The 144,179-nt window shown below is 44.4% G+C and overlaps 2 protein-coding genes, 1 long non-coding RNA gene and 1 pseudogene across 3 annotated transcripts in view; all 4 read left to right on the forward strand.

Annotated features, from left to right (window-relative positions):
• The window catches only part of LOC125514971 (uncharacterized), a 4,593-nt gene extending 1,386 nt beyond the window's left edge, over positions 1 to 3,207 (forward strand). Inside the window, exons 3-7 of the mRNA XM_048680373.2 lie at positions 917 to 1,065; positions 1,241 to 1,348; positions 1,452 to 1,571; positions 2,370 to 2,543; positions 2,659 to 3,207. Of these exons, the coding sequence (XP_048536330.1) occupies positions 917 to 1,065; positions 1,241 to 1,348; positions 1,452 to 1,571; positions 2,370 to 2,543; positions 2,659 to 2,760 (653 nt within the window). The 3' untranslated portion in view covers positions 2,761 to 3,207. The remainder of the gene's footprint in view (positions 1 to 916; positions 1,066 to 1,240; positions 1,349 to 1,451; positions 1,572 to 2,369; positions 2,544 to 2,658) is intronic.
• A 43,277-nt stretch (positions 3,208 to 46,484) lies between these two features.
• Positions 46,485 to 110,054, forward strand: LOC125516504 (putative E3 ubiquitin-protein ligase RHC2A; annotated as a pseudogene).
• Positions 110,055 to 120,674: 10,620 nt separating this feature from the next.
• Positions 120,675 to 121,273, forward strand: LOC147963864 (uncharacterized). Its single transcript, XR_015607439.1, has 3 exons — positions 120,675 to 120,891; positions 121,000 to 121,057; positions 121,145 to 121,273. It is a non-coding gene; the product is annotated as an uncharacterized LOC147963864 (long non-coding RNA).
• Positions 121,274 to 141,444: 20,171 nt separating this feature from the next.
• On the forward strand, positions 141,445 to 143,481 carry LOC125514454 (uncharacterized). Its single transcript, XM_048679799.2, has 2 exons — positions 141,445 to 141,592; positions 142,344 to 143,481. Exon 2 carries the CDS (start codon positions 142,373 to 142,375, stop codon positions 143,249 to 143,251), a length of 879 nt encoding a protein of 292 aa, XP_048535756.1. The 5' UTR covers positions 141,445 to 141,592; positions 142,344 to 142,372; the 3' UTR covers positions 143,252 to 143,481.
• Positions 143,482 to 144,179: the final 698 nt, after the last annotated feature.

The raw sequence follows: 144,179 nt of genomic DNA on the forward strand, positions 1-144,179 counted from the left end.
AGGCTTTGGTGCTACATTAAAGCCGAACCTGTTTTATGGTGTCCACTTTAAGCATTAGTAGACCAAAACTACCATGTAGCTCACAGCGATGAATGTGTTTTGGGTTGCTGGCGGCACTTCCGAAGGAATGATTACTCTTGATCAGAAGAAGGCGTTTAGGGAGGCCACCACCGTCTTTGTAGGAGCCGTTCTGAGTGTGATCGGAGACAACTTAGTTGATGCATATCTCCATATGTGGGTTGCCAAGAACTTGTGGGATGCGCTCAAGGAAAAATCTGGTGGTACTAATGCTGGGAGCGTGTTGTATTGCCATGGAGTAGTTCCATGACTGCAGCATGGTTGAAAACTGTCCTGTGCTGGATGAGGCACATGAGATAAAAGTACATCGCTAAGGAGCTTGAAGGCAACCCGCATAAGGAGATATGCATCATCTAACTTGTCTCCGATCACACTCAAAATGGCTCTAAGAAAGGTGGTGCTGGCCTCCCTAAATGCCTTCTGATCAGGAGGAATCGTTCTTTCGGGAGTGCCACCAGTGACCCAGAACACATTCATCGCTGTGAGCCACAAGGTAGTTTTGGTCTGCCAACGCTTAAAGTGGACACCTGTAATCAGGTTCAGTTTTAATGTAGCAACAAAGCCTTGAATCGAAAAATTCACTATAAAAATTAGGTTTTTGAATTAATGGATAAAGTGGCACCTTATGCTCTGTTTTTATCTAACCAGCATATATTTCTTAGTTGACTCTGCGCTCTTACTTTGATTGAAAATCTAGCTTCGCTGAACAAGATTTTCTATAATGGGACGGAACTTGATTTCACTTTTTATCTAGTTTCAATTGTATCATAATTGGCTAATGAAAGCTATATATGTGATCTTCACATTATGCTGAGTTGTAAGTAATATTCTATTACAGGGCAGTATGAGGACCTAGTAGCTAGAGTAACAAACTTCCATAATGAGGACAAGGGATTCATGGTTTTGGATGGTGATGTTTTTGACGTTCCAATTAGGAAGGATATTGTTCACAGGGTAGTAAGGTGGCAGCTTGCTAAAAGGCAACAGGTGCACACTATGATCACTCTTGTTCTGTTGATTGTCTTCCGTTTACAAGCTCGCAAATCATGTGATCTACTGTATAATATGTTTGTGTAATATCAGTTACTTTCTGAAGTTTAGATTTTTAAGTTCTATCCTTCTAATGCACCTTCTGATAATTGCATGCACCTGTCTTTCACAGGGGACACACTCAACTAAAACTATCAGTGAAGTGAGCGGCACAGGAAGAAAGCCTTATAAGCAAAAGGGAACAGGAAGAGCACGTCATGGAACATTGCGTGGTTGTCAGGTTATACTAACATTCCTCCATTCATATAAATGGTATCGAATAGGCTCTGGAGATATCTTATCTTCTTTGGGCTCCAACTAAACTCAGATTCAAACTGAAACAGTTTCGAGGAGGTGCAACTATGCATGGTCCGAAACCACGAAGCCATGCATTCAAGTTGCAGAAGAAAGTACGACGTCTGGGACTTAAGATAGCTTTGTCTGCTAGAACAGCTGAGGGGAAGGTATCTGCTACCTTACTAATTCATTGTGTATATTCCTGGATGTTCTTGTGTGTAGTTAGCTCCTGCCTTGTCCCAAGATAACAATTTGTGCTACGAAATGAATTCTGTATCGAATAAAGAACCTTGTTTAGTAGTATGCTTCAGGCCACAGTAATGATCATGTCTCTTATTGCTAGAACTATGCAAGAATTGCTGTGCTGTTGCACAAGCTGTTGATCAGCATGCTACTATGAGACGCCTGAGGAACTGTTTTGCTATGTTTACACTTTCTATGTCCCTTCACTATATTTTGTACTCCCTCTGATCTAAAAAAATATGTCATGGTTTTAGTTCAAATTTGAACTAAAACACTTATTTTGGATCGGAGGGTGTACTTCATAGATCCTTCCTGAAATTCAGAGAACAGACCACTTACCTAGTTCTAATGGAGCATGGACTAATTGTACTTTTTGATCAATACTGTTTGTAGAATGGTTTCTATGACTGCCTTGTCTTCTTAGACTGTTTACTTAATCTTATTAGGGTTGTTGCATATGAGATGTAACATTCAGCTGTTATTGTTTCCACGGCTTCTTGAAAGGGTGAAAGCTACTGAAATCTATTAAGCAATGTGTAAATAAATTTGTTTATGCAATGTTTTTTTTTCTTCTGGTGCTGCTCCCAAAAGTACTTGACCATCTGTTATCCTGAAAGCAAATATATGTATACAAGAGCCAGTCTGGATCTCTCCATTTGAACCATTTTTCACAGTAAATACATATATGCATGTAAAGTTCACTTGACCATGTTTTATTGTAGCTCTGCATCTTTGAGGACTTAGAAGTCCCTAGCCACAAGACGAAAAACATCGTGCAGTACATAAAGCAGATGGATGATACGAAGAAGATTTTGTTGGTGGATGGAGGCGACATTGATAAGAAGTTAAAGCTGGCTACTCAAAATCTTCACTATGTGAATGTCATTCCTTCGATTGTAAGTGTCTGGGTACCTCAGCAGCTTAACAATGACGAATAGTCACATTGTAGTTTTCCCAGCAGATATTTTGACCCAAGAAGATCGTGCTGATGTTTCACATCCTCAAATGCAGGGCCTCAATGTCTACAGCATCCTGCAGCATGACACCCTGGTGATGACTCGGGACGCCATCAACAGAATCGTTGAGCGGATGCACACCCCCATCAGCCGCTAGCAAGCAGGGCTTCAAAGAACCTTGCTATACATACTGCACCTTTTATCCGATTTTGGTACAACAGCTTTGATCAAGCTGCTCGTGAGTAGGCCAAAGTGCAGCCCAACCTTTTGATTATCTGTTTGGAATTCATAGCACTAACTGTCGGTATGTGTAGTGGTTCCGGGCTCAAATGCCAGTGTTTTATTGCAGACGTGATTTAATCCCCTATAAGCTACCAGGCTCCCAGTTCACTCTGCTGGTGGAAGCAGGTGCATTTTTCTACCGAGCTAGTTGTTGCGGCAACCTGAAATTCTGCTGAATGTAATGTGTCAAAGTAGGGAACCAATGGGTTGTACTGAGGCATGCCCACCCTAGGTTATTCAATAAATCATTTTTGTTTGGAAAACAGGAGATTTTATTCCTGTGATTTACAATCAGTTGACCGCTATTGACGGATTCTCTTTCTGCCAATCTATCATACCGTCTGATTGATGGATGAATGAAGTTGTGAAGTCATAAAGAACGCTGCAACTTAAGCATGGTTCGTTATCCCTCATTTCTTCTGGCAAATACAAAACAGAAACATTGGTGTGATTGGAAGCAATTTTAGTTTCTGCATTTATATCCCTGCTCTTGCATCCCTTTTGTTTTTTGTTTTTGCTAAGCATCAGGTGTCTGTTTTTTTTGGGTGACTGACAGGGGTCAACACTGGTGAGGCCGAGCTGTGTGTGAAATGAAGATGAACAATGACGGCGTAGGAGCGGCAGAGGTTGTGTGGGAAATGAAGATGAACAATGACGATGCAATCCTGGCTGTTGTATTGTGATTTCATGGAAAAAAAATGACTAATGTTTTTTTTAGTTAATATATACTTCCTTCGTCCCATAGTACTTGTTAAAATGAAACTATCTAACGTATTTTAATGCTACACACATCGGTTTGAGACAACTAATATGAGACAGATAAAGTAATAAACTTACAAAGAGGTGGTCCCTGTTAACTTGTCGCCCAAGGCGGCAAGGCCAGCGTGCCTGACTTTCAGGGCGTTCGGTTCCTCTCTTCCATATTAGATACATGTAATTAGTGTAACACAAGATTCAATTAAGGGAAACATTTTCCTCTCCAGGTTGGTATCAGACACTAGGCGTTGTCGCCATGGCCGAGAATGAAGCCTGCCCCTCCGCTGCCACCAGCCCCGCCTCCTCGCCGGCAGCTTTCTCCGCCATGGCCTCCGCCGCTGGCATCGACACCCACGATGGTTCCTCTCAATTCATTTTCAGCACAAAACCCCTGCCTCCTCAGCGACAATTCTCAATTCACCCCTCTGTTCTCCTTTGTCCCGCTGCCCCCAACATCGACACCTCCCACTCGTCACCCCGTGTTTAGTGACCACATCACAAACCATTTTAAATTTCTCCTGTACCCTACAACTACGACAACCAACCCCAACACCACCTAAGGCGAGATTGACTACCACGTCACTCTCTGGATGTACGCCATTCTTGCAGATCCTCTCATTGATCATGTCATCGGAGCCACCACCTCCTACGCCCTCTGGAAGAAGATATCAGAGTACTTCCTGGCCAATCGGCCTGCCCAGTACAGGATGCTCAAGTGGCAATATCGGAACCTCAAGCAGGGAGACCTACCGGTCGCCGAATATGCTCGTCGCATGAAGCTCCTCATGGATGGCCTTGCTAACATGGACTCCCCCGTCACAGAGGTGGATCTAACCATGTAGTTCTTGCATGGCCTTGACAAGTGCCTCGACACTGATACGTCTCCGTGGTATCTACTTTTCCAAACACTTTTACTCTTGTTTTGGACTCTAATTTGCATGATTTGAATGAAACTAACCCGGAATGACGCTGTTTTCAGCAGAACTATCATGGTGTTGATTTTATGCAGAAATAGAAGTTCTCGGAATTGGATGATTTTTTTAGAGATTTTTAATGGAATATATAAAAAATACTGGAGCCAAGATCCACAGGAGGGGAGCCACCAGTGGCCCACGAGCCACCACGGTGCGGCTACCCCTTGGGCGCACCCTGGTGCCTCATGGGGCCCACGTGGCTCCGCCGACCCTAAACTCAAGTCTATAAATTCCTAATCCGTGAGAAAAAATTAAGAAAGAAAGTTTCATCGCGTTTCACAATACGAAGCTGCCGCCACCTCCTGTTCTTCATCAGGAGCCCAGATCTGGAGTCCGTTCGGGGCTCCAGAGAGGGGGATCCTTCGTCATCGTCATCATCAACCATCCTTCATCACCAATTTCATGATGCGCACCGTACGGGGTGAGTAATTCCTTCGTAGGCTTGCTGGACGGTGATGGGTTGGATGAGATTTATCATGTAATCGAGTTAGCTTTGTTAGGGCTTGATCCCTAGTATCAACTATGTTCTGAGATTGATGTTGCTATGACTTTGCTATGCTTAATGCTTGTCACTAGGGCCCGAGTGCCATGATTTCAGGTCTGAACCGTTTATGTTTTCACCAATATATTTGTGTTCTTGATCCTATATTGCAAGTTGTATGTTAATGCTTTGTCCCGGTTCTTTATTAAAAGGACGCCTTAATATCCCTTAGTTTCCTTATGGACCCCGCTACCACAAGAGGGTAGGACAAAACATTTCGTGCAAGTTCTTATCATAAGCACTATGACTATATACGAAATGCATGCCTACATTCAATTGATGAATTGGAGCTAGTTCTGTGTCACCCTAGGTTATAGCTGTTACATGATGAATGTCATCCAACATAATTATCCATCACCGATCCAATGTTTACGAGTTTTGCACATATTGCTCTTGCTAAGTTATTACTACTGTTGCTGCTACTGTCACAATTGCTACAAAACCACTACTGCTACTGTCACCGTATATGTTGCTATCGTTACTACTGCTATCAACTATCATATTATTGTGCTACTGATCACTCTTCTATAGATATTTAGTCTCCAGGTGTGGTTGAATTGACAACTCAACTGCTAATACTTGTAGATATTCTTTGCCCCCCTTGTGTCGAATCAATAAATTTCGGTTAAATACTCTACCCTCAAAAACTGTTGCGATCCCCTATACTTGTGGGTTACCAGACACCATTCAATTTGTGCTCGAGGACATGGTGCCTCTGCCGCCGTTCAACATGGTCCTCTCTCGCACCAACCTCGTGGAAGAGAACATGGCATAGAGAGCCGCTAAGGAGAGTGCCTTTGCTCTTGCCCTCACTAGCGGGAATGGCTCCAGCAGTTGTGGCTTCGGTGCCATGGCCGCTCGGGTCATACGGTCGCGGCTCTGACTGTGGATAGGGTGTGCCTCCATTTGGAAGTGACTACCGCAATCGTTGTGGTGATGGTGGTGCATGGCCGCGGCTATAGTGACTCTAGGTCGCTGATGGAGCCAAATCTAGCAGATCTCGGGTAGGGGGTCCTGAGCTGGTAGTCGTGGCACGATAGTAACATGGATTATAACGTACGTCCTACTTTGACTGTGTTGATTTCGAGGGGGTACATAGTACATGTGATCTACTACGAGATTGTATGTGTATGAGTTGAGTTGTTGTGACACCAGAGGGGGTACATAGTACAGCCTAGCCCCGATTTATATAAGGGCACCGGAGGCCTATGCTAATAGGAGTCCTAGTCAGCTACGTCAGTGGAGAGGAGTCCTCATCTTGTACAACAAGTCTTATGGAATCTCCCTTGTATACATCATGGGCTGCCTGAAGTGGCCCAGGATGGAATCGGCAAAGGGGGCCCTCGGCCTGGTCCACTGATACGTCTCCGTCGTATCTACTTTTCCAAACACTTTTGCCCTTGTTTTGGACTTTAACTTGCATGATTTGAATGGAACTAACCCGGACTGACGCTGTTTTCAGCAGAATTGGCATGGTGTTATTTTTGTGCAGAAATAAAAGTTCTCGGAATGACCTAAAAAACAACGGAGATTATTTTTGGAATATATAAAAAATATTGGAAGAAAGATCCACGTCAGGGGCCCACACCTATCCACGAGGGTGAGGGGCGCGCCCTACCCCCTGGGTGCACCCCCTGCCTCATGGGCCCCCTGACGCTCCACCGACCTCAACTCCAACTCCATATATTCGTGTTCGGGGAGAAAAAAATTAGGGAGAAGGATTCATTGCGTTTTATGATACAGAGCCACCGCCAAGCCCTAAACTCTCTCAGGAGGGCTGATCTGGAGTCCGTTCGGGGCTCCGGAGAGGGGAATCTGTCGCCATCGTCATCATCAACCTTCCTCCATCACCAATTTCATGATGCTCACCGCTGTGTGTTAGTAATTCCATCATAGGCTTGCTGGACGGTGATGGGTTGGATGAGATTTATCATGTAATCGAGTTAGTTTTGTTAGGGTTTGATCCCTAGTATCCACTATGTTCTGAGATTGATGTTGCTATGACTTGCTATGCTTAATGCTTGTCACTAGGGCCCGAGTGCCATGATTTCAGATCTGAACCTATTATGTTTTCATCAGTATATGAGAGTTCTTGATCCTATCTTGCAAGTCTATAGTCACCTATTATGTGTTATGATCCGTTAACTCCGAAGTGACAATAATCGGGATACTTACCGGTGATGACCGTAGTTTGAGGAGTTCATGTATTTACTATGTGTTAATGCTTTGGTCCGGTACTCTATTAAAAGGAGGCCTTAATATCCCTTAGTTTCCAATAGGACCCCGCTGCCACAAGAGGGTAGGACAAAAGATGTCATGCAAGTTCTTTTCCATAAGCACATATGACTATATTCCGAATACATGCCTACATTACATTGATGAACTGGAGATAGTTCTGTGTCACCCTATGGCTATGAATCTAAAACTGTTGTGGCACATCTTACTAAATTAAATGATATAGCTACCCTGTTCACTAATGATGAGAAAACTCGCTACTATTATATCCTTAAATTATTTCCGTTCTCATTAAAGGGTGATGCTAAGATATGGTTTAATTCTCTTGATCCTGGTTGTGTGCGTGATGACCCACAAGTGTAGGGGATCTATCATAGCTTTTAGATAAGTAAGAGTGTCGAACCCAACGAGGAGCAGAAGGAAATGATAAGCCGTTTTTAGTAAGGTATTCTCTGCAAGCACTGAAATTATCGGTAACAGATAGTTTTGTGATAAGGTAATTTGTAACGAGTAGCAAGTAATTAAAGTAAATAAGGTGCAACAAGATGGCCCAATCCTTTTTGTAGCAAAGGACAAGCCTGGACAAACTCTTATATGAAGGAAAGCACTCCCGAGGACACATGAGAATTATGTCAAGCTAGTTTTCATCACGTTCATATGATTCGCGTTCGGTACTTTGATAATTTGATATGTGGGTGGACCGGTGCTTGGGTACTGTCCTTACTTGGACAAGCATCCCACTTATGATTAACCCCATTGCAAGCATACGCAACTACAACAGAAGTATTAAGGTAAACCTAACCATAGCATGAAACATATGGATCCAAATCAGCCCCTTACGAAGCAACGCATAAACTAGGGTTTAAGCTTCTGTCACTCTAGAAACCCATCATCTACTTATTACTTCCCAATGCCTCCCTCTAGGCCCAAACAATGGTGAAGTGTCATGTAGTCGACGTTCACATGACACCACTAGAGGGATGACAACATACATCTCATCAAAATATCGAACGAATACCAAATTCACATGACTACTTATAGCAAGACTTCTCCCATGTCCTCAGGAACAAACGTAACTACTCACAAAGCATATTCATTTTCATAATTAGAGGGGTATTAATATGAATAATGGATCTGAACATATGATCTTCCACCAAGTAAACCAACTAGCACCAACTATAAGGAGTAATCAACACCACTAGCAACCCACAGGTACCAATCTGAGGTTTGGATACAAAGATTGGATACAAGAGATGAACTAGGGTTTGAGATGAGATGGTGCTGGTGAAGATGTTGATGGAGATTGACCCCCTCCCGATGAGAGGATCGTTGGTGATGATTTCCCCCTCCCAGAGGGAAGTTTCCCCGGCAGAACAGCTCTGCCGGAGCCCACACTACATGAAATATGTCAACTTGTGACCACCACTATTGGTCACTGAAAGGTCATGGTTTTTCATTTGCGACCTTTTTGTGACCAAAAACAGAAGGTCAAAAGCTGGCGGTCATAAGCTGACTATAGCGACCTTTCTTCTGGAATGGTCGAAGACGTTTATGACCAAAATACGTCTACTGTGGCGTTTTGGTCACTAGCAACCTCCCCAGGCCACGTAGGCATCCAGCGTGGCAAGCTGATGTGGCACAAGATTCAGCCCGGTCCGATTCAGCGTTTTACATGGGCCGAGCCCATTAATTCAGCCTTTTAGGATTTTTTTTGCTTGATGTTTTTGGGCCTTTTCTATAATGGGCCTTTACCTTCCACATAGTTTGTTTCCTTTTTGTTTCTATTTTCTATTTGAGTCGAGGCCTGCTTATAATACTTCTGAATAGCTTTTCAGCCCAGGTTATTTTGGGCCATGGCATCTTAATAGTACGAGTATATTTGGGCCGTGGCCACTACCAGGTCTAGTAAGAACATTTTTTCTGGAGAATTTAATGTTCAAGTAAAATGTACACAAGACATTACAGGGAAATAGCACATACAACAGCAGATAAATTTTCGTTTCACTCCTACTACAGCTCACTACAACATAGACAGTACATGACACTTCATCCTTCAAGTTTTTGCCAGGCATGAGACGAGTACATCTCACTTCAAATAAACAGTATCGTTCTCGGAAGCAAAATACACCACCACACGCCATGGTGCACCATCTTACTCGATCTGGCCTCAAGGATCTAGCAGCGCTGCTTGCTCCTTTGGCCCAGAGCTCCTTGCTGTAGAGGATGGCTGAAACTCGGATGCGGAGCTCGCTGCACATGACATATTGTGTCAATGCTTGCAGCAACAGAAAGAACTCACATACCATAGAACTTGCACAGTAATGTATCAACCACCAAACAGTATGAAGCAAAAACAAACAAGAGGGGGAGGAGTTTATACTTGATCTTCCTGAGCCTCTCCTTAAGCAAAAGCATCATCCAAGGTAATCGTCTAAACAAGAACACTGCTTAAGATTCTGGAAATGGACCAACACAGTAGTAGTGAAGCTATGCGGGGATCTTTGTGAAGCAGTTTATTGCTTCTTGGAGACACCAACAGTCTTTCCTCTCCTGCCCCAGTAGTAATGCAGACCACGATGGTTCCTGGGAAAGAGAGCAAGGTTTCAAGCATAAGTGATCGCTCATACATCTATGCACTAAGGAAAAATGCTACTGCTGCAACAGTGAAGTTTTAAGGAATCAGCCATCAGGCATCAGCATACATCTATTGGAAACAGAGCATTGATATACAGATCAGCTGGGTCACATACAAGGTACACTAGAAAGGTATAAATGAATACATTGACAATCATCAATACCAGATTGCAAGACATAACAATTATGTACCTAAGAAAGTCGACAATGGCATATGGCAGGATATGAAATCGGATACAAGTAATAGACAAACTAGTTCCAACAGATTGACTGAATTGAACTGGTATATAACCAAGTTAGAGCTGGCAGAAGTTGCAGGTAAATACACATCCATAGAGCTAATAGTAGCAAAAGATGACTTCGGTCTTTGCTTGACTAATGAATCAGTACATCTTCAAGCGAAAAATCATGAAGATCACACTACGATGTCCCTAACAACAGTAGAAGCTCAGATGTGTGACAATATTTCGTAATATACAAGCCTTAGCTACAACTTTTCGCTTAACATGCAAATAAAAATCAGCCACTTATTGCTTATTTCATGCTTCAATTTTTATTTTCAGTTTTGTTATAATACTCTGTATGCATAGGTATATATTAGTCCTTTCACAATTGGAGTAAGAAATGCAAGGATAGTTATAACTTGGAAGTTTCGCATTAATAGCCTAATAAGAAATTTCAAATAAAAACAGTATTAATTCTAATATTATATGCCAAAGTAGAAAAGAAAGCCTCACAGTTCTCTCAGTTATCACAAAAGTAATATGCCACTTTGATCAAAGCTTAAGTGGGCGGAAAAGAGATAGCATGGATCACATATGATATGTGCTAGCCACAGAGGCAAGCTCACAGAAACAAACAAAGGGCCTGGTAGAATATGATGATACAGTTGTTCTCAGGCGAGGAAATAAAAAATTCAATAACATAAGCTAATTTCAGGGACCATAATGGCGCTGCATCAAGTGCAGTTCAATTTCATGCCTGTATCAGATGAAATGAAGCAATAGCAAAGCTACGATTCACCTGAAACTATTCCTACTTAATTACTTATGCCAAGTGACAGGACATCTAGAGGAATGAACAGACTTGTCACACAGCGAGCTCCACAATGGAAAGAAGCCAGCACAAAAAACTGAGTCTTCTTAGTGAATCAACTCATTACTGAATCTTCTCAGTGAATCAACTAGTACTACAACCAAATTCAGTGAATTAAGCTACTCCATTTTGAAGTACTTCTCGAGTGCTCAAACATGAAGGTATACAAGTACTACAGGTTTCTCGAAGGCGTAGAATCAACCTATCGTGTCACAAGAGACATATTAGTACATTTTGTTGGTGAGGCAAGGAAACATATAGCACTATGTACCGCATCTAGAGAATTATGCCCAGTTCACTTCATTTGGAGTTAATAAACTCGATAAATGTCACTGGCAGTAAGACACCACTACTACAAGAACTATTGTAGTAGTTGAGGAAGAAGATTATAGTATAGTACTACTACACATGTGTACTAACTAGTAAGTAATAGGATACACACAAGTAACTAGGTGTAGTAGTAGAAGGGACCTAGATAATACCCAAGACACATACTGCTAGTAAATTGTTGTTATGCGTGAGACAAGAGAGCAGGTGGCACTCTGTGGTGCTGCTAGGAAGGGAATTATGGCCACTTAGAATAAATTAACAGTGAGTAGTCGATGGAGTGTCACCAGCAGCAAGATAGCACTACTCTTCTAGTACTCCAGCAAGAAGAATAAAGTATATAATACACATGCAAGGCATTTAGCTGGAGAATACATAACCAGGATTAGAAAAACAGAGCATAAATGGGCAGTTTGGCATTTTCTATGCTGTACAGCATTGGGCTGCTGAATTTAGTTACTTATGCAGAATCTTCCCTGATTCGAGTAAACTTATTGTTATGGCTCTAAAGAGGTTAGCACAGCCAACTCCATCTGGTTGGGCTGATGGCTTGGCAGCGGAGCTGCTTGCATGTTCTTGTGGAAGCTCTTGCCCTTGAGGTCCACTCGCAGACGGCGGGGTCGATCACGTCCTTGTACACCTTGTGCTGCCCTTGCACATACACCTCCTGCACCCACCCACACACACATTCATTCATTCATTCAGCAGCATCACCAAGTGTATGCATGCGTATGGAGCAGAGCAGAGGAGAGGATTCATGGAGGAGTACCTGCCATCTGAATGGGTATATGAAGGAGTAGCCGGCCTTCTTGTCGATGACTGGCATGAACTTGCCGTCCGCCGCCGCGACTGCGCAGTACCTTTGTTGGGGCTAGCCGGCTCCATGGCCCTGACGGTGGCGGAGAGCAGCCTCCCCGCCGGCATCTTGGCGGTCGAGGAAGGGAGGCCGAGGCCATGGCCGTGGAGGGAACTCGTCGCCGGCGAGCATGATGGAGTGCAGGCACTTGGCCCTGTCCTCCTCATCCAGTGGGTCCAGCAGGGACGCGCCCCCGAGGGCATACAGGTCGGCGAAGACGCAGGCCCCAGCGGCGCCGGCCTCGGCAGCGACCTTGCGGAGCGAGCCACCGGCGCGGGAGGAGTTGAGGCGGCCGAGGTCGAGCCCGGAGACGATCCCCGACGGCGCCGCCTCAAGGGCCTGCCGGTGCGCGCGCACGGAGGGCCGCGCCGGTGCGCCCCGCCCGCCCGCCGCCTCGTCTACGTGCGGCGGCGGTTGGATCTGGATGGGGATGGCTGTGTGGCAATGGTGTAGCGAGCAGAGGTGGCGGCGGCGATGGGGAGAAGGGAGCATGAGCGGCAGCGGCGAAGGGGATAATGGTACAGCGCCATGGCAGGCCGGCAAGGAAGGGGCGGAGGCGGCGGCGAGGTTCTTGGCCGGAGAAGGGAAGGAGGGGAAAGGTGGGAGGAAATCTGTGGGCTGGTTGTGGCGGGCGGGCGGTGGTTTTGCACTAGAGGTAGATAGCACTAGAGGAGATGGGGACGAGGTGGGAGGGAAGCGGACGAGGTGGGAGAGGACGCCGGCGGCAAGGTTTGGGAGGGAGGCGAGGGGGGATGGGATCGGGGTGGGTGGCGGCGGCGATGTGGGAGACGAGGGGAGCGAGATCTGGATCGAGCGAGGAGAGGGGGGCTGCTAGGGTTTGGGTTGGGTTGGGTTGAGAGGGGACCTGAGAGACGTTGGATCCGTCGGATGTGGACGGTCCAGATCGGCTAAGGGGGGTGATCCGCGTGAAGAGTTCTGATTGGTTCAGAAAAATTATGATTTAGAATAGTTTCTATGTACTAAAACTAGGAGGGTTTTGTGAAGCAACCATCAAAAATATTTTGCAAAATGGCACAACTAAAATTTTCTATCAATTTAGAGCATATTTTATGGATGATAGCCAGTTTGCATGCAATTTTTTTTATCTTTGTAGCTATTTTTAATCATTATTCCAGTGCCCAAAATGAGTTTTTTTGTGAAGGGCCTACCAAATAATTGTTGAAAAATTGTACCAAATCATTTTTCTAAAATACCAGGACATATTTAAACCACAATTTACCAAATTGTTGGTTGTCAGAAGTTTTGATCCACCTCTGGTGAAAAAGACAAATTTCCGCCGATTCAATTGGAAGTGGGTCAAATTTGAACTACAACTCCCTCATAGTTTGCTCTTTATTTTTTCAAAAAATTATTTCTAGGCACACGAGTATCTATTTAATTAGAGAAACACAATTTTTTTTCCAAGATTCAACAACTAGCTAGGAACAGTCATGCCCGCCGTTTTGACCGCATTTTCAAACAGGCATAAAAATTCAAAAAAAATCAAAAAATTGGAAAACCTTCGCATTGTGTCATTATATGTGATCAAGTTATCAGGAAAAATAATAAACTTGTAATACGACAATTATTTTAAAAAAGTGTTCTCAGAAATGAGCTATCATGTGTGAAGATTCATGGCTTTCAACCCGAATGCTCAATCTTATGGCCACATTCATGGCATAGTTTGTTTAAATAATCTAATATTGTGCACAAGGGTGCATATTGGAATGGCAAACAATGTTGACTAACGAAGTTTTCTTCTTCTTTGCACGGAAAATTCATTTTCCATTTTCCGAGTGCCTGAAATGAGCTTTTTGGAAGGGCCTACCAAATAATTGTTGCAAAATTGTACAAAATCAATTTTCTAAAATACTAGAACATATTTAAACCACAATTTACCAAATTGTTGGGTGTGAGAAGTTTTGGTCCACCTCTGGTGAAAAAGACAAATTTCCGCCGATTCAGTTGGAAGCGGGTCAAATTTTAACTGTAGCTACTTCATAATTTGCTCTTTTATTTTTTCCAAAAATAATTTCTAGGTACATAAGTATCTATTTAATCAGAGAAACATCAAAAGTTTTCCAAGATTCAACCACTAGCTAGGAACGGTCAAGCCCGCCATTTTGACCGCATTTTGAAACGGGCATAAAAAATTCAAAAAAAAATCAAAAAATTGGAAAACCTTCGCATTGTGTCATTATATGTGGCCAAGTTCCTAGGAAAAATAATAAACTTGTAATACGTCAATTATTTTAAAAAAGTGTTCTCAGAAACGAGCTATCAAGCGTAAAGATTCATGGCTTTCAAGCCAAATGATCAATCTTATGGCCACATTTATGGCATAGTTTGTTCAAATGATCTCATATTGTGCACAATGGTGCATCTTGGAATTTCAAACAATGTTGAAGTGTCATGTAGTCGACGTTCACATGACACCACTAGAGGGATGACAACATACATCTCATCAAAATATCGAACGAATACCAAATTCACATGACTACTTATAGCAAGACTTCTCCCATGTCCTCAGGAACAAACGTAACTACTCACAAAACATATTCATTTTCATAATTAGAGGGGTATTAATATGAATAATGGATCTGAACATATGATCTTCCACCAAGTAAACCAACTAGCATCAACTACAAGGAGTAATCAACACCACTAGCAACCCACAGGTACCAATCTGAGGTTTGGATACAAAGATTGGATACAAGAGATGAACTAAGGTTTGAGATGAGATGGTGCTGGTGAAGATGTTGATGGAGATTTACCCCCTCCCGATGAGAGGATCGTTGGTGATGATGATGGTGATGATTTCCCCCTCCTAGAGGGAAGTTTCCCCGGCAGAACAGCTCTGCCGGAGCCCTCACTACAAGAAATATGTCAACTTGTGACCACCACTATTGGTCACTGAAAGGTCATGGTTTTTCATTTGCGACCTTTTTGTGACCAAAAACAGAAGTTCAAAAGCTGGCGGTCATAAACTAACTATAGCGACCTTTCTTCTGGAATGGTCGAAGACATTTATGACCAAAATACGTCTACTGTGGCGTTTTGTCACTAGCAACCTCCCCAGGCCACGTAGGCATCCAGCGTGGCAAGCTGATGTGGCACAAGATTCAGCCCGGTCCGATTCAGCGTTTTACATGGGCCGAGCCCATTAATTCAGCCTTTTAGGATTTTTTTTGCTTGATGTTTTTGGGCCTTTTCTATAATGGGCCTTTACCTTCCACATAGTTTGTTTCCTTTTTGTTTCTATTTTCTATTTGAGTCGAGGCCTGCTTATAATACTTCCGAATAGCTTTTCAGCCCAGGTTATTTTGGGCCATGGCATCTTAATAGTACGAGTATATTTGGGCCGTGGCCACTACCAGGTCTAGTAAGAACATTTTTTCTGGAGAATTTAATGTTCAAGTAAAATGTACACAAGACATTACAGGGAAATAACACATACAACAGCAGATAAATTTTCGTTTCACTCCTACTACAGCTCACTACAACATAGACAGTACATGACACTTCATCCTTCAAGTTTTTGCCAGGCATGAGACGAGTACATCTCACTTCAAATAAACAGTATTGTTCTCGGAAGCAAAATACACCACCACACGCCATGGTGCACCATCTTACTCGATCTGGCCTCAAGGATCTAGCAGCGCTGCTTGCTCCTTTGGCCCAGAGCTCCTTGCTGTAGAGGATGGCTGAAACTCGGATGCGGAGCTCGCTGCACATGACATATTGTGTCAATGCTTGCAGCAACAGAAAGAACTCACATACCATAGAACTTGCACAGTAATGTATCAACCACCAAACAGTATGAAGCAAAAACAAACAAGAGGGGGAGGAGTTTATACTTGATCTTCTTGAGCCTCTCCTTAAGCAAAAGCATCATCCAAGGTAATCGTCTAAACAAGAACACTGCTTAAGATTCTGGAAATGGACCAACACAGTAGTAGTGAAGCTATGCGGGGATCTTTGTGAAGCAGTTTATTGCTTCTTGGAGACACCAACAGTCTTTCCTCTCCTGCCCTAGTAGTAATGCAGACCACGATGGTTCCTGGGAAAGAGAGCAAGGTTTCAAGCATAAGTGATCCCTCATACATCTATGCACTAAGGAAAAATGCTAATGCTGCCACAGTGAAGTTTTAAGGAATCAGCCATCAGGCATCAGCATACATCTATTGGAAACAGAGCATTGATATACAGATCAGCTGGGTCGCATACAAGGTACACTAGAAAGGTATAAATGAATACATTGACAATCATCAATACCAGATTGCAATACATAACAATTATGTACCTAAGAAAGTCGATAATGGCATATGGCAGGATACGAAATTGGATACAAGTAATAGACAAACTAGTTCCAACAGATTGACTGAATTGAACTGGTATATAACCAAGTTAGAGCTGGCAGAAGTTGCAGGTAAATACACATCCATTGAGCTAACAGTAGCAAAAGATGACTTCGGTCTTTGCTTGACTAATGAATCAGTACATCTTCAAGCGAAAAATCATGAAGATCACACTACGATGTCCCTAATAACAGTAGAAGCTCAGATGTGTGACAATATTTCGTAATATACAAGCCTTAGCTACAACTTTTCGCTTAACATGCAAATAAAAATCAGCCACTTATTGCTTATTTCATGCTTCAATTTTTATATTCAGTTCTGTTATAATAATATGTATGCGTAGGTATATATTAGTCCTTTCACAATTGGAGTAAGAAATGCAAGGATAGTTATAACTTGGAAGTTTCGCATTAATAGCCTAATAACAAATTTCAAATAAAAACAGTATTAATTCTAATATTATATGCCAAAGTAGAAAAGAAAGCCTCACAGTTCTCTCAGTTATCACAAAAGTAATATGCCACTTTGATCCAAGCTTAAGTGGGCGGAAAAGAGACAGCATGGATCACATATGATATGTGCTAGCCACAGAGGCAAGCTCACAGAAACAAACAAAGGGCCTGGTAGAATATGATGATATGGTTGTTCTCAGGCAAGGAAACAAAAAATTCAATAACATAAGCTAATTTCAGGGACCATAATGGCGCTGCATCAAATGCAGTTCAATTTCATGCCTGTATCAGATGAAATGAAGCAATAGCAAAGCTATGATTCACCTGAAACTATTCCTACTTAATTACTTATGCCAAGTGACAGGACATCTAGAGGAATGAACAGACTTGTCACACAGCAAGCTCCACAATGGAAAGAAGCCAGCACAAAAAACTGAGTCTTCTTAGTGAATCAACTCATTACTGAATCTTCTCAGTGAATCAACTAGTACTACAACCAAATTCAGTGAATTAAGCTACTCCATTTTGAAGTACTGCTCGAGTGCTCAAACATGAAGGTATACAAGTACTACAGGTTTCTCGAAGGTGTAGAATCGACCTATCGTGTCACAAGAGACATATTAGTACATTTTGTTGGTGAGGCAAGGAAACATATAGCACTATGTACCGCATCTAGATAATTATGCCTAGTTCACTTCATTTGGAGTTAATAAACTCGATAAATGTCACTGGCAGTAAGACACCACTACTACAAGAACTATTGTAGTAGTTGAGGAAGAAGATTATAGTACAGTACTACTACACATGTGTACTAACTAGTAAGTAATAGGATACACACAAGTAACTAGGTGTAGTAGTAGAAGGGACCTAGATAATACCCAAGACACATACTGCTAGTAAATTGTTGTTATGGGTGAGACAAGAGAGCAGGTGGCACTCTGTGGTGCTGCTAGGAAGGGAATTATGGCCACTTAGAATAAATTAACAGTGAGTAGTCGATGGAGTGTCACCAGCAGCAAGATAGCACTACTCTTCTAGTACTCCAGCAAGAAGAATAAAGTATATAATACACATGCAAGGCATTTAGCTGGAGAATACATAACCAGGATTAGAAAAACAGAGCATAAATGGGCAGTTTGGCATTTGCTATGCTGTACAGCATTGGGCTGCTGAATTTAGTTACTTATGCAGAATCTTCCCTGATTCGAGTAAACTTATTGTTATGGCTCTAAAGAGGTTAGCACAACCAACTCCATCTGGTTGGGCTGATGGCTTGGCAGCAGAGCTGCTTGTATGTTCTTCTGGAAGCTCTTGCCCTTGAGGTCCACTCGCGGACGGCGGGGTCGATCACGTCCTTGTACACCTTGTGCTGCCCTTGCACATACACCTCCTGCACCCACCCACACACACATTCATTCATTCATTCAGCAGCATCACCAAGTGTATGCATGCGTATGGAGCAGAGCAGAGGAGAGGATTCATGGAGGTGTACCTGCCATCCGAATGGGTAGATGAAGGAGTAGCCGGCCTTCTTGTCGATGACCGGCATGAACTTGCCGTCCGCCGCCGCGACTGCGCAGTACCTTTGTTGGGGCTAGCCGGCGCCATGGCCCTGACGGTGGCGGAGAGCAGCCTCCGCGCCGGCGTCTTGGCGGTCGGGGAAGGGAGGCCGAGGCCATGGCCGTGGAGGGAACTCGTCGCCGGCGAGCACGATGGAGTGCAGGCACTTGGCCCTGTCCTCCTCATCGAGCGGGTCCAGCAGGGACGCGCCCCCGAGGGCATACAGGTCGGCAAAGACGCAGGCCCCAGCGGCGCCGGCCTCGGCAGCGACCTTGCGGAGCGAGCCACCGGCGCGGGAGGAGTTGAGGCGGCCGAGGTCGAGCCCGGAGACGATCCCCGACGGCGCCGCCTCAAGGGCCTGTCGGCGCGCGCGCACGGAGGGCTGCGCCGGTGCGCCCCGCCCGCCCGCCGCCTCGTCTACGTGGAGCGGCGGTTGGATCTGGATGGGGATGGCCGTGTGGCTATGGTGTAGCGAGCAGAGGTGGCGGCAGTGATGGGGAGAAGGGAGCATGAGCGGCAGCAGCGAAGGGGATAATGGTACAGCGCCATGGCGGGCCGGCGAGGAAGGGGCGGAGGCGGCGACGAGGTTCTTGGCCGGAGAAGGGAAGGAGGGGAAAGGTGGGAGGAAATCTGTGGGCTGGTTGTGGCGGGCGGGCGGTGGTTTTGCACTAGAGGTAGATAGCACTAGAGGAGATGGGGACGAGGTGGGAGGGAAGCGGACGAGGTGGGAGAGGACGCCGGCAGCAAGGTTTGGGAGGGAGGCGAGGGGGGATGGGATCGGGGTGGGTGGCGGCGGCGATGTGGGAGACGAGGGGAGCGAGATCTGGATCGAGCGAGGAGAGGGGGGCTGCTAGGGTTTGGGTTGGGTTGGGTTGAGAGGGGACCTGAGAGACGTTGGATCCATCGGATGTGGACGGTCCAGATCGGCTAAGGGGGGTGATCCGCGTGAAGAGTTCTGATTGGTTCAGAAAAATTATGATTTAGAATAGTTTCTATGTACTAAAACTAGGAGGGTTTTGTGAAGCAACCATCAAAAATATTTTGCAAAATGGCACAACTAATATTTTCTATCAATTTAGAGCATATTTTATGGATGATAGCCAGTTTGCATGCAATTTTTTTTATCTTTGTAGCTATTTTTAATCATTATTCGAGTGCCCAAAATGAGTTTTTTTGTGAAGGGTCTACCAAATAATTGTTGAAAAATTGTACCAAATCATTTTTCTAAAATACTAGGACATATTTAAACCACAATTTACCAAATTGTTGGGTGTCAGAAGTTTTGATCCACCTCTGGTGAAAAAGACAAATTTCCGCCGATTCAATTGGATGCGGGTCAAATTTGAACTATAGCTCCCTCATAGTTTGCTCTTTATTTTTTCAAAAAATTATTTCTAGGCACATGAGTATCTATTTAATTAGAGAAACACAAATTTTTTTCGAAGATTCAACAACTAGCTAGGAACAGTCATGCCCGGTGTTTTGACCGCATTTTGAAACAGGCATAAAAATTCAAAAAAAATCAAAAAATTGGAAAACCTTCGCATTGTGTCATTATATGTGATCAAGTTATCAGGAAAAATAATAAACTTGTAATACGACAATTATTTTAAAAAAGTGTTCTCAGAAATGAGCTATCATGTGTGAAGATTCATGGCTTTCAACCCGAATGCTCAATCTTATGGCCACATTCATGGCATAGTTTGTTTAAATAATATAATATTGTGCACAAGGGTGCATATTGGAATGGCAAACAATGTTGACTAACGAAGTTTTCTTCTTCTTTGCACGGAAAATTCATTTTCCATTTTCCGAGTGCCTGAAATGAGCTTTTTTGAAGGGCCTACCAAATAATTGTTGCAAAATTGTACAAAATCAATTTTCTAAAATACTAGAACATATTTAAACCACAATTTACCAAATTGTTGGGTGTGAGAAGTTTTGGTCCACCTCTGGTGAAAAAGACAAATTTCCGCCGATTCAGTTGGAAGCGGGTCAAATTTTAACTGTAGCTACTTCATAGTTTGCTCTTTATTTTTTCCAAAAATCATTTCTAGGTACATAAGTATCTATTTAATCAGAGAAACACCAAAAGTTTTCCAAGATTCAACCACTAGCTAGGAACGGTCAAGCCCGCCGTTTTGACCGCATTTTGAAACGGGCATAAAAAATTCAAAAAAAATAAAAAAATTGGAAAACCTTCGCATTGTGTCATTATATGTGGCCAAGTTCCTAGGAAAAATAATAAACTTGTAATACGTCAATTATTTTAAAAAAGTGTTCTTAGAAACGAGCTATCAAGCGTGAAGATTCATGGCTTTCAAGCCAAATGATCAATCTTATGGCCACATTCATGGCATAGTTTGTTCAAATGATCTCATATTGTGCACAATGGTGCATCTTGGAATTTCAAACAATGTTGCCTAAGGGAGTTCTCATTTTCTTTGCATGGAAAGTTCATTTTCCATTTTTCGAGTGCCCGAAAAGAGGTTTTTTTGTGAAGGGCCTACCATATATTTGTTGCAAAATTGTACCAAATCGAATTTCTAAAATACTAGGACATATTTAATGCACAATTGACCAAATGGTTGGGTGTAAAAAGATTTGATCCACCTCTCGTGAAAAAGACAAATTTCCGTCGATTCAGCTGGAAGCGGGTCAAATTTGAACTGTAGCTACCTCGTAGTTTGCTCTTTATTTTTTTCCAAAAATCATTTCTAGGTACATAAGTATCTATTTAATCAGAGAAACACCAAAAAAAATTCAAGATTCAACCACTAGCTAGGAACGGTTATTCCCGCCATTTTGACCGCATTTTGAAACGGGCATAAAAATTCAAAAAAAAATCAAAAAAATGGAAAACCTTCGCATTGTTTCATTATATGTGGCCAAGTTCCCAGGAAAAATAACAAACTTGTAATACGACAATTATTTTAAAAAAGTGTTCTCAGAAACGAGCTATCTTGCGTGAAGATTCATGGCTTTCAAGCCAAATGATCAATCTTATGGCCACGTTCATGGCATGGTTTGTTCAAATGATCTCATATTGTGCACAAGGGTACATCTTGGAATTCCAAACAATGTTGCCTAAGGAAGTTTTCATTTTCTTTGGACGAAAAAACCATTTTCCATTTTTCGAGTGCCCAAAAGGAGGTTTTTTTTGTGAAGGACCTCCCAAAGAATTGTTGCAAAATTGTGCCAAATCAATTTTATGAAATACTAGGACATATTTAATGCACAATTGACAAAATGGTTGGGTGTAAAAAGTTTTGATCCACCTCTCGTGAAAAAGACAAATTTCCGCCGATTCAGCTTGAAGCGGGTCAAATTTGAACTGCAGCTGCCTCATAGTTTGCTATTTATTTTTTTTCCAAAAATCATTTCTAGTTACATAAGTACCTATTTAATCATAAATACATGGTTTGGTGGCGATACGTCGAGGTTTGGGCGGTGGCCGAGGGCCCCAACTTTAGAGCTCGTAAACTCGCATGCCCGCCACGTGGTCACCGCGTGACCGTGGTGTTTCCATGTGTTCTGGGCGGCCTAGGCATGTCTAGTGGGTTGGGCACTCCCTAGGTAGGTGCTAGGAAGAAAATTACAACATAAGATTCTCACGAGGAGACCGATCGATGCTCAAACATGAATTAGCAGCCAAGTGTTTGATTAGCGGTACGGGAAATGTACATGGCTAATGGGCGTGAGTTTTGGCTGAGGATGAACAGTTACTAAGAAGACCGTCTTCACAAATTTTCAGCTCAAAAGGAGAAGCCTAGGTGGTACTTGCTTTGCAAACTACCACACTGGACATAAATACGAATGTTGAAGCTGGGCTCAAAATAATGAATGGATTGAGCTGTCATTTGGTGGAGGATGGTTATTTGGGCATAGGAAAGCACTGTAGAAAATGGATACTATTTGGACATGCCAAAGTGGTACTTCCTTCACAAACTATTGTTCTGAACAGAATAGGAAAATGAATATTTTTGAATTATTCTTGAACTAGGCAAGGAAGGTTTTTACATATTTGACGAAGATATGACCCAAAGAATTTATGAGATTATTTTGGGAATTTTGGGAATGACAAAAATATAGGTTGCTTCACAACCTAGGGAAAACTGCCACATGGACATGACACATAGGCAAAACTGATGAGGTGGCGCCTAGTCATAGCAACCCACCACAATTTACAAGGCTATGACCATCTATATTGGTCGTTAACAACTAGAAATAAGGCAGTGGACTAGCGCTGTTTGCTTTATGACCATTTCCTCTAATGAAATTATGACCTTTCTGACCAAAATGGTCGTTATGGTTTAGGGTTTAGAGCCCCCCAGACAGCTTTTGACCAATTGGTCTAAAATGGTCATAAATTTATGACCAATTCTTCGAGGGTCACTGACAGAAGGTCATAAGTTGACATAATTCTTGTAGTGCCTAGATTGGTTCTGCCAAGGTTCCGCCTTGTGGCGGCGGAGTTTCTTCCTCAAAGCTTGCTTATTATTTTTTCTTGGACGAAAGACCTCATATAGCAGAAGATGGGCATCGGAGGGCCACCAGGGAGCCCACGAGGCAGGGGGGCGCGCCCCCACCCTCGTGGCCAAGGTGTGCCCCCCTCTAGAACTTTTTTCGCCCAATATTTTTTATATATTCTGGAAATAACTTCCGTGAAGTTTCAGGACTTTTGGAGCTGTGCAGAATAGGTCTTTAATATTTGCTCCTTTTCCAGGCCAGAAACCCAGCTGCCGGCATTCTCCCTCTTCATGTAAACCTTGTAAAATAAGAGAGAATAGGCATAAGTATTGTGACATAATGTGTAATAACAACCCATAATGCAATAAATATCAATATAAAAGCATGATGCAAAATGGACGTATCAACTCCCCCAAGCTTAGACCTCGCTTGTCCTCAAGAGAAAGCCGAAATCGAAAAATATGTTCACATGTTTGGAGATAGAGGTGTCGATAAAAATAAAATACGGGCATGAGGGCATCATGATCATTCTTAGAATGACAACAAACTCTAATGCTAAAGTAATAATTCAATCACAATTTCAAGTATGAATCATAAACTTCATTGAGAACCAACAAACTCTAATCTCAGTCATTGAGGCAATTGCAATTTATCATAACATAGGAAAGATTCAATATAAGAGCTTTTCAGCAAGTCCACATACTCAAGCATCTTTTAGTATTTCATAATTGCTAACACTCACGCGATATTTATGGTTATGAAGTTTTAATCGGACACAGAGAAAGATAGGGGCTTATAGTTTTGCCTCCCAACGTTTTACCTCAAGGGTAATGTCAAAAATAATAGTTCACGAAAACTCACATCCAATTAGCTATATATACAGGATCTTTCCAACACATTGTGCTTGCCAAGGGATAAAATGTAGAAGGGGAAGGTGAAAATCACCATGACTCTTTGCATGAAGTATAAGACAAGAATAAATGATAGGCCCTTCGCAGAGGGAAGCAGAGGTTGTCATGCGCTTTTATGGTTGGATGCACGAAATCTTAATGCAAAAGAACGTCACTTTATATTGCCACTTGTGATATGGACCTTTATTATGCAGTCCGTCGCTTTTATTTCTTCCATATCACAAGATCGTATAAAGCTTATTTTCTCCACACTAATAAGTCATACATATTTAGTGATAAATTTGTATTGCTTGCACCGATGACAACTTACTTGAAGGATCTTACTCAATCCATAGGTAGATATGGTGGACGCTCATGGCAAAAACGGGTTTAGGGATATTTGGAAGCACAAGTAGTATCTCTACTTGGTGCAAAGAAATTGGCTAGCAAGAGAGGTAAAGGCAAGCTCAACTTGTTGGATGATCCATGACCATATAATTTATCTCAGATGTAAGAAAACATAACCCATTACGTTGTCTTCCTTGTCAAACGTCAACTCTTTAGCATGTCATATTTTAATGGTTGCTCACAATCATAAAAGATGTCCAAGATAGTATATTTATATGTGAACCTCTCTTTCGTTATTACTTCCTTAATTGCAACGATGACCAAAACTATGTTTGTAAACTCTCAACAACTTTTATTCATCATACTCTTTATATGTGAGCTCATTACTCTTCATAAGATCCATATGTTCTCTTTATTTCTTTTTATTTCTTCTCTTTTATTTTATTCCCTCAAGATCATAACAAAATAATCAAGCCCTTAACTCAACACTAATATTTATTATATAGCTCATGGACTCGGTTACATAGGAAGATCATAAAGCAAAGCTCACAACTAGATCATACTAAAACTTTATTCTACTAGATCAAGATATTATCAAAATGATCGAACTAAGAAAAACGGTAAAGATAAAAGTGATGGTGATACGATACCGGGGCACTCCCCCAAGCTTGGCAGTTGCCAAGGGGAGTGCCCATACCCGATGCTCAGTCCTTCTTTGTTGATGGAGAAGATGATGGTTTTGTTGATGGCGTAGGCTTCTTCCTTAATTTGCGCTTGAGGAAAGAATTTTGATCCCTTAGGTCATCGATTTCCTGCTCTAGGCTTAGTATCCTTTTGCATAATTCCTGCTTGTTTTCCTGCAAGAGGCGAAAAGGGATAAACTCGATCTTAGGTTTATTTGCTCTATCCGGGAGGCTTGACTTTTTGAACTCCACATGCATGTCCCCGGGTTGAGGTAATGGGACTTCATCTTCATCTGAGCTCGTCTCCTCCTTTCACTTAGGTTCATTGTCCTCTTCTTCTTCCGTAGTCCAACCACAATGCTCTACATCCCCATAGACCTTGGGATCTGCAAGGTAATCAGCCACATAGCTTTCTCCTTCTGAATCTGGGATGACATGTTTCTCAAATATGCAGCAGGATAGCTCGAAACAAAGACAGGAGATTTTTGCGTGATATGGTGGTCAAAACCTTCGGGAGATTATATAGTGAATTTTTTGTTGGGGAACATAGTAATTTCAAAAAATTTCCTACGCACACGCAAGATCATGGTGATGCATAGCAACGAGAGGGGAGAGTGTTGTCTATGTACCCACGCAGACTGACAGTGGAAGCGTTGGCACAACGCGGTTGATGTAGTCGTATGTCTTCACGGCCCGACCGATCAAGCACTGAAACTACGGCACCTCCGAGTTCTAGCACACGTTCAGCTCGATGACGATCCCCGGACTCCGATCCAGCAAAGTGTCGGGGAAGAGTTCCGTCAGCACGACGGCGTGGTGACGATCTTGATGTTCTACCGTCGCAGGGCTTCGCCTAAGCACCACTACAATATTATCGAGGATTATGGTGGAGGGGGGCACCGCACACGGCTAAGAAAACGATCACGAAGATCAACTTGTGTGTCTATGGGGTGCCCCTGCCCCCGTATATAGAGGAGTGGATGAGGGGAGGGCCGGCCCTCTCTATGGCGCGCCCTAGGGGAGTCCTACTCCCACCGGGAGTAGGATTCCCCTTTTCCTAGTCCAACTAGGAGTCTTTACATGTAGTAGGAGTAGGAGACAAGGAAGGGGAAGAGGGAAGAGAAGGAAGGAGGGGGCGCAGCCCCTTCCCCTAGTCCAATTCGGACTAGGCCTTGGGGGGGGGGGGGCGGCCTGCCTCTCCCTCTCCCCTAAAGCCCAATAAGGCCCATATACTTCTTCCCCGTATTCCCGTAACTCCCCGGTACTGTGAAAAATACCCGAACCACTCAGAACCTTTCCGATGTCCGAATATAGTCGTCCAATATATCGATCTTTACGTCTCCACCATTTCGTGACTCCTTGTCATGTCCCCGATCTCATCCGGGACTCTGAACTCCTTCGATACATCAAAACTCATAATATAACTGTCATCGAAACCTTAAGCGTGCGGACCCTATGGGTTCGAGAACAATGTAGACGTGACCGAGACACGTCTCCGGTCAATAACCAATAGCGGAACCTGGATGCTCATATTGGCTCCTACATATTCTACGAAGATCTTTATCGGCCAGACCGCATAACAATATACATTGTTCCCTTTGTCATCGGTATGTTACTTGCCCGAGATTTGATCATCGATATCTCAATACCTAGTTCAATCTCGTTACCGGCAAGTCTCTTTACTTGTTCTGTAATACATCATCTCGCAACTAACTCATTAGTTGCAATGCTTGCAAGGCTTATGTGATGTGCATTACCGAGAGGGCCCAGAGATACCTCTTCGACAATCGGAGTGACAAATCCTAATCTCGAAATACGCCAACCCAACATGTACCTTTGGAGACACCTGTAGAGCTCCTTTATAATCACCCAGTTATGTTGTGACGTTTGGTAGCACACAAAGTGTTCCTCCGGTAAACGGGAGTTGCATAATCTCATAGTCATAGGAACATGTATAAGTCATGAAGAAAGCAATAGCAACATACTACACGATCGAGTGCTAAGCTAACGGAATGGGTCAAGTCAATCACATCATTCTCCTAATGATGTGATCCCGTTAATCAAATGACAACACATGTCTATGGTTAGGAAACATAACCATCTTCGATCAACGAGCTAGTCAAGTAGAGACATACTAGTGACACTCTGTTTGTCTATGTATTCACACATGTATTGTGTTTCCGTTTAATACAATTCTAGCATGAATAATAAACATTATTCATGATATAAGGAAATAAATAATAACTTTATTATTGCCTCTAGGGCATATTTCCTTCAGTCTCCCACTTGCACTAGAGTCAATAATCTAGTTCACATCGCCATGTGATCTAACATCAATAGTTCACATCTTTATGTGGTTAACACCCATAGTTCACATCGATATGTGACCAACACCCAAAGGGTTTACTAGAGTCAGTAATCTAGTTCACATTGCTATGTGATTAACACCCAAAGAGTACTAAGGTGTGATCATGTTTTGCTTGTGAGAGAAGTTTAGTCAACGGGTCTGTCACATACAGATCCGTAAGTATTTTGTGAATTCGTATGTCAACAATGCTCTGCACGGAGCTACTCTAGCTATTTGCTCCCACTTTCAATATGTATCCAGATTGAGAGTTAGAGTCATCTGGATCAGTGTCAAAACTTGCATCAACATAACCCTTTACGATGAACCTTTTTGTCACCTCCATAATCGAGAAACATATCCTCATTCCACTAAGGATAATTTTGACCGCTGTCTAGTGATCTACTTCCTAGATCACTATTGTATTCCCTCGCTTAACACAATGTAGGGTATACAACAAATCTGGTACACAACATGGCATACTTTATAGAATCTATGGCTGAGGCATAGGGAATGACTTTCATTCTCTTTCTATCTTCTGCCGTGGTCGGGCTTTGAGTCTTACTCAATTTCACACCTTGCAACACAGGCAAGAACTCTTTCTTTGACTGGTCCATTTTGAACTACTTCAAAATCTTGTCAAGGTATGTACTCATTGAAAAAACTTATCAAGCGTCTTGATCTATCTCTATAGATCTTGATGCTCAATATGTAAGCAGCTTCACCGAGGTCTTTCTTTGAAAAAATCCTTTCAAATATTCCTTTATGCTTTCCAGAAAATTATACATTATTTCCGATCAACAATATGTCGTTCACATATACTTATCAGAAATGTTGTAGTGCTCCCACTCACTTTCTTGTAAATACAGGCTTCACCGCAAGTCTGTATAAAACTATATGCTTTGATCAACTTATCAAAGCGTATGTTCCAACTCCGAGATGCTTGCACCAGTACATAGATGGATCGCTGGAGCTTGCATATTTAGTTAACACCTTTAGGATCGACAAAACCTTCTAGTTGCATCGTATACAACTCTTCTTTAATAAATCCATTAAGGAATGCAGTTTTGTTTATCCATTTGCCAGATTTCATAAAATGCGGCAATTGCTAACATGATTCGGACAGACTTAAGCATAGATACGAGTGAGAAACTCTCATCGTAGTCAACACCTTGAACTTGTCGAAAAACCTTTTTTTTGCGACAATTCTAGCTTTGTAGATAGTAACACTACTATCAGCGTCCATCTTCCTCTTGAAGATCCATTTAATCTCAATGGCTCGCCGATCATTGGGCAAGTCAATCAAAGTCCATACTTTGTTCTCATACACGGATCTCATCTCAGATTTCATGGCCTCAAGCCATTTCGCGGAATCTGGGCTCATCATCGCTTCCTCATAGTTCGTAGGCTCGTCATGGTCAAGTAACATGACCCCCAGAACAGGATTACCGTACCACTCTGGTGCGGATCTCACTTTGGTTTACCTACGAGGTTCGGTAGTAACTTGATCTGAAGTTACATGATCATCATCATTAGCTTCCTCACTAATCGGTGTAGTAGTCACAGGAACAGATTTCTGTGATGAACTACTTTCCAATAAGGGAGCAGGTACAGTTACCTCATCAAGTTCTACTTTCCTCCCACTCACTTCTTTCGAGAGAAATTCCTTCTCTAGAAAGGATCCATTCAAAGCAACGAATATCTTGCCTTCAGATCTGTGATAGAAGGTGTACCCAACATTTTTTTTTGGGTATCCTATGAAGACGCACTTCTCCGATTTGGGTTTGAGCTTATCAGGTTGAAACTTTTTCACATAAGCATTGCAACCTCAAACTTTAAGAAACGACAGCTTAGGTTTCTTGCCAAACCATAGTTCATACGGTGTCTTTTCAACGGATTTAGATGGTGCCCTATTTAACGTGAATGCACCTGTCTCTAATGCATAACCCCAAAATGATAGTGGTTAATTGGTAAGAAACATCACAGATCGCACCATATCAAGTAAAGTACGATTACGATGTTCGGACACACCATTACACTGTGGTGTTCCAGGTGGCGTAAGTAGTGAAACTATTTCACATTGTTTTAACTGAAGGCCAAACTTGTAACTCAAATATTTACCTCTGCGATCATATCGTAGAAACTTTTATTTTCTTGTTACGGTGATTCTCTACTTCTCGCTGAAATTCTTTGAACTTTTCAAATGTTTCATACTTGTGTTTCATCAAGTAGATATACCCATATCTGCTCAAATCATCTGTGAAGGTCAGAAAATAACGATACCCGCCGCGAGCCTCAACACTCATTGGATCACATACATCAGTATGTATTATTTCCAATAAGTCAGTTGCTCGCTCCGTTGTTCCGGAGAACGGAGTCTTAGTCATCTTGCCCATAAGGCATGGTTCGCAAGCATCAAGTGATTCCAAAATCCCATCAGCATGGAGTTTCTTCATGCGCTTTACACCAATATGACCTAAACGGCAGTGCCACAAATAAGTTGCACTATCATTATTAACTTTGCATCTTTTGGTTTCAATATTATGATTATGTGTATCACTACGATCGAGATCCAACGAACTATTTTCATTGGGTGTGTAACCATATAAGGTTTTATTCATGTAAACAAAACAACAATTTATTCTCTTACTTAAATGAATAACCATATTACAATAAACATGATCAAATCATATTCATGCTCAACGCAAACACCAAATAACACTTATTTAGGTTCAACACTAATCCCGAAATTATGGGGAGTGTGCGATGATGATCATATCAATCTCGGAACCACTTCCAACACACATCGTCACTTCACCCTTAACTAGTCTCTGTTTATTCTGCAACTCCCGTTTCGAGTTACTAATCTTAGTAACTGAACTAGTATCAAATACTGAGGGGTTGCTATAAACACTAGTAAAGTACACATCAATAACATGTATATCAAATATACTTATGTTCACTTTGCCATCCTTCTTATCCGCCAATCACTTGGGGTAGTTCCGCTTCCAGTGACCAGTCCCTTTGCAGTAGAAGCACTTAGTCTCAGGCTTAGGACCAGACTTGGGCTTCTTCACTTGAGCAGCAACTTGCTTGCTGTTCTTCTTGAAGTTCCCCTTCTTCCCTCTGCCCTTTTTCTTGAAACTAGTGGTCTTGTCTACCATCAACACTTGATGTTTTTCTCGATTTCTACCTTCGTCAATTTCAGCATTACGAAGAGCTTGGGAATCGTTTCCGTTATCCCTTGCATATCATAGTTCATCACGAAGTTCTACTAACTTGATGATGGTGACTAGAGAATTCTGTTAATCACTATTTTATCTGGAAGATTAACTCCCACTTGATTCAAGCAATTGTAGTACCCAGACAATCTGAGCACATGCTCACTAGTTGAGCGATTCTCCTCCATCTTTTAGCTATAGAACTTGTTGGAAACTTCATGTCTCTCAACTCGGGTATTTGCTTGAAATATTAACTTCAACTCCTGGAACATCTCATATGTTCCATGACGTTCAAAACGTCTTTGAAGTCCCGATTCTAAGCCGTTAAGCATGGTGCACTAAACTATCAAGTAGTCATCATATTGAGCTAGCCAAACGTTCATAATGTCTGCATCTGCTCCTGCAATAGGTCTGTCACCTAGCGGTGCATCAAGGACATAATTGTTCTGTGCAGCAATGAGGATAAACCTCAGATCACGGATCCAATCCGCATCATTGCTACTAACATTTTTCAACACAATTTTCTCTAGGAGCATATCAAAAATAAACACAGGGAAGCAACAACGCGAGCTATTGATCTACAACATAATTTGCAAAATACTACCAGGACTAAGTTCATGATAAATTTAAAGTTCAATTAATCATATTACTTAAGAACTCCCACTTAGAAAGACATCCCTCTAATCTTCTAAGTGATCACGTGATCCAAATCAACTAAACCATGTCCGATCATCACGTGAGATCGAGTAGTTTTCAATGGTGAACATCACTATGTTGATCATATCTACTATATGATTCACGCTCGACCTTTCGGTCTCCGTGTTCCGAGGCCATATCTGTATATGCTTGGCTCGTCAAGTATAACCTGAGTATTCCACGTGTGCAACTATTTTGCACCCGTTGTATTTGAACGTAGAGCCTATCACACCCGATCATCACGTGGTGTCTCAGCACGAAGAACTTTCGCAACGGTGCATACTTAGGGAGAACACTTCTTGATAATTAGTGAGAGATCATCTTAAAATGCTACCGTCAAACTAAGAAAAATAAGATGTATAAAAGATAAACATCATATGCAATCAAAATATGTGACATAATATGGCCATCATCATCTTGCGCCTTTGATTTCCATCTCCAAAGTACTGTCATGATCTCTATCGTCACTGGCATGACACCATGATCTTCATCATCTTGATCTATATCAATGTGTCATCACGTGGACGTCTCGCCAACTATTGCTCTTGCAATTATTGCTATCGCATAGCAATAAAGTAAAGCAATTATTTGGCGCTTGCATCTTATGCAATAAAGAGACGACCATAAGGCTTTTGCCAGTTGCCGATAACTTCAACAAAACATGATCATCTTATACAAAAACTTATAACTCATCACGTCTTGACCATATCACATCACACCATGCCCTGCAAAAACAAGTTAGACGTCCTCTACTTTGTTGTTGCAAGTTTTACCTGGCTGCTACGGGCTTAGCAAGAACCGTTCTTACCTATGCATCAAAAACCACAACGATAGTTTGTCAAGTTGGTGCTGTTTTAACCTTCGCAAGGACCGGGCGTAGCCACACTCGGTTCAACTAAAGTTGGAGAAACTGACACCCGCCAGCCACCTGTGTGCAAAGCACGTCGGTAGAACCAGTCTCGCATAAGCGTACGCGTAATGTCGGTCCGGGCCGCTTCATCCAACAATACCGCCGAACCAAAGTGTGACATGCTGGTAAGCAGTATGACTTATATCGCCCACAACTCACTTGTGTTCTACTCGTGCATATTACATCAACGCATAAAACCTGGCTCGGATGCCACTGTTGGGGAACGTAGTAATTTCAAAAAATTTCCTACGCACACGCAAGATCATGGTGATGCATAGCAACGAGAGGGGAGAGTGTTGTCTACATACCCTCGCAGACCGACAGCGGAAGCGTTGGCACAACGCGGTTGATGTAGTCATACGTCTTCATGGCCCGACCGATCAAGCACCGAAACTACGGCACCTCCGAGTTCTAGCACACGTTCAGCTCGATGACGATCCCCGGACACCGATACAGCAAAGTGTCGAGGAAGAGTTCCGTCAGCACGACGGCGTGGTGACGATCTTGATGTTCTACCATTGCAGGGCTTCGCCTAAGCACTGCTACAATATTATCGAGGATTATGGTGGAGGGGGGCACCGCACACAGCTAAGAGAACGATCACGAAGATTAACTTGTGTGTCTATGGGGTGCCCCCTGCCCCCGTATATAAAGGAGTGGAGGAGGGGAGGGCCGGCCCTCTCTATGGCGCGCCCTAGGGGAGTCCTACTCCCACCGGGAGTAGGATTCCCCTTTTCCTAGTCCAACTAGGAGTTCTTCCATGTAGTAGGAGTAGGAGACAAGGAAGGGGAAGAGGGAAGAGAAGAAAGGAGGGGGCGCAGCCCCTTCCCCTAGTCCAATTCGGACTAGGCCTTGGGGGGGCGCGCGACCTGCCTCTCCCTCTCCCCTAAAGCCCAATAAGGCCCATATACTTCTTCCCCCGTATTCCCGTAACTCCCCGGTACTCCGAAAAATACCCAAACCACTCGGAACCTTTCCGATGTCCAAATATAGTCGTCCAATATATAGATCTTTATGTCTCGACCATTTCGAGACTCCTCGTCATGTCCCCGATCTCATCCGGGACTCTGAACTCCTTCGGTACATCAAAACTCATAAACTCATAATATGACCGTCATCGAAACCTTAAGCGTGCGGACCCTACGGGTTCGAGAACAATGTAGACATGACTGAGACACGTCTCCGGTCAATAACCAATAGCGGAACCTGGATGCTCATATTGGCTCCTACATATTCTACGAAGATCTTTATCGGTCAGACCGCATAACAACATACGTTGTTCCCTTTGTCATCGGTATGTTACTTGCCCGAGATTTGATCGTCGGTATCTCAATACCTAGTTCAATCTCGTTAGCGGCAAGTCTCTTTACTCGTTCCGTAATACATCATCTCACAACTAACTCATTAGTTGCAATGCTTGCAAGGCTTATGTGATGTGCATTATCGAGAGGGCCCAGAGATACCTCTCCGACAATCGGAGTGACAAATCCTAATCTCGAAATATGCCAACCCAACATGTACCTTTGGAGACACCTGTAGAGCTCCCTTATAATCACCCAGTTACATTGTGACGTTTGGTAGCACACAAAGTGTTCCTCCGGTAAATGGGAGTCGCATAATCTCATAGTCATAGGAACATGTATAAGTCATGAAGAAAGCAATAGCAACATACTAAACGATCGAGTGCTAAGCTAACGAAATGGGTCAAGTCAATCACATCATTCTCCTAATGATGTGATCCCGTTAATCAAATGACAACACATGTCTATGGTTAGGAAACATAACCATCTTCGATCAACGAGCTAGTCAAGTAGAGGCATACTAGTGACACTCTGTTTGTCTATGTATTCACACATGTATTATGTTACCGATTAATACAATTCTAGCATGAATAATAAACATTTATCATGATATAAGGAAATAAATAATAACTTTATTATTGCCTCTAGGGCATATTTCCTTCATTTTTACCGACCAAAATAAGTATCGCGCAAGAAAACGGAGTCCGTAGAGCACACGGGGTGCCCACAAGGCAGGGGGCGCGCCCAGGGGGGTAGGGCGCGCCCTCCACCCTCATGGAAGCCCCGTGTCCTTTCCGGTCTGCTTCTTATTTTCCTATTTTTTATATATTCCAAAACGGAGAAATATTGCCATTAGAACTGTTTTGGAGTAAGTTTACTTACCGTACCATGTACCTATTCCTTTTCAGAGTGTCAAACGTTCTGGAAAGTGTCCCTTATGTATTCCTCCGGGGTTACGGTTTCAATAATATTAGTTTGAACATTTATCGGATTACCTGAGATATAATGTTTGATTTTTTGACAGTTCACCACCTTCGGATTTGTGCCTTCGAAGTTGTTGTTTTTTATGGCACCGAAACGATAGACCTCCTCGATAACATAAGGACCTTCCCATTTAGAGAGAAGTTTGCCTGCAAAAAATCTTAAGTGAGAGTTGTACAACAATACATAATCACCTACATTGAACTCACATTTTTGTATCCTTTTATCGTGCCATCTTTTAACTTTTTCTTTAAACAGCTTGGCATTTTCATATGCCAGGGTTCTCCATTCATCAAGTGAGCTAATGTCAAAAAGCCTTTTCTCACCGGCAAGTTTGAAGTCATAGTTGAGCTCTTTAATAGCCCAATATGCCTTATGTTCTAATTCAAGAGGTAAGTGACATGCTTTACCATAAACCATTTTATACGGAGACATACCCATGGGATTTTTGTATGCAGTTCTATAAGCCCATAATGCATCGTCAAGTTTCTTGGACCAATTCTTTCTAGATCTATTAACAGTCTTTTGCAAAATTAATTTAAGCTCTCTATTGCTAAGTTCTACTTGACCACTAGGCTGTGGATGATATGGAGATGCAATTCTATGACTAACATCATACTTAGCAAGCATTTTACGAAAGGCGCCATGAATAAAATGTGAACCACCATCAGTCATTAAATATCCAGGGACTCCAAACCTCGAAAAAATAACTTCTTGAAGCATCTTAATAGAGGTGTTATGATCAGCACTACTAGTTGGAATAGCTTCTACCCACTTAGTAACGTAATCAACAACAACTAAAATATGTGTATACCCATTTGAGGAAGGAAACAGTCCCATATAATCGAAGCCCCGAACATCAAATGGTTCAATAACGAGTGAATAATTCATAGACATTTCTTGACGTCTACTAATATTACTAATTCTTTGACATTCATCACAAGATAAAACAAACTTACGGACATCCCCATTTAAATCATCCCCATTTAATTAATTATTTCACAGTAGGGGGTTCCCCTACTGTTTATGGTCAAAAAAAAACTTACGGACATCCTTGAAGAGAGTAGGCCAATAAAAACCGGATTGCAATACCTTGTGTGCAGTTCTATCTCCAGCATGGTGTCCTCCATAAGCTTCGGAGTGACATTTGTGTAAGATCTGTTCCTGTTCATGCTTAGGTACACAACGTCTAATAACACCATCTACTCCTTCTTTATAAAGATGTGGGTCATCCCAGAAGTAATGTCTTAAATCATAGAAGAACTTTTTCTTTTGCTGGTATGTGAAACTAGGTGGTATAAACTTAGCAACAATATAATTAGCATAATCAGCATACCATGGAGCAGTATGAGAAGCATTTATGACAACTAATTGTTCATCAGGAAAGCTATCATCTATAGATAGTGGGTCATCAAGAATATTCTCTAACCTAGACAAGTTATTTGCAACGGGGTTCTCAGCTCCCTTTCTATCAATCATATGCAAAACAAATTCTTGTAGCAGGAGAACCCATCTAATAAGCCTAGGTTTAGCATCTTCCTTTTCCACGAGATATTTAATAGCAGCATGATTAGTGTGAATAGTTACTTTAGAATCAACACTATAAGGTCTGAACTTATCACAAGAAAACACAACTGCTAAGAATTCTTTTTCAGTAGTAGCATAATTTCTTTGTGCGCTGCCTAGAGTTTTACTAGCATATTGGATACCATTTAATTTCTTATCAACTCTGAGGGAGTCCTGGATTAGGGGGTCTCCGGACAGCCGGACTATATCCTCTAACCGGACTGTTGGACTATGAAGATACAAGATTGAAGACTTCGTCCCGTATCTAGATGGGACTTTCCTTGGCATGGAAGGCAAGCTTGGCAATACAGATATGTAGATCTCCTCCCTTGTAACTGACTCTGTGTAACCCTAGCCCCCTCCGGTGTCTATATAAACAGGAGGGTTTAGTCCGTAGGACAACATACAATCATACCATAGGCTAGCTTCTAGGGTTTAGCCTCTACGATCTCGTGGTAGATCAACTCTTGTAATACTCGTATCATCAATATCAATCAAGCAGGACGTAGGGTATTACCTCCATCAAGAGGTCCCGAACCTGGGTAAACATCGTGTCCCCTGCCTCCCGTTACCATCCGCCTTAGACGCACAGTTTGGGACCCCCTACCCGAGATCCGCTGGTTTTGACACCGACATTGGTGCTTTCATTGAGAGTTCCACTGTGCCGTCACCATAAGGCTCGATGGCCCCTTCGATCATCGGTAACGATGCGGTCCAGGGTGAGGTTTTCCTCCCCGGACAGATCTTCGTATTTGGCGGCTTCGCACTGCGGGCCAATTCGCTTGGCCATCTGGAGCAGATCGAGAGCTACGCCCCTGGCCATCAGGCCAGGTTCGGAAACTTAAACTACACTACCGACATGCGCGGAGACTTGATCTTCGACGGATTCAAGCCCATGTCAGGTGCGCTGCACGATCATGACGAGCATGATTTAGCTCTGCTGTCGGATAGTGTTCGGGAGATCACACCTACAACTACTCCGGCTATCAGGACCCCGATTCCAAGTCACATCGATCTAGCCGATAACACCTCATATCACTTTGCGGCCTCACGCACGGTATCCCACGGGTGTCGCCTTACCATGGCTCGGGACCGTTTGCGTCTTTTGGCTCACGTATATGATAGTGTCGCTAGAATCCATATGACAGAGAACCCGGGCCGACATGGCTAGTTGTGAACCCAAAGCGGCACAGACCTATGGAGACATGCATACATGAATCACATCGAGCATGTCGGTCATCAGCGAGTGATTCCGGGCTGTAGCACTGGGCTAACAGGACTCCGAGGAACCCGGGCTGTAGCAGGCTAGGAAGGACTCCGGATGTCACCGCGTGACATTTCCCCAAAGGGACAGACATAGGAAAGACGTGAAACACATGCCGGCCAGTCAAGTGTCCTGAGCAGTAGTGCTGGGCTAGCAGGACTCTGGTGAACCGGGCTGTAGCGGACTACTATGGCTCGAGGAACACTAGACTAGATTTCCCCATAAGAAAGGCTGCCAAGGATAAACAACTAGATTGTCAGATCCCACTCATACCAAGCATTTCAATCATACACACAATATGCCCGATATGAGTACATACAACATGGCATCACAACAAAAATCTACAACTCAAGTACTTTATTTAAAGGCTCCAGAGAGCCATACATAACATGTTCATACAGATAGGGGTCACATGACCCGACACTCAAGTCATACAATCATACAAGCACAAGCGGAAGCAACTAGTCTGAGTACAGACACTAGAAAGAAAGAAGGCTTCTCGAAGCCTGTCTATCTACATAGGGCCCTCCATGGCCAGGACCACCACCTGGGTGGCTAGTCACTCGTCGATGTCAAGGTCTACGTAGAACCCATCGGAGGGGGCGGTTTTGTCGTCTGAAAATAGTAATTAAGCAAACATGAGTATAAAGTTACTCAGCAAGTCTTACAACAGAACCTACTATACATGCTCATTCTCAAGAAGGTGGTGGGGTTATCGCAGCAAGCCAGCTTTGACTCTTGGCTAAGCTATCCTACGGAACTCCACTAGTAAAATAGTTTTCGCACACGAGTCCACTACTTACCAACACCATACTCCACCGTGGATCCTCTCTCGTCATCCTACGAGAGGGCCATCCTCGGTACTCACACTTATCTTGAGTCTTTTAGTAGTATCCATTAACTTGTCTATGAACTGTATAGGCAACCAAGTAGTCCTTTACCGCGGACGCGGCTATCCGAATAGATGATGTTAACCCTGCAGGGGTATACTTCTTCATACATGCTTTCACCTCTTACCGCCGTTTACATGACATGTACTCGGCAACCTTCAAGCGGAAGCCCAGCGAGGGTGTCGGCCATGGCCTACCTAAACACTTAAGTCTCTAGTCCAGGTTTATCGCCTATCCAGGTTCCAGTCACAAGGAGTCCGGCCGAGGTTTCCACATACGGCCCCGAACGATGTAAACAGGGTTCCCGAGACACCAAACGGGTGACTCGGTACACTGTGCCACGGTGTATCTACCGCAACATAGCCCACCCCTAGGGTCAGCGCTACGCACGGCCGCCAACACATAACCTACAAACACCAGAAACTATTTGCAACTCCTGGACAGAGTACTAGGGTATTTAAGAAGCCGAGAGGGTCAATTAAGGATCCCAATGCATGGTAGTAGCTGAATCTTAAATCACACATACAGATCTCAATTCTTAGGGATGGCCTCAATGAAACAACCCACCATGTACTCCTACATGGCCTCTCATCGATACCTTTACCAAAACATGTTCCACACGTCCCTCACATTACCGACATAATCATTTCAGTCTAGCCCATCACCAAGATGAACCAGACCTGACACAACTCTAAGCATAGCAGACATAGCAAGGTAGGAATCACATACATGGCTCAATCAACTCCTACACATGCTAGTGGGTTTCATCTAGTTACTGTGGCAATGACAGGTCATGCAGAGGATAAGGGTTCAACTACCGTAGCACACATCAGTTGGAATCACGTTGTCTTAATGTAGTAAACAAGGGCAGAAGCGAGAACATGGGTTGTATCGGAATGATCAACGGGTTGCTTGCCTGTTGTAGAGGTAGTAGGGTACTGCCCTTCAGACTGATACTCGGGGTTATCCTCGGAGGCAGAACCTACCACGAAAGTCACACCGAACATAATCAACACATGGCAATATGCAACAATATGATGCATGCTATGACATGGCAAGATGAAAGTGTCTTGGCCTAATGCAAGCTAAAACAGAAGGGCACTACTAGGGAAAAGCCTACCAGCAGCGAGGGTTTTGGGCCTCTCAGTAGCGCGGGCACAAGCGCTACTAATAAGGCACTACAGCTAACGTATAGCAGTAGCGCCGGTTGTCCCACACTACTACTATACATGAATAGCTGTAGCACTCTTTGGGAAAGGGCGCTACTGATATTATCTGCAGCGCTGTTTGCTGGGACGCGCTACTGACAATGCGGCGCTACTGCTAAATTTCCCCCCTCGCTACTACTAGTTTATTTATTAGTTTTTTTCCTGCATATTTTTTTTTGTATTTGAATAGGCTTTATACAATAATATTTAGCATATCATACACATACAAATGTAATCATAGCATATACATACTATTAGTCTCATCAAATCATGTCATCTTCATAATCATCATCCAACACAAAGTTGTCTCTCGTCATCATCTCGAAAATAGCGATACAAGTCTCGAATGATATGCAAATACATCGTCATCCATCTAAACAATGATATACGCGAGAAGAGCTATCACTTTGAGAACATGAGTTCATATCCCTCTTTCGCATTAGCGTGAACCTCTAAACTAACTACTGCCTGTCGCTCGGAAACCGGAAGGGCCTGACACTCCGGCCACTTGTCGTATATATACTCCTAGCATAGCACTTCTTCGCCATCTATGATCTATGCACCTGCATCATCACATGATTCGATGATATGCAACATATATAGTTGAGCAACAGAAAGAGACAGACTTCGCAAAAATAAAAACAACATATCATAAGCATAAATAACAAAGTTCATCGTACCCCAAAATGCCCTAACTAGAGTGATTTTCGCTAGTCGAGGAGGAGGACGGTTTAATTACATCACAAATAAAGTTTCACCGTGCATAACTCATAGTTTTGTCATACAGAAAGTATGGACTAAACGGACACATTGTCATATATCGACAATCACTCCAACATGTCGTTCCATCCATCCAAGTCAGGGAGATAGTCCCCGAGCCTAGTGAAAGGCTTTAGGTCGAGACGCTGAGAGGCTATCCATGTTCGGACGTCTTCCCGCGACATTTGTCCTTCTCCGTAGAACATCCCTGTTTTTCCGACGACCTCCTTCATGATGATTTGGGCAAGTTCGCGCTGGATGTTATAGAACTTAGCTCGAAGTCGATGATCCTCGATATCTCCTATGTCCTTTGCCCATTGCAGAATATGGGCATCGCCGGAAGAAGGTGCCATGCGAAGGTTCTGGTGATCCTGTCTGTACTCCAGCATGTGGTGTAGGACATAGAATCCATCATTAAGATAATCGTTCGGTTGCTGGATGCAGCAGAAGTTGGTCTTATGGCCGAAGGCGACCCTGCCGCCTCTCATCTTCTTGTCCCTGACCTCTCCACCCAGTGATTGGTAGTGATACATAGCACTGTCGAGAACATCCTTGATGTGGGTGTAATCCTTTTTGTGAATGTTCTTCAACGTGTCCAAGTAAAGAGCGTGGGAGAATCGGGGGTAGAGGATGATGAGGACGGCGCGCCCGCCGCTGCGCAAAATAAGTCCTCAAATTAATTAGCCTCCACAGTGCAAATGAATGATTGAAATCGAAGGAAGGATAGCAGCGCGGATGACTTACACGGGATGATAAGGCACGAGAATCGCCCCCTTGTCCTTATTGGTGAGCATGAAACTGACGATGTAATCCCTCGCGTATTCACGGTGACTTGCGCAGACTCCCAAGAAGCCCTCGTGCATGTAGTACGGGCCAGCGACGCAGATATGAGATATCTGCTCAACCCCGATGCTGTAGTTCATGTGCAAGGCATAAATGCGGACAAACATAAAATCCAGCTTCTTCACGTGAAACATGTCGAATATGTAATCGAATCGGAGGAAGAACTTATCCGCGGGGAAGCTGTCGACGTACGACATTTGCCGCGGAACGTTAACCACGTAGAGTGGATATCCTGGATCTTTCGAGGCGATGAGGTCTTTCTCTACCCGCAGCACATCGTCATGAAGTCTCTTTAGATCGCCGAATCTGGCCCGTAGCGCTGTTGCGGGTAGGATTGGTTGACCGGGGATATGCCATTTATCCGCACCGGGGATATCTATACGGTCCTGAAGCCGAGGCTGCTGAGGCGGCTGGATCATAGAAACAACTTTTTTTCCTTTCTTCGCTCTCTTCCTAAACTTCTTTACTACCGGAAGGTCGTCCATAATATGTTGAGACGACAATTCAGGCACTGACTCATGATGCTCAAACCCTGAGGAGGCACCAGTATAGACATACTGTTCAGCAGCGCCATCGTCGTCCTCATCCTCATCCATGGCGACGTCATCAGCGACTAATGGAGCCTCCTCCTTACCCCGTACGCTATCACCCAAGCCGACACCCGACGATAATTGGGTAGGTGGGGTGTTGATGTTTATACCTTGCCGAGGCTACATGCTCGTGGGTGTGCTCCCGGCTGCCTCCAGACGAAGCAGACTCTTTGGCCACAACAGGACCCACCCAGCATTGCAACAGTCACCAAGCCGCCGCGATGTCTCGTCGTCATCCCCCAGTAGTACTGGAGGAGGCAAATTCTCGTGGCCCGGTTTGACACTGGCCACGGAAACCTTGAAGACGTTCGGGGGGATCGGCCGGGTGTGGAACAATGGTTCCTTCGGCTTCATTATCGTCGCCTTCCCCACGTCCACCTTCTGGTCGCCGATGGTGTACAATATGGTGCACGGGGTTTCGTCGACCTGCAAAGAAAAGTCTGCCACGTGAGACATCCGAAAGGCAACGAAAACGGGAGATTATACATTTATATTGAAGGGGGCCGGTGTGACAGATACCGTGAGGGCGTTGAGCTCAGCCAAAGATGAAGCACCACCTAGCACGTCCGGTGCGGGAGCTGGTGCGGGAGCAGGTGCAGCTGCAGGTGCTGGTGCAACGCTAGTCGAGCTGCTCCCCGCCAAGAAGTCAGCAAGGGGAAAGTCCGCTGCATCTTTTTTTGGATTTTGCCTGGTCCAATTGAAAACGGCCGGAACCAAGGTAGTAGAAATATCTAAAGCCACCTGTTTTGCGGCAGCTACCGCTGTTGCGACTGTCTTAGTTGATTTCTTCTCAACCGCAATCTCAACACTCTTGTCGATGTTTTCTTCATTTAACCTCCGTCTTTCCTTTCTCTCGTCCGTGGTCTCACGGTAGTACTTCTTCCACGTGGCGCCGTCTCCGACACCGTGCACGCATCCATACGACGGTCGAGTATCCACCGGTTGTTGTTTCAATATGTTCAACGCCCGGTTGAATGGAGTGTCCCACTTGGGCCTCCCCAATGCCTCAGACGGCGAGTCGCTTTCGGCCGCAATCCTGTGCTCCTCTCTCTGCAAAAGGCACAACGATCGTTTACATATATGACTAACGTGTGCAGTTGAATTGATCAGAAACTAAAATTACCAGCAGTCTCATGAACTCCGTAATGACCGGTGTTGTCTCATAAACCTTTTTCACTGGGTCCCAACGGTGCGGGGCCCTGAGGACGTCACGCTCCTGCGGGACGGTGAACTCCGCCAAGGGGTCTGGGATGCCCAGACTCGCGGCTTCCGCGTCCTCCTTGGCCCATTTGGACCTCTTTCCGCCGTAACCACGGCTTCCGAGGTGGTGCCTCCTAATGTTCCTCTCTTGAAGCCCCTTCATGTACTTAGACTTTTTTTTGGCATCTTCGGCCTCGCAAGCCTCCTTGAATATTTGAAACTGCTCTTCCGTGATTGTCGGATTATCCTTTACAATCTCGGAGTAGGGTTCCTTCTTGTCGATATCCTTGCTTTCACTCGATTTTTCCAGGTGGCCAACGCGTCGCTAAACTTGGTCATGGCGTGTTTGTTTATCTTCTTCATTGCCGGGTCCTCATCTGGATCTTTATAATCCTTCTCATTCCAGCCCGGGAACAAGAATATCTGGTGAAACTTCTTTAGGAGGGACCTCCTCATATTTTCTCTCTTCTGTAGTTTCTCATCGTTGATGGTGGCGGTTGTCTGTACGATGCAGCCTATTTGATTGCCGTAGCATCGACGCGCTTCCTCGGGCGCCGTTGGCTCAAAATTGCCGTCGTCCACCTCCGTGACCACCACTCTAGTAGTCCTGAGTTTGTTAGGAACCCGTTGCCTCTTTGCTTTCGGTTCTACACCGGCACCGCTCCCCGAGGCAGCGCCGGTCTCAGTCTCAGCGCCGGTCTCGATGCCGGTCTGAGTCTGAGCGCCGGTCTCAGTCTCAGCACCGGTCTGCGTGTCGGTCTCAGTCCCCGATGCCACCGGTGGGCCCAGCAGTAACATCGGTTGATCATCGGTAAGGCTAAAAAATTCGTCTATCGCTCGGTAGGCGTCGTCGCAATCACCAGAACCCTATTCTTCATCGTTGCTAGCCATGTTTCCTATGATTAAATCTAGTCAATTAATTCTAGACCTAATAAAATGAATAATGACATAAAAAAGGCCTATTGTTTTGCAGGAATGTTGACTCCTTCCTGGTGCAGCAAATGACGGGCACTCGATATGTCCTAGTTTGTAGCACAAGTCATGCCGAAATTCACGGAAAATTACGGCAGGAGCTTTGCTAAAAAGTGGACAAATTGAGAACCTGAAATTTGCTGGAAAAGAAATGAACCAACATTACGGAAAAACATAGGCCACTAAGCAACATTCCCTGCAAACAGTGTCCAAATATACACGAGCAACCACATGTGCAAACAGTGTAGAAGAAAATTCATTTAACTACTAATAGAACAATATTCAGTTAACTTTAGTGCTCTATAATGATGAAAGGAAATTTTTTTCAGTTAACTACTAATTTCATTCATTTTGGTTATTCATTTAACATCACCTAATTAACCTACTATACCAATACTACTAGCAGCACTACTAACCTAATTAACCTAGCAAAACTCTAGTGCCCTAACTAAAAAATATCTAATTAACATCTAATTTTTTCTCTAAAATACAGAGAGAGATGAGTGAGGGGGAGGGGTGGGGGACTTACAGAGAGGGAAGAGACGGTGGAGGGGAGGTGCTCGGTGACGGAGGCAGGGGCGGAGAGGGCGGGCTCGGGCACGGGCAAGGGCGGTCCTGGGCGGGCAAGGGCGGCGGTGAGGTGGAGGGCGCCGATGGTGACGTGGAGGGCGGCCTTGGGCGGCGGCTGTGAGGCTGAGGGCGGCCTTGGGCGGCGGCGGTGAGGCTGAGGACGGCCTCGGGCGTCGGCGGTGAGGCTGAGGGCGGCCTCGGGCGGCGGCGGTGAGGCTGAGGGCGGCCTCGGGCGGCGGCGGTGAGGAGACGGCGGCGAGGGCGAGGGACGATTTGGGGAAGAATTGGTGGCCGGGGGGCGGGGTGGGGGGAAACCGTTGTTTAAGTGAAACATAACGGTAGCGCGTTCCCGGAAACGCGCTATAGCTAAGTTAGCTATAGCGCGTTTACTGAAACCCGCTACTGCTATTCCTTTCTCCTTTTTCCCCTTTTTTCTTTTATTTTTCTTTACATTTTATTTTTTCCCTTTCTCCTTTTTCTATTTTTTTCATTTTCATTTACTTTTCTACTTGTTTTTCACTTTATTTTATTTCCGTTAGCAGCAGCGCTTTACACGTAAGCGCGCTACAGCTAAGGAGATTAGCAGTAGCGCTGGGCCATTATACGCGCTACTACTAGGTTGGGCTAGCCATGTGCGCCTAGTTCAAACGTAGCAGCAACGCTTTTCACTAGTATGTGCTACTGCTAAAGTCATAGCAGTAGCGCGGTTTATTTATGCGCGCTGCTACTAAGTAGTAGCAGCGCTTGATTTTGTACAGCGCTAGCTACTGGTAAAATATGTGTATAGGCTTTTCCCTAGTAGTGGGGGATGAACTCATTTGAATCAAAGATTCAAATGTTAGCTCATTAAACATGGCCTTATTAGTGCATTACCTTATTCTGCTTAAACAGCAAGGTTAACTTGTTTTGTCATGCATGAAACCATTACAGATGGATAGATTGAATTTTTTTGATCATTTTTCATATATAAATCTTTGCATTTGGAGCTATGGTTGATTTTCTATGATTTTTAGAAGTTTTGACTATTTTCTGGAATTTCCTATTAAAGAATAAAACCAGTAATTGAATTAATGCGTCATCACTGCATCACTATGACGTCAGCGGGTCAAAGGCGCCAGCCCAGGTCAAACCTGACTGGTGGGCCCCATCAGTCAGTGTCTCAGCTAACTAACAGAGTTAGTTAGTGTTTAGTTAGCACTAAACTAGGTCAGTTAGGCCCTGGGCCCACATGTCAGTGGCTCATCTAATTAACTAAGTTAATTTAACACTAATTAACCTAATGCTAATTAAGCAGGGGCTTGGGGAGGTCAAACCCCTTGTCAGAGGGTCAAAACCCCAGGTCAACTCGCCGGAGTTGACCCGCGGCTCGTCGCTGGCGACGCCAGGGACGGTGGAGGGCATCGGAACTCGCCCTTCGGCGACCGGAAGAGCGGCGGAGGGGCTCTACGAGACACCCAGGCTCGCGCGCATCCATTGCGGCCAGCGGCAGCAGCTGGGGTGCCCTACAGCGATGGCGGCGAGGGCAAGTGCGGCGGCCGGAGCTCGGCGAGCTCAGGCGCGAGGGTTGCGGTGCACTAGCCAGCGGCCTGAGGCGTGCTGCGGCTTCCTGGGGATGCCCAGAGCACGCCTAGGTGATTGGTTTAGCCAGGCGGGGCTGCTAGCGATGGCGAGCTTCATGGAGGCGACGGCGGGCTCCAGCCGAGGTGGAAACCACGGCTAGAGGTCGCAAGAGACGACGGGGACAGGGGCGGAGGAAAGATGGGCTCACAGGAAACTCGCGGAGCAGGCTAGTGAGCTCGGGGAGGACTTGAGGCGGGCGAATCGAACGACGGCATCCGGCGGTCATAGACGGGGAAGAAGGTCACCACGTCGTCTTGGGGTCGTCCGAGCTTGCGTGGGTCGACGGAGAGGTCGAGGACGTCAGCGCGGAGCTAATGGGCTTGTCGGATAGGCGAGGCAGTGGCGGTGGGCGCGGCAACGGCGTGCGGCGGCGACAATGGCCCTCGGTGCGTGCAAGAGGAGAGCCAGAGGAGGGAGAGGAGCTCGGGGAGAGTGAGGGAGGGAGAGATCGATCCATACGGGTCTGGGGGGGTTGGCGTGGCGCGATGGAAGGCTCAGGGCGCCCCGGGAAAGCAGGAGCTGGCCGGGCGCGCGCGTGCGTGCCGCGGGCACACGCCCTCGTGCCTACTGGCACGAGGTTGAAGACAGGGGAGGAGTTGGGCTGGGCTGGCTACCGTGTTGGGCCGCACAGCTGGGCTGCAGGTAAGCCAGGTAAGTTCTCTCTCTCTCTCTCCTTTCTTTTCTGATTTGTTTCTTTTTCTATTTTTCTACAACTGTTGGGCTTTATTAAAAATACCAGGGCTTTATCATAAATCATAAAATTAATCATGGCCACTGCTTAGAATATATCCAACAACAAACATTTTAGTTCATGATTATTTGAGCATTTAAAATATTTTATAGCATTTAAATGCCCAAATGCAAATACCAAAAGGATTAATCCAATGACCTTTGATGTCCTAGAAAAATGTGCACCATTTTTGTCAAAGGTTTTAACCCAAAACAAAAAGGGTGGGCTTTTTAGAAGGGCATTTCAGGTTCATTGGAAAAGTTTTTTGTAAACCCTAGTTGTTCCAGGGGGGGGGGGTGCTGGGGTTTCTGTCATCCCCATTTCAAATTTAAAAGGAATTTAAACATGATGCACACTCTAATGCTTGAACTAACTAGGGTGTGACAACTCACCCCCACTCAAAAGAATCTCGTCTCGAGATTTAGGATCCTCCGAAAAGAAGGTGGGGTGTTCGAGTCGAAGACGGTCCTCCCTTTCCCATGTGGCTTCCTTTTCGGAATGGTGTGACCATTGAACCTGGAGAAATTTGATATTACGACGTCGAGTGGTACGCTCGGCTTGATCAAGAATATGAACGGGATATTCCCGATATGAGAGGTTATCTTGTAGATCAAGCGTTTTGTGGTCCACTTCACGGATAGGATCCGCGAAGCAACGCCTGAGTTGAGAAACATGGAAGACATCGTGAACTCTGGAAAGATGCAAAGGTAGTTCCAATTGGTAGGCAACTTCTCCTCGTTTGGCAAGAATGCGAAAGGGTCCAATGTAACGAGGAGCCAATTTGCCTTTGATACCAAAACGATGGGTTCCCTTTGACGGAGTAACCCGAAGGTAGGCCTTCTCGCCGAATTCATAAGTCATAGGCTTATGTTTATGATCATATTGACTCTTTTGACGAGATTGGGCTGTTTTCAATTTCTCACGAATAACACGAACCTGCTCTTCTGCTTCCTGAATCATATCCGGGCCAAAGAGTTGTCTTTCCCCTGTTTCTGACCAGTTAAGAGGCGTTCGACATTTTCGTCCATAGAGAACTTCAAAAGGAGCCTTTCCCAAGCTAGGTTGATAACTATTGTTATAAGCAAACTGCGCGAATGGTAGGCATTTCTCCCAACCCATTCCGAACGAGATGACAGAAGCTCGGAGCATATCTTCCAGAATTTGATTGATTCGCTCTACTTGACCACTTGATTGAGGATGGAAGGCGGTGCTAAAAGAGAGACGAGTTCCCATAGCATTTTGGAAACTTTCCCAAAATCGAGAGGTGAAGAGACTCCCACGGTCTGAGTTAATTTCCAATGGAACACCATGAAGAGACACTATTCGGGAGATGTATAAATCGGCTAGCTGGCTAGCGGTGATACTCTCACGAATAGGTAGAAAGTGGGCTACTTTGGAAAGTCGGTCGATCACAACGAAGATGGCATTATTCCCTCTCTTGGTCCTGGGAAACCCAGTGATGAAATCCATACTGATTTTATCCCATTTCCACTCAGGAATAGCCAAAGGTTGAAGAGTGCCAGCAGGCCGTTGATGCTCTGCCTTAACACAACGACAAACGTCGCAATTAGCAATGTATTGAGCGATTTCTCTCTTCATCCTAGTCCACCAAAACCTCTGGCGTAGGTCTTGATACATTTTAGTACTACCGGGATGAATGGTGAGAGGGGATTCATGAGCTTCCTTAAGAATCAACTGGCGTAGATGTTGTTTCTTGGGAACCACCAAGCGGTTCTCGAAGAAGACAACACCTCGCTCATTCATGGAAAAACATTTAGCAACTCCACTAGCGATGTTTTCCTTAATCCGGGATATGCCCTTATCATACCGCTGGGCGGTTATGATCTGATCCATAAGATTAGGCTTCGTCACCAGGGTGGATAGGAATCCTCGAGGAACAATGTGAAGATTAAGCTTACGAAATTCCTCATCGAGAAATGGTTGACTTTGTTGTAACATCAGGTTGTTACAATAGGACTTACGACTTAGCGCATCGGCCATGACATTGGCTTTGCCCGGGGTGTAGGTTATTCCTAAGTCGTAATCCGAGATCAACTCGACCCAACGTCTTTGCCTGAGATTCAAATCTGGTTGGGTGAAGATATATTTCAAACTTTGGTGATCGGTGAAGATCTCGCAACGATTACCAAGGAGGTAGTGTCGCCAAGTTTTGAGTGCATGGACTACAGCTGCAAGCTCTAGATCATGTGTGGGATAGTTTTCCTCATGTGGGTGTAATTGCCGTGAAGGATAGGCAATTACCTGACGATCCTGCATGAGTATGCAACCTAGTCCTTGTCGCGAGGCGTCGCAATAGATAACAAAGTCCTTGGAGAAATCTGGTGGTACCAGTACGGGAGCAGATGTCAGGCGTCTTTTCAGTTCCTGAAAGCTGAACTCGCACTATGGAGTCCACTCGAACTTTTTATCTTTCTTGACGAGTTCAGTTAGAGGTTTAGCAACCTTGGAGAAATTCTCGACGAAGCGGCGGCAATAGCTCGCTAAGCCAAGGAAGCTCCGAACTTGCTTGACTGTCTCAGGTGGAGTCCAATCAAGGACGGCTTGAACTCGCTCAGGATTGACAACAATACCCTTACCAGAGATTACATGGCCTAGATAGGTCACTTCTTGCAACCAAAATTCACATTTGGAGAATTTGGCATAAAGGCGATGCTCTCGAAGTTTCATCAATACCAGCCTTAGATGTTCGGCATGTTCCTCTTCATTCTTGGAGTGGATGAGTATGTCATCGAGGTATACTACGACAAATTTATCCAAATACTCCATGAAGACCGAGTTCATTAACCGGGAGAAGGTAGCTGGGGCATTGGTTAAACCGAAGGACATAACGGTGTACTCGTATTGGCCATAACGAGTAACAAAGGCCGTTTTGGGAATGTCCCCGTTTCTGATTTTGATTTGATGGTAGCCCAACCTCAAATCCATCTTGGAAAAGACTGAGGATCCAGCGACCTGATCATACAGATCGTTGATCCTGGGAAGCGGATACTTGTTCTTGATGGTGACCAAGTTGACAGGTCGGTAATCTACAACCATTCGATCTGTTCCATCCTTCTTCTTGACGAAGAGGACGGGGCAAGCCCAAGGAGAGGAACTAGGACGGATGAAACCCTTTTTCAAGGACTCATCGAGTTGGTTCTTAAGCTCGGCTAGTTCTAAGGGTGCCATCTTGTAGGGTCTTCTAGAAATTGGAACGGTTCATGGAACAAGGTCTATCACAAACTCGACATCCCTGTCAGGTGGAACACCTGGCAGTTCTTCTGGGAAGACATCCATAAAGTCTCGGACTACCGGAACATCCTCAAGGTCTGGAAGGGGGTTGGCATTTAGGGAGTAAAGTTGGCGCTTGGCCACTCGAGTTAAGACATGGACTGTCTTGCCCGATGGGTCAGTAAGTTGAACGGTTCTAGTGGCACAATCAATCTTAGCATAATGAGCTAACATCCAGTCCATACCCAAGATGATGTTTATGTCCGAGGACTTGAGAGCTATTAAGGATGCAAGGAAGACAAGTCTATCGACAAGAATTTCGTTCCCATGGCTTACTCTAGAAGTTTGCCATTTGGAACCCTGAGTTTGAATTACCAGAGAAGTGGGCATGTCACAGAATGTCGTATTATGCAATCGAGCATAGTTCTCGGATATGAATGAATGAGATGCTCCAGTATCGAAAAGAACAGATGCCGGATGGCAGTTAACAAGGAGCGTACCAAGGACGACGTTAGGATCCTCATGAGCCTCCTCGGCTGAAACATAGTTGACATGGCCACGGGCAGTGGTGACCGGCTTGGCGTAGAATGTCTTTCCCGCGGGCTTACCACGGCCAACAGACTTTCCAGTTTGATTGGGGTTGCTGTTCTGGGGACACTCTCGGCTATAGTGACCCGGCTCTCCACACTTGAAACAAGTCACAACATTGGGGCATGGAGCAGCATTAGCAGCGGGGCCACCATAGGGCTTGGGTGGTGCAAACTGCTGGTTGGGACGAGGTGCCTCAAAGGATGGCCTCGGGATGAACCTGGGTGGCAGTCCCGTGCTTGGAATCCACACACGGCGCTTCTGAGCTCCAGGGCCATATGAAGAGCCAAAATCACTGGAGTGCTTGCGTGAAGCGTCATAATCAGTCTGGCCTGTCTCAGCACTGATGGCTTTATTGACCAACTTCTGAAAGGAGGTGCACTCGTGCAGACGATGATCGCGGCGAAGCTCAGGGCTAAGTCCCTTGCGGAACCTTGCCTGCTTCTTAGCGTCAGTAGATACCTCTTCAGGGGCATAACGTGCCAGATTCACAAATTCTTGACTATATGCATCCACAGTTAGTCTTCCTTGGGTGAAAGTGCAGAACTCCTCCCTCTTGCGATCCATGAGACCTTCCGGAATGTGATGCTCACGGAAAGCCTCACTGAATTCAGCCCAAGTAGTGATTTGGCCGACCGGGCGCATAGCTTCAAAACTTTCCCACCAGAGGCTAGCAGGGCCTTCGAGATGGTAGGCAGCGTAAGTAACCTTGTCGGCTTCGGCTACGTTGGCAGAACGTAGCTTGTGGGTGATGCTGCGAAGCCAGTCATCCGCGTCGAGGGGCTCGATGGAATGGTTAAACTTTGGTGGGTACAGCTTGATAAAGTCATTGATTGACACCAAGTCATTTCGTTGATGGCGTGCAGTGTTTTGCTCAATCCGCTCTAGCAGGCGGTTAGTCTCACGCTTGTTTCTTTTCGCCTCCAGCATCACTTCGGCCAGGGAAGGCGGGTGAGGTAGATTTTCACCCCTAGCTGCACTGGCTTCCCCCTGCTCCGGGGCAGTAGGGTTGCTGCGGGTGTTGACCATCCTAGAAGAAAACAAGACAACAGTTTAGATAAGGATGGCTCAAACTTAGCAAGGAAGTGCAGAATGTAATGGATAACACGGAATGCAGAGATGTTCATCCGTATGTCATGGTAATATAAAACTACCATATATACCAACGGTCATACACATCATACATAGTTTAGTACAAGCCCAGGCTACAGTACAACTATGATGAAAGACGTTACATCTCATCGGAGGCATTCCAAGCTCCTATACATTATTTGTCTACACCTCCGGAATTGATTACACACAAAGTCATATTCCACAAGTCACGCAGGACAGTGGAGATACAACTATTACAATACTAGTGATACTACTACTAACTCAGACAGCTCCGTAGTAGTCCTCATAGAAGTCACCTCCATAGCCTGGAAGTTCAACGTGATCATCCGGGAACAGACGGTCCTAAGGAGCTTGTGGACCAAAGGGGCTAGGATGAGGTCTTGGACCAACAAACGGTGGCCTGCGAGGACCACGGGGTGGGGTGATGCCTCCCACATCACGCCAATCCACCATGTATAGCAGAGCAGATCTCACAGGATACAGATCCCTTGTATCCATACATCCAGCTTGCACCGCAGGTGCAAACCGAGTCAATGTGGCCCAATGATCAACACGGGTATTGAAAAGCTCCAACCTCAAGGCCCGATTCTCTCAGTCCTTATCTTCGAGCATCTCGGCAGTAGTATGAGTTAATGAGTCCTCCTGAGTGGAGTCAGCATAGATAGCCTGAAGATACCCTTGCGCCCCCAGAAGTGAAGCTGGCATGTAATGGAAGTCAGTGTTCCGAAGCAGGCCAGTCCGGACTCGCATGATGGTCATCATGGAATAGGCAGCATCCTGCACAACCATCTCAACAGTAACCCCGAGTCCATAGGAACAGTGAAGGGGCTCGGTAGATCCAGGATAAGAAGGAAATATCCTGACAGTGCAGAAATATTGGCTTTGATTAAAGTCTCGGAATTGCTCTTCAACGGTGTATTCGGGATACCAACGGTAACCCGTCTCCACTACAAGAAATATGTCAACTTGTGACCACCACTATTGGTCACTGAATGGTCACAAATTTCCATTTGTGACCTTTTTGTGACCAAAAACATAAGGTCAAAAGCTGGCCGTCATAAACTGACTATAGCGACCTTTCTTCTGGAATGGTCGCAAACATTTATGACCAAAATAAGTCCACCGTGGCATTTTGGTCATTAGCAACGTCCCCAGGCCACGTAGGCATCCAGCGTGGCAAGCTGATGTGGCACAAGATTCAGCCCGGTCCAATTTGGTTTTCTACATGGGCCTAGCCCAAGAATTCGGCCTTTCTATATTTTTTTCATGTGAATTTTTTGTCAACTTCATGGAACAAGCCCAACATTACAGCCTTTTTGTTTTTGGCCCATGGCCTTTTTGTCTCAACAGTTTCATTTTTTTTCTTTTTTTCTAAATTGGGTTCACTAGTTAGGTGGGTCCCCCATTGTCAGGTTCTAGTACTGGGTCCTAGCGATCAGGGCAATATTCTTCATTTTTTTATTTCACGCAAATAAATACGTGGTATTTAAATTGGCACACAGAAAACACACGAAATACTTCAAATATTATCAACCATCAAAGTGCTACATCATATAACACACATACAAATGTGATCAGCATCAAGTTTACAATCAGATAACAAGCTCCACAATAGGAGCAGTTTACATCAAGGTTAGTCAAATGAAATCCTATGCACGACTCACTAGGCGACCATAGTCAACTAGGCCACCTTCGCTACACTAGAACAACAATAGAACTATCATCATGCCTTTGGCCGTCGCCCTGTTACATGAATCAGAAGAGAAGAATTAAAACACTAGAGCCAATATATTATGAACAGACATATTATATAAATATATTATGAGGTTCAAAAAAGTTTTATTGTAAACGCATAGTTCTGGTCAACAACACTAACAATTTCAGATCAGATTCTGGAACTACCACTAGGAATTCAGTAAACTGACAGTTTGAGATCCAGTTCAAAATGTTTTAGATCAGTTTCAGATCAGATTCTAGAACTACCACTAGGAATTCAGTAAACTGTATGGAGGTTCAAAATGTTTTATACTATAATAAAGAGTTTTATTGATTAATGATATTTCTGGTTCAACAAACAGTTTAAGATCCAGTTCTACATAGGGTACTGTGTCAAGATCGCAGCTTCATGTTCATGCTTGCTAGTATGTGTCAAGAGAAACCCTGAACCTAAAAGCACAGGCTGTTGCTTATTTTGTTACTGTGTGGTAAGTACTACTAAGATCAAAATGCATTCAAGGGAGCATAAAAGCCATCCCCATTTGAAGCATGTATAGTCTACAGAGATACTAACAGGTGAACAAACAACCCTAGAAATTGGCTAACTACTTCTACTGTATAATATGCAGTCTACAGCGATACTAACTACTTCTACTGTATAATCACAGTCTGCAGTCACTAAATAAATAAGCTACTGAAACTACCGCTGCTGTTATAATCATAGTCCAGTTAAATTTGTGCTACTACTGCTGTTATAAAACTACTGAAACTACTCATGCAACAATTAGCATGAGATACAAGCAGCACTAAGCACCAAGATTACTACACCAAGTCAAATTTAAGCTACTGAAAAATGGTGGAAGATTCATGACAAGAATAACAGTAGCAGAAGCTTCATGTGCTAAAATACTGAAGCTTCATGTGCAAAATTACTCAAGCTTTATGTGAAAAATTAACTGTAGGTGCTGAAGCTATTCCAAAATTATCACAAAATTTAGGCTATCATCCTGCTGCAGAAATAGCCACCGTCCAGGCCCCCGTCATCCGCCAGGCTACCGCCAAGCTCCATCCCCTCCAGCGGTGACCACAAGGGCCTCCTGTACAACATCATGAGAACAGTCAAGGACTGCAACATCCAGGTAACAACAAAGTTCAACACAATAAAATAGAGCAACAGATCCATGCTATCAGACCGAGAGTCTATCATACTAACAGCACATGCTATCTTCATGCCCTATCATAACAGTTCATAATAAGTATGAAATGCAAGAATACATAATATTGCAATTTATTCTGCTATAGCCTATCATGTTCAAACAGTGGCTCCCAAGAGTCCAGGTTCTTAGTTCATTGATCTGATGGGAGGGTAAGATCAATGCCATGTCAGTATGTCACCTTGTCTGCTAAGCAGATATGCATCTCCCTTCAACTAGAGTGGACAAATGAACAACGAGATGATGGCACATGGCAGTGCCAGGAGGTGCAACATTTATTGCAAATGGTGGAAATGAAAAAAATTGGCACTGTCCTGTGCAAGATTAAGTAATTCTTTGACAAAACAGGTGCAGGTTGAGTAATCCTATCACAAAAGAGGATTCAAATCTTCAACAGAGGCACCAGTCGCAACACTTTGAGTGTATTCATTTTGAAATTCAAAACAATATGTGAAGGCAATAACCGAAGCTGGTTAGCGAAAACACATAGATTTGGTTCCAGTTATTGAGAATAAGCTATCGGGCAGGGTACAGACACCTCTAAGAGACAAATAAATACATGATTAACTAGAACACCTAGCTATCAGTACTAACTAGTCAACTAGCAAGAGTATCGCCAGGAACCCCATCTGATTCACCACAGCATACTACCATTCCCAGCGACCAAACCAATTTACCGAAATGCAAAGTCTTAAACAGAAGGCAACAGATCAACTTATCGGTGGCCAGCAAGAGGGCGCCAATGAAGGCGAGCTGAGCTCTCCCGTGCGTGCGATGGTTGCAGGCAGGAGGTCGTTCATGTGGGGGAGGGGATAGAACACAAATCCTCCAGACAGGTGCTGGTGGTTGGTGATGGAGGAGGTTGTCGGGTGCCTCGTGCATCCAGGCGACGACGACAACCTTGGTGAGCCGCCATCACCAGCGTGCATGGACCTATGCCCATCAACCGCGCGAGTGCGCTGGAGGTCGTAGCCAGATCGAGGGCTTGACGACGACCTGCGTGAGGAAGAAAAACAAATCGGGCATGTGTGAGCAACATCCAGATCAAATCAAAAGGAGAAGAGAGGAGGGCGAGAGAAGACCTTGTTGACGAGTTCCATGGTGTCGAGCGTGCGTGACGAGGGCGCGGATTCGGAAGCAACGCGACGGATCTACACTCTTCCCCGCCGAGGCCCTGCACGCGCGCAAAAACAACGAACACCGTTAGCCTCCGCCACCATACCGCCGCATGCAGATTCGAGGGGCGTGAGGCACCGCGCACCTTGGAGAAGGGCACGGTGTAGAGGAGCGCCGCCGCGAGCGCTGCCGCCACGGCCAGCAGTGCCAGTCCCCATCCGGGCGTGGCTGGCGACGGGAAGCTGTGACGGCGTCGATCTGGATCGGATCGAGATCTCAGGGAGGGAGAGGGCGGCGGCTGTGGGTGTGCGGAATCCGGGCGAGTGAGTGGAAGGGAGTCGGAGGAGGTGGGGATCCGGCTCATGGAGGAGAGCGAGTGGAGGGGGACGACGGTGTTGGGCGGAATCGATGGGGGCAGCGGGGGATGAGAGGGATGAGGGGTAGAAGGGGTGGGGGAAGAGGGCTGCCGTCGGATCTGGGCCTATCCAACGGTGGTCAGGCATGATCCGCGTGAGGTGCTCGTGGACCAATCAGAATGCAATAAAGGCCTTGATGACTTTATGACCATATAAATAGGTCATAATTGATTAAAAATAAGTTTTTTTGCAGGAGAAAAGCATTTTTCATTGTTGAGGTATAAAAAATAGTTTTGTTGTGACGAACCTACCAATTCTATGTATTAGACCAAATTTTATGTATAATTGACCAAATGATTTTATGTAAAATGCTTTTGATCCACGAAAAAATCATTTTCCATTTTTTGAGTGCCCAAAATGAGCTTTTTTGTGAGGAACCTACCAAATATATTTTTTTGCAAAATTGAACCAAATCAATTTTATAAAATACTGGGACATATTTAATGCACAATTGAGAAAATTGTTGGGTGTAAAAAGTTTTGATCCACCTCTCGTGAAAAAGACAAATTTCCGCCGATTCAGCTGGAAGCGGGTCAAATTTGAACTGTAGTTGCCTCATAGTTTGCTATTTATTTTTTTCCCAAAAATCATTTCTAGGTACATAAGTATCTATTTAATCAGAGAAACACCAAAAAAATTCAAAGATTCAACCACTAGCTAGGAACGGTCATTCCCGCCGTTTTGACCGCATTTTGAAACGGGCATAAAAAATTCAAAAAATTGGGAAACCTTCGCATTATGTCATCATATGTGGCCAAGTTCCTAGGAAAAATAACAAACTTGTAATACGACAATTATTTTAAAAAAGTGTTCTCAGAAGCGAGCTATCATGTGTGGAGATCAATGGCTTTCAAGCCAAATGATCAATCTTATGACCACATTCATGGCATAGTTTGTTCAAATGATCTCATATTGTGCACAAGGGTGCATATTGTAATGGCAAACAATGTTGCCTAAGGAAGTTTTCATTTTCGTTGGACGAAAAAACCATTTTCCATTTTTCGAGTGCCCGAAAGGAGGTTTTTTTGTGAAGGAACTACCAAATAATTGTTGCAAAATTGGACCAAATCATTTTTATAAAATACTAGGCCATATTTAATGCATAATTGACAAAATGGTTGGGTGTAAAAATTTTTGATCCACCTCTCGTGAAAAAGACAAATTTCCGCCGATTCAGCTGGAAGCGGGTCAAATTTGAACTGCAGTTGCCTCATAGTTTGCTATTTATTTTTTTCAAAAATAATTTCTAGGTACATAAGTATCTATTTAATCAGAGAAACACCAAAAAAATTCCAAGATTCAACCACTAGCTGGGAACGGTCATTCCCGCCGTTTTAACCGCATTTTGAAACGGGCATAAAAAATTCAAAAAATTGGGAAACCTTCGCATTATGTCATCATATGTGGCCAAGTTCCTAGGAAAAATAACAAACTTGTAATACGGCAATTATTTTAAAAAAGTGTTCTCAGAAGCAAGCTATCATGTGTGGAGATCAATGGCTTTCAAGCCAAATGATCAATCTTATGACCACATTCATGGCATAGTTTGTTCAAATGATCTCATATTGTGCACAAGGGTGCATATTGTAATGGCAAACAATGTTGCCTAAGGAAGATTTCATTTTCGTTGGACGAAAAAACCATTTTCCATTTTTCGAGTGCCCGAAAGGAGGTTTTTTTGTGAAGGAACTACCAAATAATTGTTGCAAAATTGGACCAAATCAATTTTATAAAATACTAGGCCATATTTAATGCATAATTGACAAAATGGTTGGGTGTAAAAATTTTTGATTCACCTCTCGTGAAAAAGACAAATTTCCGCCGATTCAGGTGGAAGCGGGTCAAATTTGAACTGCAGTTGCCTCATAGTTTGCTATTTATTTTTTTCAAAAATCATTTCTAGCTACATAAGTATCTATTTAATCAGAGAAACACCAAAAAAATTCCAAGATTCAACCACTAGCTGGGAACGGTCATTCCCGCCGTTTTGACCGCATTTTGAAACGGGCATAAAAAATTCAAAAAAATCAAAAAATTGGGAAACCTTCGCATTGTGTCATCATATGTGGCCAAGTTCCTAGGAAAAATAACAAACTTGTAATACGGCAATTATTTTGAAAAAGTGTTCTCAGAAACGAGCTATCATGTGTGGAGATCAATGGCTTTCAAGCCAAATGATCAATCTTATGGCCACATTCATGGCATAGTTTGTTCAAATGATCTCATATTGTGCACAAGCGTGCATATTGTAATGGCAAACAATGTTGCCTAAGGAAGTTTTCATTTTCGTTGGACGAAAAAACCATTTTCCATTTTTCGAGTGCCCGAAAGGAGGTTTTTTTGTGAAGGAACTACCAAATAATTGTTGCAAAATTGGACCAAATAATTTTTATAAAATACTAGGCCATATTTAATGCACAATTGACAAAATGGTTGGGTGTAAAAGTTTTTGATCCACCTCTCATGAAAAAGACAAATTTCCGCCGATTCAGCTGGAAGCTGGTCAAACTTGAACTGCAGCTGCCTCATAGTTTGCTATTTATTTTTTCCAAAAATCATTTCTAGGTACATAAGTATCTATTTAATCATAGAAACACCAAAAAAATTCCAAGATTCAACCACTAGCTAGGAACGATCATTTTCGCCTTTTGATCGCATTTTGAAACGGGCATAAAAAATTCAAAAAAAATCAAAAAATTGGGAAACCTTCGCATTGTGTCATCATATGTGGCCAAGTTCCTAGGAAAAATAACAAACTTGTAATACAACAATTATTTTTAAAAAGTGTTCTCAGAAACGAGCTATCATGTGTGGAGATCTATGGCTTTCAAGCCAAATGATCAGTCTTATGGCCACATTCATGGCATAGTTTGTTCAAATGATCTCATATTGTGCACAAGGGTGCATATTGTAATGGCAAACAATGTTGCCTAAGGAAGTTTTCATTTTCGTTGGACGAAAAAACCATTTTCCATTTTTCGAGTGCCTGAAAGAAGGTTTTTTTGTGAAGGAACTACCAAATAATTGTTGCAAAATTGGACCAAATCATTTTTATAAAATACTAGGCCATATTTAATGCACAATTGACAAAATGGTTGGGTGTAAAAGTTTTTGATCCACCTCTCGTGAAAAAGACAAATTTCCACCGATTCAGATGGAAGCGGGTCAAATTTGAACTGGAGCTGCCTCATAGTTTGCTATTTATTTTTTCCAAAAATCATTTCTAGGTACATAAGTATCTATTTAATCATAGAAACACCAAAAAAATTCCAAGATTCAACCACTAGCTAGGAACGATCATTTCCGCCTTTTGATCGCATTTTGAAACGGGCATAAAAAATTCAAAAAAAATCAAAAAATTGGGAAACCTTTGCATTGTGTCATCATATGTGGCCAAGTTCCTAGGAAAAATAACAAACTTTTAATGCAGCAATTATTTTTAAAAAGTGTTCTCAGAAACGAGCTATCATGTGTGGAGATCTATGGCTTTCAAGCCAAATGATCAGTCTTATGGCCACATTCATGGCATAGTTTGTTCAAATGATCTCATATTGTGCACAAGGGTGCATATTGTAATGGCAAACAATGTTGCCTAAGGAAGTTTTCATTTTCATTGGACGAAAAAACCATTTTCCATTTTTCGAGTGCCTGAAAGAAGGTTTTTTTGTGAAGGAACTACCAAATAATTGTTGCAAAATTGGACCAAATCATTTTTATAAAATACTAGGCCATATTTAATGCACAATTGACAAAATGGTTGGGTGTAAAAGTTTTTGATCCACCTCTCGTGAAAAAGACAAATTTCCACCGATTCAGATGGAAGCGGGTCAAATTTGAACTGGAGCTGCCTCATAGTTTGCTATTTATTTTTTCCAAAAATCATTTCTAGGTACATAAGTATCTATTTAATCAGAGAAACACCAAAAAATTCCAAGATTCAACCACTAGCTAGGAACGGTCATTCCCGCCGTTTTGACTGCATTTTGAAACGGGCATAAAAAATTCAAAAAAATCAAAACATTGGGAAACCTTCGCATTGTGTCATCATATGTGGCCAAGTTCCTAGGAAAAATAACAAACTTGTAATACGTCAATTATTTTAAAAAAGTGTTCTCAGAAACGAGCTATCATGTGTGGAGATCAATGGCTTTCAAGCCAAATGATCAGTCTTATGGCCACATTCATGGCATAGTTTGTTCAAATGATCTCATATTGTGCACAAGGGTGCATATTGGAATCGCAAACAATGTTGCCTAAGGAAGTTTTCATTTTCGTTGGATGAAAAAACCATTTTCCATTTTTCGAGTGCCCGAAAGGAGGTTTTTTTGTGAAGGAACTACCAAATAATTGTTGCAAAATTGGACCAAATCATTTTTATAAAATACTAGGACATATTTAATGCACAATTGACAAAATGGTTGGGTGTAAAAGTTTTTGATCCACCTCTCGTGAAAAAGACAAATTTCCGCCGATTTAGCTGGAAGCGGGTCAAATTTGAACTGCAGCTGCCTCATAGTTTGCTATTTATTTTTTTCCAAAAATCATTTCTAGTTACATAAGGACCTATTTAATCATAAATACATGGTTTGGCGGCGATACGTCGAGATTTGGGCGGTGGCCGAGGGCCCCAACTCTAGAGCACGAAAACTCGCATGCCCGTCGCGTGGTCACCGCGTGACCGTAATGTTGCCATGTGTTCTAGGCGGCCTAGGCATGTCTAGTGGGTTGGGCACTCCCCAGGTTGGTGCTAGTAAGAAAATTACAACATAAGATTCTCACGAGGAGACCGATCGATGCTGAAACATGAATTAGCAGCCAAGTGTTTGATTAGCGGTACGGGAAATGCACATGGCCAATGGGCGTGAGTTTTGGCTGAGGATGATCATCTACTAAGGAGAATTTCTTCACAAATTTTGAGATCAAAAGGAGGATCCTAGGTGGTACTTGCTTTGCAAAGTGCCACGCTGGACAAAAATATGAATGTTGAAGCTGGGCTCAAAATAATGAATGGAGTGAGCTGAAATTTTGTGGAGGATGGTTATTTGGGCATAGGAAAGCATTGTAGAAAATTGATACCATTTGGACATGCCAAAGTAGTACTTCCTTCACAATGCTCTTCTATGGACAGAAACTTGGGAAAACTAGTGAGAGAGATTGGATGAATGAAATGAGCTCAAAATTGGTGTAGGTAAGTTACTTAGGTATGGTCATGCGCTGGTAAATTTTAAGATCATTTGGGTAAGCCTAGCTAGTACTTACTTCACAAAGCTTCTCTCGAGGTAGAAACTTTCGAAATTTCCCGAAAAAGATTTACTAGGAAAATTGAGCTGAATATTATCATGTGGCAATGATTTGGGTATGGAAGAGTGCCCGAAAAGTTTGAGGGTAATAGGAGGGGTCTATATAACACTTGCTTTGCAACGTGCCAATTTGGCCATAAAATATAAATTGAACCTCGACTCACATAGATGATTTGACTGAGATGCAATTTGGAGGAGGGTGATAATTTGGGCATATGAAGGAACTGTATAAATTTCATGTCATTTAGAGATATAAAAAAGGTACTTCCTTCACAATGCTTCTAGGTGGACAAAAACTTTGGAAATTTGCCGAAGAAGATTTGCTTGGCAAATGGAGCTGAATTTTGTCATGCGGTAATGATTTGGATAGGAAAGAGTGCCCAAAAATTCCGAGGGCAATCAAGAATATATAAATAGCACTTCCTTCATAAAGTGTTGTTGTGAACATAATAGGAAAATGAATATTGTTGAATTAGTTTTGAACTAGGCAAGGAAGGATTTTTACATATTTGATGAAGATATGCCCTGAAGAATTTATGAGATTTTTTGGGGAATTCTGGGAATGATAGAAATATAGGTTGCTTCACAACCTAGGGCAAAAACTGCCACATGGACATGACACATAGGCAAAACTGATGAGATGGCACCTAGTCATCACAACCCACCACAATCTACAAGGCTATGACCATCTATATTGGTCATTAAAAACTAGAAATAAGGCAGCGGACTAGCACTGTTTGCTTTGTGACCATTTCGTGTATGGAAATTACGACCTTTCTGACCAAAATGGTCGCAATGGTTTAGGGTTTGGAGCCCCCTAGACAGCTTTTGACCAATTGGTCTAAAATGGTCATAAATTTATGACCAATTCTTCGAGTGTCACTGACAGAAGGTCATAAGTTGAAATATTTCTTGTAGTGCTCGATCATTACCCGGACTAACATAGAAGTATGACCGGGCACGTCGAGGCACCGGGTCAGGCGAACCACTTGGTTTTGAGCACGGTTGGCCATCTGTAAGCACAACCACAATGCAAAGACATTAGAATTTCTTGGGAAAATTGGACATCATAACGCCTGTAAATGCTCACAAAAAGATTTGAGACATCCACAACAATTGCAATACCACTCAACAACATCATATCAAGGTTCTGATTCAACTAGCAACATACTAGAAATAGTAGAAACTGAACTGGGGATGGTAACAACAATCCTTTAAGCTACTACGGATTAGTAACACGTGAACCTGATAGAAGAAGAGAGCCTAGTCCTTAACCCACGTTGAATGAGAAGAGAATGACTCAGATCAGAGGGCATAAGGTAAAGGAGTAAAAGAGCCTTACGTTCCCTCCCACAATCAATTCCCCTACATATAACTAAAGCATTTCTAGACTCGACATCGACCAGTTTGGCTCAACGAACCTACAGGCAGTCCGGCTCTGATGCCAACGCTGTCAGGACCCCGATTCCAAGTCACATCGATCTAGCCAGTAACACCTCATATCACTTTGCGGCCTCACGCACGGTATCCCACGGGTGTCGCCTTACCATGGCTCGGGACCGTTTGCATCTTTTGGCTCACGTATATGATAGTGTCGCTAGCATCCCTATGACAGAGAACCCGGGCCGACATGGCTAGTTGTGAACCCAAAGCGGCACAGACCTATGGATATAGGCATACATGAATCACATCGAGCATGTCGGTCATCAGCGAGTGATTCTGGGCTGTAGCACTGGGCTAACAGGACTCCGGGGAACCCGGGCTGTAGCAGGCTAGGCAGGACTCCAGATGTCACCGCGTGACATTTCCTTGAAGGGACAGACATAGGAACGATGTGAAACACATGCCGGCCAGTCAAGTGTCTTGAGCAGTAGTGTTGGGCTAGCAGGACTCCGGTGAACCGGGCTGTAGCTTACTACTATGGCTCGAGGAACACTAGACTACATTTCCCCATAAGAAAGGCTGCCAAGGATAAACAACTAGATTGTCGGATCCCACTCATACCAAGCATTTCAATCATACACACAATATGCCCGATATGAGTACATACAACATGGCATCACAATAAAACTCTACAACTCAAGTACTTTATTTAAAGGCTCCAGAGAGCCATACATAACATGTTCATACAGATAGGGGTCACATGACCCGACACTCAAGTCATACAATCATACAAGCACAAGCGGAAGCAACTAGTTTGAGTACAGACACTAGAAAGAAAGAAGGCTTCTCGAAGCCTGTCTATCTACATAGGGCCCTCCATGGCCAGGACCACCACCTGGGTGGCTAGTCACTCGTCGACGTCAAGGTCTACGTAGAACCCATCGGAGGGGGTGGTGTTGTCGTCTGAAAATAGTAATTAAGCAAACATGAGTACAAATGTACTCAGCAAGTCTTACAACAGAACCTACTATACATGCTCATTGTCAAGAAGGTGGTGGGGTTATCGCAGCAAGCCAGCTTTGACTCTTGGCTAAGCTATCCTACGGAACTCCACTAGTAAAATAGTTTTTGCACACGAGTCCACTACTCACCAACACCATACTCCACCATGGATCCTCTCTCGTCATCCTACGGGAGGGCCATCCTCGGTACTCACACTTATCTTGAGTCTTTTAGTAGTATCCATTAACTTGTCTATGAACTATATTGGCAACCAAGTAGTCCTTTACCGCGGACGCGGCTATTCGAATAGATGATGTTAACCCTGCAGGGGTATACTTCTTCATACATGCTTTCACCTCTTACCTCCGTTTACACGACATGTACTCGGCAACCTTCAAGCGGAAGCCCAGCGAGGGTGTCGGCCACGGCCTACCTAAACACTTAAGTCTCTAGTCCAGGTTTATCGCCTATCCAGGTTCCATCCGCAGGGAGTCCGGCCGAGGTTTCCACATACGGCCCCGAACGATGTGAACAGGGTTCCCGAGACACCAAACGGGTGACTCGGTACACCGTGCCACGTTGTATCTACCACAACATAGCCCACCCCTAGGGTCAGCGCTACGCACGGCCGCCAACACATAACCTACAAACACCAAAAACTATTTGCAACTCCTGGACAGAGTACTAGGGTATTTAAGAAGCCGAGAGGGTCAATTAAGGATCCCAATGCATGGTAGTAGCTGAATCTTAAATCATACATACAGATCTCAGTTCTTAGGGACGGCCTCAATGAAACAACCCACCATGTACTCCTACATGGCCTCTCATCGATACCTTTACCAAAACATGTTCCACACGTCCCTCACATTACCGACATAATCATTTCACTCTAGCCCATCACCAAGATGAACCAGACCTGACACAACTCTAAGCATAGCAGGCATAGCAAGGTAGGAATCACATACATGGCTCAATCAACTCCTAACATGCTAGTGGGTTTCATCTAGTTACTGTGGCAATGACAGGTCATGCAGAGGATAAGGGTTCAACTACCGTAGCACACAACAGTTTGAATCGCGTTGTCTTAATGCAGTAAACAAGAGCAGAAGCGAGAACATGGGTTGTATCGGAATGATCAACGGGTTGCTTGCTTGTTGTAGAGGTAGTAGGGTACTGCCCTTCAGACGGATACTCGGGGTTATCCTCGGAGGCAGAACCTACCACGAAAGTCACACCGAACATAATCAACACATGGCAATATGCAACAATATGATGCATGCTATGACATGGCAAGATGAAAGTGTCTTGGCCTAATGCAAGCTAAAACAGAAGGGGATGAACTCATTTGAATCAAAGATTCAAATATTAGCTCATTAAACATGGCCTTATTAGTGCATTACCTTATTCTGCTTAAACAGCAAGCTTAACTTGTTTTGTCATGCATGAAACCATTACAGATGGATAAATTGAATTTTTCTGATCATTTTTCATATATAAATCTTTGCATTTGTAGCTATGGTTGATTTTCTATGATTTTTAGAAGTTTTGACTATTTTTTGGAATTTCCTATTAAAGAATAAATCCAGTAATTGAATTAATGCGTCAGCACTGCGTCACTGTGATGTAAGCGGGTCAAAGGCGCCAGCCCAGGTCAAACCTGACTGGTGGGCCCCATCAGTCAGTGTCTCAGCTAACTAACAGAGTTAGTTAGTGTTTAGTTAGCACTAAACTAGGTTAGTTAGGCCCTAGGCCCACATGTGAGTGGCACATCTAATTAACTAAGTTAATTTAACACTAATTAACCTAATGCTAATTAAGCAAGGGCTTGGGGAGGTCAAACCCCTTGTCAGCGGGTCAAACCCCCGGGTCAACTCGCCAGAGTTGACCCGCGGCTCGTCGCCGGCGACGCCAGGGACGGTGGAGGGCGTCGGAACTCGCCCTCCGGCGACCGGAAGAGCGGCGGAGGGGCTCTATGAGATGCCCAGGCTCGCGCGCATCTATTGCGGCCAGCGGCAGCAGCTGGGGTTCCCTACAGCGACGGCGGCGAGGGCAAGTGCGGCGGCCAGAGCTCGGCGAGCTCAGGCGCGAGGGTTGCGGTGCACTAGCAAGCGGCCTGAGGCGTGCTGCGGCTTCCTAGGGATGCCCAGAGCACGCCTACGTGATTGGTTTGGCTAAGCAGGGCTGCTAGCGACGGCGAGCTTCGTGGAGGCGGCTGCGGGCTCCGGCCGAGGTGGAAACCACGGCTAGAGGTCGCAAGAGACGACGGGGAGAGGGGCGGAGGAAAGATGGGCTCACAGGGAACTCGCGGAGCCGGCTAGTGAGCTCGGGGAGGACTTGAGGCCAGCGAATCGAATGACGGCATCCGGCGGCCGTAGACGGGGGAGAAGGTCACCACGTCATCTTGGGGTCGTCCGAGCTTGAGTGGGTCGACGGAGAGGTCGACGACGGCAGCATGGAGCTAATGGGCTTGTCGGAGAGGTGAGGCAGTGGCGGTGGGCGCGGTAACGGCGTGCGGCGGCGACAATGGCTCTCGGTGCGTGCGAGAGGAGAGCCATAGGAGGGAGAGGAGCACGGGGAGAGTGAGGGAGGGAGAGATCGATCCATACGGGTCTGGGGGGGTTGGCGTGGCACGACGGAAGGCTCAGGGCACCCCGGGAAAGCAGGAGGTGGCCGAGTGCGCGCGTGCCGCGGGCACACGCCCTCGTGCCTACTGGCACGAGGTTGAAGACAGGGGAGGAGTTGGGCTGGGCTGGCTACAGTGTTTGGCCGCACAGCTAGGCTGCAGGTAAGCCAGGTAAGTTCTCTCTCTCTCCTTTCTTTTTTGATTTGTTTCTTTTTCTATTTTTCTGCAACTGTTGGGCTTTATTAAAAATACCAGGGCTTTATCATAAATCATTAAATTAATCATGGCCACTACTAAGAATATATCCAACAGCAAACATTTTAGTTTATGATTATTTGAGCATTTAAAATATTTTATAGCATTTAAATGCCCAAATGCAAATACCAAAAGGATTAATCCAATGACCTTTGATGTCCTAGAAAAATGTGCACCATTTTTGTCAAAGGTTTTAACCCAAAACAAAAAGGGTGGGCTTTTTAGAAGGGCATTTCAGGTTCATTGGAAAAGTTTTAAGTAAACCCTAGTTGTTCCAGGGGGGTGCTGGGGGTTCTGTCATCCCCATTTCAAATTTAAAAGGAATTTAAACATGATGCACACTCTAATGCTTGAACTAACTAGGGTGTGACACCAGCCTTCAATCTGGAGCAAACTGCGCCATCCGACGACGGAGGGATAGACCCCGCCACGGAGGCCGCACTCTCAGTGGCACGTTGGCCAATCCCTCCCTCTATTCCCCCACATGTCCTCTTATTCTCCAGCGACGTCAGTGATACGTCTCCAACGTATCTATAATTTTTGATTGCTCCATGCTATATTATCTACTGTTTTGGACTATATTGGGCTTTATTTTCCACTTTTATATTATTTTTGGGACTAACCTATTAACCGGAGGCCCAGCCCAGAATTGCTGTTTTTTTTGCTTATTTCAGTGTTTCGAAGAAACGAAATATCAAACGGAGTCCAAACAGAATGAAACCTTTGGGAACGTGATTTTCTCACCGAACGTGATCCAGGAGACTTGGACCCTACGCCAAGGCATCAGAGAGGCGGTCACGAGGGTGGGGGGCGCCCCCTAGGGCGCACCCCCTGCCTCGTGGGCCCCTCGGAGCTCCACCAACATACTCCTTCCTCCTATATATACCTACGTACCCCCAAATGATCAGAACAGGAGCCAAAAACCTAATTCCACCGCCGCAACTTTCTGTATCCACGAGATCCCATCTTGGGGCCTGTTCCGGAGCTCCGCCGGAGAGGGCCGTCATCACGGAGGGCTTCTACATCATCATAGCCTCTCCGATGAAGTGTGAGTAGTTTACCTCAGACCTTTGGGTCCATAGTTAGTATCTAGATGGCTTCTTCTCTCTTTTTGGATCTCAATACAAAGTCCCCCCCTCTCTTGTGGAGATCTATTCGATGTAATCTTCTTTTTGCGGTGTGTTTGTTGAGACCGATGAATTGTGTGTTTATGATCAAGTCTATCTATGAATAATATTTGAATCTTCTTTGAATTATTTTATGTATGATTGGTTATCTTTGCAAGTCTCTCCGAATTATCCGTTTGGTCTGGCCAACTAGATTGGTAGTTCTTGCCATGGGAGAAGTCCTTAGCTTTGGGTTTGATCTTGCGGTGTCCTTTCCCAGTGACAGAAGGGGCAGCAAGGCACGTATTGCATCGTTGCCATGGAGGATAATAATATGGGGTTTATTTCATATTGCATGAATTTATCTCTCTACATCATGTCATCTTGCTTAAAGCGTTACTCTGTTTTTAACTTAATACTCTAGATGCATGCTGGATAGCGGTCGATGAGTGGAGTAATAGTAGTAGATGCAGAATCGTTTCGATCTACTTGTCACGGACGTGATGCCTATATACATGATCATGCCTAGATATTCTCATAACTATGCTCAATTCTGTCAATTGCTCAACAGTAATTTGTTCACCACCATAGAATACTTATGCTCTCGAGAGAAGCCACTAGTGAAACCTATGGCCCCCGGGTCTATTCTCATCATATTAATCTCCATCACTTTAATCTTCTTTTGCTTTTTACTTTGCCTTTACTTTTTTACTTTGCATCTTTATACCAAAAATACCAAAAATATTATATCTATCGTAAGTGGCCGTGAAGGGATTGACAACCCCTAATCGCGTTGGTTGCGAGTAGCTATCTTTTTGTGTAGGTACGAGGGACTTGAGCGTGGCCTCCTACTGGATTGATACCTTGGTTCTCAAAAACTGAGGGAAATACTTACGCTGCTCTGCTGCATCATCCCTTCCTCTTCGGGGAAAACCAACGCAAGCTCAAGAGGTAGCAAGAAGGATTTTTGGCGCCGTTGCCGGGGAGGTTCGCGCAAGTCAAGATTTGACTCCCAACAACGAGCCATTTCTGGCGCCGTTGCCGGGGAGTCTATGCAAAAAGTCAACATACCAAGTATCCATCACAATCCCTATCTCTCGCATTACATTATTTGCCATTTGCCTCTCGTTTTCCTCTCCCCCACTTCGCTCTTGCCGTTTTATTCGCCCTCTCTCTCTATCCTCCCTCTCCTTTCCGCTTGCTTTTTCGTTTGCTTATCGTCATGACTAGTCTCATATCTTCTCCGTTGTCTCCCGAGAGTGAAGTTCTAAATTTTAAACAAAGGGAGGGAGGAAATCTAAAAGATGCTTGGTATAGAATTTGCAATGCTCAAAATAGATCTACCAGGAAGCAATCTACCTTACTTCTTCTCCGCAATTTTTATGTAGGTGTTAATCCTTGGTATAGATATATCCTCGATACCATTAGCGGAGGGAACTTCTTGGGTAGCCATACTTTTGATTCTTATAAAGCTATGTTAGATTTATTCGGCTCACCACCTCTTTTGGTTAATGGAACCATGTTAACTTTGGAGCATTTTATGCAAAGACTTGAAATTATTGAAAATAAAGTTGCTACTATTGAATTAATTGAAAATCTAGATAAAAAGATGCACAATCAAATTACTCGATATGGATCTAAGGTAGGAATGACTTTGAAAAATATATAAGGAAAAGGAACCCATAGTTAATGAGAAGATGAACTTAGATTCTACTAGAATTGATAAACTTTGGGGTATCATTACAAACTTGGGAACCACTTTTTCTTCCGTAAAGAATACTCCAAATCCTCCTACTAAAATTGCCAAGCTTATGTATGTTCCTAAAAATAAGGGTGAATCATCTAAGGAAACTGCGGATCTTAAATCTATAAGTATTCATCCCAATATTTTTGATATCATTAAGGAACCAATTGCTACAAATGAGTTTTTCGTTCTTGTGCCTAAAAGTTTAATAATCACTAGAAAGAAAGAAATTCCTAAGGAAAATAGATGCCTCATCAAAGAATTGCCTACCAAAGATGGCAATACCTAGATCTTGTTGGAAATATGCCCTAGAGGCAATAATAAAATGGTTATTATTATATATTCTTGGTCATGATAATTGTCTATTGTTCATGCTATAATTGTGTTATCCGGAAATCGTAATACATGTGTGAATACATAGACCACAACACGTCCCTAGTGAGCCTCTAGTTGACTAGCTCGTTGATCAAAAGATAGTCATGGTTTCCTAACTATGGACATTGGATGTCATTGATAACGAGATCACATCATTAGGAGAATGATGTGATGGACAAGACCCAATCCTAAGCATAGCTCAAAGATCGTGTAGTTCGTTTGCTATAGCTTTTCTGAATGTCAAGTATCATTTCCTTAGACCATGAGATTGTGCAACTCCCGGATACTGTATGAGTGCTTTGGGTGTGCCAAACGTCACAACGTAACTGGGTGACTATAAAGGTATACTACGGGTATCTCCGAAAGTGTTTGTTGGGTTGGCACGAATCGACACTGGGATTTGTCACTCCGTATGACAGAGAGGTATCTCTGGGCCCACTCGGTAATGCATCATCATAATGAGCTCAATGTGACCAAGTGGTTGATCACCGGATCATGCATTATGGTACGAGTAATGTGACTTGCCGGCAACGAGATTGAACGAGGTATTGGGATACCGATGATCGAATCTCGGGCAAGTAACGTACCGATTGACAAAGGGAATTGTATACGAGATTGATTGAATCCTCGACATCGTGGTTCATCTGATGAGATCATCGAGGAGCATGTGGGAGCCAACATGGGTATCCAGATCCCGCTGTTTGTTATTGACCGGAGAGTCGTCTCGGTCATGTCTGCGTGTCTCCCGAAGCCGTAGGGTCTACACACTTAAGGTTCGGTGACGCTAGGGTTGTTGAGATATTAGTATACGGTAACCCGAAAGTTGTTTGGAGTCCCGGATGAGATCCCGGACGTCACGAGGAGTTACGGAATGGTCCGGAGGTGAAGATTTATATATAGGAAGTCAAGTTTCGGCCATCGGGAAAGTTTCGGGGGTAATCGGTATTGTACCGGGACCACCGGAAGGGTCCCCGGGGTCCACCGGGTGGCGCCACCTATCCCGGAGGGCCCCATGGGCTGAAGTGGGAGGGGAACCAGCCCCTAGTGGGCTGGTGCGCCCCCCATGGGCCTCCCCCCGCGCCTAGGGTTGGAAACCCTAGGGGTGGGGGGCGCCCCACTTGGCTTGGGGGGCACTCCACCCCCTTGGCCGCCGCCCCCTTGGAGATTGCATCTCCTAGGGCCGGCGCCCCCTAGGGGTCTTATATATAGTGGGGGGGGGGAGGGCAGCCGAACCCCATCCCCTGGCGCCTCCCTCTCCCTCCCATGACACTTCTCCCTCTCGCTAAGCTTGGCGAAGCCCTGCCGAGATCACCGTTGCTTCCACCACCATGCCGTCGTGCTGCTGGATCTCCATCAACCTCTCCTTCCCCCTTGCTGGATCAAGTTGGAGGATACGTCTTCCCAACTGTACGTGTGTTGAACGTGGAGGTGCCGTCCATTCGGCGCTAGGTCATCGGTGATTTGGATCACGACGAGTACGACTCCATCAACCCCGTTCTCTTGAACGCTTCCACTCACGATCTACAAGGGTATGTAGATGCACTCCCCTCTCCCTCGTTGCTAGATGACTCCATAGATTGATCTTGGTGATGAGTAGAAAATTTTAAAATTCTGCTACGTTCCCCAATAGTGGCATCATGAGCTAGGTCTATGCGTAGTTTCTATGCACGAGTAGAACACAAAGCTGTTGTGGGCGTCGATATTGTCAATTTACTTGCCGTTACTGGTCTTATCTTGATTCGGCGGCATAGTGGGATGAAGCGGCCAGGACCGACCTTACACGTACGCTTACGTGAGACTGGTTCCACCGATTGACATGCACTAGTTGCATAAGGTGGCTGGCGGGTGTTTGTCTCTCCCACTTTAGTCGGATCGGATTCGATGAATAGGGTCCTTATGAAGGGTAAATAGAAATTGGCATATCACGTTGTGGTTTTGGCGTAGGTAAGAAACGTTCTTGCTAGAAACCTATAGCAGCCACGTAAAAACTTGCAACAACAATTAGAGGACGTCTAACTTGTTTTTGCAGCATGTGCCGTGTGATGTGATATGGCCAAAAGGATGTGATGAATGATATATGTGATGTATGAGATTGATCATGTTCTTGTAATAGGAATCATGACTTGCATGTCGATGAGTATGACAATCGGCAGGAGCCATAGGAGTTGTCTTAATTTATTTATGACCTGCGTGTCAACATAAACATCATGTAATTACTTTACTTTATTGCTAAAGCGTTAGCCATAGTAGTAGAAGTAATAGATGACGAGACAACTTCAAGAAGACACGATGATGGAGATCATAACGATGAAGATCATGGTGTCATGCCGGTGACAACGATGATCATGGAGCCCCGAAGATGGAGATCAAAAGGAGCAAATGATATTGGCCATATCATGTCACTATTTGATTGCATGTGATGTTTATCATGTTTTACATCTTATTTGCTTAGAACGACGGTAGCTTAACTAAGATGATCCCTCGTAATAATTTCAAGAAAGTGTTCCCCCTAACTGTGCACCGTTGCGAAGGTTCGTTGTTTCGAAGCACCACGTGATGATCGGGTGTGATAGATTCTAACGTTCGAATACAACGGGTGTAAGCCAGATTTACACACGCAATACACTTGGGTCGACTTGACGAGCCTAGCATGTACAGACATAGCCTCGGAACATGGAAGACCGAAAGGTCGAGCATGAGTCGTATAGAAGATACGATCAACATGAAGATGTTCACCAATGTTGACTAGTCCGTCTCACGTGATGATCGGACACGACCTAGTTGACCCAGATCATGTTTCACTTAGATGACTAGAGGGATGTCTATCTGAGTGGGAGTTCATTGAATAATTTGATTAGATGAACTTAATTATCATGAACTTAGTCTAAAATCTTTACATTATGTCTTGTAGATCAAATGGCCCACGCTAATGTTGCCCTCAACTTCAACGCGTTCCTAGAGAAAACCAAGCTGAAAGATGATGGCTGCAACTATATGGACTGGGTCCGGAACTTGAGGATCATCCTCATAGCTGCCAATAAAGGCTATGTCCTAGAAGCACTGCTAGGTGACGCACCTATCCCAGAGAACCAAGACGTTATGAACGCTTGGCAGTCACGTGCTGATGATTACTCCCTCGTTCAGTGCGGCATGCTTTACAGCTTAGAACCGGGGCTCCAAAAGCGTTTTGAGAGACACGGAGCATATGAGATGTTCGAAGAGCTGAAAATGGTTTTCCAAGCTCATGCCCGGGTTGAGAGATATGAAGTCTCCAACAAGTTCTTCAGTTGTAAGATGGAGGAAAATAGTTCTGTCAGTGAGCACATAGTCAAAATGTCTGGGTTGCATAACCGCTCGACTCAGCTGGGAGTTAATCTCCCAGATGACACGGTCATTGACAGAATCCTTCAGTCGCTTCCACCGAGCTACAAGAGCTTTGTGATGACTTCAATATGCAGGGGATGGAAAAGACCATTCCTGAGGTATATTCAATGCTGAAATCAGCAGAGGTGGAAATCAAAAAGGAACATCAAGTGTTGATGGTGAATAAAACCACTAAGTTCAAGAAAGGCAAGGGTAAAAAGAACTTCAAGAAGGACGGCAAGGGAGTTGCCGCGCCCGGTAAGCAAGCTGCCGGGAAGAAGTCAAAGAATGGACCCAAGCCTGAGACTGAGTGTTTTTATTGCAAGGGAAGTGGTCACTGGAAGCGGAACTGCCCCAAATACTTAGCGGACAAGAAGGCCGACAACACTAAAGGTATATGTGATATACATGTAATTGATGTGTACCTTACCAGTACTCGTAGTAGCTCCTGGGTATTTGATACCGGTGCGGTTTCTCACATTTGTAACTCAAAGTAGGAGATGCGGAATAAGCGGAGACTGGCGAAGGACGAGGTGACGATGCGCGTCGGGAATGGTTCCAAGGTTGATGTGATCGCTGTCGGCACGCTGCCTCTACATTTACCTACGGGATTAGTTTTGAACCTCAATAATTGTTATTTAGTGCTAGCTTTGAGCATGAACATTGTATCAGGATCTCGTTTAATTCGAGATGGCTACTCATTTAAATCCGAGAATAATGGTTATTCTATTTATATGAGAGATATGTTTTATGGTCATGCTCCGCTGGTGAATGGTTTATTATTAATGAATCTTGAGCGTAATGTTACACATATTCATAGTGTGAATACCAAAAAATGTAAGGTTGATAATGATAGTCCCACATACTTGTGGCACTACCTCCTTGGTCACATAGGTGTCAAACGCATGAAGAAACTCCATGCAGATGGACTTTTGGAGTCTCTTGATTACGAATCATTTGACACGTGCGAACCATGCCTCATGGGTAAAATGACCAAGACTCCGTTCTCAGGAACAATGGAGCGAGCAACCAACTTATTGGAAATCATACATACTGATGTGTGCGGTCCAATGAGCGTTGAGGCTCGCAGTGGGTATCGTTATGTTCTCACCCTCACTGATGACTTGAGTAGATATGGGTATGTCTACTTAATGAAACACAAGTCTGAGACCTTTGAAAAGTTCAAGGAATTTCAGAGTAAGGGTGAGAATCAACGTGACAGAAAAATCAAGTTCTTGCGATCAGATCGTGGGGGAGAATATTTGAGTCACGAATTTGGCACGCACTTAAGGAAATGTGGAATGGTTTCGCAACTCACGCCGCCTGGAACACCTCAGTGTAATGGTGTGTCCGTACGTCGTAATCGCACTCTATTGGATATGGTGCGATCTATGATGTCTCTTACCGATCTACCGTTGTCATTTTGGGCTATGCTTTAGAGACTGCCGCATTCACTTTAAATAGGGCTCCATCGAAATCCGTTGAGACGACACCGTATGAATTGTGGTTTGGGAAGAAACCTAACGTGTCGTTTCTAAAAGTTTGGGGATGCGATGCTTATGTCAAGAAACTTCAACCTGAAAAGCTCGAACCCAAATCGGAAAAATGCGTCTTCATAGGATACCCTAAAGAAACTATTGGGTATACCTTCTACCTCAGATCCGAAGGCAAGATCTTTGTTGCCAAGAATGGATCCTTTCTAGAGAAAGAGTTTCTCTCGAAAGAAGTGGGAGGAAAGTAGAACTTGATGAAGTATTACCTCTTGAACCGGTAAGTGGCGCGACTCAGGAAAATGTTCCTGAGGTGCCTGCACCGACCAGAGAGGAAGTTAATGATGATGATCATGAAACTTTAGATCAAGTTGCTACTGAACTTCGTAGGTCCACCAGGACACGTTCCGCACCAGAGTGGTACGGCAACCCTGTCTTGGAAATCATGTTGTTAGACAACGGTGAACCTTCAAACTATGAGGAATCGATGGCGGGCCCAGATTCCAACAAATGGCTGGAAGCCATGAAATCCGAGATAGGATCCATGTATGAAAACAAAGTATGGACTTTGACTGACTTGCCCGATGATCGGCGAGCTATAGAACATAAGTGGATCATTAAGAAGAAGACAGACGCGGATGGTAATGTAACCATCTATAAAGCTCGGCTTGTCGCTAAGGGTTATCGACAAGTTCAAGGGGTTGACTACGATGAGACTTTCTCACCCGTAGCGAAGCTGAAGTCCGTCCGAATCATGTTAGCAATTGCCGAATTCTATGATTATTAGATATGGCAAATGGACGTCAAAATGGCATTCCTTAATGGTTTCCTTAAGGAAGAATTGTATATGATGCAGCTGGAAGGTTTTGTCGATCCAAAGAATGCTGACAAGGTGTGCAAGCTTCAACGCTCGATCTATGGGCTGGTGCAAGCATCTCAGAGTTGGAACATTCGTTTTGATGAGATGATCAAAGCGTTTGGGTTTACGCAGACTTATGGAGAAGCCTGCATTTACAAGAAAGTGAGTGGGAGCTCTATAGCATTTCTCATATTGTATGTGGATGACATACTGTTGATGGGAAATGATATAGAATTCTTGGAAAGCATAAAGGCCTACTTGAACAAGTGTTTTTCAATGAAGGATCTTGGAGAAGCTGCTTACATATTAGGCATCAAGATCTATAGAGATAGATCGAGACGCCTCATTGGTCTTTCACAAAGTACGTACCTTGACAAGATATTGAAGAAGTTCAATATGGATCAGTCAAAGAAGGGGTTCTTGCCTGTATTGCAAGGTATGAGATTGAGCACGGCTCAATGCCCGACCACGGTAGAAGATAGAGAAAAGATGAGTGTCGTCCCCTATGCCTCGGCCATAGGGTCTATCATGTATGCTATGCTGTGTACCAGACCTGATGTAAACCTTGCCGTAAGTTTGGTAGGAAGGTACCAAAGTAATCCCGGCATGGAACACTGGACAGCGGTCAAGAATATCCTGAAGTACCTGAAGAGGACTAAGGATATGTTTCTCATTTATGGAGGCGACGAAGAGCTCATCGTAAAGGGTTACGTCGATGCTAGCTTCGACACAGATCTGGATGACTCTAAGTCACAAACCGGATAGGTGTATATTTTGAGCTAGTGCAGTTGCAAGCAAAGCGTTGTGGCGGGATCTACATGTGAAGCGGAGTACATGGCAGCCTCGGTGTCAGCACAAGAAGCAATCTGGGTGAAGGAGTTCATTACCGACCTAGGAGTCATTCCCAATGCGTCGGGCCCGATGACTCTCTTCTGTGACAACACTGGAGCTATTGCCCTTGCCAAGGAGCCCAGGTTTCACAGGAAGACTAGGCATATAAAGCGTCGCTTCAACTCCATTCGTGAAAGTGTTCAAAATGGAGACATAGGTATTTGTAAAGTACATACGGACCTGAATGTAGCAGATCCGTTGACTAAACCTCTCCCTAGAGCAAAACATGATCAACACCAGAACTGCATGGGTGTTCGATTCATCACAATGTAACTAGATCACTGACTCTAGTGCTAGTGGGAGACTGTTGGAAATTTGCCCTAGAGGCAGTAATAAAATGGTTATTATTATATTTTCTTGTTCATGATAATTGTCTATTGTTAATGCTATAATTGTGTTATCCGGAAATCATAATACATGTGTGAATACATAGACCAGAACACGTCCCTAGTGAGCCTCTAGTTGACTAGCTCGTTGATCAAAAGATAGTCATGGTTTCCTGACTATGGACATTGGATGTCATTGATAACGGGATCACATCATTAGGAGAATGATGTGATGGACAAGACCCAATCCTAAGCATAGCTCCAAGATCGTGTAGTTCGTTTGCTATAGCTTTTCCGAATGTGAAGTATCATTTCCTTAGACCATGAGATTGTGCAACTACCGGATACCGTAGGAGTGCTTTGGGTGTGCCAAACGTCACAACGTAACTAGGTGACTATAAAGGTACACTATGGGTATCTCTGAAAGTGTCTGTTGGGTTGGCACGAATCGAGACTGGGATTTGTCACTCCGTATGATGGAGAGGTATCTCTAGGCCCACTCGGTAATGCATCATCATAATGAGCTCAATGTGACCACGTGGTTGATCACAGGATCATGCATTACGGTACAAGTAAAGTGACTTGCCGGCAACGAGATTGAACGAGGTATTGGGATACCGACGATCGAATCTCGGGCAAGTAACGTACCGATTGACAAAGGGAATTGTATACGGGATTGATTGAATCCTCGACATCGTGGTTCATCTGATGAGATCATCGAGGAGCATGTGGGAGCCAACATGGGTATCCAGATCACGCTATTGGTTATTGACCGGAGAGTCGTCTCGGTCATGTCTGCGTGTCTCCCGAACCCCTAGGTTCTACACACTTAAGGTTCGATGACGCTAGGGTTGTTGAGATATTAGTATACGGTAACCCAAAAGTTGTTCGGAGTCCCGGATGAGATCCCGGACGCCACGAGGAGTTCCGTAATGGTCCGGAGGTGAAGATTTATATATAGGAAGTCAAGTTTCGGCCATCGGGAAAGTTTCGGGGGTAATCGGTATTGTACCGGGACCACCAGAAGGGTCCCGGGGGTCCACCGGGTGGGGCCACCTATCCCGATGGGCCCCATGGGCTGAAGTGGGAGGGGAACCAGCCCCTAGTGGCCTGGTGCGCCCCCCATGGGCCTCCCCCTGCGCCTAGGGTTGGAAACCCTAGAGGTGGGGCGCCCCACTTGGCTTGGGGGGCACTCCACCCCCCTTGGCCGCCGCCCCCCTTGGAGATTGCATCTCCTAGGGCCAGAGCCCCCCCCTAGGGGTCCTATATATAGTGGGGGGGCGGGAGGGCAGCCGAACCCCTGCCCCTGGCACCTCCCTCTCCCTCCCGTCACACCTCTCCCTCTCGCTAAGCTTGGCGAAGCCCTGCCGAGATCACCGTTGCTTCCACCACCACGCCGTCGTGCTGCTAGATCTCCATCAACCACTCCTTCCCCCTTGCTGGATCAAGTTGGAGGAGACGTCTTCCCAACCGTACGTGTGTTGAACGCGGAGGTGCCGTCCGTTCGGTGCTAGGTCATCGGTGATTTGGATCACGACGAGTACGACTCCATGAACCCCGTTCTCTTGAACGCTTCCGCTCGCGATCTACAAGGGTATGTAGATGCACTCCCCTCTCCCTCGTTGCTAGATGACTCCATAGATTGATCTTGGTGATGCGCAGAAAATTTTAAAATTCTGCTACGTTCCCCAACAGATCTATCCTCGCTTTTATGCCTAGCTAGGGGCATTAAACGATAGCGCTTGTTGGGAGGCAACCCAATTTTATTTTTATTCCTTGCTTTTTGCCCCTGTTTAGTAATAAATAAATTATCTAGCCTCTGTTTTGGTTGTGTTTTTTGTGTTTAATTAGTGTTTGTGCCAAGTAGAACCGTTGGGAAGACTTGGGGAAAGTCTTGTTGAACTTGCTGTAAAAAACAGAAACTTTAGCGCTCACGAGAACTGCTGTCATTTTTATTTGAAGAGTGCTATTTAGTTAATTATTTTTGAAGATGATTAATAGATAAATTCCTCACGTCCAGAAATTTATTTTAGAATTTTTGGGGTTCCAGATCTTCGGTAGATACATATTTTGATAGATTCCTCACATCCAGAAATTAATTCTTTTTGACAGATTCTGTTTTTCGTGTGTTGTTTGCTTATTATGATGAATCTATGGCTAGTAAAATAGTTTATAATCCATAGAGAAGTTGGAATACAGTAGGTTTAACACCAATATAAATAAATAATGAGTTCATTACAGTACCTTGAAGTGGTCTTTTTTTTCTTTCGCTAACGGAGCTCACGAGTTTTCTACTTTAAGTTTTGTGTTGTGAAGTTTTCAAGTTTTGGGCGAATTCTTTTGATGGATTATGGAACAAGGAGTGGCACCTCCAAGATAATCCAAGGACACCAAAAAGCCAAAGCTTGGGGATGCCCCAGAAGGCATCCCCTCTTTCGTCGACTTCATTGGTAAATTACTTGGAGCTATATTTTTATTCACCAACATGATATGTGTTTTGCTTGGAGCGTCTTGTATTATTTGTGTCTTTGTGTTTTAGTATGCCACAATCATCCTTGCTGTACACACCTTTTGAGAGAGCCATACATGAATTAAAATTTGATAGAATACTCTATGTGCTTCACTTATATCTTTTGAGCATTATAATTTTGCTCTATGTGCTTCACTTATATCTTTTGAGCTATATAGTTTTGCTCTATGTGCTTCACTTATATCTTTTGAGCATTATAATTTTGCTCTATGTGCTTCAGTTAGATCTTTTAGAGCACGGTGGTGGATTTGTTTTAGAGAAACTATTGATCTATCATGCTTCACTTAAATTATTTTGAGAGTCTCTTAATAGCATGGTAATTTTCTTAATAATAATATGCTTGGTATTCAAGATTTGTGAAATTTTCTTTTGAGTGTGTTGAATACTAAGAAAAGATTGAAGCATGATAATTGTTTTGAGATATGGAGGTGATAATATTAGAGTCATGCTAGTTGAGTAGTTGTGAATTTAAAGAATACTTGTGTTAAAGTTTGTGATTCCCGTAGCATGCACGTATGGTGAACTGTTATGTGATGAAGTCGGAGCATGATTTATTTGTTGATTGTCTTCCTTATGAGTGGCGGTCGGGGATGAGCGATGGTCTTTTCCTACCAATCTATCCCCCTAGGAGCATGCGCGTAATACTTTGCTTTGATAACTTCTAGATTTTTGCAATAAGTATATGAGTTCTTTATGACTAATGTTGAGTCCATGGATTATACGCACTCTCACCCTTCCACCTTTGCTAGCCTCTCTAATACCGCACACCTTTCGCCGGTATCATACACCTACCATATACCTTCCTCAAAACAGCCACCATACCTACCTATCATGGCATTTCCATAGCCATTCCGGGATAGATTGCCATGCAACTTTCCACCGTTCCGTTTATCATGACACATTCATCATTGTCATATTGCATATCCCGGTACACCGCCGGAGGCATTAATATCGAGTCATATTTTGTTCTAAGTATCGAGCTGTAATTGTTGAGTTGTAAGAAAAATAAAAGTGTGATGATCATCATTTTAGAGCATTGTCCCAAGTGAGGAAAGAATGATGGAGAGTATGATTCCCCCATAAGTCGGGATGAGACTCTGGACGGAAGAAAGAGGCCAAAGAAGCCCAAATAAAAGGCCATAAAAAAGAGAAAAGGCCCAAACAAAAAAATAATAAAAACTGAGAGAAAAAGAGAGAAGGGACAATGTTACTATCCTTTTACCACACTTGTGCTTCAAAGTAGCACCATGATCTTCATAGTAGAGAGTCTCTCATGTTATTACTTTCATATACTAGTGGGAATCTTTCATTATAGAACTTGGCTTGTATATTCCAATGATTGGCTTCCTCAAATTGCCCTAGGTCTTCATGAGCAAGCAAGTTGGATGCACACCCACTTAGTTTCTTTTTGAGCTTTCATATACTTATAGCTCTAGTGCATCCGTTGCACGGCAATCCCTACTCACTCACATTGATATATATTGATGGGCATCTCCATAGCCCGTTGATACGCCTAGTTAATGTGAGACTATCTCCTCCTTTTTGTCTTCTCCACAACCACCATTCTATTCCATCTATAGTGCTATATCCATGGCTCACGCTCATGTATTACATGAAAATTGAAAAAGTTTTGAAAAAGTTAGAGTATGAAACAATTGCTTGGCTTGTCATCGGGGTTGTGCATGATTTAAATACCTTGTGTGGTGAAGATAGAGCATAGCCAGACTATATGATTTTGTAGGTATAACTTTCATTGGCCATGATATTTTGAGAAGACATAATTGCTTTGTTAGTATGCTTGAAGTATTATTATTTTTATGTCAATATAAACTTTTGTCTTGAATCTTTCGAATCTGAATATTCATATCACAATTAAGAAGATTTGCATTGAAATTATGCCAAGTAGCACTCCGCATGAAAATTTCTCTTTTTATCATTTACCTACTCGAGGACGAGCAGGAATTAAGCTTGGGGATGCCTGATACGTCTCCAACGTATCTATAATTTTTGATTGCTCCATGCTATATTATCTACTGTTTTGGACTATATTGGGCTTTATTTTCCACTTTTATATTATTTTTGGGACTAACCTATTAACCGGAGGCCCAACCCAGAATTGATGTTTTTTGCCTATCTCAGTGTTTCGAAGAAACAGAATATCAAACGGAGTCCAACCGGAATGAAACCTTCGGGAACGTGATTTTCTCACCGAACGTGATCCAGGAGACTTGGACCCTACGCCAAGGCATCAGAGAGGCGGTCACGAGGGTGGGGTGCGCGCCCCCTGCCTAGTGGGCCCCTCGGAGCTCCACTGACGTACCCCCAAACGACCAGAACATGAGCCAAAAATCTAATTCCACCGCCACAACTTTCTGTATCCACAAGATCCCATCTTGGGGCCTGTTTCGGAGCTCCGCCGGAGAGGGCCGTCATCACGGAGGGCTTCTACATCATCATAGCCTCTCCGATGAAGTGTGAGTAGTTTACCTGAGACCTTCGGGTCCATAGTTAGTAGCTAGATGGCTTCTTCTCTCTTTTTGGATCTCAATACAAAGTTCTCCCCCTCACTTGTGGAGATCTATTCGATGTAATCTTCTTCTTGCAGTGTGTTTGTTGAGACCGCTGAATTGTGGGCTTATGATCAAGTCTATCTATGAATAATATTTGAATCTTCTCTGAATTCTTTTATGTATGATTGGTTATCTTTGCAAGTGTCTTCGAATTATCCGTTTGGTTTGGCCAACTAGATTGGTAGTTCTTGCCATGGGAGAAGTGCTTAGCTTTGGGTTCGATCTTGTGGTGCCCTTTCCCAGTGACAGAAGGGGCAGCAAGGCACGTATTGCATCGTTGCCATCAAGGATAACAAGATGGAGTTTATTTCATATTGCATGAATTTATCTCTCTACATCATGTAATCTTGCTTAAAGCGTTACTGTGTTTTTGACTTAATACTCTAGATGCATGCTGGATAGCGGTTGATGAGTGGAGTAATAGTAGTAGATGCAGAATCGTTTCGGTCTACTTGTCACGGACGTGATGCCTATATACATGATCATGCCTAGATATTCTCATAACTATGCTCAATTCTGTCAATTGCTCAACAGTAATTTGTTCACCACCGTAGAATACTTATGCTCTTGAGAGAAGCCACTAGTCAAACCTATGGCCCCCGGGTCTATTCTCATCATATTAATCTCCATCACTTTAATCTTGTTTTGCTTTTTTACTTTGCCTTTACTTTTTTACTTTCCATCTTTATACCAAAAATACCAAAAATATTATATCTATCAGATCTCACTCTCGTAAGTGACCGTGAAGGGATTGACAACCCCTAACCGCGTTGGTTGCGAGTAGCTATCGTTTTGTGTAGGTACGAGGGACTTGAGCGTGGCCTCCTACTGGATTGATACCTTGGTTCTCAAAAGCTGAGGGAAATACTTACGCTACTCTGCTGCATCATCCCTTCCTCTTCGGGGAAAACCAACGCAAGCTCAAGAGGTAGCAGTCAGCCCCAACACGCACCCGCGCCCGAAACAGTCAACCCTCGTACTCCCCTCCGCCTGTGACTGGACCGACGCATCTTCAACGGCTCCTGTTCATTCGGTGCGAGGCCTCGCTGTCGTCCTCCGCCTTACGGCCTTGGTTCGCTCGCCGTGCGCGGTGCGCCGCCCTCTTGCGTTGTCAACGTCGTCAACAACCGAGAGGAACAAGGAGATGATTGTACGTGGAGAGGATGACAGTAGGGACCCACCAGCGTCATGGCAGTACGCAAGCAAGTGCCTCTATAGTACAAGTCCAAAAATATGGTTCCTCCTAATGGTTGGACATCTGGGGCTCACGCCATTGTCAACGTAGTCAATAAACGAGAGAATTACACTACGAGCGGCTGACACTAGGGACCCAGCAAGTCGCGCAGTTTTTTTTGCGGAACAAGCAGTTGTTATTTATACTAGTTTTAGCGACGGATCAGGGTAACAACGGGGTTGTGCGGGGCTGTGGCCCGTCTAGCCAGGGTTTTATTTATGTTTACCACACCATGAGCCCAGTTGTGTTTTTTTCTTGCTGAAAATGGCTAGCCCAGTTCTATTTTTTTAAAGAAATACCCAAACAAGGCCTACTTGCTTTATCGGCCCTGCTGGGCTGCAAATCTTTCAAGACGAGGAGAGTTTCATTCGGTTTGCCCAGAAATGGGCTGTACATTTTTAAAACACATCAAACCGGGAATTAGTTTCAATTTTTTTCATTACAAGATCTTATATTCCATTGATTTTTATGCGTGGACTATTATTTGGATTTTATATTTATATAAATTAATTTTCAAATAGTTTGAATGTGAATCGATATTTCTGGATTAAAAACAGTTGACCGCACCGAAATATGCAAAATTTCGTATACTTTTTAACCGTGGCCACAATATGGGGTGTAATGCTAACAAAAAGAAGGTGGGATCCAAAAAAATTCTTAAGAATTAGCAAATGGGCTGTACATTATTAGAAATAATGGCAGATGGGCTGTATGCTATTTTCCACAGATTTGAGGCTGACTTGTGCGCCTACTACAGGTTGACGCGTATGCTTTCATAAAAAAGGTTGATGCACACGCAACGCCCCATCAACTTAGTCAACACACGAGAGCAGTGACTGTTGGATGTCCATCCAACTGCAATTGTGCTTCTTCAATATCTACTCTTCATGCTCCAGCCGCTCAACCAAGCGCCGACGGGACTGCCTGCTCCCTCCTCCCGCGACCGGCTATGCTGCCGCGCAGGCCTCACGGCCCCATCGTACTCCCATCGCTGGCCTAGCCATCCCCCTACTCACACACACATGCTGTTATTCTCTGGCGACAGCAGATGAACCAGTAAACCCTCATACTCCTCTGTGTGGGAAACAACTACCGAGTATTCCCTGGCTCCGTGTCGTTCCCTTCCTTGGCCTCGCCGTCGTCCACCGCCCTGGTTCTCTCGGCGTGGCCTGGTCAATGTGGTCAATGAACGACATCCGTCGGAAGTGGACTGTTCGTGGAGAGGCTGACAGCTAGGTCCATGGCCGCACGCAAGGAAATGCCTCCTTATTACGCGCAAAATAATGATTCCTCCACCTAACAGCTAGGACCCACAGGAAGGGCCTCTGTATTTCGCGAGAAAACCGTTCCCCCCGCTGACAGGTCGGACCCACCAGCTATATCTTCGCACGCAAGGAAGTGCCTCCTTATTACGCCCAAAAAAATGAATACCCCCCTGCTAGTTGGGACCCACCATATTGTTGGGCTGACTTGTGGGCCTACTAAGTTGACGGGGTCGGAGGGCTTTGTCAACTTAGTCAATACTCCAGTGACCGTATGATGTCCATCCAACAGCCATAGTGCTTCTTCAACCTCTGGTCTTCTTGCTCCAGCCGCCCAAAGCAACGCCGGTCGTGCTGCCTGCTCATGCGTCCTGTGGCCGGCTGTGCTACCGCGGAGGCCTCACCGCCCCGATACTACTCCCACCACTGGCCAGGCCATCCCTCCACTAACCCACACCCCCTGTTATTTTGTGGCGATTGCAACCTCACACCGCAGCCGAACCAGTGAACGCTCGTACTCCTCTCCGCGTGGGCATCCACTGCCGTGTCTTGCCCGGCTCCGTGTCGTCCCCTTCCTAGGCATCACCGTCGTCCACCGCCGTGGTGCTGTCGGCGCGGCGTGGTCAATGTGGTCAACGACCGACTTCCATTGGAAGAGTACTGTACGTGGAGAGGCTGGCAGCTGGGTCCACAACAGCCGCAAGGAAGTGCCTCCTTATTACGCGGAAAATAATTATTCCTCCACCTGACAGCGGGGACCCACCGGACAGGCCAACATTATTTTGCGAAAAAAATCGTTTCCCTCTGACTGCTGGGACCCACCGGACGGGCCACCGTATTTCGCAAAAAAAACGTTCCCCCCGCTGTCAGCTCGGACCCACCGGAAGCGCCTCCTTATTACGCACAAAAAAAATGAATACCCCCGGCTAGCTAGGACCCACCTTGGTGGGAGGCTGACTTGTGGGCCTACTAAGTTGACGGGGACGAAGGGCTTTGTCAACTTAGTCAATATGAATGATTCTAGCTCCAGTGACCGTATGATGTCCATCCAACGGCCGTAGTGCTTCTTCAACCTCTGGTCTTCTTGCTCCAGCCACCCAAAGCAGCCCCAGTCGTGTCGCATGCTCCTGCCTCCCGTCGGGGGCTGTGCTGCCGCAGAGGCCTCACCGCCCCTATTATTCCCACCGCTGGCCAGGCCCTGCGGTGACAGCAGCCTCACACTGCAGCCGAACCAGTGAACCCTCGTACTCCTCTCCGCGCGGGCTTCCACTGCCGCATCTTCCCCGGCTCCGCGTCGTCCCCTTCCTAGGCCTCGCCGTCGTCCACCGCCATGGTGCTCTCCGTGCGGCGTGGTCAACGTGGTCAAGGAACGACTTCCATCGGAAGAGTACTGTATGTGGAGAGGCTGATAGCTGGGTGCACGGCCACAGCCCAGTTTTTTTGTGATTTGCCAAGTAAATCGCTTTGTCAGACCTGTTGGGCTGCAAATCTTTCAAGACGAGGGGAGCTTTCATTAGGCTGGCCGAGAAAATGGCCCATCAGTAATGAGAAATGGGCTGTACATTTTTAAAACACATCAAACCAGCAATTAGTTTCAAATATCTTTTTTTCCATTTCAAGATTTTAAATTACATTAATTTTTATGCGTGGAGAATTTGTTGGATTTTATATTGATATACATTTATTTTTAAAATTAGTTTGAATGTGAGTCGAAAATTCGGGATTAAAAACAGTTCGGACCGCACCGAAATATGCAAAATTTCATATAATTTTTAACCGTGGCCACAATATGGGCTTTAATGCTAACAAAAAGAATATGGGCTCCAAAAAAACCTTAAGAATTAGCAAATGGGCTATAAATTATTAGAAATAATGGCAGATGGGCTGTATGCTGCTTTCCACAGATTTGAGGCTTTCCTAAAAAAAAGGTTGACGCACAAGCACTGACTGTTGGATGTCCATCCAACGGCCGTCATGCTTCTTCAATCTCTGCTCTTCCTGCTCCAGCCGCTCAGACAAGCGCCGGCGGGACTGCCTGCTCCCTCCTCCCCGCGGCCGGCTGTGCTGCCGCGCAGGCCTCACCACCCCATCGTACTCCCATCGCTGACCTAGCCATCCATCTACTCACCCACACCTACTGTTATTCTCCGACAACAGCAGACGAACCAGCAAACCCTCGTACAGTCGTTCTCCCCTCCGCGTGGGAAACAACTACCGAGTCTTCCCTGCCTCCGCGTCGTCCCCTTCCTAGGCCTCGCCATCGTCCACCGCCGTGGTGCTCTCGGTGCGGCGTGGTCAATGTGGTCAACGACCGACTTCCATCGGAAGAGTACTGTGCGTGGAGACGCTGACAGCTGGGTCCACGGCCGCAGCAAGGAAGTTGAAGGAAATATGCCCTAGTGGCAATAATAAAGTTATTATTTATTTCCTTATATCATGATAAATGTTTATTATTCATGCTAGAATTGTATTAAACGGAAACATAATACATGTGTGAATACATAGACAAACAGAGTGTCACTAGTATGTCCCTACTTGACTAGCTCATTGATCAAAGATGGTTATGTTTCCTAACCATAGACATGAGTTGTCATTTGATTAACGGGATCACATCATTAGGAGAATTATGTCATTGACTTGACCCATTCTGTTAGCATAGCACTTGATCGTTTAGTTTGTTGCTATTGCTTTCTTCATGACTTATACATGTTCCTATGACTATGAGATTATGCAACTCCCGTTTACCGGAGGAACACCTTGTGTTCCACCAAACGTCACACCGTAACTGGGTGATTATAAAGGAGCTCTACAGGTGTCTCCAAAGGTACATGTTGGGTTGGCGTATTTCGAGATTAGGATTTGTCACTCCGATTGTCGGAGAGGTATCTCTGGGCCCTCTCGGTAATGCACATCACATAAGCCTTGCAAGCATTGCAACTAATGAGTTAGTTGCGAGATGATGTATTACGGAACGAGTAAAGAGACTTGCCAGTAACGAGATTGAACTAGGTATTGAGATACCGACGATCGAATCTCGGGCAAGTAACATACCGATGACAAAGGGAACAACGTATGTTGTTATGCGGTCTGACCGATAAAGATCTTCGTAGAATATGTGGGAGCCAATATGAGCATCCAGGTTCCGCTATTGGTTATTGACTGGAGATGTGTCTCGGTCATGTCTACATTGTTCTCGAACCCGTAGGGTCCGCACGCTTAAGGTTTCGATGACAGTTATATTATGAGTTTTGATGAACCGAAGGAGTTCAGTGTCCCGGATGAGATCGGGGACATGACGAGGAGTCTTGAAATGGTCGAGACGTAAAGATCAATATATTGGACGACTATATTCGGACTTTGAAAAGGTTCCGACTGATTCGGGTATTTTCAGGAGTACCAGGGAGTTACGGGAATTCGTATTGGGCCTTAATGGCCCATACGGGAAAGGAGAGAAAGGCCTCAAAGGGTGGCCGCACCCCTCCCCATGGGCTGGTCCGAATTGGACTAGGGAGGGGGGGGGCGCCCCCTTCCTTCCTTCTCCTTTTCCCTTCCCTTTCCTTCCATCCTACTCATACTACTTGGAAGGGCTCCTAGTTCTACTAGGAAAGGGGGAATCCTACTCCCGGTGGGAGTAGGACTCCCCTAGGGCGCGCCATAGAGAGCACCGGCCCTCCCCTCCTCCACTCCTTGATATACGGGGGCAGGGGGCACCCCATAGACACACAAGTTGATCTTCGTGATCGTTCTCTTAGCCGTGTGCGGTGCCCCCCTCCACCATAATCCTCGATAATATTGTAGCGGTGCTTAGGCGAAGCCCTGCGATAGTAGAACATCAAGATCGTCACCACACTGTCGTGCTGACGGAACTCTTCCCCGACATTCTGCTGGATCGGAGTCCGAGGATCGTCATCGAGCTGAACGTGTGCTAGAACTCGGAGGTGCCGTAGTTTCGGTGCTTGATCGGTCGGGCCGTGAAGACGTACGACTACATCAACCGCGTTGTCATAACGCTTCCGCTTTCGGTCTACGAGGGTACGTGGACAACACTCTCCGCTCTCGTTGCAATGCATCACCATGATCTTGCGTGTGCATAAGAATTTTTTTGAAATTACTACGTTCCCCAACAGTGGCATCCGAGCCTGGTTTTATGCGTTGATGTAATATGCACGAGTAGAACACAAGTGAGTTGTGGGCAATATAAGTCATACTGCTTACCAGCATGTCATACTTTGGTTCGGCGGTATTGTTGGATGAAGCGGCCCGGACCGACATTACGCGTACGCTTACGCGAGACTGGTTTTACCGCCGTGCTATGCACACAGGTGACTAGCGGGTGTCAGTTTCTCCAACTTTAGTTGAACCGAGTGTGGCTATGCCCGGTCCTTGCGAAGGTTAAAATAGCACCAACTTGACAAACTATCGTTGTGGTTTTGATGCGTAGGTAAGAACGGTTCTTGCTAATCCCGTAGCAGCCACGTAAAACCTGCAACAACAAAGTAGAGAACGTCTAACTTGTTTTTGCGGGGCATGTTGTGATGTGATATGGTCAAGACATGATGATATATAAGTTGTTGTATAAGATGATCATGTTTTGTTGAAGTTATCGGCAACTGGCAGAAGCCTTATGGTTGTCTCTTTATTGCATAAGATGCAAGCGCCAAATAATTGCTTTACTTTATCGCTATGCGATAGCAATAGCTGCAAGAGCAATAGTTGGCGAGACGTCCACATGACGACACATTGATATAGATCAAGATGATGAAGATCATGGTGTCATGCCGGTGACGATAGAGATCATGACAGTACTTTGGAGATGGAGATCAAAGGCGCAAGATGTTGATGGCCATATCATGTCACATATTTTGATTGCATATGATGTTTATCTTTTTATACATCTTATTTTGCTTAGTTTGACGGTAGCATTTTAAGATGATCTCTCACTAATTATCTAGAAGTATTCTCCCTGAGTATGCACCGTTGCGAAAGTTCTTTGTGCTGAGACACCACGTGATGATCGGGTGTGATAGGCTCTACGTTAAAATACAACGGGTGCAAAACAGTTGGACACGCGGAATACTCAGGTTATACTTGACGAGCCAAGCATATACAGATATGGCCTCGGAACACGGAGACCGAAAGGTCGAGCGTGAATCATATAGTAGATATGATCAACATAGTGATGTTCACCAATGAAACTACTCCATCTCACGTGATGATCGGACATGGTTTAGTTGATTTGGATCACGTGATCACTTAGATGATTAGAGGGATATCTATCTAAGTGGGAGTTCTTAAGTAATATGATTAATTGAACTTTAAATTTATTATGAACTTAGTCCTAGTAGTACTTTGCAAATTATGTTGTAGATCAATAGCTCGCGTTGTTGTTTTCATATGTTTATTTTGATATGTTCCTAGAGAAAATTGTGTTGAAAGATGTTAGTAGCAATGATGCGGATTGGATCCGTGATCTGAGGTTTATCCTCATTGCTGCACAGAAGAATTATGTCCTTGATGCACCGCTAGGTGACAGACCTATTGCAGGAGCAGATGCAGAAGTTATGAACGTTTGGCTAGCTCAATATGATGACTACTTGATAGTTTAGTGCACCATGCTTAACGGCTTAGAATCGGGACTTCAAACATGTTTTGAACGTCATGGACCATATGAGATGTTCCAAGAAGTTGAAGTTAATATTTCAAGCAAATCCCCGAGTTGAGAGATATGAAGTCTCCAACAAGTTCTATAGCTAAAAGATGGAGGAGAATCGCTCAAGCAGTGAGCATGTGCTCAGATTGTCTGGGTACTACAATCGCTTGAATCAAGTGGGAGTTAATCTTCCAGATAAAATAGTGATTGACAGTATTCTCTAGTCACCATCACCAAGTTAATAGAACTTTGTGATGAACTATAATATGCAAGGGATGACGAAAGTAATTCCCAAGCTCTTCGTGATGCTGAAATCAACGAAGGTAGAAATCAAGAAAAACATCAAGTGTTGATGGTTAACAAGACCACTAGTTTCAAGTAAAGGGCAAAGGGAAGAAGTGGAACTTCAAGAAGAACGGCAAGCAAGTTGTTGCTCAAGTGAAGAAGCCCAAGTCTGGACCTAAGCCTGAGACCGAGTGCTTCTACTACAAAGGGACTGGTCACTGGAAGCGGAAGTACCCCAAGTGATTGGCGGATAAGAAGGATGGCAAAGTGAACATAAGTATATTTGATATACATGATTATTGATGTGTACTTTACTAGTGTTTATAGCAACCCCTCAGTATTTGATACTAGTTCAGTTGCTAAGAATAGTAACTCGAAACGGGAGTTGCAGAATGAACAGAAACTAGTTAAGGGTGAAGTGAGGATGTGTGTTGGAAATAGTTCCAAGATTGATATGATCATCATGGCACACTCCCTATACTTTCGGGATTAGTGTTGAACCTAAATAAGTGTTATTTGGTGTTTGCGTTGAGCATGAATATGATTTGATCATGTTTATTGCAATACGGTTATTCATTTAAGTTAGAGAACAATTATTGTTCTGTTTACATGAATAAAACCTTCTATGGTTATACACACCAACAAAATGGTTTGTTGGATCTCGAACATAGTGATACACATATTCATAATATTGAAGCCAAAAGATGCAAAGTTAATAATGATAGTGCAACTTATTTGTGGCACTGCCGTTTAGGTCATATTGGTGTAAAGCACATGAAGAAACTCCATGCTGATGGAATTTTGGAATCACTTGATTGTGAATCACTTGATGCTTGCGAACCATGCCTCATGGGCAAGATGACTAAGACTCCGTTCTCCGGAACAATGGAGCGAGCAACAAACTTATTGGAAATAATACATACTGATGTATGCGGTCCGATGAGTATTAAGGCTCGCGACAAGTATCGTTATTTTCAGAACTTCACAGATGATTTGAGCAGATATGTGTATATCTACTTGATGAAACATAAGTCTGAAACATTTGAAAAGTTCAAAGAATTTCCGAGTGAAGTGGAAAATCATCGTAACAAGAAAATAAAGTTTCTACGATCTGATCGTGGAAGAGAATATTTGAGTTACAAGTTTGGCCTTCAGTTAAAACAATGTGAAATAGTTTCACCACTCACGCCACCTGGAACACCACAGTGTAATAGTGTGTCCGAACGTCGTAACCGTACTTTATTAGATATGGTGTGATCTATGATGTCTCTTACCGATCTACCACTATCGTTTTGGGGTTATGCATTAGAGACAGCTGCATTCACATTAATAAAAGGGGCACCATCTAAGTCCGTTGAGACAACACAATATGAACTGTGGTTTGGCAAGAAACCAAAGTTGTCGTTTTTTAAAGTTTGGGGTTGCGATGCTTATGTGAAAAAGTTTCATCCTAATAAGCTCAAACCCAAATCGGAGAAATGTGTCTTCATAGGATACCCAAAGGATAAAGTTGGGTACACCTTCTATCACAGATCCGAAGGCAACACATTCGTTGCTAAGAATGGATCCTTTCTAGAGAAGGAATTTCTCTCGAAAGAAGGGAGTGGGAGGAAAGTAGAACTTGATGAGATTCTTGTACCTGCTCCCTTGTTGGAAAGTAGTTCATCATAGAAACCGGTTTCTGTGACACCTACTCCAATTAGTGAGGAAGTTAATGATGATGATCATGTAACTTCAGATCAAGTTACTACCGAACCTCGTAGGTCAACCAGAGTGAGATCCGCACCAGAGTGGTACGGTAATCCTGTTCTGGAGGTCATGTTACTTGACCATGACGAACCTACGAACTATGAGGAAGCAATGATGAGCCCAGATTCCGAGAAATGGCTTGAGGCCATGAAATCTGAGATGGGATCCATATATGAGAACAAAGTGTGGACTTTGGTTGACTTGCCCGATGACCGGCAAGCCATAGAAAATAAATGGATCTTCAAGAGGAAGATAGACGCTAATAGCAGTGTTACTATCTACAAAGCTAGAATTGTCGCAAAAGGTTTTCGACAGGTTCAAGGTGTTGACTACGATGAGAGTTTCTCACTCGTATCTATGCTTAAGTCTGTCCGAATCATGTTAGCAATTACCGCATTTTATGAAATCTGGCAAATGGATAAACAAAACTGCATTCCTTAATGGATTTATTAAAGAAGAGTTGTATATGATGCAACCAGAAGGTTTTGTCAATCCTAAAGGTGCTAACAAAATATGCAAGCTCCAGCGATCTATCTATGGACTGGTGCAAGCATCTCGGAGTTGGAGTATACGCTTTGATAAGTTGATCAAAGCATATAGTTTTATACAGACTTGCGGTGAAGCCTGTATTTACAAGAAAGTGAGTGGGAGCAGTACAGCATTTCTGATAAGTATATGTGAATAACATATTGTTGATCGGAAATAATGTAGAATTATTTTGCAAAGCATAAAGGAGTGTTTGAAAGGAGTTTTTCGAAGAAGGACCTTGGTGAAGCTGCTTACATATTGAGCATCAAGATCTATAGAGATAGATCAAAACGCTTGGTAAGTTTTTTCAATGAGTACATACCTTGACAAGATTTTGAAGTAGTTCAAAATGGAACAGTCAAAGAAAGAGTTCTTGCCTGTGTTACAAGGTGTGAAATTGAGTAAGACTCAAAACCCGACCATGGCAGAAGATAGAAAGAGAATGAAAGTCATTCCCTATGCCTCAGTCATAGGTTCTATAAAGTATGCCATGCTGTGTACCAGACCTATTGTATACCCTGCCCTGTATTTGGCAAGGGAGTACAATAGTGATCTAGGAGTAGATCACTGGACATTGGTCAAAATTATCCTTAGTGGAATAAGGATATGTTTCTCGAATATGGAGGTGACAAAAGGTTCATCGTAAAAGGTTACGTCGATGCAAGTTTTGACACTGATCCAGATGACTCTAAGTCTCAATCTGGATACATATTGAAAGTGGGAGCAATTAGCTAGAGTAGCTCCATGCAGAGCATTGTTGACAGAGAAATTTGCAAAATACTTACGGATCTGAATGTGGCAGACCCATTGACTAAACTTCTCTCACAAGCAAAACATGATCACACCTCACTACTCTTTGGGTGTTAATCACATAGCGATGTGAACTAGATTATTGACTCTAGTAAACCCTTTGGGTGTTGGTCACATGTCGATGTGAACTATGGGTGTTAATCACATGGTGATGTGAACTATTGATGCTAAATCACATGGCGATGTGAACTAGATTATTGACTCTATTGCAAGTGGGAGACTGAAGGAAATATGCCCTAGAGGCAATAATAAAGTTGTTATTTATTTCCTTATATCATGATAAATGTTTATTATTCATGCTAGAATTGTATTAACCAGAAACATAATACATGTGTGAATACATAGACAAACAGAGTGTCACTAGTATGTCTCTACTTGACTAGCTCATTGATCAAAGATGGTTATGTTTCCTAACCATAGACATGAGTTGTCATTTGATTAACGGGATCACATCATTAGGAGAATGATGTGATTGACTTGACCCATTCCGTTAGCATAGCAATTGATCGTTTAGTTTGTTGCTATTGCTTTCTTCATGAGTTATACATGTTCCTATGACTATGATATTATGCAACTCCCGTTTACCGGAGGAACACTTTGTGTGCCACCAAACGTCACAACATAACTGGGTGATTATAAAGGAGCTCTACAGGTGTCTCCAAAGGTACATGTTGGGTTGGCGTATTTCGAGATTAGGATTTGTCACTCCGATTGTCGGAGAGGTATCTCTGGGCCCTCTCAGTAATGCACATCACATAAGCCTTGCAAGCATTGCAACTAATGAGTTAGTTGCGAGATGATGTATTACGGAACGAGTAAAGAGACTTGCCGGTAACGAGATTGAACTAGGTATTGAGATACCGACGATCGAATCTCGGGCAAGTAACATACCGATGACAAAGGGAACAACGTACGTTGTTATGCGGTCTGACTGATAAAGATCTTCGTAGAATATGTGGGAGCCAATATGAGCATCCAGGTTCCACTATTGGTTATTGACTGGAGACGTGTCTCGGTCATGTCTACATTGTTCTCGAACCCGTAGGGTCCGCACGCTTAAGGTTTCGATGACAGTTATATTATGAGTTTATGAGTTTTGATGTACTGAAGGAGTTCGGAGTCCCGAATGAGATTGGGGACATGACAAGGAGTCTCGAAATGGTTGAGACGTAAAGATCGATATATTGGACGACTATATTCGGACTTCGAAAAGGTTCCAAGTGATTCGGGTATTTCCAGGAGTACCGGGGAGTTACGGGAATTCGTATTGGGCCTTAATGGGCCATACGGGAAAGGAGAGAAAGGCCTCAAAGGGTGGTCGCACCCCTCCCCATGGGCTGGTCCGAATTGGACTAGGGAGGGGGGGCGCCCCCTTCCTTCCTTCTCCTTTTCCCTTCCCTTTCCTTCCCTCCTACCCCTACTACTTGGAAGGGCTCCTAGTTCTACTAGGAAAGGTGGAATCCTACTCCCGGTGGCAGTAGGACTCCCCTAGGGCACGCCATAGAGAGCGCCGGCCCTCCCCTCCTCCACTCCTTGATATACGGGGGCAGGGGGCACCCCATAGACACACAAGTTGATCTTCGTGATCGTTCTCTTAGCCGTGTGCGGTGCCCCCCTCCACCATAATCCTCGATAATATTGTAGCGGTGCTTAGGCGAAGCCCTGCAACAGTAGAACATCAAGATCGTCACCACACCGTCGTGCTGACGGAACTCTGCCCCGACATTCTGCTGGATCGGAGTCCGGGGATCGTCATCGAGCTGAACGTGTGCTAGAACTCGGAGGTGCCGTAGTTTCGGTGCTTGATCGGTCGGGCCGGGAAGTCGTACGACAACATCAACCGCGTTGTCATAACGCTTCTGCTTTCGGTCTACGAGGGTACGTGGACAACACTCTCCCCTCTCGTTCCTATGCATCACCATGATCTTGCGTGTGCGTAGGAATTTTTTTGAAATTACTACGTTCCCCAACAGAAGTGCCTCCTTATTCCGCGCAAAATAATTATTCCTCCACCTGACAGCGGTGACCCACCGGACGGGCCACCGTATTTCGCTTAAAAAATGTTTCCCCCTGACTGCTGGGACCCACCAGCTAAACCTTCGCATGCAAGGAATTGCGTCCGGGCAAAAAATAAACAAAACGATTCTCCCCCAAACTGCTGGGACCCACCAGCTACATCTTTGCAGGCAAGGGAGTGCCTAACAGTCAGGACCCACCTGGTCGAAGCGTACGCAGCGTTGTCATTCTGGTCGCGAACGTGTACGTACATATATACTGGTGGATGTAGATGCGCGCATGTGTCATAGTAGACGCACACACGTAGCATGTACACATACGTACAACGGCCAGGGTGCAAGAAAGAAAATATGGCCACGTATGTGTACATACGGGCGTGGTCTCGAGCGCCTACTCACGCATATGTACGGCCAGGGCTCGTGTACATGGCTGGGTCGGGACGGAGAAATAGCATTGTCGTCGTGTTGATGGGGAGGCAACAGAATGCGTCGTGTTGATGGGGAGGCAACGGAATGCGTCGTGTTCATCGGGAGGCAACGGAACCCGTGGGAGCCAACCGGCTGGGTCGGAACGGAATGCGTGGTCGTGTTCATCGGGAGGGCTTGGACGGAACAGGCGATGGAAAGGAGGCCCGGCGTACAACAAAATGGAGGAAACGACCTTGTGTTCGACTGGCCACGTTCGAAACGGGATCCTGTTCATTGGGAGGGGTCTGGCGTACCGCAAAATGGAGGAAACGGACCTCCTACGGTCGAAATGGGGGTCCTGTTGATCGGGAGGGTGTGGCGTATCGCAAAACGGACGAAACGGACTTGTGTTGCAGCGCTATGGTCGAAACGGGGGTCCTGTTCATCGGGAGGGGCGTGGCGTACCGCAAAACGGGACTCCACGAGATACTGTTCATCTCCACCGTCGACCTCCTCCAGCCTGCACCGCGCGCTACTCCACCGGCTACTGTTCAACCACCCCTCCACCGTCTACTGTTCATCCAGCCCTCCACACCACGGGGTCCTGTTCAACCACCCCTCCATGGGCACCCCTCCACCGTCTACTGTTCATCCAGCCCTCCACACCATGGGCTCCTGTTCAACCACCCCTACACAGGCACCCCTCCACCGTCTACTGTTCATCCAGCCCTCCACCACACCACGGGGTCGTGTTCATCCAGAGGCAACGCCACCGCTCACTGTTCATCCACCCTCCCCCGCAACGCTCACTATTCATCCCAGTGGCAGCATCGATCGGCTTCAGTTAGCAGCAATAGCGAAGGAATCGCTCGATCGGGTTCAGTTAACAGCCATCGATCGATCGCTCGGGTTCAGTAACGCGTAGCCTGCAGTGCAATCGCTCGGGTTCAGTTAGAGCCCAACGCCTCGCTCTAGTTCAGTTAGAGCCAACGCCTCGCACACACGCGCATACGTGTACGAGAGAAACGCGCATCGCTCATCCCCTGACCTCCCACCGTAACCGAGAAATCCCCGAAATTTTCCTCGCCGTCGCTTCTAACATGGTTTTTTCCGTCGTGGACGGCCCAACGAATGTCACGCAACTGCGTCTCCGGCCCACCCAGGATGAAAAGCCCATTTTCTGTCATGATTTTTTGTCATAGAAATAGGAGCCCACCACATCTATGATGATACCGGGTTCGGTCACAATTATCGTCATAAAAGTGTCATATGTATGACAGAATTTTTTTCGTTCGACCCAAAATGCTATATCTTCGCACCCAAGGAAGTGCTTCCTTATTACGCCCAAAAAAATGAATACCCCCGTGCTAGCTGGGACCCACCATATTGTTGGGCTGACTTGTGGGCCTACTAAGTTGACGGGGACGGAGGGCTTTGTCAACTTAGTCAATACTCCAGTGACCATATGATATCCATCCAACGGCCATAGTGCTTCTTCAACCTCTGGTCTTCTTGCTCCAGCCGCCCAAAGCAGCGCCGGTCGTGCCGCCTGCTCATGCCTCCTGTGGCCGGCTGTGCTACCGCGGAGGCCTCACCGCCCCCACACTACTCCCACCACTGGCCAGGCCATCCCTCCACTAACCCACACCCCCTGTTATTCTACGGCGACTGCAACCTCACACCGCAGCCAAACCAGTGAACGCTCGTACTCCTCTCCGCGTGGGCATCCACTGCCGTGTCTTGCCCGGCTCCGCGTCGTCCCCTTCCTAATCCTCGCCGTCGTCCACCGCCGCGGTGCTCTCGGCGCGGCGTGGTCAATGTGGTCAACGACCGACTTCCATTGGAAGAGTACTGTACGTGGAGAGGCTGGCAGCTGGGTCTACGGCAGCCGCAAGGAAGTGCCTCCTTATTACGCGGAAAATAATTATTCCTCCACCTGACAGCGGGGACCCACCGGACGGGCCAACATTATTTTGCGAAAAAATCGTTTCCCCCTGACTATTGGGACCCACCGGACGGGCCACCGTATTTCGCAAAAAAAACGTTCCCCCTGCTGTCAGCTCGTTCCCACCGGAAGTGTCTCCTTATTACGCACAAAAAAATGAATACCCCCCGGCTAGCTGGGACCCACCTTGGTGGGAGGCTGACTTGTGGGCCTACTAAGTTGACGGGGATGAAGGGCTTTGTCAGCTTAGTCAATATGAACGATTCTAGCTCCAGTGACCGTATGATGTCCATCCAATGGCCGTAGTGCTTCTTCAACCTCTGGTCTTCTTGCTCCAGCCGCCCAAAGCAGCGTCGGTCATGCCGCATGCTCCTGCCTCCCATGGCCGGCTTTGCTGCCGCAGAGGCCTCACCGCCCCTGCTATTCCCACCGCTGGCCAGGCCCTGCAGTGACGGCAGCCTCACACCGAAGCCGAACCAGTGAACCCTCGTACTCCACTCCGCGCAGGCTTCCACTGCCGCATCTTCCCCGGCTCCACGTCGTCCCCTTCCTAGGCCTCGCCGTCGTCCACCGCCGTGGTGCTCTCCGCGCGGCGTGGTCAACGTGGTCAAGGAACGACTTCCATCGGAAGAGTACTGTACGTGGAGAGGCTGACAGCTGGGTCCACGGCCATAGCCCAGTTTTTTTGTGATTTGCCAAGTAAATCGCTTTGTCAGGCCAGTTGGGCTGCAAATCTTTCAAGACGAGGAGAGCTTTCATTCGGCTGGCTGAGAAAATGGCCCATCAGTAATGAGAAATGGGCTGTACATTTTTAAAACACATCAAACCGGCAATTAGTTTCAAATATCTTTTTTTCCATTTCAAGATTTTAAATTACATTAATTTTTATGCGTGGAGAATTTGTTGGATTTTATATTGATATACATTTATTTTTAAAATTAGTTTGAATGTGAGTCGAAATTTCAGGATTAAAAACAGTTCGGACCACACCGAAATATGCAAACTTTCATATAATTTTTAACTGTAGCCACAATATGGGCTGTAATGCAAACAAAAAGAATATGGGCTCCAAAAAAACCTTAAGAATTAGCAAATGGGCTGTAAATTATTAGAAATAATGGCAGATGGGCTGTATGCTGCTTTCCACAGATTTGAGGCTTTCCTGAAATAAGGTTGACGCACAAGCACTGACTGTTGGATGTCCATCCAACGGCCATCGTGCTTCTTCAATCTCTGCTCTTCCTGCTCCAGCCGCTCAAACAAGCGCCGGCGGGACTGCCTGCTCCCTCCTCCCCGCGTCTGGCTGTGCTGCCGCGCAGGCCTCACCGCCCCATCGTACTCCCATCGCTGACCTAGCCATCCATCTACTCACCCACACCTGCTGTTATTCTCCGGCGACAGCAGACGAACCAGCAAACCCTCATACAGTCGTACTCCCCTCCGCGTGGGAAACAACTGCTGAGTCTTCCCTGCCTCCGTGTCGTCCAGTTCCTAGGCTTCGCCGTCGTCCACCGCCGTGGTGCTCTCAGCGCGGCGTGGTCAATGTGGTCAACGACCGACTTCCATCGGAAGAGTACTGTGCGTGGAGATGCTGACAGCTGGGTCCACGGCCGCAGCAAGGAAGTGCCTCCTTATTACACACAAAATAATTATTCCTCCACATGAGAGCGGGGACCCACTGGACGGGCCACCGTATTTCTTTTAAAAAACATTTCCCCCCTGACTGCTGGGACCCACCAGCTACACCTTCGCACGCAAGGAAGTGCGTCCGGGCAAAAAATAAACAAAACGATTCTCCCCCCTGACTGCTGGGACCCACCAGCTACATCTTCGTAGGCAAGGAAGTGCCTGACAGTCGGGACCCACCTGGTCGAAGCGTACGTAGCGTTGTCATTCTGGTCGCGAACGTGTACGTACATATATACTGGTGGATGTAGAGGCGCACATGTGTCATAGTAGAGGCGCGCACGTAGCATGTACACATACGTACAGCGGCCAGGGTGCAAGAAAGAAAATACGGCCATGTATGTGTACATACGGGCGGGGTCTTGAACACCTACTCACGCATACGTACGGCTAGGGCTCGTGTACATGGCTGGGTCGGGACGGAGAAATAGCGTCGTCGTCGTGTTCATGGGGAGGCAACAGAATGCGTCGTGTTCATGGGGAGGCAACAGAATGCGTCGTGTTCATCGGGAGGCAATAGAACGCGTGGGAGCCAACCGGCTTGGTCGGAACGGAATGTGTGGTCGTGTTCATCGGGAGGGCTTGGACAGAACAGGCGATGGAAACGAGGCCTGGTGTACCGCAAAACGGAGGAAACGGCCTTGTGTTTGACCGGCCACGTTAGAAACGGGATCCTGTTCATCGGGAGGGGTCTGGCGTACCGCAAAACGGAGGAAACAGACCTCCTACAGTCAAAACGGGGGTCCTGTTGATCGGGAGGGTGTGGCGTACCGCAAAACGGACGAAACAGACTTGTGTTGCAGCGCTATGGTCGAATCGGGGGTCCTGTTCATTGGGAGGGGTGTGGCGTACCGCAAAACGGTACTCCACGAGATACTGTTCATCTCCACCATCGATCTCCTCCAGCCTCCACCGCGCGCTACTCCACCGGCTACTATTCAACCACCCCTCCACCGTCTACTGTTCATCCAGCCCTCCACACCACGGGGTCCTGTTCAACTACCCCTCCACGGGCACCCCTCCACCGTCTACTGTTCATCCAGCCCTCCACACCATGGGGTCCTGTTCAACCACCCCTACACAGGCACCCCTCCACCGTCTACTGTTCATCCAGCCCTCCACCACACCACGGGGTCCTGTTCATCCAGAGGCAACGCCATCGCTCACTGTTCATCCACCCCCCCCCCCCCCCGCAACACTCGCTGTTCATCCCAGTGGCAGCATCGATCGGCTTCAGTTAGCAGCAGTAGCGAAGGAATCGCTCGATCGGGTTCAGTTAACAGCCATCGATCGATCGCTCGGGTTCAGTATCGCGTAGCCTGCAGTGCAATCGCTCGGGTTCAGTTAGAGCCCAACACCTCGCTCTAGTTCAGTATCGCGTAGCCTGCAGTGCAATCGCTCGGGTTCAGTTAGAGCCCAACACCTCGCTCTAGTTCAGTTAGAGCCAACGCCTCGCACACACGCGCATACATGTACGAGAGAAACGCGCATCGCTCAGCCCCCGACCTCCCACCGTAACCGGGAACTCCTCGAAATTTTCCTCGCCCTCACTTCTACCACGTTTTTTCCGTCATGGACGGCCCAAAGAATGTCACGCAGCTGCGTCTCCGGCCCGCCCAGGATGAAAAGCCCATTTTCTGTCATGATTTTTTGTCATGGAAGTAGGAGCCCACCACATCTATGATGATACCGGGTTTGTTCACAATTATCGTCATAAAAGTGTCATATGTATGATAGAATTTTTTTTCGTTCGGCCCAAAATGTCACGGATGTGTGTTTTTTGTAGTGATGGGGTATTGCACTTGCACTAGCACCCATATCACATAAGCCACGATAACAATGATCTCCTATTTTAACAGAAATAATAGGCATGCCTAGAACATGTCTATGTTTATTTTTAGCATCAAGTCTAGCAATTCTAGCAGCTTCATTGCAGAAGTAAATAAAATGCCCATCAATATTATCGGCCAAGAGATCTTTAACCATAGCAATACTAGGTTCAACTTTAATTTGCTTAGGGGGTTTAGGTGTCTTAATATTACTTTTGTTAACCATAGTTGAAGCTTTAGCATGATTCTTTATTCTAACAGGGAAAGGTGGTTTCTCAGTATAAGCAGCAGGAACAATAAGATTATCATAAATGATAGTATTTTCTTCAAATTTAATAGGTGCAACTGCTTTTACTTCAATGGGAGGATTATATTTAAACCACTTCTCCTTAGGGAGATCAACATGAGTAGCAAAGGATTCACAGAAAGAAGCTACTATCTCAGAGTCAAGTCCGTATTTAGTGCTAAATTCACGAAAAGTATCAATATTCATAAAAGATTTAACACAATCAAGCTTAGGTGTTATACCTGACCCCTTACCTTCATGGAGGTCCCAATCTTTAGAGTTGCATTTAATTATTTCCAATAAATCCCATTTGAATTCAATAGTCTTCATCATAAAAGATCTAGTACAAGAAATATCGATCATGGAGCGATTACTGAGAGAAAGCCGAGCATAATTTTTTTGAATAATCATTTCTCTTGAGCACTTATGATTGGGGCATGAATATAACATTGACTTAAGCCTCCCCCAAGCTTGAGAGAATCTTTCTCCTTCGCGAGGCCAAAAATCATAAATATAATTACGATCACGATGAACAAGATGCATAGGATAAAACTTCTGATGAAATTCCAATTTCAATCGCTTGTAGTCCCATGATCCCATATCATCACATAGCCTATACCATGTAAATGCCTCTCCCTTCAAAGATAAAGGGAAGACCTTCTTCTTGCTAACATCCTCGGGCATACCTGCAAGCTTAAATAATCCACAAACTTCATCCACATAGATTAAGTGCAAATCAGGATGCAATGTTCCATCTCCTACAAAAGGATTAGCTAGCAGTTTCTCTATCATACCCGAAGGAATTTCAAAGTAAAAATTTTCAGTAGGTTCAGTAGGTTGAGGAGCAACTCTTTGCTCCACTGGTCGGGGTGAAGATACCCCGAACAAGCCCCTCAAAGGATTATGTTCCATAGTAACAAGTGACAGTAAATTTGAGCACACTATATAAAATTTTCCTTACCAAATTCCACCTACCAAAGGCGCTTCACTCCTCGGCAACGGTGCCAGAAAAGAGTCCTGATGACCCACAAGTGTAGGGGATCTGTCGTAGCTTTTCGATAAGTAAGAGTGTCGAACCCAACGAGGAGTAGAAGGAAATGATAAGCAGTTTTCATTAAGGTATTCTCTGCAAGCACTGAAATTACCGGTAACAGATAGTTTTGTGATAAGGTAATTTGTAACGAGTCGCAAGTAATAAAAGTAAATAAGGTGCAGCAAGATGGCCCAATCCTTTTTGTAGCAAAGGACAAGCCTGGACAAACTCTTATATGAAGGAAAGCGCTTCCGAGGACACATGGGAATTATCGTCAAGCTAGTTTTCATCACGTTCATATGATTCGCGTTCGATACTTTGATAATTTGATATGTGGGTGGACCGGTGCTTGTGTACTGTCCTTACTTGGACAAGCATCCCACTGATGATTAACCCGCATTGCAAGCATCCGCAACTACAACAGAAGTATTAAGGTAAACCTAAGCATAGCATGAAACATATGGATCCAAATCAGCCCCTTACAAAGCAACACATAAACTAGGGTTTAAGCTTCTGTCACTCTAGCAACCCATCATCTACTTATTACTTCCCAATGCCTCCCTCTAGGCCCAAATAATGGTGAAGTGTCATGTAGTCGGTGATCACATGACACCACTAGAGGGATGACAACATACATCTCATCAAAATATCGAACGAATACCAAATTCACATGACTACTTATAGCAACACTTCTCCCATGTCCTCAGGAACAAACGTCACTACTCACAAAGCATATTCATGTTCATAATCAGAGGGGTATTAATATGCATAATGGATCACAACATATGATATTCCACGAAGTAAACTAACTAGCATAAACTACAAGGAGAAATCAACACTACTAGCAACCCACAAGTACCAATCTGAGGTTTGGATACAAAGATTGGATACAAGAGATGAACTAGGGTTTGAGATGAGATGATGCTGGTGAGGATGTTGATGGAGATTGACCTCCTCCCGATGAGAGGATCATTGGTGATGACGATGGTGATGATTCCCCCCTCCCAGAGGGAAGTTTCCCCGGCAGAACAGCTCTGCCGGAGCCCTAGATTGGTTCCTCCTTGTGGCGACGGAGTTTCTTCCTCAAAGATTGCTTATTATTTTTTTCTCAGATGAAAGACCTCATATAGCATAAGATGGGCATAGGAGGGCCACCAGGGAACCCACGAGGCAGGGGGCGCGCCCAGGGGGTAGGGTGCGCCCCCGCCCTCGTGCCCAGGGTGTGGCCCCCTCTGGAACTTCTTTCGCCCAATATTTTTTATATATTCTGGAAATAACTTCTGTGAAGTTTCAGGACTTTTGGAGCTGTGCAGAATAGGTCTCTAATATTTGCTCCTTTTCTAGCCTAGAATCCCAGCTGCCGGCATTCTCCCTCTTCATGTGAACCTTGTAAAATAAGAGAGAATAGGCATAAGTATTGTGACATAATGTGTAATAACAACTCATAATGCAATAAATATCAATATAAAAGCATGATGCAAAATGGACGTATCAGTGCGTAGTCCCCAGGATATGACTTACTATTTCTCTGCTAAATATTTCCCCGCTCATAAGAAACAAGCTTCTTTAAGGGAAATATATAATTTTGTGCAAATTGAAGAAGAGAGTCTCCCACAAGCTTGGGGGAGGCTTCTCCAATTACTTAATGCTTTGCCTGATCATCCTCTCAAGAAAAATGAAATACTTGATATCTTTTATAATGGACTAACCGATGCTTTCAGAGATTACCTGGATAGTTGTGCTGGTTGTGTCTTCAGGGAAAGAACAGTTGATCAAGCTGAATTGCTATTGAATAATATGTTGACTAATCTATCTATCTATATCTATACCTATACTAATTTGTGAGTCCCTAAAAATTTCCATAATAATTAGAATTTACGACCTGTTAATCTGGTGGAACCAAATTATTACGGAGTAGATCTACTCATAAAATCCTTAATTTGTATATTGTATTATTTAGCAAAAAAATTGAAAGGTCCATGAACCTTTATGTTGTAACAAGAATAAAATCCTAACCAGGTACGTATCCTCTTGCCTCATCCTATGCAAATACATCAGCCCTCCGTATCCTTAATTCTCTCTCTCTCTTTCCTTGGAAACATACCATCCCTTATCTCTCCGTTTTCTCTCTTCCCCATATCCTCCTCCTCCTCCTCCTCCTCTCTCTCTCTCCCTCTCTCTCTCTGTCCCCGTATATTTCTCTCCACCAAACCCTTCTCTCTCCATCATCTCTCTCCAACCTGAAGCACTTGAGTTGATCACATCTTAAGGCCTCAAAATTTGGTTCCTCATCTTGATCGGGTTCACCATGAAAAGAAAGAAAAAACCCATCTTAAAAACATCAGGACCTTAACTCTCATCGATACGTGGTATGGCGACGCTAGATGGATAGTGACCCTGGAACTTCATGTGCCCTAGCAGGTGTCAACATGAACAGTGTGCATCGATGCCAAGTTCTACCCCTAGCCTACATGGAGATCCCACAAGATATGCTGCAGCGTTTTCTTGCCTGCCCCTCTACTCCACTCCGACACAAATCTTGCTGATATCAGGTAACCATCCTCTCCTCTTCAAAGACAAATCATATGCTGCTTTGATCTAGAACATCTGACAGACTAGGAATGCATACATGGCTACTTATAGGTTGTACCATACATAGATGCATTGATCTGATCCTCCTATAGGTTCTAAACTATTGAATTCCACCAAGATCTGATGTGGTGTATCCCTTTGTTTGAGGGCTCCAATCCAATCTCCACATCCAAGTCGAACGCGTCTACCATCATGAAAAAGAAGGGTTCCAAATTCCGACTCTTCTGTCTTGGTGGCATAACCCGACCTCGCTGATGCAAGAAGCGAAGTTCTTTCCAGAGATCACGCACCTATGGAAGCTAATTTGATTACTTTTTGAACAGACTGGATGCGGGAAAATAGGCAAGTACAAGGATGCTGGCTTATTGATTCACGTACAGTGCATGCACATACACATAACGTTATTTGTCTTCGGCCATAGATTGATTCTGGCATTATATATTTTGGCATGTGTTATTGCAGGTTGATTAATTCGTTGTTGACCAGATAGCAGCTAACATGACTACTTTTTGAACTGACTGGATGCGGGAAAATAGGCAAGTACATGGCAGCTAGCTTATTGATTCACGTACAATGGATGCACATACACAGAACATTGTTTGTCTTTGGCCATCGATTGATTCCGGCATTATGTATTTTGGTGTGTGTTTTTGCAGGTTGATTAATTCGTTTTTGACAAGATAGGTTTATACTTGGAGATCGATTCAGGCAACATAAGAGCAAGGAACAAATGGAGCCAGTTTTTGCAGATATCTTTCACCGGAAAGTACGTCGCAGCTCGATGCATCTTCTTAGATAATGAAAAGCCCAGTCCAGACCAATACGTGAGTTATTTTCTAAGCATTCAATGGAGCAGTATTTGCATTTGGGGAGATCCTAGGGTAAAGGCTCCAGCACTTTAAGTAAACAACACAAGTGCTCCATGCAGCTCTTCTCCATTTTTACCCAAGTGTGTCCTACTTTCTCCATGTCTGCTTAAGTTTTTCTTACAGACTTCCTAAGGTTCATAAATTATACCCTGTCGTGGTTGCGGTAGTTGTTTTGCTTGCTAGAAGGTTGGACTAGGCATTTCTTTCATCAATGATATGGAATGATTATGTTCAATCTTACTAACAAAAAGACTATTCCCCTTTTGGTGACATGGAAGAAAACATCGTGTGTCAAGTGAGAGAGGCAAACGGTGTGGCTCTTTATCATGTTGTGACTGTCGCACCCATATAAAATAGTTTAGGTTCAGGTATTTTGTTTTTTTCCTGATTTATACTTGAATCCATCCAAACATTAGCATTGGATTCGGATTACGAAGCATCTTTTGTCCAATTATTTTCTAGCGATTCTGTATCATTCTTGACTCCTGTACATGTGTCCACGGTACATTTTGATAATATCACATTATAAGTTAGTAATCTATTCTGCACAGACCCATATATGTTAGTATTATGTATAGGTACAAACTTAAGCTAGAGGAGATGTGTGACCTGAATGGAGCATCAACTTGCACCATGCTTGAGTCATAAGGAAGAAGATGGATAAGCAATCGCAAGATTCTTGATAGATACAAATAATTATGTTATGAACGAGAAGAAAAAAGATTCCAGAAATTACGTGGATAGAGATTGATATATCAATTCACATTCTCTATATGTATCACTGTATATGGAATCGTTTTCCTAGGCTCCCAAAAGGATTCGCCAATACTGCATGTTGATGAACGTTTTGTAAAACGAAACAGGATAAAAGCAGGTCTTATACTTGGCAGATGGAAGAGATCAAAAGAAAATTTTGAACATGGATCGACTTTTCTACTATAATGCTCTATGCTTTTAGTATCTACTGCATAACAAATTATATTTATAATCATTATTTTACAGTAGTTAACACAAGTTTTGTCATGTTTTTGTAGAAGCATGTTACCGATGATAAGCAAATTGTGAACAACAACAAAAAGGTCTAGAGCAACGTGTGTTGTATATTCTGATGGCAGTGACGATAAAGATAAATCCATATTTAAAGAATTGGGACCTAAGAGAAAGCTTACAATAACTCGCTTATGTGGCGCTGCTTAAATACCAGAAAAAATATTGATGTTGCACATTCAGGAAAAAAGATGAAGTGAAAATTATTCAAGGACCAATAAAAGGGTACTGTCACGAACAAGGGAATTCAAAATAATAACCATGTAAGATTTTTTTTGTATTTGAATGTACTTCTGCAATACAATTTCCATATCGGTGTTTATAAAGAATCGGCGACCGAGGAATTTCAGAATCTTGGAGCATCAAGACCTTGAAATATAAGTGGTGGATTGATCGATATTTAATAAAAAAACTACGATGTAATATAGCATGTATGGGACAATGGAACTGTGTTTTACATATATACTTTGGTGTTAATTAATCCCTTTCATCTATGTCACGAAGTTACTAATATGCATCTTAGTCAAAAGCAGATGGTAGGTGTATATGTTGAGGCGTCAACAATCCAATCCACCTGACGAAAATCTGCAATTCTCCACTGGCCATCTTATCTTCTCGCCTCCGAGTATAATATAGTACACAACCCATAAGGTGCATCATTCAATAATTAGCATTGCCAACCCATAATGAACATCAGCCGATAATTTATATTAGATTAAATATTAGTTTTACAGTGAAGAGATATAGATAAGCATAACTCATGTGTGATTATACACACTGCTACAAATGCAAACAGAAAATGTAATCTATGAAATATAGACGTGCAACAAGAAATAATCTCCGTCGGACAACAGGATATTTGCTCTCCAAATGCAAACTCAATTTGTACATCCTAGAGTTGAACCAAATTTAAAGTTATACATTGAAGCTAAGTGTCTTATGCAACGTGCACCAAGTGGAATAAATTTAGACACCAATTTTCGAAGCGTAAGATACTTTTAGAATCGTCGCTATAAAGACATTAGTATGTGTACTGTAATTAATAATTGCCGCCAATGAAAGGATTAAGTTAATAAAAACTATCATTTACATATTATGATTCCGGCAAAAAAAAGATGAATTGTAATGTATGTTCAACATTGCTCAAAGATAGCATTCTCATGCTAGCCCGTGCGAATGCACGGGTAGACTACTAGTGAAAATAATTGGACACTTCCTGAACCAACTCCGAAGAAAAGGGGTATTCTATTTCTCAGTCCTGAAGATATGCAAGAGGCAAAGAAATCTATGAAAGAAAAAGGTACAAAAGTTGAAGATGTTAAGAATTTACCTTCTATTGAAGAAATACATGGTATTAATTTATCACCTATTGAAGAAACACAAGGTCTCGATAACCCGACACATGTAGCAAAGGTAAATTCTCTCTATATATTTGATGAAGGTGATATTCCTCGTAATAAGTCTGCTAGCCAATGCTTAGATGAGTTTGATAATTTTATTGTTAAACAAGAAAACTTCAATGCTCATGTTGGTAGACAATTGAAATATAATGCTTATATGATTGAACACTTGAGTGATTATATGGCCAGTGTTAAAGGTGAACTTAAGCTTATCTTTCCCTAATAATAAAGCACGTGTTGAGTCTCTCGGGTTCACTGTTGTGATGTTTTTGGAAAACAATCTATGTGGTTTTTGAAAATTGAACCCGCAGTACGTATTTGAGTCGACAGGGAAAACGATTTGATTTTGCAAATTAACCCCTGCAGTTTGTAAGAATTACGCTGGCGCTCCTTTCTTTATCTTATCCACCGTCAGCTCCTAGGACCTGAGCTTCCCTGCCACCCCGGCTGTGACGGCGGCTTCCTGGAGCAGATGGACGCATCGCCGCCGCGCCGGGCCACCGCGCCCTCCGCCCCCACGGGGTCAACGAGGTCCTGCCCGGCTGCAGCCGGTGTGGCGCCTCGGGTGACCGCTAGGGGGTCGCCATACAAACAAGTCATTGTGCTCCGGCGCTCCGCCGCCCTCCCTGCGACGAGGCCCCCGGCGCCACCAGCAGCTTCGAGCTCTTCTACGATGACGGCGCCGGATCTGGCCTCCACCCGCTGCCCGAGACCATGTTTGACTTCCTCATGGGGTCCATACTCGAGCGGTTCCTCAAGCAGCTCGCCCAGATTAAGGCCGGCGGCTTCGGCGCCGTCCGCCCGTGCGACAACACGCCGAACTGCAAGGCTACCATCGAGCCCATGCCCACCGTCGACGTCGCCGCCTGCCCTGGCCACATCGGCGCCGACTCCCACTACTTCATCTGCAAGAAGGCCTTCGAGCTGGGCGACTAGGCTAGGGAGATGCCCTGCAGCCACATGTACCACCAGGACTGCATCCTGCCGTGGCTCGCACTGCGTAACTCATGTCTCGTGTGCCGGCACAAGCTGCCCACAGATGTGGCACGGCCTGCTCCGGTGAGTGACCTCTGTGCCGCCGATGACCAGGGCAGCAACACCGGGGCTGAGGCTGGCAGTGAGGAGGAGACGATGGTTGGGTTTACCATTTGGAGGCTCCCTGGTGGAGGCTTTGCTGTCAGGAGGTTCGCTGGTGGCAGGAGGGCCGACGAGAGGGAGCTCCCCTCCCAGTTGTCTACACTGAGGTGGATGGGGGTTTCAACAATGGTGATGCACCGAGGAAGATCTCATGGTCATCGAGAGGGAGCCGTTCGTCACAGAGGGGAGTTAGTAGATGCATGTTCGACAACATGTTTGCTTGCTTTGGACACACCCAACCTTGAGGTCGGACTCATCGGAGTGGAGCTTGGTTTTCTCCCGTGGTCTCAGGAGCCGGAGCACAAGCTGGAGATCCCAGGATAGCCACGCGGATGCGATCGCCAGGTGATGACTGCATCATGCAGTGGGGAATATGACAATTGGATGTTGGAGAGCCGCAAATGTTTGCTTCAGTTTGATGTTTTCTATATGAGTTGAGAGATAAAGAGGATTTGTACGTAGAGCGCAAATTGCATGCTGTTTTGTACATAGAGTAGCAGAATTAGTAAACATGCTTCTATGGGTACCACTCAAGTAGAACAAGTGCTTAAAGCTCAGAATGATTTGCTCAATGAATTGAATAGTAAGAATAATGACTTTGTTGTTAGAGATGCAACTAGAGGAGGTAAAGTGACTCAGGAACCTTTGTATCCTGAGGGCCATCCTAAGAGAATTGAGCAAGATTCTCAGAGAATTAATATTGATGCACCTAGTCCTTCTAAGAGGAAGAAAAAGAAAAATGATAGGACTTTGCATGCTTCTAGTGAACCTGTTGTAGACACACCTGAGAATCCCAATGATATTTCTATTTCTGATGCTGAAACACAATTTGGGAATGAACATGAACCTAGTGATAATGTTAATGATGATGTTAATGCTGATGCTCAACCTAGCAATAATAATGATGATGTAGAAATTGAACCTGCTGTTGATCTTGATAACCCACAATCAAAGAATCAACATTATGATAAGAGAGACTTTGTTGCTAGGAAGCATGGTAAAGAAAGAGAACCATGGGTTCAGAAACCCATGCCGTTTCCTCCTAAACCATCCAAGAAAAAGGATGATGAGGATTTGAGCGCTTTGCTGAAATGATTAGACCTATCTTTTTGCGTATGCGTTTGACTGATTTGCTTAAAATGAATCCTTATGCTAAGTATATGAAGGATATTGTTACAAATAAGAGAAAGATACCGGAAGCTGAAATTTCCACCATGCTTGCTAATTATACTTTTAAGGGTGGAATACCAAAGAAACTTGGAGATCCAGGAGTACCAACTATACCATGTTCCATTAAAAGAAACTATGTTAAAACTGCTTTATGTGATCTTGGAGCCGGTGTTAGTGTTATGCCTCTCTCTTTATATCGTAGACTTGATTTGAATAAGTTGACACCTACTGAAATATCTTTGCAAATGGCTGACAAATCAACTGCTATACCTGTCAGTATTTGTGAGGATGTGCCTGTTGTGGTTGCAAACGTTACTATTTTACCGGACTTTGTTATTCTTAATATTCCCTAGGATGATAGTATGTCTATTATTCTTGGAAGACCCTTTTTGAATACTGCACGGGCTGTTATTGATTGCACCAAAGGCAATGTCACTTTTCATGTTAATGCTAATGAGCATACGGTACACTTTCTGAGGAAACAACCTCAAGTCCACAGTATCAATTCTATTGGAAAAAAATTCAACAATCACTATAGGAGGTTTTGAATTTCCTCTTCCTACTGTCAAGAAGAAATATGATATTCTTATTGTTGGGGACATGCATATCCCCGTTGAGGTAACCTAGTGTTATTCGAAAATTCTCCAGTTTCATGTTATTCGAAATGAATTTGTTAACAAGACCTGACCAACCTTGTTAGTTGATTCCTTTTGATGAGAATGAGATGGATGAATTTAGAAAACACAACTCTCTGTACCCTATTTTTACTTTTTGTTATTTATATTAAATAAAGCAAAAATAGTATTTTCTGTCTGTTTTCTGAATTATCCATGCAATAAAAAATACCCCGAAAATAAAAATTCTCCAAACGCCCTGAAAATTAAATATGATTTTTTTCTAGAATATTTGAGAATATCTGGCACTGAGAACACAGCAGGGGAGCAAGCACCTGACCACGAGGGTCCAGGGCGCGCCCACCCCCTGGGCGCGCCCCCTGCCTCGTGGGCCCATGGTGGCTCCCCTCCACTTATTCCAGCCATCACACACTCCTTCTTCCTCCCAAAAAATCACTAGCTAGCTCAAACCCGAGTTCTTCCTCATCTTGCTGCCATTTTCGATCTCCTTGCTCAAAGCTCCATTCACAAAACTGCTATGGGGGATTGTTCCTTGGTATGTGACTCCTCCAATGGTCCAATTAGTTTTTGTTCTTGTGCTTTATTGATTGCAATTTTTTGTTGCTTAGGTGACCCTGTTCGTTGATCATTGGTAGTGGGTACTTGTTTTTGATCGTTACTTCATTCGATCCTCGATAATCAACAACCATCCTGAACGATCCATCCTTCTTCTCCACTAGTAGTACTGGCGATCCCCAAGGCGAAGAACTTGGGCGAATATATCCTTTATCCAGTAACTCCTTAATCTGCTTCTTAATTTCCACCAAATCCTTTGCTGGCATCCTATATGGTCTCTTTGATATTGGCCCTGTGCCTGGCAATAGCTCAATCAAAAACTCAATATCTCTATCCGGTGGCATGCCTGGCAACTCTTCTGGAAATACTTCAGGGAAATCCCTTACCACTGGTACTTCCTCCTGCACAACTCCTGTTAGGCAATTTACTTGAGTCCTCTTTGGCACATGCCGGGATACATACTTGATCCTTCTCCCTTCTGGGGTGGTAAGCAAAATTGACTTACTAGCACATTCAATATTCCCTTCATACTTTGATAACCAATCCCTGCCTAATATCACATCCAATCCTTGAGATTCCAATACTATTAGGTCTGAGGGAAAAACATAGTTACCAATCCTTAATGGTAACCGATCACACCATAGACCAGCCACATACTCTACTCCAGGCGAGGTTACTAACATGGGTGACCTAAGGGCTTGGGTTGATAGGTTATACTTATCCACAAATCCCCTTGAGATGTATGAATGCGATGCACCAGTATCAAAAAGAACAAGTGCAGTAAATGACTTAACCAAAAACTTACCTATTATTGCATCAGGCTGAGCTTCAACCTCCTCCACGCTAATGTGGTTCACCTGTCCCCTGTTGAAAGGGTTCGGCTTCTTCCCAGAACTTCCATTGCCATTTTGGCCTTCAGGACATTCATTGGCATAATGTCCGGTCTTTTGGCACTTAAAGCAAGTGACTTGGCTTAGGTCCTTCTTGGCTGGGGTTGGTGGGTTGGTGCGATTCTGGCCGTTGCTTCCTCCATTGCCATTACCATTCTTGGTGCCATTGTGATTGTGCGAGCTTCCTCCTCCATGGGTATGCTGAAAATGTCCTCCCGGTCTAGGGGTAAAACGTGGCTTCTGCTGAGCTCCTGAATTGTACTTCCCTTGTCCATACTTCCTCTGGCGATTCTCAATTTGCTGCTGCTTCCCTTCAATCATAAGAGCACGATCTACCAACTCCTGATAGTTGTTGAAGGTTGCTACCATCAACTGCATGCTCAACTCATCATTCAGTCCTTCTAGAAACTTCTCATGTTTAGCTGCATCCGTAGCGACGTCATCTGGGGCATAACATGCTAACTTACTAAAGTTCTCCACATACTGGCCAACTGTCCGTCCTCCTTGGCGCAAGTTGCGAAACTCACGCTTCTTCATGGCCATAGCTCCTGCTGAAACATGAGCAGTACGAAAAGCCTGCTGAAACTGGTCCCATATGACAGTGTCAACTGGGAAAGTGGCTGTGAAATTCTCCCACCATGATGCTGCGGGTCCTTCTAGCTGATGTGCGGCAAACTTCACCTTCTCCGCATCTGTGCATCCTGCTGTGGTCAACTCCCTAGCTATCTTGCGGAGCCAATCATCTACTACTATCGGCTCGGTGCTACTGCAAAACACCGGCGGATTCAGCCTAAGAAAACGGGCTAAGTGGTCAACAGGTGGTGGTGGTGGTGGGTTGTTGTTGTTGTTCCCCTGATTCTGATTCTGGACTAGCAACTGCATCAATGTGTTCTGCTGCTGGATCAACTGGGTGAGCTCCGGTGGAAAGGCAAATCCGGGGTCACGTCTCGGAGGCATCTGAGGGTTTAGAAAAGATGAGATGTAAGAATAGAGGGGGTCTAAAGAGAAAACACTACCCATATGCACATGAGGCAAAAGCAAACAATTCACTTCATTCAATCAAACAAGGGCATACAATCGATCTAATTATTGCAAAAGTGCTCGGACTACTATATTTACATGGTGGACTACTACTACTGATGAGGTGGTCTACTAGAAATATTCTTCAGTTGCAGACTCCATGATATCTGCTCCAGCTTCATCAACATAGTCATCATCGCTACTATCTGGATCCGAGTCGGTGCCGTCGATGATGATGTAGTCTTCCGGGCTAATCTCCTTGGGTTCTTCGTCTTCATCTACTGGTGTAGGGCCTCCCATAAATATTCCAATCTTCTTGATCAGGTCGTCATTCTTCTCCACCAATACTTCAATTTCCTCTTCATAATCTTCACGTGTAGCCTTGAGTTCTTCCTCCAATTCCTTGATTCTAGTCTTAGCCTTCTTCAGATCTATCATGTCAGCGTACATCTAGTTCTCCTGTCGTCGAATGTGCTGGTTTAACTCCTGGATAAAAGCTGCGATTATATATCCTTCTTGGTGCTGATCATCTCCCAGTGTTCATCTCGGCGCCCACAAATCTGGTAGATAGTATCCTTGAGATCATTGCGGTAGACTTCTCCAATGCGTCCCATGGCGATGTGAGCTGCCATGCTCTTTCCTAGACTCCAAGTTGGTGCATCAAAAGAAAATTCTATGGGCTCAGTGACTGGCATGAACGTCCTTCCTGGAACTTGAACTTGAATCATCCAGCGCTCTTCTTCGGGTAAAGTGGCGTTGTAGGTTCCTGTGAAGCTTGGTAATCCTATGTTCAGGTATCTAGTGACTTCCTTCAAGTGACATCCAAAGGGTGTATCTTCATCTGGTTGTGTGAACTTGTTCCTCGCATCCGCCATCCTAAAGAGTAGAAAAGATGAGAAGTCAGAAGAGAAGAGAGTGAATAGTGATCCAGGTCTCTAGCTTAGTGGTCGTGTCCTACAGTCAGCGTGTGCTCTGATACCATCTCTGTAGCGACCAGACCTCAAACAGTCTGATCTCTGTGCTCCGGTGTCATCCCTGGATCAGTAATGCTGACACCGCATAGTACTCGGAGGATTTATAACAGAGTAGCAATAACACACTTATTACATCGAGTGTCTCAAAAGAGAACTTATTACAATAAATATGGCTTAAGGCCATCTAATAACTATAACAGCGGAAGGCTTGGAAGATAAGTGAGTCCATCAACTCCAACGGCATCACTGAGTATAGAACCACGACCTAAAAACTCCTTAATCGTCGTTTGAAAAGTCTGCAACATTAACGTTGCATCCCGAAACGGGTCAGCACATGGAATATGCCGGCAATGTAACACATAGAGAGTAATGGAATGAAACAGCTATACTATATGCATATTTGGCTGGTGGAAAGCTCTATGGTTACAGTTTTGCGTAAAGCCAATTTTTCCCTACATCAAAGGAATAATTTTATTTAACTATCATGGTAGTTGTTAAACATTGAGAATGGTTGACAGCATTCTCAATCCCATTTAAGCATCATCATTAAACAAAACCCCACAAAATTAATTTAGAGTAACATTTTGAGATTCACATGATAATCCAGGTAGTAGATACTCAAGATGTCCATAACCGGGGACACCGCTAACCATGATTAGTTTATTACACTGCAGAGGTTTGCGCACTTTTCCCCACAAGACTCGATCACCTCCGTTTGGTTTCTCGCACTACAAGGTGTTTGAGAAACGGATGACCGAGACATAGTCTTTCAGAAGCGCTAGCACCTTACGATCGGGTAGACCGTACCACCTATAATCCCCTACATCTGCTAGTATACCACTGTAAGAGTTCGCACGACTTAGTCAACTATGCTAGAGCCCATAATAGCTTGTGGCTGCACACGGAAGTTTCTAGTATGAATAGTCTCATGATCCCTTTGAGCCTGGGTGATGGTCCAAAAGAAAACAGGCAAGTCCTGGAATACCCAGGTGCCTCAATATACCCAGATGTGTGTTTAAGTTGCCACCTTAAATAAACCATTAATTAACAAAACTCACATCTGTCATGGATATCACTCACCCAAATCCACGTCTACTAGCATAGCATGGCATAATAAGCAAATGTAGAAGTAACTCCCAAAGGTTTGATAATAAACAGGTAATAGGTACTACCTCATCTACTTCACATCCCACAATTTAATTAGATCCTAGTCATGCAATGTGTGAGGGTTGATCTAATGCAATAAAACTGGGTAGTAGAAAAGGTATGATCAAAGTGTTACTTGCCTTGCTGATGATCCGCGAAACCTAGCGATTCAAAGTAACAAGTGGCGCACTCCGGGTACTCTATCGCAGACAAACAAACAAGCATACAATAAGTACTCATCTAATGCATAGGTAAAACTCAAATAAGAGAACTAACCAGAAGGTTCAACTTAAGAACTCCGGTTGGCAAAAAGAATCAAATCGAACGAAGCAACGAAAGTCAAACGGTGAAAGAAAACAACTTCATTCCACTAATCTGGATCTAGGGCAAATTTTACAGTAGCAAAAACCTGTTTAAGTTGGCTAAACAGATAGAGGGTTTCGAGACGAAACTCCAGGCGCTTGAATCGCCTGATTCCGATGAACGAGCGAAAAGTTATACTAAGACGAAAATCGGATCAGGAATCGCGATCAGAAAAATTGCGGATTTAATCCGAGAAAAAGAAAAACGACGAACGCTCGCTAGAACGAACGAACGGACGAACGCTTACTATTTAAATAAATCGGAAAAACCGATCTATTTAAAAAAACCGAATCTAAAAAAACCGACGGAAAAACCGATCTATTTAAAAAAAAAACCGATGGCACGGAAATCGAGGCGCGGTGAACCTCGGGCGGCAGAATCCGGCGGCAGCGGGCGGCGGCGGCTGCGGCGGGTGGCGGCGGGGTCGGGCGGCTGCGGCTGGCGGCTGGGGCTAGGATTCCCGGGTGGGCCGGCTTATAAAGCCGCCTCGGGCCGGAGTCCTATCCGAACACGGCCCGTAGGCCGGTTCGTTTTTTTTATTATTATTTATTTCGCTCGGAAGAAAAATAAAAAGAAATACTAAACGGACGCCAAAAATTCAAAAATAAATTTTCACGGGCTTCTAAAATCAAGCCGCACAAGGTGAACATTTATTTGGGACCTAAATGCAATTTTGAAAAACACACATTTTTCCTAAATTCAAATAAAACACCGAAAAACTCCGAAATAAAAACTTATTTGATTTTATTATTAAATCCTCAATATTTGTTTATTTTGGGAAAGTCATTTTATTCCCTCTCTCATATTTTTGTAATAGAAATAATTGATGATAAAATAAATAAAATCAAATGATCCTATTCTCAAAATTTGAGGAAACTCAAATATGAAAATAACAAAATCCCCAACTCTCTCCGTGGGTCATTGAGTTGCGTAGAATTTCTAGGATCAACCAAAATGCAAAATAAAATATGATATGCATAGATGATCTAATGTATAACATTCCAAATTGAAAATTTGGGATGTTACAACTTTGGAGGTCCTCTGCATTTATGTTTTGCGGTCTCCGAAATGTCTAGCGAGATACCACCATTGTCACATTATATCATGGTTGTTTTGACAAGTGTTTCTATTTGAGATATCTTATTATTGCTCGCTAGCTGATTATGTCATTGATATGAGTTAATATAATTTTTAAGAGTTATTGTCGGCATGGTTAGTTATAATGTTGGCTGAGACCTAGGTGTTGTTTAAGCTTATTTATGCAAACAGTAGCAAAAGAGTTCGTAGTTTTTTTTCTTTTTAACTTTCAGTTTATCAACTAAATTGCTTGAGGACAAGCAAAGGTTTAAGCTTGGGGGAGTTGATACATCTCCAACGTATCTACTTTTCCTCTTGTTTTGGATTCTAATGGGATGATTTGAATGAAAATAACCCCGGACTGACGTTGTTTTCAGCAGAACTACCATGGTGTTATTTTTTCTGCAGAAATAGAAGTTCTCGGAATGGAACGAAACTTTGCGAGGATTTTTTATATCAACAAAGAGAATTTCTTGAGCCAAGAACCACTAGAGGGGGGCACAACCCACCAGGGCCCTCCAGCCTTATCCCCACCTTGTGGCCCCGCAGACCCTGAAATCGACGCTATAAAATCACATATTTGCAGGAAAAAACCAGGGAGAAAGAATTATCGCGTTCAACGAGACGGAGCCGCCATCTCTCCTGTTCTTCATCGGGAAGCCAGATCTGGAGTCCGCTTGGGGCTCCGGAGAGGGGGATCTTCGATCTTCGTCATCACCAACCCTTCTCCATTGCCAATTCCATGATGCTCCTCACCGGGAGTGAGTAATTCCTTCATAGGCTCGCTGGTCGGTGAGGAGTTGGATGAGATTCATCATGTAATTTAGTTAATTTTGTTAGGGCTTGATCCCTAGTATCCACTATGTTTTGAGATTAATGTTTCTTTGACTTTGCCATGCTTAATGCTTGTCGCTTTGGGCCTGGGTGCCATGATTTAAGATTTGAACCTTTTATGTTATCACCATTATATCCATGTTCTAGATCCGATCTTGCAAGTTATAGTCACCTACTCGTGTTATGATCCGGCAACCCCGGAGTGACAATAGTCGGTACCACTCCTGGTGATGACCGTAGTTTGAGGAGTTCATGTCACCGTGTGTTAATGCTTTGTTCTGGCTCTCTATTAAAAGGAGGCCTTAATATCCCTTAGTTTCCAATAGGACCCCGCTGCCACGGGAGGGTAGGACAAAAGATGTCAGGCAAGTTCTTTCCATAAGCACGTATGACTATTTACGAAATACATGCCTACATTATATTTATGAACTGGAGCTGGTGCCGTATCGCCCTAGGTTATGACTATCACATGATGTATATCATCCAAAAAATTACCGATCCAATGCCTACGAATTTATCTTATATTGTTCTTGCTAAGTTACTACTGCTATCGTTACTGCTATATATCACTGTTACCGTTACTATTGCTGTTGCTACTATTATCAAAACTATCATACTACTTTGCTACTGGTCACTTGGATGTAGATAATTAATCTCCAGGTGTGGTTGAATTGACAACTCAGTTGCTAATTCTGGAAAATATTCTTTGGCTCCCCTTGTGTCGAATCTATAAATTTGGGTTGAATACTCTACCCTCGAAAACTGTCGCAATCCCCTATACATGTGGGTTATCAATGTCGGAGCCCCATGTCGGTCAATGTTGCGGAGCAGGTCGGCGTGGTGGACGTAGCCTTGATGAAGAGACTGCACAGTGATGCCGACATAGGTCAGAATTTGTGACGAGAATGATGTCGTCTTGAAGAAGTAATGGCTCGGAGATGCTAGGACACCCGACCCGCGCACTCTATGGGGCCATGATGTGGTCTTGGCGATGTCGAACTCCTAGTCAGCTATCCGAGGTGGCGACGCGGCGTGGTTGACGTCAGCCCGATGATACGTCTCCAACATATCTATAATTTTTGATTGGTTCATGCTATTACATCTTGGATACTTTAATTGCGTTATATGCTATTTTATATCATTTTTTGGGAACTAATCTATTAACCTGGTGCCTAGTGCCAGTTGCTGTTTCTGCTTGTTTTTGGTTTTCCAGAAAATCAGTACCAAACGGAGTCCAAATGCTACAAATTTTTTTGCCGATTTTTCTGGACAAAAGAGACCCTAGAAGCTTTGGGAGGAGATCAGACATGAAGCGAGGAGACAACAAGGCAATAGGGAACGCCCAGGGGGTAAGGCGGACCCTGTTACCTTGTGGTCCCCACGTGGATCCATCTGACCTAATTCCACTTCTATAAATTGTCAAAAATTGGGAAACCCTCCGAGAGCCACCCAAAATAGTTTTTCCACCACCGCAAGCTTCTGTTCTTCCGTGATCCCATCTGAAGGACTATTTCGGTACTCTGTCAGAGGGCGGGATCGATCACGGAGGGCTTATACATCATTGTTGCTGCCTTTTGATGATGTGTGAGTTGTTCACCATAGGCCTACGGGTCCATAGCTAGTATCTAGATGACTTCTACTCTCTCTTTGATCTTCAATACAATGTTCTCCTCGATCTTCTTGGAGTTCTATCAAATGTAATATTCTTTTGTGGTGTGTTTGTTGGGATCCAATGAATTGTGGGTTTATGATCAGATTATTCATTGAAAGTAATTGAGTCTTTTTTGAACTTTATTATGTATAATTGTTATAGCTTTGTATTTCTCTCCTATCGATCCGTTTGGTTTGATCAACTAGATTGATTTATCTTCAGTAGGAGAGGTGCTTTGTAATGGGTTCAATCTTGCGGTGTCCTCACCTAGTGACAGATGGGGTGGCGAGGCACATGTAGTGTTTTTGCCATTAAGGGTAAAACGATGGGGTTCAACATTAGTAGAAAATAGCGCTTTGGTCCAGGTCGGGTCAGCCCATTAGTCCCGGTTCGTGAGCCCAGGGGGCCGGCCGGGCCATGTGGGCCATTGGTCCCGGTTCATCTGGACCTTTTGGTCCCGGTTGGTGGGATGAACCGGGACCAATGGGCCTCGCTCCTGGCCCACCAGCATTGGTCCCGGTTGGTGGCTTGAACCGGGACCAAAGGCTCCCCTTTAGTCCCGGCTCATCTCACCAACCGGGACCAATGAGGTGCCTATATATACCCCTCGCTCGTGAGCAGAGCACCCCAGTGCTTTGTTTTTCTCTGGCCGAGGGGGAGAGGGCTTGGTGGTGCTCTAGCTCACCTCCTATGCACACAAGGTGTTCGATGGAATGCCTGAGCCACACTACTTAAGCTTTCTCCTCTCCAAGCTCGACCTCCAAGCTCCATTTTCCATAATATTTGTCTAGGTTTAGCGGTCCGTCACGCCCCGTCCCCGTCTTCACCGCCGTCGATCACCCGCGCCGAGCTCATCGCCGGCACCACCGTGGTGAGCCTCTTGTTCTTATCTTCTTTCTGAAAGGAAAAATATTCTTACTTGTATGTTTACATAGATACTTGTATTATTTTCTTACTTTTATTATTGCATCTTATATAGTGCGATGGTTTTGGTATCCGCCCCCGTCGGCCCTCGTCCTGTCTATGATTCGGATGTGGTATATATATTATCTTTATAACTATTGGTTCATCTATTGTTTATGAAAATTATGCTGACCGACGTGACATAGATTTTATTTATGTAGGATGTATGTGAATCGGAAATGCCAACTGACCCTATTGTCGAGAGGTTAAATTTAGTTGAAGAAGAAAACAATTTGTTGAAGGAAAAAAATAAAAAAAATTGAGGAGGAGAAGATGATATTGGAGTTGCATGATGTCGTCGATGATCACAAGATCAAGATGGATGCAATGCTCTTGAAGATTAGAAAGATTAGAAAATATGCCATTCATACCGAGGCTTGGTATCATTATGCCGTTGGATCAATTGTTACCTTGGTTGCGATTATGATCGCATTTGTTTTCGCATTGAAATGTTTTACATAGTTTCAATGTATGGTTTAATTAATTAGATGCTCTGGAGAGCTATATGTTGTTAGATGAGAACTATGTATGCACTTTGGTTTTAATGTGATGATGAACTTCTATTAATTTGGAGACTTAATTATATATAATGCACGCAGATGAACCGGCAATGGATGTACAGTGACAGACACACCTACGAGTACATTAAGGGCGTGCATGAGTTTCTCGATGCGGCTGAGGCAAACAAGCAGAATGGTTTTATGTCTTGTCCATGCACTGAATGTGGGAATACGAGGTCTTACTCGAAGGAAAATCCTTCACTCCCACCTGCTTTACAAGGGTTTCATGCCACACTATAATGTTTGGACGAGGCACGGAGAAATAGGGGTTATGATGGAAGACGACGAAGAAGAAGAGTATGATGACAGCTATGTGCCCCCTGAATACGGTGATTCTGCAATGGGGGGAGCTGTTGAAGATCAAGAGGAACCAGACAATGTGCCCAATGATGCTGCAACGGGTGAAGCTGCTGAAGATCAAGAGGAACCAGACGATGTGCCCGATGATGATGATCTCCGCCGGGTCATTGTCGATGCAAGGACGCAATGCGAAAGTCAAAAGGAGAAGCTGAAGTTCGATCGCATGTTAGAGGATCAGAAAAAAGGGTTATACCCCAATTGCGAAGATGGCAACACAAAGCTCGGTACCGTACTGGAATTGCTGCAGTGGAAGGCAGAGAATGCTGTGGCTGACAAAGGATTTGAGAAGCTACTGAAAATATTGAAGAAGAAGCTTCCAAAGGATAACGAATTGCCCGACAGTACATACGCAACAAATAAGGTCGTATGCCCTCTAGGATTGGAGGTGGAGAAGATACATGCATGCCCTAATGACTGCATCCTCTACCGCGGTGCATACAAGGATCTGAACGCATGCCCGGTATGCGATGCATTGCAGTATAAGATCAGACGAGATGACCTTGGTGATGTTGACGGCGAGCCCCCTAGGAAGAGGGTTCCTGCGAAGGTGATGTGGTATGCTCCTATAATACCACGGTTGAAACGACTGTTCAGAAATGAAGAGCAAGCCAAGTTGATGCGATGGCACAGTGAGAACCGAAAGAAAGATGGGAAGTTGAGAGCACCCGCTGACGGGTCGCAGTGGAGAAAAATCGAGAGAAAGTACTGGGATGAGTTTGCAAAGGACCCAAGGAATGTATGGTTTGCATTAAGCGCGGAGGGCATTAATCCTTTCGGGGAGCAGAGCAGCAATCACAACACCTGGCCCGTGACTCTATGTATGTATAACCTTCCTCCTTGGATGTGCATGAAGCGGAAGTTCATTATGATGCCAGTTCTCATCCAAGGCCCTAAGCAACCCGGCAACGAAATTGATGTGTACCTAAGGCCATTAGTTGAAGAACTTTTATAGCTATGGAATGGAAACGGTGTACGTACGTGGGATGAGCACAGACAGGAGGAATTTAACCTTAAGGCGTTGCTGTTCGTGACCATCAACGATTCGCCCGCTCTCAGTAACCTTTCAGGACAGACAAACAAAGGATACCACGCATGCACGCACTGTTTAGATGACACTGAAAGTATATACCTGGACAAATGCAGGAAGAATGCGTCCCTGGGCCATCGTCGATTTCTTTCGACCAACCATCAATGTCGAAAGAAAGGCAAGCATTTCAAAGGCGAGGAAGATCACCGGAAGAAGCCCGCCATGCGTACCGGTGATCACGTACTTGCTATGGTCAATGATTTACACTACGTAATCTTTGGAAAGGGTCCCGGTGGACTAGCTGTTCCGAATGACGCTGACACGCACCCATGTGGAAGAAGAAATCTATATTTTGGGACCTACCCTACTGGAAAGAACTAGAGGTCCGCTCCTCAATCGACGTGATGCACGTGACGAAGAACCTTTGCGTGAACCTGCTAGGCTTCTTGGGCGTGTATGGGAAGACAAAAGATACACCTGAGGCACGGGAGGACCTGCAACGGTTGCACGAAAAAGACGGCAAGCCTCCGAAGCAGTATAAAGGTCCTGCCAACTACGCTCTTACGAAAGAAGAGAAAGAAATCTTCTTTGAATGCCTGCTCAGTATGAAGGTCACGACTGGCTTCTCGTCGAATATAAAGGGAATAATAAATATGCCAGAGAAAATGTTTCAGAACCTAAAGTCTCATGACTGCCACGTGATTATGACGCAACTGCTTCCGGTTGCATTGAGGGGGCTTCTACCGGAAAACGTCCGATTAGCCATTGTGAAGCTATGTGCATTCCTTAATGCAATCTCTCAGAAGGTGATCGATCCAGAAATCGTACCAAGGCTAAGGAGTGATGTGGCACAATGTCTTGTCAGTTTCGAGCTGGTGTTCCCACCATCCTTCTTCAATATCATGACGCACGTCCTAGTTCATCTAGTCGACGAGAATGTCATCCTAGGGCCCGTATTTCTACACAATATGTTCCCCTTTGAGAGGTTCATGGGAGTCCTAAAGAAATATGTCCGTAACCGCGCTAGGCCAGAAGGAAGCATCTCCATGGGCCATCAAACAGAGGATGTTATCGGGTTTTGTGTTGACTTCATTCCTGGCCTTAAGAAGATAGGTCTCCCTAAATCGCGGTATGAGGGGAGACTGACTGGAAAAGGCACTCTTGGAAGAGACTCAATAATATGCAGGGACGGATATTCTTGGTCTCAAGCACACTACACAGTTCTACAGAACTCTACCTTGGTGACCCCGTATGTCGATGAACACAAGAACAGTCTGCGCTCCAAACACCCGAAGCAGTGCGACGGCTGGATTACATGTGAACACATCAGGACTTTCAGCAGTTGGTTAGAAACATGTCTCAGAGGTGACAACACTGTTTGTGATGAGTTGTACTTGTTGTCCAGGGGACCATCTTTGACTGTATTGACTTACAAAGGATACGATATAAATGGGAATACATTTTACATGATCGCCCAAGATCAAAAGAGCACCAACCAAAACAGCGGTGTCCGCTTTGATGCAGCAACCGAGAGCGGAAAGGACACATATTATGGTTACCTAGTGGACATATGGGAACTTGACTACGGACCTGATTTTAAGGTCCCTTTGTTTAAGTGCAAATGGGTCAATCTGTTAGGCGGCGGGGTACAGGTAAACCCACAGTACGGAATGACAACAGTGGATCTGAAAAATCTTGGGTACACTGACGAACCGTTCGTCCTAGCCAATGATGTGGCACAGGTTATCTATGTGAAGGACATGTCTACCAAACCGAGAAAAAGATAAGATAAGGAAGCGAATACATCATACGATGAGCCAAAGCGCCACATAGTTCTTTCAGGAAAAAGGGACAACCTGGGAGTGGACGGCAAGACAGACATGTCTAAAGATTATGAAAAGTTTCATGAAATTCCTCCCTTCAATGTCAAGGCTGACCCAAGCATCCTAATAAACAATGAAGATTATCCATGGTTACGGCGCAATAAGCAAATGACACAAGCGAAGAAAAAGTGAAGACTTTCTCCCGCAACTATTATGATGATACCATGCCAACTTTGTAACACACGAACATGCTACCATTGTCCGTTTTGTACATGCACATGCTATGTGGGTGAAATTATGATACCATGCCAACTTTCAACTTTTTCAGAGTTCATTTGAAATGCTTTCATGTCTTATGGTTCGGCCCTCGTAATACCATGACCATTAGTCCCTGGCCCATGCCAACTTTCAACTTTCAACTTTCTAAAACTAATGGCACTAACAGAAAGTTTATAATTTTGCTCCTCGCCCCTGGCCCATCACCATTAGTCCCGGTTTGTGCCACAAACCCGGACTAAAGGGTTGGTCCTCGTTGCGGGCAGAGTTTAGTCCCACCTCGCCAACCGAAGGGGGCTCACACCGGTTTATAAGCCCTTCCCTCTCTGCCTTGTTGAGCTCCTCTCAAAGTGAAAATAGATGCCCTAATAGAGAAAAGATTAACCTAAATTCATAGTGAATTTCTCTGAAATTCATAGAAATTTACTAGGAATTTAGGTTGAATTTTCTCTATAAGCGCATCTATTCTCATTTTTTAGTAAGTTAATCACAAACTTGTGATTCAAACAATTTTCAAAGAATTCAAATTTTAACTATTCAAATTTGAAAACTAATGGCACTAACAGAAAGTTTATAATTTTTCTAAAACTAATGGCACTAATAGAAAGTTTATAATTTTGCTAACCTAAAAGCAAACAGAATTAAAAATTAAAGCAAAAAATAAAAGAAAATAAATAATGCACAAAACAAATCAAAAAAATAGGAAAAAAACTATTTTTATAGTAAAGTTAATCACAAAATAAAATAAATAAAGCAACAAAGAAAACCAAAAAAACTAAAAAAGTGTTTTCAAATTTGAAAACTATTGGCACTAACAGAAAGTTTATAATTTTTCTACAACTAAAAGCAAAAATAATAAAAAAATAAAGAAAAAAATAAAAGAAAATAAATAATGCAGAAAACAAAACAAAAAAACTGGAAAACAAATAGCAATAATAAGTATTTTGTTGTAAGTAGAAACAAAATAAAATAAATAAAGCAACAGAAAGTTTATAATTTTGCTGACCTAAAAGCAAAAAGAATTAAAAAATAAAGCAAAAAACAAAAGAAAATAAATTATACAGGAAACAAAACAAAAAAACTGGAAAAAAATAAAAATAGGAACAATAAGTACTTTGTTGTAAGTAGAAACAAAATAAAATAAATAAAGCAACCAAAAAAACAAAAAAAAGTGTTTTCAAATTTGAAAACTAATGGCACTAACAGAAAGTTTATAATTTTTCTAAAACTAAAAGCAAAAAGAATTAAAAAATAAAGCAAAAAACAAAAGAAAATAAATAATGCGGAAAACAAAACAAAAAAACTAGAAAAAAATTAAATATAGCAACAATAAGTATTTTGCTGTAAGTAGAAACAAAAAAACAAAAAAAGTGCCACCTACTGGGCACCCACGGCCTGAATACGACTAGAAACCCTACCATGGGCCAGGATTCAGGCTCGCGGGAGGCCCAGTAGGCCCACTGGCACACATTGCACGGTTAGGCCCGAAAGCCTGCTTTAGAGAGGAGCTCGAGAGGGAAGGCGCACCGCACCTGATAAACAGGTGCGGCTCCCTCTCAACTAGCGAGGTGGGACTAAACATTTGGGCGTGGGGCAGCACAAGGCCTTTGGTCCCGGTTGGTGGCACCAACCGGGACTAAAGGGGGCATTGGTCACGGTTGGTGCCCTTTAGTCCCGGTTGGTGCCACCAACCGGGACTAAAGGTGGCATTAGTCCCGGTTGGTTTCACGAACCGGGACCAATGCTCTGGCTATATATACAGCACTTGGCAGTTTTCGACCAAATCACCCACTTGTCCCCCGACGCCCCTGCTCCTCCTCGTCGCCGTCGCCGCCCGACGCCCCTGCTCCTCCTCGTCGCCATCGCTACCGACGCCGTCAGGCTGCTCGCCTTCGCTGTCGCTGCCGCCACCGACGCCGTCAGGCTGATCGCCTTCGCCGTCGCCGCCGCCCCCCCCCCCCTGTGAGCACAGCCCCTCCCGTCCCGCGCCCCTGTCCTGCGCGGCCGCCGCGCCGCCGCCCCTGCCCTGCGCGGCTGCCGTGCGCCGCCCCTGCCCTGCGCTGGCGCCGCGCGCCGCCCAGCCACCACTGCACTGTCATGTCGGCGCCCCCCCCGGATCTGTTTTTTCATGTATATATGGTGTTTTTTTCAGATTATATGTATATGTGTGAGTATATGATTGTATGTATATATGTTCTCTGTGCAAAAGATAGATGCTTGTTTTATATATATATATATATATATGCTTGTTTCTTATATATATGTAATGATTTTTTTATAGAATCTGATGTTTTTTTCATAGATGATCCCATATATGATGTATGCACGAATGTGGATGAAATATAATGTTTTTTTATTCATAGAACATGATGTTTTTTTAATTCACAGATTTTTTTTTGTTCATGATCAGGCGGGACGTTGAGGGATAATAGATGTATTTTTTCAGAATTTTCTATCGTGCATAGACGGATTTTAGACCTAGGGTAGAGGGTCGAGGGTTCGAGGGTTCTATAGGGTCAAGGGATCGAGGGTCGAGGGTTCCAGGGTCGTCTAGGGGTCGAGGGTTCCAGGGTCGTCGAGGGTTCGAGGGGTCTAGGGTCGCCGACGGGTCAAGGGTCATCGAACATGAGAGGAAGAAGAGGATAAAAAAAGAAGAGGAATAAAAAAAAAGAGGAGAAGAAAAAATAGAGGAGAAGATCTCCTCTATTCTTTCTTCTCCTCTTTTTTTTCTTCTTCTTCCTCTTTATTTTATCGGGAACGAGGGTCGTCGAGGGTCGCCGAGCGGTAGAGGAGAAACCCTAAATAGAAAGTATCGTCAGTGTGAGATACATGTACCGTCGGTGTCGGACACTACATCCACGTCCCACAAGTGGCGCGGGCTTCGACGCCCACGTCACTTGTGGGACGTGGATGTAGTGTCCGACACCGACGGCCACATGTATCTCACAGGGTCAGGGTCGCCGAGCGGTAGAGGAAACCCTAAGTAGAAAGTATCGTCGGTGTGAGATACATGTGGCCGTCGGTGTCGGACACTACATCCACGTCCCACAAGTGGCGCGGGCTTCGACGCCCACGTCACTTGTGGGACGTGGATGTAGAGTCCGACACCGACGGGCACATGTATCTCACACCCACGATACTTGCTATTTAGGGTTTCCTCTACCGCTCGGTGACCCTCGACGACCCTCATTCCCGATAAAAAAAGAGGAAAAAGAAGAAGAAAAGAGGAGAAGAAAGAATAGAGGAGTTAGAATCCTCTATTCTTTCTTCTCCTCTTTTTTTTCTTCTTCCTCTTCTTTTTTTATCCTTGAAGCGTTGTCGAGGCCACCCCAAACCCTAGAGCAGCAGCGTCGAGGCCACCCCCAAACCCTAGAGAAGCAGCGTCGAGGCCACTAATTAATATTAGTTCTACGTTTGCCACTTATATATCCATCTGTCATGTTTGAATAATAATTGCCATGTTGTCAATATTTGTAGAAACTATGGACACCGCCCGAGACGAAGTACAAGAAGAGTTGTTGGGGGACATAATCGCACGAGGAAGTGATGCCGTCTGCTCGTTCTTTCTCAATGACGCCGATGGTCTAGAAGCAGCTGGCTATGATTATGATGGCTCCGGTGACCCAATGCCGGTGCAAGAAGGAGACCGTGAGGACGGCTCCGGTGACCCAATGCCGGTGCAAGAAGGAGACCGTGATGACGTCTCCGGTGACCGAACCGAGTCCGGCCAGGTATATATATTAGTTAAGCTTCTGCTGACTAGCTAATTGATGCATTCATTGTTTTGGTATGTACACATATTAATTAAGTCTTTGTTCTTTTTTCTAGCCCTCCGGATCGAGCACAACTTCGGTAAAGAGACGAGGCCCGATTGAGCTCGGATGAAAAGTTTGAGATCATAGCAATCGCGCCCGACGGCCAACCGATTGAACCCCTCCGGACAAAGAGCGCATTTGTTGCTCAGTGCGGGGTTTTGGTTAGGGAGAAGATCCCGATCAGCATCCAGCAATGGTTTAAGCCGGCTACAGAAGACCCTGAGGTGTCTTATGTCAATGATATGCAGAAAAATGATCTTTGGACTGAGCTGAAGTCAAATTTCACCCTACCGCCAGAGGATAATCCAGAGAAGCCAGTTAAAGAGCAATTAATCAAGTCTTTTGCTCTTAAGAGGATGGCAGAACTATTCAGGAGGTGGAAGAAAGAGCTGAATAAGTTTGTCGAAAATAATGAGACACCAGAATTCAAGGGCAGATATGAGAAGATCAGAGATCACTGGACCGCATTTGTGGCCCACAAGACATCGGAAAAGAATAAGAAGATGTCGGCGACAAACAAGCAAAATGCTGCGAAGAAGAAGCATCACCATCGCATGGGGTCAGGTGGCTACCTCGTAGCCCAGCCTAAGTGGGCCAAGACTGAGAATGATCTGGTTGATAAAGGGATCGAACCAGAGACAATTAACTGGCTAGACCGTTGCCGGACTTGGTTCTTCGGGGCTGGCGGAACCTTGGACCCTGTAATAGGGAAGTGCATTTGGACGAACGATCAAATGGACATACCAGTCAGGAAGCTTCAGCAGTATATCGAAGCAGCGCAGCAAGGGACGTTCTTTCTAGACAGAGAGAACGACGAGCTCATAATGGCCCTCGGGAATCCTGAGCACCCTGGACGGACACGAGGCATACCAGGCTCCATTCCGTGGAAGGTTGGGTTTCCGGACGCAGGCGGTTACAAATCCTATGAGAGGAGGAAAAAAGTGCAGCAGACCCAAATGCAGGCGCTGCAAGCAAGGGTACAAGCGATAGAGGAATGAGAAGCAAATCGCAGCAAACGTACTGCCGAAGCTTCCCCCGAAGCTACCCCGCCATCTCAGCGGAGAAGCAGCATGGCTTCCACCGAGCTGCTTCAGCCGGAGCATGCCTTGACGGCTCCTGCCAGCTATCTCGTGGATGCTATCACGGAGTCTCAAAATTTCCACCTTATGACGCAATGGATGAATTTGAAGGTCAAGGCGGCTGTTGGCTCTGTTTATCCTACTGAACCCGGCGCAACTTTTCACTGCCGGCCGATTCCAGAAGGATATGCTAGGGTGATGGTGGATGAAATAACGGAGGGATTTGAGGACCTCCAGCTTGACCACCCTACCGGTGAAGGGGAGACTAGGCTGGGGTCTGCTCTGAAGACTCCATGCCTATGGCGGAAGGAGCTCATCAACCTTCCGAACTGGACGCCTCCGCCTACTCCTCCTCCTCCGGCAAGTCAGGGCACTCCGCCTCCTCCACCGCCTCCTCCTCCGGCGAGTCAGGGCACTCCGCCTCCTCCACCGCCTCCTCCTCCGGCGAGTGACGATCAGGGCACTCGACCGGCTCCTTCTCCAGCACGTGGCGGCACTCCGCCTCCTTCTCCGCCTGCGCCGACGTGCCCGACCACCCAGCCTCCTCCTTCTCCGCCTCGTCAGCAAGGGCGGAAGAGACCTGCCGCTGCTCCGGCTGCTCCGGTGCGTCGTAGTCCTTCTCCTCCGCCTCGTAAGCAAGTAAAGAAGACAACCGCTCCGTCTGCTCGGCCGGCGTCTAGCACTACAGCCAGAGGCGGGAGGACATGCAGATTCGGTCCTTCTCTGAAGACTCCAGAGAAGTTACAATACGAGAGGACCCTAGAGGAGAACGCCGAGATCGCGTGAACCGAAGTGGATGACTGGTTTCAAGGGTTGAAAGCAAAGAGACATCCACCTCCGGAGGAGAAGGTAGATCCGGTGAAAGCGAAGCGCACTCTGGCTGCCCTGACAAAACCACCCAAGTCTCCGCCGAAAGGAAACTATGAGCGCATTATTGGAAAGGAATTTTCCGAAGCGGAGCAGTCGGGAAGTACTGTCAGTGATCAAAGGCTGAAAGAACGACGAGCTGGGAAACAAATTGCCCAGCTCGGCGAACAAGCGAAGCAATTGTGCCCCCCGCTCAAGGTGCCTAGCGACAATGTCGCTAATGATCCGAGGATGGTGCCCGGTTATAGCAATCTTGCCGATTACCTGCCCGACGATGTACATTATGAACCCATGGAGGTGCAGATACAAAGATACGAGTACGGTGATGCGAAGATGAAAGATCTCTATCAACGATGATGCGAAGATTGCATGATTGGTACTTGAAAATCTGCAGAGACTCTGGGGGGAGGAGTACTTTGTATGTGAAAGTTAAAAAGGAGCATGACCTCGTTGGAATTGAACTGTTGCTTGTTCCATTTGAGGAGTTCTTTCAGTTTTTCAATCAATTGGCCCTCGATAAAACAACGGTCACCTGCTACTGTCTGTAAGTAGTTCTACTTCTGTCATTAAGTCTCTCTATATAGCTCAGCTCTTTCATTGCATGTGTTTATAATCATCCTCACTATATTATGCAGATTGAAGATCGCCGAATTGAAGAAAAGACAAGTCGGTGATATTGGGTTCATTAACACATATCTCATAGATGCAACTTAGGTTAAATTTCATGCCGCAGATACCGAGGCCAACTTGCTACGATCGTTGGTAATAAATGAAAACAAAGATATAATACTCTTTCCTTACAACTTCAAGTGAGTGTTACTGCCTTGTGCGTATTCGGTTTCCCTTATATATATATATATATATATATATATATTAGTCAAGGTTATAGTAATGTAATTGATGAGTTATGCATGTGTGTGCAGTTACCACTATATTCTCCTAGAGATTAAGCCTGAGCAGGGACTAGTAACTGTCTTAGACTCAAAACGAAAAGATCCCCAGGACTATGCGGACATGACTCAGATGCTCGAGAAGTAAGTTAAATCGATCATTATCCACCATATCAGCAACTTTGTTCATTTCCTGATATATCAAGTAATTGTTCTCTTTGTATGGCAGGGTTTGGAAAAAATTCTCCAAAAAAGCTCCAGGACTCCCGAAGAAGCTGCAATTTAGACACCCGAAAGTAAGTACTATAGTAGCATGTTCCGCGCATCTCCTATTGATTTGGCATTCTTGCTTATCAGTTTGATTGACCTCTATTTCTTGTAAACTGGTTGTGGCAGGAAAAAGGGAATGATTTCTGTGGATACTACGTTTGCGACTCCATCCGCCACACGACCTGTGAGCGGGGCTACACTGACCAACAATATGAAGTACGTAAATAACAACATTCACAATTTTATTTTATTACCATCATTTGTGTTGAGTTTCATTCATTCATATATATATATATATGTATTGACCCCCTTCTTCAAATTAGATGTTTTGGAAGCAGGATGAACTCCTAGCACCAGCTCACATGCGAGCAATTCAAGAGGAATTTGCAGCATTCTTTCTTGACCACGTGATCGCTGAAGACGGAGAATACTATGTGGACCATGAGTCCGTATGATTATATTTGTAAGAGATAATTATTGTATATATGTAGCCAGTAGTGTCGGATAGATATACGAGAACTTGTTGTTCGACCAATCTCTCGGAGAAGGAGAGGTGGTCGATATCCCTTTTCTCTGTATGCATATATGTTCATGACGATCTTCTGTTTCCTTGTTTTCTTACTAGCTAGCTAGCGTGTGTAGTCCTCTCTATACGTATGTATAGTACGTAGCGTCGACCAAGCACAGACATAAGAGAGGACACTTCTCTCTATTAATTATAGCTAGCTAACACAATATATGAAACACCTAAATTAACTCCCCAAAACCCCCAACCCCCCCCCTTCAAAAAAAACAAAAACCCCAGCCACAGAAATGCTGACGCGTGGATGCCTATTGGTCCCGGTTGGTGCCACCAACCGGGACCAAAGGGTCTCCTGCCTGGGCTTCGCGCACAGGCCACGTGGAGGCCCATCAGTCCCGGTTCTGGATTGAACCGGGACTAAAGGGGCAGGGCATTAGTACCGACCCTTTAGTCCCGGTTCAGGAACCGGGACAAAAGGCCCTTACGAACCGGGACAATAGGCCCTTTTTCTACCAGTGCAATGATATTGATTGAGTTTACTTTTCCTATATCATGTCATCTTGCTTAAGGTGTTACTCAGTCTTTCATGAATTTAATACCATATATGCATGCTGGATAGCGGTCGATTTGTGGAGCAATAGTAGTAGATGCATGAATGCAGTAGTCGGTCTACTTGTCACGGACGTGATGCCTATATGTGTGATGATTGCCATGAATAACGTCATAACTACGCGCTTTTCTATCTGCCCAAGAGTAATTTGTCTACCCACCGTATGCTATTGTTTCGAGAGAGAAGCCTCTAGTGAAAACTATGGACCCCAGGTCTACTTTAATCATATTATTAAAATAAAAAATACCTTGTTGCAATTTTATATTTTAATTTACTTTTCTTTTTCTCTATCTATCACTATCAAAATTAATCCATGCAAGTAAGAGTTCAAGGGGATTGACAACCCTCTTGCCCGTGTTGGGTGCAAGTATTTGCTTTTGTGTGTGTAGGTGTTGAAGACGAGAATTTGTGTGGGTCTCCTATTGGTTCGATAACCTTAGTTCTCACTGAGGAAAATACTTATCTCTTCTATACTACTCCACCCTTTCTCTTCGGGGAAAATCCCACTGCAGTTTACAAGTAGCACCCGACGAAGTGACGGCGTGGCCAGCGCAGGCCGGCACCCGTGGAGCAACGAGGTCGGCCCGGTTTGACACCGGCGCAACCCATGAATTGTAGGCATGTCTATGAGATCAAAACACAATACCTTACAAAAAAAAATTCCTCCAAAAAGGATGGACTTGGGTTAGATTTGTTTCCACATAGAAAATCAATTCAAAAATTGATGCACTACTCGGGTATTGTTCAGAGTTTACACCGTCGAATCGAGCTAAAATTTTGAGGGCTTGTTTATATAAGAATTTCACTGCAGATGAATGGTTAGATCTTCTTAAAGATGTTTGAGACGATGGCCAGACTCATCGCCCCGAACTCGTGTGGATCCCCATCCAGATCCGACAGGGCTCTAGTATATCGGTAGTTGCAAGAGATTCCTTCATCCGAACGCGTTGAAATTTTACGTTGTCATTGTAGACTCAGTTCCACACAATTTTATTGAAGCAATTGTTAAAGCATCGCTTGAGGAGGCGGGGACAACGAAAACAAATCTGTTGCCAGAAAAATATGCACAGACGCGCGAGGGCAATGTTGATGTTTAGCGCCCGAGCTCCTGATGTCTACTACGTAAATTTTCTTCTTGTAGACCCTACTGGGCCTCCAAACGCAGAGTTTTATAGAACAGCAGCAAATTTCCATCAAGTGAATGACCTAAGGTTTATCAATCCATGGGAGGTTTAGGATGAAGATGGTCTCTCTTAAACAACCCTGCAATCAAGTACAAGAAATCTCTTGTGTCCCCAACATACCCAATACAATGGTAAATTGTATAGGTTCACTTGTTCGGCGAAGATATGGTGATACAAGTATAGTATGGATAGTAGATGTAGGTTTGTGTAATCTGAAATAATAATAAAAAGAAGGTAGCAAGTGATAAAAGTGAGCACAAATGGTATTGCAATGCTTGAAAACAAGGCATAGGGTTCATACTTTCACTAGTGTAATATCTTAACAGTGCTAACATAATTGAATCATATAACAATCCCTCAACATGTGACAAAGAATCACTCCAAAGTTCTTATCAATAGCAGAGAACATAAGATGAAGTTGTTGTAGGTAGTGAACCCCCTCAAAGTTATCTTTCTGATCAATCTATTAAGCCATCCTTATATATAAGTGTCACAAATAACCCTAGAGTTCGTACTACAATAACACCATATGATACGCATCAATCAACTCTAATGTCAGCTAGATACTCCAATGTAACCACAAGTATCCATGAGTTAATTATTCGACATGCATCAAACAATTTCAGATTCATAATATTCAATCCAACACAAACAACTTCAAAGAGTATCCCAAAGTTTCTATCGAAGAAAGTAGTATGAAAACATGTATCAACCTTTGTGCCTAGATTACTCCAATGTCACCACGGGAATCCACAAGTTGATTACCAAAACATATATTAAGTGACTCAATAGACTATCCCATTGTCACCATGGGTATCCACATGAAAGACATACATCAAGTGATCTCAAATCCAAAATATTCAATCCCATAATGAAACCTCAAATGGAAAGACTCAATTCATCACAACAAGATAGAGAGGGAAGAACACCCTAGGATCCAACTATCTTAACAAAGCTCATGGTACATCAGGATCATGCCAAATCAAGAACCCAAGAGAGAGAGAGAGAGAGAGATCGAACACATAGCTACTGGTACATACCCTCAGCCTCGAGGGTGAACTACTCCTTCCTTGTCATGGAGACTGCCAGGATGATGAAGATGGCCTTCGGTGACGATTTCCCCCTCCTACAGGGCGCCAAGAAAGGCCTCCAGATAAGATCGCTTTGGAACAGAGGCTTGCGGCGGCGGCGTGGAAGTTCTAGGTTTCTTTCTAGAGGTTTCCCTATTTATAAGAATTTTTGGCGTCGGTTTCACATCAAGGGGAGTGCCAAGGGACCCACGAGCTTAGTGGACGCTCCCTCCCCCCCCCCCCCCCGAGGGCATGTGGGGTGAGCTCATGACTCCCTCATGGGTCTTCTGGTCCTTCCTTGAAGCTTCGGGAAATAAGGTTTAGTGGAAATTGGACTTCGTTTAGTGGCAATTGGACTTCGTTTGGTATGAATTTTCCACGAAACAAAAAATAGCCAAAAAAAATAGGAATTCACACTAAGCACTAGCTCAATAGGTTTGTCCATCAAAATCATATAAAGTGCACCAAAACCATGTAGAACTTAGGTAAATAAGGCAGGAAGACTTCATAAATTATAGATACGTTGGAGACATGTCCGCTCCATGGATGAATTTCTCCATGATCTCGGTTGAGATCAAACTTGACATTGATGAAGACACCCGTCCAATCTTGATGATCCGGCATGGGGTGTAGTCCTCTACCTAGATGAGGTGAAGGCAACAAAGATGCCGACGTCGAATACAAAGATTCATTCTGGTACATAGATCATGCTGGAACCGATCTGAATTCCCATCATACCGTAGCGACTACGCGACTGGACCTCTATGGGCCACCAATATTGGAGTCAAATCCAGCAGATCTTGGGTAGGGGGGTCCCGAGCTGGTAATCTTGGCACGAAGGTAACCGAGGCAGAAGAGTTACCCAGGTTCGGGCCCTCTCGAGGGATAATACCGTGATTGTATTTACTTTGAGGGGGTACAGAGTACATGTGATCTACCATGTGATCTACCATGAGATCTATTGACTAGCCTAGCCCCGGTTTATATAAGAGCACCAGAGGACTAGGATAACAAGAGTCCTAGTCGGCTACGTCAGTGGAGAGAAGTCCTTGTCTTGTATGCCTTGTCTTGTGGAATCTCCCATGTATGCGTCATGGCCCATCCGAAGTGGCCCAGGACAAAATTGACAAATGGGTCCTCGGCTCAGCCCACCTGCCCGGGAGTCGACATGGTAAGTACCCCTGGTCCAGCACATCATCCTTTCATGGGCTACTTTGCGTCCTACTTGATGGCCCTCTTGTCCCCACACCGGGTTCGGATGCGGGTAATGTTTGCCTAGACGTTACTCATCTCAATATCATTCGCCCAAACCCGTACCCGCATGTTGGGTTTCAAATTGTTCCCATAGCCATATCCGGTCGGGTGCGGGTAATACTCACGGGTAAAAATACCCATCTCGGCCAACTTACCCAATTCACACTTCACCATGTATTTTTTAGCATTTCTGCATATATACAGAATATTTCAGGATGTATACTTTAAAATTTAAACACATATATACCACATTTTACCACTTGAGCACATATATATCACGATTTGTTGTGTGATAAAGGGTATTAATTTTCAAAAGTGGATAGTAATAAGCATGAACTAAATGACACCAAACAATGTACAATTACATTAATGGATGAGTAGCCTATAAGTGAACTTCTTAGAGAAACATTCACATATGTTTTTTCTTCTTTTTCCAATTACAAGACAAACAAGATGGGCACAATTTTCTCTAATTTTCTTTTATTGAAGTTACTTCTGCAACCCCTACATTGAAATGATCAAATGAAGGAGATTATATAATAAGATCAACAAAATCAGAGACAAAATGATAAGTTCACAAAACAAGATCAACATATTTCAACAAGATCATGCACATGAGTAAAAGGAGAGGATTTTGGGTTGGACTAGCGGTTGCATCCCCTTACGCGGGTACGCGGGTCTAAGTATTGCCTTCATGTAATCATACTCGGCTTACCCAATGGGTACAATTTTCCCCATTTATAAATCCATGGGTATCTATTTTCCCAAACCCTTACCCTAATCGGGGTTTTACCCGCCGGTTTTGCGGGTTGCGTGTGCCCATTGCCATGCTGATAGGTCCCACCCAAGGCCACCGTCATCCTTGATCCTCGGCCTGGATCTCATGCCTACCCGATGCACGTGTCTCCACCACCTCCAGCACCATATTATTCTCCGTCGTGGGAGTACATTGCAATGCTCCAAGTGGCTCATAGTAGCAACTCAAAGCTTCCCCAACTAGATCCACGCATTTGAGTAGTACTTTGATAGCGGCGCCTCTTCACATGTGACGGGAAACCCTGGTAACCTTACCTTGTCAAATTCTTCTTTAAAATCTTCATCCTTCTACTATTATTGTTGGCAATGGGAATCATCTATCCAGTACTCTACCAGTTCTACCGTACTTCCCCCTCATAATTTTTGTCTACGCAATTTCATAGTCTCTCCAATCATTATTCGGAACATTATTTTAGTTAGGAAATTTACAAAATACAATTCTTGTTTAATTGAGTTTTACCCATTAGGCTTTCTTGTGAAGGGTCTTCGCACTCGGAGAGTCATCCTGATGTCCACCAGCTCTGGCAGTCTCTACTCCTTGCACGACGATAACATGCGATGTGCACGGTTCTCACTACCATGACTTCGGATTTGTGGCATCGACTACTTGGTCACCCATGCACCCAATCTCTTTCTTAGCTAGAGATTTTCTTTCATCATGCAATAAAGCTCCACATACTCCATATAAACCCTATCAATTAGGACGCCAACACCCGGCCTCCCTTTCTCGTTCTCGTTTAGCAAATCTTATGAACCATTTGATTTAATTCACTATGACTTGTGGACCTCTCCGGTTGTAAGCTTTTCTAGTTTTCAGTACTATCTTATTATTCTTGATGACTATAGTCATTTTTCTTGGTCATTTCCTTTACGCCAAAAATCTGGTACGTCCACCACCCTACTGAGTTTCTTATCTTTTTTTTCACACACAATACAATGTTACTATATGGAGCGTGCAGTGTGACAATGGTGGTGAGTTTATCAACTCTTCACTCCGTACATTTTTCCCTACCAACGGTGTCTCTTATCTCTTCTCTTGCACCACACCTCGCCCAAAAATGGCAAAGTAGAACTTATGATCCGTACCACCAATGATGTCATTCACACATTACTTCTACACGCAAACCTCCCTCCGGTATTTTGGGTAGAGGCCCTCCACACCGCCACCTACCTCTTAACACTATCATTCTCGTGGCATCATCGGTGCTACGCCATACTACCTACTCCACGACACTCCTCCCTCGTATGACCACCTTCGGGTATTTGGTTTCCTATGTTTTCCCAACTTGCATTCCACCACCGCCAACAAATTATCACCTCGTTCCACTACATGCGTTTTTCTTGGCTACCCTCTCGAACATAAGGGCTATAGGAGTTTTTACTCCCGTGATGGGTGATCGTCTCTCGACACGTTATCTTTGATGAATCAGTGTTTCCCTATATCCCACCCACACCATCACCCACACACCTTCCCCTCACACCGGATCAACTAAGTCCTATCCCACCTACCACGATCCTCTCGGATCCCACCGTCGTCCCAATTAGGTATGGGCCCTACTCTGGTTCCCCAGCTATGTTCGGACCAATCAGCTCCCATCCACCATCCGCCCAACTACTGAATTTGTCCACATGTCGCTCCATCTGTGGATAGACCGCCCAAGAGACCAGCCCGTCCTCGATCCACACGCTTGCCTCCCCTGTCCCAGATCTGTTGGGATATTCCTCCGTTTCCACACCCCAATTGCATGCCTCCAGTTCGTGCTTCGTTTACGTGCCTGGCCACACTGATCCGTTGGCAGAACCTCCCCCAATCTTCCTCGATTTTTCCGCCCCGCCCTCTACTCCTTCGCCATGTTTGCCTCGCCAAGCAATTCCATAGAGTCACCTAGAAACTCCCACAAGATGTCCACCCGTGCCAAACAAGGACATTTTATGCCCCGATTAATCCTTGTCGCTGACTCCTCGTCACCCACATCTCATATCCCTTCTACCTACCGGTCTGCTCTCAAAGATCCCCATTGGCGACAAACAATGAAAGAAGAATTTGATGCTTTAATTAAAATGTTGACTTGATCTTTGGTTCCTAGGCCTGCTAGTGTGAATGCCTTCACTAGGAATTAAGTGGATTTGTTTTTGCCACAAATTCAACACAGATGGATCCATGGCGCGGTACACAATGAGATGGCTCGCTCGCGTGTTTACACAACAAGAGGGAGTGGATTATGACGAGACCTTCAGTCTGGTGGTCAAGCCTGCAACCATTCATGTCGTTTTCAGCATCGGCATGTTCAATTCTTGGTCCAACCATCAACACGGCATTAAAAATGCATTCCTTCATGGTGACTTACATGAGACAGTCTATTGTGCTCAACCTTCTGGCTTCATCGAGAACATGGTACATGGCTGCATATGCCGACGAAAACAATTTCATTGGGGTCTCTTTGGTTCATAGGAATAGGAAAGTTATGGAAAATGTCAAATCATGTAGAAAAAGTGATGTCATTTGGTTCGCATGATAGGATTTGAAGTTAAAAAAAATGGCAAATCATATAGAAAAAGATACTTCATTTGGTTAGTAGGCTAGGATATTTTTTTCGAGTTACATCCAAGCTAATGATTTTTCTTCCTTTGAAATGTGAAGAGCTTCCATATAAGAATAAGAATCCACTCCTACAAACAAAAAGGCTCTAAAGATTCCTTTTTAGGAATCTTATCTCATGAAATTCTTATACAAAGGCTCACATTTTTTCGGATTTATTTTAGGTCTTTCGGCGATGTGCGCTAATGGAGGAGCTATTTCCGTCGACTACAAAAACGTGTGTGACGATTTCGTCAATTTTAAAATGATGTGCGGGCTTAGTCTCCGTAGATACTTATAGATGTAGGTAGGGCGTGCGTGCATGCGTATATATGGTAAATGTATATGCGTATGTATGAGTATTTACGGCTGTACTGTGATTTATTTTTTACTTTTTGGATGGTAAAAATTTAGTTATAAAAAATGTCAGGATGAAATTGCTTTGTGCCATACTTGTGACACTGATCGTTTGAAAAAAAAAACATTCGGTGCCTTGCGTATCGATGCCTAGGAAGTGCCGTTCTGAATCTCCAGGAAGTTGCTGCCAGCAGAATCCCAAGCCGTTTCTTGTTGAAGCCACGCACACACGATGGCTAAGAAGGATCAAGCGTGTGCGTGTGGGTGTGAGTGTGCGACAAATGATGCCGCCTTGGCTAATCTTATCTGGATCATGTCTCGACGAGGAGAGAAGTGCAGGACTCCACTCCGGTCCAGATCCCCCCGCCTCAGTCCTCCTTATCCACAAGAGAAGGGCGTACGATGGAAACAATGTGCGGCACACTGTTGTTCGATTGCTGCTAGCTACCTACTTGCAGTTATATATAACAAGTGTTGTCTGTTGCGTTGGGGTGCTTCATGATAAAAAAAATGATGATATGGGCACTTTGGCGGCATCAACTCAATCATCTCTACGATGACTACTCCCCCGTTTTATAATGTACTCCCTCCGTTTCCAAATATAAGTTTTTTTAGTGATTTCAACAAATGACTACATACAAAGCAAAATGAGTGAATTTACACTCTATAATATGTTTACATGCATTGTATGTTGTAGCCATTTGAAATGTCTAAAAAACTTATATTTAAAAATAGAGGGAGTAGTGCGTATATATTTTTTAAGAAGTTAATTTCATAAAATTTCATTAAATTTATGGATAAATTTATTTACTCTTAATAAAACGTAAAATATAAAATTTACAATGTAGTACATATAGGTTTTTTAAGAAGTTAAACTTTATAAAATTTGATCAAGTTTACGAAGAAACTATTTGTATCTACTATACTAAAAATATAATTTATAAAATCATATTTTTTTCCGCAAGCTTGATTAAAATTTATGAGATTTGACTTTAAAAAAATCTATATGCAATACATTATGAAACGTACTAGAAAGTATAACGATTCGACTAGCGGCAGCGGTAGGTACGGCGTGGGGGCCACCACCCACGGTCTAGAAGATTGGTTAGATCCGATAAACATATTGAGTTGATATAAGTGGCAGGCTCTATCACTCTATCCTCTTCCCCCCTTTGCCGGCCGTCCCCCCTATCCTCTCTGAGCCGAGTCCGATCTGCTGCTCTGCTCCTCCTGAAAGCAGGCCAAACAAGGTAAACAGCGGCGATGCATCCCTTCCTCTTCCTGCATGTCGATCGCTTTCTTCTCCACCTGTACGGCTTGTTTTTCCTCCCCTTTGTTGGCTGTGATATGAAGATATGATCCGGCGGCTTTTCCTCGTCTTATCCATCCCCCATGGTGTTCTTCATCAAGTAGATCTTCTTGTCAAACTGGTGCCACGAACTGCGTCTTTCAAAGCCAGGGTTTATATTAGTTTTTTCTTTGTTCGTTATTTATCCTCTGTTAGGAAATACAGTACTACTAGGGAGCACTTTGACAGACTCTGTTCCATTACAAGCTGGTCTAGAACTATAGTTATAGGCTTACAGCTGCCAGGATCATGAGCATAAACTTTGCTTCAGATGATTGGTATTTGTACAATTGTACTCTCTAGTGACTGATTTTCTTTGGAGACAGTAGAAGCTTTCATCCAACTCACCAGTAACTGATACAGAGCTTTTTCACTACAATTATGGAAGTGTGAATATGCCTTTTCAAAGAAGATATTATGAGAGTGTTAGTGCCTTTCCAGGAAACATATTATGAGAGTGTTAACATCTTTCTCAGCATGTCGATTTAAGTTTTGTTTAGCTGTTGCACGTGTTTAATATCTGATTGACTTCCGTTACTCGTTCATGTTTAAAGATTGCTCAGTAGCCATATCACTGGGTACAAGGCACTCATGTTGCTGCCAGAGGGTTACTGAACACAGCACTTTCTTTGTCTTTGGATATGTCTTAACAGGCTCATCACTGAAAGAGGACTTCAAGTACATGGCCTTTAAGACTCTGCAAGCTCCACCCAGTTTAGCAAGGCCAGACAGTTGCAGTTTCAGTCCCTCCAACTCCAAGTCTTATTGTTATCAGCCAAAACCTCACTCAAGACCGCAAGCAAGAATTGCCACGAAGAATCGCCTTCAGAGTTCAGTCCTGAAATGCAGAGCCAATCCGCGTGGCCACATCGACGAGGTTGTCCAGCCCCATCAGGATCATCAGACTACTGAGATCCCCATAGTCCTGCACCAATCAGTCGTTTTCCCCGGCCAGACGCTGCAGATGCAGACGGTTGAGTTCAGATATCGCATCATGATGCAGACACTACTACTCCAGGAAGGCCGCAGCTTTGGTATCATCTACTCCAGCAGGAAAGATAGTAGGATGGCTGATGTTGGATGCATGGTCCATATCGTTCAGTGCGATAAGCTCGTCAATGACCGCTTCTTCCTGACGTGCGTCGGCGGTGATCGGTTCCGTGTCCTGGAGGTCGTCAGAACAAAGCCCTATGTCATCGCAAGAGTCCAGGTACTAAAAGACAGAGACTCGCCTGATTCAAGTAACCTGGGGTGCCTGATGCAGCAGGTGGAAGGGCACTTGAAGGACCTGACAATGCTTTCAGACAAGCTCAGCTGGAAACTAATGGGAGACCAGGCTAGGCAGCTCAGCAGGATGCATTCTCCGGAGTCTTTCTCCTTAGTCGTTGCTCGGTTGTTTGTCGAAGATCGTTCAGAGCAGCAATGGTTGCTCGGATTAGATGATACAGCACAGCGGTTGGTGAGAGAAGAAATGTATCTTCAACAGAGGAGCAAGTACCTGGCAGCCGTAGCAGCGATTAGGGACGCATTTGGGCAACTGTCCTGCAATAAGAAGCAGTAGCAGACCTGGTGCATTGCAGCTGCCATTCTGGTAATAGGAGTATGTTCGTGCTAGTGTGCTACATTCTAGTTTAATACTTACTTTGCTTCTGTCGTAATGTGTATGTATATATTTTATATCCTTGAATGTTTGTCTTTGTGGTGAAACTTCACAAATTTCTCGATGTACTCAGTTAATCACTCATGTATAAATACACCATTTCTAGTTTTTCAGAGATAATGATTAGTATATATACACCTACTGATCGAGAACGCATCAAACAAAACATCTGCACGCTTTTGTGTTCCTCTTTTTTTTTGACGGACAATGGCAGGTGCTCTGCCTTTTCATTTAGTAGGGGAAAAAACTGTACAGCTAGGCTGGAAAAACAGCCGGAGGGAGAGAAAGAAAAGGGCTAGGTCACTGTGAAGCAGCCTGGCCCAGAAAGAAAACACCTAAAACTCCCAAGCCCCAATAAAGAGGCTGATCTCATCTCTAATCATCACATGAACCCCAGGCACTGTTGCCATCTTGTGTTGGAAAACACGCCCTATTTCGCTCGTTCCATATATTCCAAGCAATATATACCGCCACCGTAGGTGCATGGAGGTTGTCGCACTTGATCTTGCATCTTGTTGTAGCCGTCTACCAGGACTGAATGGAAGTGGCACGGCAGCAGCAGTGGTCTCAAATTGCAAAGACGCAAAGGATTGCCATATTTCCTTGGCAAAAGGGCAGCCGAGCAAGAGGTGATGCGCAGACTCCGGAAGCTGATCACAGGTGCTGCAACTATCATTGTGAGGCCATCCTCGATTGGCAAGGCGGTCAGCAGTCCACAACCTGTTTTGGAGCAAGGTCCAAATAGAAGAATCTGATCTTTGGCTCAGCTTTAAGTTTCCATACCAATCCAAGCTGCGGCATTGCAATTCTAGTGATGAACTGAATGTTG

Source organism: Triticum urartu, chromosome 6A (genome assembly GCF_056163025.1).
Source record: "Triticum urartu cultivar PI428250 chromosome 6A, HENAU_Tu73, whole genome shotgun sequence".
NCBI classification, from domain to species: domain Eukaryota; kingdom Viridiplantae; phylum Streptophyta; class Magnoliopsida; order Poales; family Poaceae; genus Triticum; species Triticum urartu.

Bases quoted from the DNA above. Each gene is read 5' to 3' on its own strand.
- LOC125514454 (XM_048679799.2), top strand. From the start codon at position 142,373: ATGGCCTTTAAGACTCTGCAAGCTCCACCCAGTTTAGCAAGGCCAGAC.